At 40.1% G+C, this 144,179-nt stretch overlaps 5 protein-coding genes and 2 long non-coding RNA genes across 18 annotated transcripts in view; 5 read left to right on the top strand and 2 right to left on the bottom strand.

The window, feature by feature from the left end:
• Positions 1 to 43,558, top strand: part of LOC118211474 — a 49,970-nt gene extending 6,412 nt beyond the window's left edge. The window contains exons 2-5 of one of the 3 annotated variants that reach the window (XR_004762010.1): positions 6,385 to 6,499; positions 31,993 to 32,098; positions 32,399 to 34,628; positions 42,448 to 43,558. This is a non-coding gene — a long non-coding RNA (uncharacterized LOC118211474). Of the gene's footprint in view, positions 1 to 989; positions 1,190 to 6,384; positions 6,500 to 31,992; positions 34,629 to 42,447 lie in introns of all 3 variants that reach the window. The other 2 variants (XR_004762013.1, XR_004762009.1) reach the window with 2 other exon arrangements.
• Positions 43,559 to 67,801: 24,243 nt separating this feature from the next.
• acp7 (acid phosphatase 7, tartrate resistant (putative)) lies at positions 67,802 to 89,314 on the bottom strand. Of its 7 annotated transcripts, none has more exons than XM_035411761.1 (15): positions 89,171 to 89,312; positions 87,353 to 87,475; positions 86,444 to 86,577; positions 85,122 to 85,322; positions 83,927 to 84,109; positions 83,615 to 83,640; positions 80,744 to 80,841; positions 73,251 to 73,313; positions 71,862 to 71,976; positions 71,409 to 71,522; positions 70,184 to 70,250; positions 69,622 to 69,689; positions 69,332 to 69,403; positions 68,703 to 68,840; positions 67,802 to 68,482 (listed from the first exon to the last, which is right to left on the bottom strand). In XM_035411761.1, the coding sequence occupies exons 3-15, from the start codon at positions 86,550 to 86,552 to the stop codon at positions 68,417 to 68,419; spliced, it is 1,320 nt and encodes a 439-aa protein (XP_035267652.1). In that variant the 5' UTR covers positions 86,553 to 86,577; positions 87,353 to 87,475; positions 89,171 to 89,312; the 3' UTR covers positions 67,802 to 68,416. The 7 variants fall into 7 exon arrangements, with proteins under 7 accessions (XP_035267652.1, XP_035267661.1, XP_035267634.1 ...); XM_035411770.1 differs by having other exon boundaries at positions 86,444 to 86,574; positions 87,385 to 87,475; XM_035411743.1 differs by having other exon boundaries at positions 87,385 to 87,475; positions 89,171 to 89,311.
• On the top strand, positions 88,556 to 93,914 carry LOC118224349 (KATNB1-like protein 1). Of its 3 annotated transcripts, none has more exons than XM_035411810.1 (10): positions 88,562 to 88,760; positions 90,094 to 90,224; positions 90,632 to 90,669; positions 90,983 to 91,262; positions 92,397 to 92,512; positions 92,598 to 92,648; positions 92,738 to 92,827; positions 92,916 to 93,020; positions 93,128 to 93,221; positions 93,359 to 93,914. In XM_035411810.1, exons 2-10 carry the CDS (start codon positions 90,108 to 90,110, stop codon positions 93,389 to 93,391), a joined length of 924 nt encoding a protein of 307 aa, XP_035267701.1. In that variant the 5' UTR covers positions 88,562 to 88,760; positions 90,094 to 90,107; the 3' UTR covers positions 93,392 to 93,914. The 3 variants fall into 3 exon arrangements, 2 of the variants coding, with proteins under 2 accessions (XP_035267701.1, XP_035267709.1); XM_035411818.1 differs by lacking the exon at positions 88,562 to 88,760 and adding an exon at positions 89,539 to 89,660; XR_004764627.1 differs by lacking the exons at positions 92,916 to 93,020; positions 93,128 to 93,221; positions 93,359 to 93,914 and adding an exon at positions 92,046 to 92,088 and having other exon boundaries at positions 88,556 to 88,760; positions 92,738 to 92,797.
• Positions 93,915 to 94,426: 512 nt separating this feature from the next.
• LOC118224373 (ER membrane protein complex subunit 7-like) lies at positions 94,427 to 98,351 on the top strand. The gene is made up of 5 exons (XM_035411857.1): positions 94,427 to 94,821; positions 95,016 to 95,135; positions 96,115 to 96,253; positions 96,369 to 96,449; positions 97,622 to 98,351. Exons 1-5 carry the CDS (start codon positions 94,592 to 94,594, stop codon positions 97,766 to 97,768), a joined length of 717 nt encoding a protein of 238 aa, XP_035267748.1. The 5' UTR covers positions 94,427 to 94,591; the 3' UTR covers positions 97,769 to 98,351.
• A 466-nt stretch (positions 98,352 to 98,817) lies between these two features.
• zgc:194887 (uncharacterized protein LOC571819 homolog) lies at positions 98,818 to 103,083 on the top strand. Of its 2 annotated transcripts, none has more exons than XM_035411844.1 (3): positions 98,818 to 99,172; positions 99,688 to 99,848; positions 101,747 to 103,083. In XM_035411844.1, the coding sequence occupies exons 2-3, from the start codon at positions 99,692 to 99,694 to the stop codon at positions 102,436 to 102,438; spliced, it is 849 nt and encodes a 282-aa protein (XP_035267735.1). In that variant the 5' UTR covers positions 98,818 to 99,172; positions 99,688 to 99,691; the 3' UTR covers positions 102,439 to 103,083. The 2 variants fall into 2 exon arrangements, with proteins under 2 accessions (XP_035267735.1, XP_035267726.1); XM_035411835.1 differs by having other exon boundaries at positions 98,824 to 99,181.
• chrm5a (cholinergic receptor, muscarinic 5a) lies at positions 103,074 to 121,455 on the bottom strand. The gene is made up of 2 exons (XM_035411731.1): positions 120,821 to 121,455; positions 103,074 to 106,209 (listed from the first exon to the last, which is right to left on the bottom strand). Exon 2 carries the CDS (start codon positions 106,129 to 106,131, stop codon positions 104,560 to 104,562), a length of 1,572 nt encoding a protein of 523 aa, XP_035267622.1. The 5' UTR covers positions 106,132 to 106,209; positions 120,821 to 121,455; the 3' UTR covers positions 103,074 to 104,559.
• Positions 121,456 to 121,551: 96 nt separating this feature from the next.
• On the top strand, positions 121,552 to 143,460 carry LOC118211352. The gene is made up of 3 exons (XR_004761996.1): positions 121,552 to 121,730; positions 122,621 to 122,720; positions 139,832 to 143,460. It is a non-coding gene; the product is annotated as an uncharacterized LOC118211352 (long non-coding RNA).
• Positions 143,461 to 144,179: the final 719 nt, after the last annotated feature.

Raw genomic sequence — 144,179 nt, 5'->3', positions numbered from 1 at the left:
CTGTCTGTGTTGCAGCATGCCAGAGATGAGAAGATCATGCTTTCCCTCCCATGCAGTTTTGCTGAGCAAAGCACAAGCATGCGAGGTCGGACAGGGTCAGCATCGTACGCTAGGGGTTAATGGTTTTCAACTCTCTAACATATTTGGCAGATCCAGACAGGCCCTGTGGACCCTGTCCCCTGGGCACACCTCATCCAGGGTTCTGCTCTCCTCTGCTCTGGCTTTCATCGGAGCACCGAGCACATGTTTGCCGTGCCGAAAGTCAAGTTAGCCGTCAATCTCCTAGGGTGTCACTCGATTTAAGAGAGGGGGAAGGGGAATGTGCACCACAGTTCCATTCTCGAATTAACCGAGCTTGTGCACAACAACCTCTTGTGATGACATCGTAGCAATACTGTGGGGTTTTCACAATGTGAATTTTAGCTGGGCAGGTGTCTGATTCACCATCCCTCTGCCAGAGCTCACCAGAATTCCTGTCAGAGGGTACTGAATTAAAGCAGATATGCTCAGTGTGAAAAATTATGTTTATATAAGTGTTTTACCATGCTTCAGTGAAAGCAATGAGTGTAGTCACGCTATTATTTTATAATGCGTGAGGCAAGCAATACAGTGTAGTGCAGAGGTATTATAATTATATTATCAATAATAATACTTATTATTATTATTATTATTATTATAGAAATCAAGGGTCAGAGACAAGCAATATATGTAATGTTAATGTGATAAAAATAAGTGAGTCATAAATGGCAGTCGCTCATCAACAAATATACAAGAATATGTAATAATTGCTTTAGTGAATTGAAAACATGATTCGTGATACTAAGAACACCTGAAATGAAAGACAAAAAATGTTTTTTTTCCCATAAACTAAGCTTTACATTGTTACCTTATGCATGAGAAGCTGTTTGTTTTCAAGTTCAAAATAGCAAGTGGGTAAAATGTAACCACTGACTGCCCAATTAATCATGTGTGTGTCGTGTGCCAAGCAGGAGCACATTCCAGGGCACGGCCCCTGACCAGTCCACTGGCCTTAGAAGGAATGACCTGTTTGGCTTGAGGGGAATGGTTTAAACAAGCTGAGGAACTTGACCCGAAGGTGGACTGCGCAGAGAAAAATGTAGATATTTGTTCCAGGAGGAGGCTGTATAATTCACTCAAAAGGCTGCTTGTCCCTGCATCTGCAGAACAGGTTAGTGTCATATTTTGCATTTGGACTGAAGGGCTGTCGGCTTTAGCTGTTAAACATTTATCTGTTGAACAAGAAGTTCATTAGGGCTTGCCGGCCAGGACTCTGGAACCTGAACTACCGTTGTGTGGTCACAGTAGTCACCACTCTCGTATATGATTCCCCCCCCCCCAAATAAAAAATGCCATCAAATGCCATTCCTAATTTGGTGAATTGTGCAAAGGATGGATGCATGTGAAATTCCTTGCAAATGTTTGACGTAATCATGCAGTGTTTAAAGGTTCTTTATTTTTTACTTGGCTCATAAATTTTATGAAGTAACTGTTCATCTAGAACAGCAGACAGTTTCAGTAAAGTTTCAGTACCATGTGCACCGGATCAGTCATGGCAATTATGCTGTTTTCATTTGATATGAGTGATGAAACTTTGTGGAATGACTGAACTATTTTAAAAGTTGTGCCTGCTTCTGAGAAATGTAATTTAAAAATTCAGCACTTTCAGAAAGGAATGTTTCAAATTGCAGGATAAACAAACACCTCTCTCACAGCCTAAAGGTTTCAGACCAAAACAAAGCTGTTGCTAAAAGCCCTGAGCCAAAATGTGCACAGGAGTTACCACAAAATTGACAATCTGTGCTATTCTGAGCAGACCGCTACCGTTTCTTTGCTCTCCTTCAAAAAATATTTAGTGGATATGACTTTAGGCCTACTGGCTGTAGTTTCAAAAACCACAGGAGACAGGACAAATGACAAGTGTTGCAACAGAGAAAGAGACCTGCCTGGAAATTTGACAAGACAAAGGTTGTAGTTGTGTGTCCTGAGGAGAGAGACCTGACAACCCTGGTCTTGCTCTTCAATTCAGGGTGTCTCAACTCAGTCCTATAGTCCAGATAAATGTGGGGTCAAACCGGTCCAGATATTATCTCAAAATTGGCTCTTTGGCGTATTACAAGGGCCCATTAAGGATTGTCAGGAAAAATAGTTCAGTGGCAGCCATCGTAAAGATAACACTAATAAAGCCCATGTAAAACTAATCACACAGAGTTAATGGTTAGTCTGCCAGCAAGGAAATGTGATGGAATGTGTGCTTTTCAACACTTAGAGATTGATCCTATCGAAGCCCAAATAACCATCAGCGACCAGAGAAGCAAAAACATGTTTTGCCCTCCCTTTCAATTTGAAAAAATTATTTGATAAACGCTGGCATATGGTATGCACTGTACCCTTTAACAAATGTTGGGAGGAAACTAATAATGCCCCCTTAACACCAGCAGAAATCACAGGCATGATGCTGTATCCAGTATTTCCCAAATCCAAATCCCAAATCTTTGTGAGACCCAGACAACAACTTAAAGACATGACACTGAATGGAATCCCTTTTCATTTTGATTTGAATCTCCAGGTGTCAGAAGCTTGTGCCTCAAGACCATAACAAAACAGTTTGTTTTTTCTTGTTGAGCGGGAGGGGTCAAACCTTGTAGTAATAGTTTTTTTTTGAGTGATGTATGAAAAGGTCACTGGGAATTTTGCTTTTTGTGTATATTGCTTGTTCTTGCTTGTCCCTCAAAGGACTCAAAGATTGCTTTTGTAAGGAAAAATGTCTCCAGGCTGTTGTACTGTTGTACTTAATTTTCAAAGAAAATACTAGTGACTGGTAATGATCAGATAATCAGATAAGGGATTAACAAGTTTTCAATCCTTTTAATCAGGGCTGCCAAACTCAGAGATCTATCATCATGTATGTCTTCATTTCAACCCTAATTTGGCACATTTGGTTCTACTAATTGGCAGCACAACAAGATCTCCAGTGGTTGAAAGAAGTGTTCTTTGTTAGGTTTGATGTGAAAACCTACAAGATGGTAGATCTCCTGGATCAGAGTTCAGCAGCATTCCTTTAAATGAACTTGACTGTGTCTACTGAAACAGTGAGGAAACTCAGTCCCGGCATTTTCAGAATTACAGGAGAACATTTCACAAAGTCATCTTGGAAAACAAGCAAGGCTGTAAAATAGTGTCATTATATATTTATTTATGATTCGCTCTTGTATAAGTGTTGTACTTTTATTTGATGTGGATTTACTCTCCTTCTAACCACAATCTCGGACTGCGTGTGGACATGCCGTTGTTTATGAAAATAATAATTGTACCCAATCTAATGTGGTTGCGTAGCTTGATGGGGAATTGAAATTTCAGATGCTTATTGTATGAAATTATCAGCAACTTTACAACTGATCAGGGGAGATTTGGATTATGCAGGTGAGGAATGCGCTAGCCACCCAAATCATCACTCTTCTAATGCATACAATGTAGTATTGATTTAAGAAAAAAGGAATATGGCTCCCAAACCTGCAACGATTCTTTGATCATGGACCCAAGTGTTTATGGCACCACACTGTGATGCCAGAATTGCAAAGCACTGAAGACTCAAGGGCAAACCTACAAGTTTCTCCATCACTACTAAAGCGATTTCTACCAAAGTCGGGTAGACACTGCCAAATGACTTGGCACAAATCTTAAAGTACCTGAACACCTGCATAAGTGGAAAAAAGTCAAGCAGCAACCAAGGGACTTCCAATGTGCTATCTTACTGGGAGCTTTGCTACAGCTAACATTTTACTGAGAGGGGTGGATTTGAAACAGCATTGTGAGCAAATAATTTAATGTCCATATTCTACAGGTTTCTGTTAGACCTGCGCTATTAGTGGCCTTATGTTGATGGTTGTAATTTGGGCCGGGTGATGTCGAGTCCAGGTGGTTGTTCGTAAAATTGGCCCAGCATGCTCCAAATGACACGTGCCTGGTGAGTAGAGAGGTGAACAGAAAGGCTCAATGTGGAAATGCTATCACCGCCACAGCACTTTGCCAGTGAAAAAGAAGCTAATTGCTTTTGCTGTGTTGATCTCCTTGGCACATTTCTCCACTCGAGACTGATTCTGCATCTGTTTTTCTTACAGAGCATCCACCCTCTCACAACTTCACGGATGAGGGCGCAATGTCTCCGACATCTGCACATTCATTTCCTCTGCTAGCAACTTTCAAATCTGGATGTGATTATAATTGAAAAGCGAGTGAAGCTTCCATACTTTGCATGGAAGCTTCAGTCGCTTTTCAATTATAATCACATCCAGATTTGAAAGTGAGTGAAGCTTCCATACTTTGCATGGAAGCTTTACTCGCTTTCAAATCTGGATGTGATTATAATTGAAAAGCGAGTGAAGCTTCCATGCAAAGTATAAACAATGTAGCTCATCTAGAATAGCTTTCTGGTGACCTGCTGCCCACAACTTATTTGGCTCCATTAAGCTATTATTTTTAAACTCCATCAAGAAGAAAACAAGCAGCTTCCACTGCACACCAGGTACAATGGCACTAAACAAGAACCATTCACAGAACACTCCTGCCTCATCTCAAGTTGATTACAAAAAATGTATTTGGTCATATTTATAATTCAAAATTAATGTTTTATTCCAATTCCATTTATAGAGACATGCAACCCAAATAGCAGAATAGTTCACCTTTCGCATCAACAAAATTGACATTATTAATGCTAATAATATCAACATGCTTATTTGTTCAGGACAGACATTGCACAACCAGTGCACAAAAAGCGGTGGAAAGCAGCCATTTATATTATGCAGACGGGAGACAGATGTGATCACTTTGGTCTTGATCAGTTTACCCTGAACTTCATATAGTTCAAGCATTCCTCTTCCCCTCAAAATGAGGTGCAATATGAGGCTTCTCTGATGGTTATGTTCCTCCTTATCTCCTGGTGCCCGGAATGTCGTGTTGGGCAATTGGCGGCGCAGTCGCGCAGACTCTGGGATGAGTGCATAAAGACGGCCAGTGTGCGGAGGCCAGGAGCTGCTGGCTCATGGGGGCAAAATCAGAAGCAGATGCGGCCAGGCCACAAAAGCCTTCCTCTAGGAAAACCTGACAACACAGAGACCCTGCCTCACGCCTGCCTGTTGCCAGGTCTCACTGCGCTCCTCTGATAGCACTCCTCTGACTCCACCATGCTGTTATCTTCGCCACACAGTGTGTGGCACGGCTGGTCCAGATAGCCAGCTTATGGTGGTCTGCCTTTTAAACAGTGATGCTGAACAGTAGCCTAACTTTGCCTGAGTAACTGCAGACCCCAAAAGCCAAGCTTTTTGTAATGGTGATGGATTGTTTTTGTAAATATATCAGACTAGAACAGGTAGAACCAGCTTAGCTTACACTTACACTTACTGATGACACAGTTGTTTTTGAGCAAGGCTTCAGAGTCAATTTTAACCATAAGCCCTGCCCAGGAAAACCATTTATCAATCATCCTAGACCTTGGTTTAGTCCAGGGTTCAAGATATAGAACTTGTATATGAAGGTGAACCAATAGAAATTCACCTGGACCAGACAGGTTTAATAGCATCAGCATCAGAACAAGAATGCACAGCGATATGAAATGGCACTTTGAGGTACATATGGCAAAGTGAGAAAAAAATGCTTAGCAATTCAATTTAGTAAAACTAGGTGTGTTGTAGAACTTGTAGTCCCTGAGGGAACATGGCTGGAATATGACATGATGTGAGTACTTTAATTTGTACTCTGCTGTGTTTACAAATTGCAGCGTGACTGGAGTGACAGATGCAGACTGCTCCACTCCTCTAATTAAATAGCAGGCTGATATCCTGGTGAAGGAGGGTGAGTGAATGCTGCCTCCTGAAATGGTGCTAGCTTTGTGCCCCCTCCCCCGCTCCTGCCCAGGACTTTGTGTACGTCGCGGGCAGCCACACCCGGGACACCATGAGCAAGTGGGCGAATATTGTCTTGTTCCCCTTGCATTACCTTCACATCTGAAATGGCTGAATGCAGCAAGGGGGTGGAGTAAACTGGGAAAGTGTGAAAATGCAAAAAAAAAAAGGGCCCGGACTCTTTCCAGGACATCTTTTTCTCGTCGTTCAATGGCGATTAATCATCAGCTCTTTCCACTGTTCTTGCACAAATTTTCATCTTCCCGTTTGATGCCATGAAGTGCAGGTCTGGAGCCTGAAAAAGGTCACTTTTCATCCATATGCATTTTAAGGAGGGCTTGGCACCAGATCTCATCCAGGGATTCCAATCAAACAGCTAGCTGAACAATTATGAAGTGCCACTACAGCAAAGTCAAATTTACTGAATCTTTTCTCCCGCTTCTCTTCTTCATGTCATTTGATGTAGATACAGAGGACACTTCTTCCATCCAGAGCAGCGATACAAGCCTGCGTAGGCTCTTTCGTCTTCGTCAAAGAATGGCATCTGTTTCACTATCAGAACCGCCGGACGGACCGTAATGGTAACTATAAATCCACTGGTGTACACGTTGTAGGGCTTTATTCCTCCCTCTGAGATCCGTCTGTCTTTAGCCAGGACAGCTGGAGCAGGCTGGGCAGATGCATACCTTCCCTAGCCTGAGCCAATGGCTGCCGCTAAACATGTGGAGAACACATGTCCCAGGGCTGCGGCCATCGTCCCGTACGAAAGCCTACCTGCGAGTTGAGGAGGAGGCGTCGAGGAGGGGAGGGATTCTGCTAGCAGGGGAGCGGGCGTGCTTTGCGGGAATCGTGGGGCTTACGTGTCCGTTGAGCTGGAATGGGGAGCAGGTGGAGAGCGTCACGCTGCGTCTGGAGTCCTGCCCTTCATCTTGGAGCGAGGATATGAACATGATGTGCCTCATTCTGTTTTGCTTTTTTCTTCTTGCTACAACTTGAATGAATGTTAAAATTATTTCATGTTTTTGCCAAATGTTTAGTTTCGTTTATTAATGAGCGTATGAGGGATGTGTCATTCCTGCAGGACAGAGTTAAAACAAAATGGAAGAAATACACACATACACACACACACACTTATATATGCACGTGTGTGGGTACATTCTCAGCTCAGCTTCTTTTTCCACATGATGTCACACTTTTAATTGGTTCAATTTGCACCACTAATACGTAAAATTACTTGTTTCCGTCACATCTGAACCATGTGCCAGTTCTCAGTCTTAAGACAAGACTGAAGTAGTTTTATTAAACCTTAAAACACATAGACACACGACAGTAACTTGCAATTTATCTAATTTGCTCTTACATGGTTTATAAGAAATGGTCACAACTACCCTTTCTCTTGATGGTGACATGAGTTTTCCAGACAATGTCATGGCCAGGTTCATTGACCTTGTCAAGTATTAACCCAGACCTCCACATACCCCACAGACCATTACCATCTTTGGTCATACAACACTTCAGATGCCTCTTAAACCTGATATGCTACCACCAAAACCTTCCAAATGAAGATCCCATATGGCAATATCTCATTGCTTTCCTCACTGGCTTGATAGTTCTCCAGTAGTGTACTTCATGGGATGTGGCCCATGTGTTTATGCTCTGCATTAGTGGCATACCTGCCTGTCTGACCAGCACTGCAGACCACTGACTTCCTTCTGTTGGATCACTTAATGAAATATTTGGTGCACTACCTCAACCAGGTCAGTCAGTTGTGTTCTGATATGGAACACAATCCGTGTACGTACTGTTCTGATGTGTACAATGAATACGGCTTGCCTGTTGACACAGAGCATTACTCAACTCCAGGTCCTGCGGGCCACAGTGTCGACAGGTATTTGCTCCAACCATGCACTACAGCATCTGATTTCTCTAATTACTTTACCTGCTTGGTTTAGGAAGTAAGTTCAATGGTGAAATCAGGTGGTGTAGTGCATAGTTTGAGCACATACCTGCAGACACTGTGTCCTGCAGAATGTGGAGCTGAGTACCCCTCACAAAATTCAAGGTGGCCTTTATTTACAATTATGCATTATTCATTTGCATTCATTTCCATTTTTTGTGTCAAATCAAGTCCATAGGAGCACTGAAACCTATCAGTAGTAAAGTGCTGTGGTTGTATGCTGAAATATGCAGCAGTTGCACAATATTTCAGACATCCCGTTGTATAGTACAACCGTTCATCATCAACACATTCAAATAATTTAGGAGCCATATGGTTTTGAAATGCAGCCCTCTCAAAGAAACTAAAATGGATGATGATAATTTATGACACTTAATTTGCGTGGTCCAAATGTTGTTCATTAAGCAAACACACTGAAACTTTGCTGTCTGGCTCGTATCGCTGGTTGGAAGCCCCGTATGATGCTGATGGCCATTTAGCTGACAGTCAGGGAGCGAGATGGATCCAAGGTCATGATCCCCTGCAAGTGTCAGAGGAGCTGATGTCCAAATGGCTATTATTTGTGTCCTTTGAGCGATGGATCGGCACTCAAGCAGGTTGAACTTTTTCCAGTGCTGCTAAGACCAGATGTGAAATTTTGTATTGCTGTTTTCATCATTATTTGCCATTATGTAAGTCTTGGGAAACATAGTGGAAAGAGTAAGTGCAGGGGAAGTGATGTTGGCGTAGATGATAGAACTGTGTTTATGGGTTGGTGGAACAGGGATGACCCATTGTCTTTCTGTCTCTGAAAACGAGAATGACATCTTCCCATTATCTCCTGACTGATTGACGTAATCCTGGGACCTGGAGAAAAGGACGGTATCGGAGAGGAATGCAAAACCTCTTTACCTGCCAATGCACCTCTTCATAACAAAAAAAAATAAAAAATCGACCAAAAAAAAAAAAAAATTTACATGTGACTTTTCCAGGGAATTCAATGACACGTGATGCTAAGACTTCCAAGCCAGCTTTATAATGGACGTTTTTGTGAGCTCTGTGAATCCCTCTATTCTGAGATTAGCCCACACATTTATCTAAACCATCCTCTGGTTCCTGTGAAAACCGGAGATTGAAAAAAAGAAACTAAGTGCTGTTTGTTTGTAATTCACTTCTGTTAGGCTTTGTAATAGTACCTGATATTGCATGGCAGTCTGAGGAAGCAGACATGAAGTCCGATACCATGGCCTGCACTGATAAAAAAAACCCTGGAAAGCACTATAATTAGAAGCCCCTCTAAATATTTACTGTGATTTTACAATGGTGGGGGTCAGACACATGTGCCAAGAAACAGACCAGAGGCTTCCACTGAGCTGGCATAATACCCTGAAATAGCTGCGCCCAGATTCCAAGGTAAACCCCGTGGCAGGAAGCCACTCGAGACAACAGAGCACTTGTTGAGAAACAAGATAGTGCTCTATCCTTTAAGACGAATACACTGCCAGCCACTTGCCTCCACATGCAGCATTCTGAGAACCTTTTAAAAACCAGTCACACACATTTTTACAAATCGTTTCCATATTATTTCAAGCAATTCTTTATGCAGAGTGATTATAGATGCTCTTAATTATTTAAACAATTTTATAATAACCGGCTGAAAATTAGATGCTGATGCCTAATATCTTATTGTTGTGGTTTATATTAATAAATTAAAAAATATATTTAAAAATCATAATGTCTCCCAGCAAAGTCCTATTCATGGATAATTGTGTTTTTAGGTCTTGTTGATGCTGGAATTCACAGTGAACTCTTTTAAAGAATGATTATGAAAGCTCCATATGAGCTATTGTAATGTGTGGTGCTATGCTTCTAAAGAGACTTCTGTCATACATTTCAAAGTAAGTCTGTAATCATAAAGAAAATTCTTAACCCTAACCCAGAAAGTACATGTATTTTGTAATCAATCTGTGACTGTTCATAGTGTTTCTCTATTATGCAGGAAAACACTGTTGCTTTTAAACATTTAAATTTTGAGCTTGCTGCCATTGATTTTACAACAGTTGGCATTTTGCCAGCCTTCTTAATGGTGTATTGGTGCCAGTCTTTTATATAAGAAACTGAATGGACTGAATTCTCAGCCAGAGATTATAGCACAAGGGAATGGTATGAAAAGATGACAATGTACTTCTCAAGGATCTTTTCCTCTCACACCAATGAAAAATTTCAATCTTTTAGTAAGATTTCAAATGGGTCCTTCAATTTCTTCGCGTACAGGGCAGCTGTTTATTGGTTAAATCATTTTAGACTTATAGTAGACTTAAGGTAGTAATTGCTGGTAATCACAGTTGTAATATGTTCTTCGGTTTCACCAGCTTAAATATAAAAAAAAACTGACACATAGGACTTTAGAACTATGCAATGCCACTTGTTTGACAAGGAGGTGTACATTCTGTGATTTCTCCGTGAAGGAACATGATGTTCCTCTAATTCATCTAATTATGGTATGGAGGCAAGAAGGTACAGACTTTTCAGAGGATTACCCTCCTGATTCTTTATTTTTCAGTTAGAACAGCTCTGGGGTAAACAAACAGACGCTTGTAATTGAATTGGTGCTACGAAAAAAAAAAAAGCATGGCAACCCATTTCTTCATACAAAAACATTCTGTGGCTTAAGTGGGATCCAAAATCACGTCCTGTTGTATCGCACAAATGTCCTTGGCACACTCCTTGTGATTCCAGAATGAACTCTGTAATGAGTGGCTTCTGAATAGTCTGTTATGTAACAATTATGCCCCCCCCCCCCCCAACTTTTTTTTTTTGCACATGTGAAGTCGTTTGCTGAGATCTACAAGACTGGAATGTTTTGATGGTGGTGTCTCCATCTCTCCGTCCCCACTCTCCAGTGCGTTCATGCTTATTTTCCTGCACGGTAGTCTCCTCTGGTTCACCTGGGTCTCTGGCTGCGCCGGCCTCCAGTCCACTCATAAAATTACCATGTGGTCGCTTTCATGATCAGGAAAAAAGAACAGCTTTCAGAGAAAAGAAATAGCGAGGGGTGAAAAAAAAAAAACTGACCAAGTACAGCTGTTTGCTTTGGCTGTACCTTCCAACAGTGACCGGTCCCAAAGCTCTTGTGTCTCTGAGCTTTAGTATGGCTGGCCCGTCATGTGGAAGTAACTGCCATTATGACCTGCACATTGATTTTCTCACAGGCATAATTATGCAGCAAATTTTCCATGCGGTTATTGGTCATTGGTTCACCTTTGGCACTTTTACCCAACTGCTATTGGCCATTATATGGATTCTTATATGGCATTTTGCTATTTGAAAAAAAGCTAAATATTTAGTAGCTGTGGTAGTAAATCATTCCAATATTTCCAGATGTGTAAACCAGAGGGGTTTATTTATCTGCAGATGGCACATGTTATTTATTACGTATAGAAATATAAATACAATATGCTTTGTAAGGGGAATAGTTTTCCATTTTGCTGAAGACCCTCCGGGACTCCTTCATGAACCTCATCCTGGGTTATAGAGCTTCAGGATAGGAAAGGTTAAAAAAAATGGTTGGCGTGGGGTGGAGGCTGTTTGAGAGTTTAAATATGTACACACCGAACATCTATCTTGTACACTATTATTTTTACTATGCCCACAATACATGATTAAATTATATTAGGGGCATCTTAATGATAGACTAGATTCAATCAACTCTAATGGATCTGTGTAGGTCGCAACATAATGCAACTTGCACACAAATAAAGACACCCCGTTCTGTATGTCATGGACAAAAACAAAGAGTTTGATTTCATCTCATTAACCCTAATGTGCTTAATGCAGAGTTAAGTGAGGGATGGATGTGATATCGTCTCTACCATGATGGTTATGTTCTCATGAAAAACAGCGTGTGAAATCCAAAAGAATTTCACAGGGGACAGATTAAATGGGAATGCCCAGCAGCACTGAACAAGAAGTTCAGTCTCACTAGCATGCTCCTTACGTTAACCTGCCTGGTGAACGGTATCCCAGCCAACAAAAAAAACAAAAAAAAAAACATATTGTGTCTCTTTGATACCCACTGCCTAATTAGCCCATTCATTTTTAAGGGCGGAAAATTACAGGTTGTGAGACAAGGAAGTCATCCCACTTTTGAACTGTGAATAGGACAAAATGGATCATGGAAAGCTGGGTGAATGGGATTGTGTTGACAAATATGGATCTTCATTATGGAAGAGCAATGTCACAGTAGTGTTCACCTACCATGTACACAGTGGAAATGAAATTATTTTTTTCTGTGGAAAAAATGATAAGGAGAAGGGCCAAGAAATGTAAAGGAATAACATCCCTCGCAGTTATAGTGTTCGTAATCTGGCTTGTTGCTGCTTCCCTTACAATTTGGATTTCTTCTTACAGCTTTAGCTTTACCATTGCCAGTTCTCAGAGCTTTGACAACCCTGAGTAGTTGGCAGGTTCGTTTTCGAAGTAGAGTCAACCTTGGTCATTTTGTATTTCCCAGCTATGCACTGTGATATACCACAGCTTTTATGGTCTATGATTTCTCTTTGGTTTGTTTGCCATGGTGGAATGAGTCAAGATAACAACGTGTCTTTTGGAGAAAATAAGATACTGCCCTTAAAGTCAGCGTATTGTTTTATAATTTATATGTTTTGTTTATGATGTTGATGGTGAAGTAGTATAGAATAACTGAATTCTGAATTTACCCAATACCATCTTTTCCACCTTAACTATGTCATTCCCCTCTTTTAAATGCCACTTAATATAGTACAGATGTACAGAAAGATTCCTGAAATAGAGGATTTACTCTCACTTTTTATGGGAATACATTTCTATTAATAATTAACTGTAGGATTATTACCTTTGTACAAATCATCAGGATGTGTTTGGCAAATATATTTTTGGCTAATGGGGCCTGTGTCTGGAATATTAATTTCTTGTGAACTCACAGTAACAAGCCAAGAACATTTTTCTGAGCTGAGATTCAAGACAAGGTATTAAATGTGCTCATCTTTTGGTTCAAATGGAGCTTGGGCAGGTTGGAATGGGGGGAATATGACCTCTGATATAATTAAATGTCTTTGCTTTGGAAAAAAATACGTCCTATACATCACATTCCGACTAAGCTTAATTTCAATCGAAAGCGAAAGCACGAACATAAAGGAAAACACTCTCCAAATCAAGAAATAATGCACATTTCAAAATACTTATGGAAAGCTAAAGCGAAACAAACAGAAGAAACATACTGCAAGAGAAGAAACATACTGCAAAAGATAAAGCAAAAACATGTTGCAAGTTCAGGAACAATGCAGACACAAAACACAAAAACGAAAACAATTGCTACAGCAGAGAATCGCTGCAAAACCTGTTGAGACAATGGGAGTACTCCACGCCACAAGGGGGAGTCGCACAATGGAATGCATGGGTAGATCCAGAGAAAAAAAATCTTAAAAATGGATCTTATGTTCTCACTCTGCCTTTTTGTTTTTCTTTTTTTCAAAGGTGGCAGTCATCCACTTTGTAAAATAACACTCTGGCCACATGCATTTTGTGTTCCCTATACATATATCATGATTTGGCAACATGGTCATGAACTAGTGTACACAGCTAAGACAATCAAATTCAATTTCTGTCTTGTTTAAATATTCCCATTCTGAATGAGCCAGTTTACTTTGTGTTTCAGCATTCTTTTCCAAGCTTTCTCAGTGAGCTTGTCAAAACTTGGAAGTTACTTGTAGTGGTAAATTTACAATTCCATTCCCCTGCTAAAATGTTTAACTTTTGTGTGTGCGCCTAAGTTTTTACAGCTACTACATGCTTAATTTGATACCCCTGAAATTAACATTTCCAGAACCAAAGATACATACAATATCTCAATATCTCTCCAAAATGACAAGCAACCTTACTACATGTCACTACCATACACAGTTAGGCATAACTGTTTCTGAACAATGGCAATTGGACATGATGAGTTCATACAAATGAGAAGCAACAAATATGAATTAGCAATGCACATATTTCTGGGTGAAGTTGAGGCGATTCATAATATTAAGTGGCTGGGAAAAAAACTATATATAGCCTATATAGCTAGAGAAACATAACGAATGCATATGCTTCCATACAGGTGTACTGCATGATAAAGCAATTAACATACTGTCATGTTTTGCAGCATATATAAATGCTAAGCAGGCCCAATTGGCTTTGTGACTTTGTGAGAGGGTTTTTTGATTAGGCATGGATGGCAGAAGCTTCAGTCACAAAGACTTCTCAACTGGCTAGTGTTCCAATAGGAACAGTGATTAAAGTGACATCTCCATTTAGATCAATGAGAAAGACATCAGTAAATACGGTTGGAAATTGTGGTCGACAGTGCACATTTGATGACTGTGATGCTTGTGCATTAGTGCAATATGTAAGGAAAAGGTGACTGAGAATGTTAATGCAGGTTGTGATCAGACTGTGTCAGCAAGAAATGTCCGTCGACAACTAAACAGAGAGGGTTATTATACTAGGGTTGAAGCGCATAAACCCCTCATTACAAAGATGAACGCACAATTGAGAGTTCAGTGGAACAAAAAACATAGGCATCGTGATATAGTCAGATGAGTCATCTTTCATCATATTCTCAACAAGTGGGCAAGTGCATGTGTGGCGTACACCAAGAGAATGGTACAGGCCTGAATGATATTCCCCTAAAGTGAGGAGGTCCGGTGGCTCTGGTATGCTGTGGGGGGCATTTTTCTGGCATGGTTTGGGTCCACGTATCCCCTTAGAGGGAAGGGTCCCTGTTAATCAATACAAAATTATTCTGAGTAATCACCTTTATCCTATGATGAAACATTTCTATCCTGATGGACATTGTCTCTTCCAGGATGACAATACCCCCATCCACAAGCCACAAGGGATCACTAAATGGTTTCACGAGTATTAAAATGATATGAATCATACGTTGTAGCCTTCACAGACATCCAATCTCAACCCAACTGAACACCTATGGGAGCATTGCCCTCTCCACTACCATCATCAAAACACCAAATGAGGGAATATATTTTGGAAGAATGGTGTTCCATCCTTCCAGCGTTCCAGAGACTTGTAAAATCTATGCCAAGGTGCATTGAAGCTGTTCTGGTGGCTCGAGGTGGCCCAGAACCTTACTAAAACACTTTGTGTTGGTTGTTCCTTTAATTTGACACCTGTGTAAATATATAGACACTTATCTCTGAGGTGACACAGCTCTTTTGTTTCTGTAAAATCATGAAATACTTTATTGAGTATGCCGGGTTAATTCTTTTTCCCAACATGCAATCTAAAACAGTGGTGGGTCTATCAGTCATCTAAGTATATAACTGCTCTCTTTTTTAACAGCCAAGTCAAAGTTAATTTATTTTATTTTAGACAACTAAAATTTATATTTTATAGTTTAGTTGCCTACTCAACTATATAAATGAGCGGCCATATAAATGGACATAAAAAGCAAAAATAGCTTGAAATCCCTTGTGCCATTGCCTCTTAAATTCTTAAAGGGGATAAATATAGTAAGTCACTGAAATCTGGAATAGACATTTCAGACTCTGAGGTGAATAATAGTTGTTTTTAGACATATATTATTCATTTTATTAGGAATCAGAGGGCGTTTATCTTCCCACTGACCGTAAAGTAACTTGTTATGTTGTTATCAATGGTATTTTTAGTACATAAAATAAGTAAATAATTTGACAGTAAGTAATACTCTTTCATTACTGATGGTCCAATTAAAGTTTACAGATCCATGCTTTAATGCTGGGGTGCTGATGGTGGTTGTCCCTGTAGCTAATCATGCCTACCTGACTTATGACTTATAAATTCCATGTCTGACAAAAATGACGCATTGTTGCCCATAAACCGATCCAACATCTGCCTGGTTTATTTCTTTAAAATGTTTTGATTAAGTGGCTTTAAACCCTGTTTTGGGATACATAAATATCTTCTGTAAGTACACAGAGGAACTCTTAATGTTTCCTTTTTATCCCTGGCATATGCAATTATAGAACTGTAGAAGAAAAATTATCCAGCCTTCCCAAGGGTGTCTGACATATGATAGACTTCCATTGAACAGTGCTCCACTGATTTGGTAAGTATTCCAGGAACACAGGACCATTGAGACCATCAAGAGATCTGTTTTTGGCTTCATCTCTACTAGCAACAAGTAATGCCATTTGGTGCGTGCAAAGTAAGATAGCTACTTCATAGAACATTCTTTTCAAAAAATACTTAATACCTTTCACAAACGGAAAATGTATTACATTTCTGAAATATTTCCTAAAAATGTAGCTCATATTTGTCTAAAATATTTTATGTGCACATAAATATATAATTCACTTATTCAAATATTAAATATATAAAAATTAAATGTGGCATGCAACACTCACACACGCACACACACACACACACACATGCACAGACAGACACACAGAGTGATTATAGAATACAAAGAAAAAGTCCTGAAATAAAATATTTTGAATCAATACACTTTTTTATTGAACAAGTATAGCTTCCATTCATCATTTACATTGAGCTCCACAATGTTTGGGACAAAGTGATATTTTTTTCCTTGATTTGGCTCTGTGCTCCACAATTTTAGATTTGTAATCACATTTGGTTAAAGCGCACATTCTCAGCATTATTTAAGGGTATTTATATACACTTTGGTTTCACTAAAAAATTACAGCACTCACACATAACGTATGGGGCTCACTGTATGTACACATATCATATTATAATGAACCTAGAAAAAAGTCTTCTTCACTGATTATTTCTTCACAACACATTTTATTGAGGGAGTTATTTACTTATTTGGTTAAATAAAAAGTGCCATTCCGCCAGGGTGAAAAAGTATCAGGAAATAAGCGTGTTTTCCATTTCATTCACCATTTCATTATAAATGTCATATACTGTGATACTGAATTAATTTCAACCGCATAAATAAAAAATTGATTTATAAAATATTTGCATTGTGCTTGTGATAATCTAAAAGCCAAACTTTAGGTGAAAAGCTGTTCCACATTTGCACCCAATTACAGACTTTTCATCTGTTTTAGATGATACATTTAACAAGGTGTATAAAAAATGTGTTTATGGTTATGAAACAGAAAACTATGGTCTTAAAATGCAAAAAGGAATGTCATGCACTATAGCTAGACAAGAGAAACTCCCCATTCTCCTGGCCTAAGCTGAGGTTGAGGACAAACAGAGGAAGTACAGGGAGGCAGATGTGGTATTTGAATTGCACTTTTTGCTTTGTCATTCCTTAAGGTTGACTGCCATTCATGGCCTCTGTGGCTGTCTAAGTCAATATGCATGGTCAGTGTTTCACTGAAAGACATTCTCACGGCTGACCAAAATCGATGGGTCTATTGACGCCCTGGTTGCTGTTTTGTCACATTTGATCCAGCAGAAATGGGAAGTGGTTTGACCACTGGATTCATGGTAAGAGGTTGTGAGCACAGCTGTTTTCTTTGAATACTGTACTATACAAGGGTACTCTAGGGCTGAAATAGCCATTGAATCAAATATTTGGGAGAGGGATATTTAAGATGAAGACTGAACAATATATGAAGGTTTCAAAGCCGTGTTTAGCTCTTGTGGTGATGGAATACATGGACTAATAGTCTGAAGGAAGAAGAAACACATTTTAAGGCTAACACCAGCAAATGTTCTTCTGCTATTTTTATGATCTGGCTGTCTTGACCATTGAATTTCAAATGTTTATTTTTGCTGCTGATGCTTATCAAGCCAGGCATAGTTATATTGCACCCCTCTCTTCTTTTTCCTCATCTTCTGCAAATTCTCAGCTATCTCCAGCAATTCCCAGGGAGGACCACAAATAGATGGACTCCAGGAGGTTGATATAATCTGTTTAGGCTATGGCCAAGGATCCAGTTGAGGGCAGTTAGAATTTGACTCATCCTGCCTCCCATCACACAAAGTGATGATGAGAATTGGTAGCCCACAGAACAGGGTTAGATGAGGAAGGGTATGGGAGAGCTCAGATCAGCATCCTGCTCATGAACTGGCTCCATCCAGGCCAAGCATGTCCAACATTTATAGGCATGGCGAGAGTTTGCAAAACAACCGTCCCTCTTCAGCTTTTATGACAAAAACTGTATTTTCTCTCAAGTAAAAAAACCTTTACTTAAAAAAGTACCTTTACTAATTGTGTAGGTAATTTGTTTTGTAATCTGATTTACTTAAAGAGGAACATGCCTTAAATGTGTTTTATTGTTAGGACCCAGCCAGCTCAGCTCATTGCTCACATGCTGTCAAAGCTAATCTCCCCAGGGTTCCAAAGGCAAGATTCACCCTGAAACACCTTCTGACACCCAACTGATTACAGATCTATTGAAAGATGTTTGCAAATAAATTCCCGTCATATTCCATCAGGTTCATTCTGAGTTTCCGCGTTACCGGATAATTACTCTACTCCAGTGACACGAGCGAACATAAACGAATGCCACGGTTGTGATGGGCTGTATCCAGAGTTTTCCATCAACCAGGCAGAACAGCAGGATCAACGGCTGAAAGAACATTTCGAGATAATGTGCTAAAGGAGTCCCAGCCCTGAGGGCCGAGTGCACAAGACAGAGCCTTTTCTCTTTCCTCCCTCTCTCTCTCTCCCGCCCTCTGGTCGCGGCACGCGAGGTGCAATGCGCAGAGAGCAGGACAGGATCTGCTCGCTCGGCATGCGAGGAGGGTAGGCTCCCATGCGAGGTATAAAGTTTAATGATGCGTCAAGTGGAGGATCAAGCAGGAACATTCAACCTCCTCTGATGAGCCCAGGGCCCGTGCTCCTTCTCACAGCCCACAGGATCAGCCCACAGGATCAAAGGGACATTCTCTCCCCTGCCGTGAATATTCACGTTTTCAGATGTAGCTGTCAGGGTTTACGGGCTGCTTTTGAAATTTAATCTGTTCGGAGCATCTGTATGCCGTAAGGTGGCAACCACATGAAAAAAAACATCATTAGTAATTGCATGCATAAATGTTTTACGTTTTAAGATTATTAAGAACGTACAGTTTCCAAACTGCTGAAGCAGGAAGCAGATTATAGCCTCAAAACTGGCATCATTACAATTACTATACATTTACTTATGGGCATACATTCATTTATACTCTATGTCACAAACATACTGGAATGTATTTAAAAGGTTGGTTCCCTTTTTTTCTACATATGTTAAGGCATTTAAAGTTAACATTTTTTCACACCCCTGCTGATCACCTGAATTAGCAGCCAGTGCAAGCAGCTAATTTGGCACTGCTGTGTAGGGCAACCACTGAATGATGTCTCTACTGTGGCAAAAGAATAGACAGCAAGTCCTTCTCCATTTCCTGGGTGTCAACCTACTCCTCAGCTGACATCTTTAGCTGATTTCAACACACCCTAATTTCTCTGCTGCCACTATGGAGAGTGGGAAATCTATATATTTAATATTAAACAATGCCCCCATTCTCATTATTTGCCCATGTTCTACCAAAATTTCCAAGCTGGAATTGCATCAACATCCAAGCTCATCTGAGTAGAAAAAAGTTTATTCTTTGTTCTATCCAGCCTGGTTTACATACTGGCATATTTTTTATCTTCCCTGTCCTTTTCAAAGCTCTTTGAGGTGGAATAAATCCTATAGTCAGGGATCTAGAGACTGAGGCTCAAACATGATGCCCACTTTCACAGAAATTTATATTGCTGGGGTAATTGAGACCTATACATCCCATTAGTGGATGACCTTGTTCTTCATCAGCGTAATACAAACCCTCCCCTAAAATGCAAAAGGAGAACAGCTGCCATATTCCACCATGACAGCATGCCTCTAATTTGGTATGTGTCAGAGCTTTAACATTGGATGGCACACAGTTTTAATTATGAAAATGAAAAACAGACACAAAAAACACAATGAACAAAAAAACACAATGAAAAAAACAGGTTCAAATCCATTAGAAAAGGTTCTAATTCTGATCTAACCCCACTATTTCACAGAGTAATGCATCAGTTGTTTTCTCAGACAGATAAGCTAGCTTTGAGCTGCTTCCAGTTTTAATTGGCAAGTGGAATTCTTTGACTTGAACTTGTTCTGTCTGCAACCAATGCTATAAAATCTTACTTGTGGTCTAATTTAATGACAGTTATTTGTGGGTGTGTTTCTTTCGAGCCTCATACCATTGCATTATTATCAAAGTAGTTTCTGAATTTTTTTCACCATGCAAATGGCTGATTGAACTGTTTTTTGAATTGTGTCACTATGCTAAAATACTCAAGGAATGAGTAAAGAAAAACATTCATGAGCAAAGAAAAACACAATGTGACTACTTATTCTTCACATACACGCTCACACTCACATTGAAATAATTAAACCCCAACTAAACACTTTCAATAAGATACACCAAATGTTAATTTAAATAAAATCATTATTTTTCTCAGAAAGTGAAGGGAAATCAAAACTGAAACATGTGCATGAATGTTTTATTCCAAGAGCAAAATTGTCAGGCCACAGTATAACTACCGCCGATTTCTCATGATGTATGAGAAAAACTGGTGAAAAAAATGGGGACAAAAACCTATTTATTTCACCAATATTTTGGAGATGTTGGACCATATAAAATTAAAAATGCAAATCTTCTGCCCTTCATCATCCAGTTTGGAACATCTGATGTGAAACAATATTCTTTTAGACTGAAGTCATCCGTGTACATACATGTACTTATTCAGATACATTACAAGGCTTAGTATTTATGTCTAGACTGTACAGAATCTGTATATCATTTTGATATCAGGTGGTGGGGAGAGAAGAGGAAGTGAACACAGTTTAAGTCTAAACTTGACAAAAATCTGTTGATTTACATTGGGTTTTTTTTTCTTAATTGATATGAAGGCATTCACATGAAGTTTGAATCTTTCTACACAATTCACCATTTGCCTATTTGTGAGCACTCTGTTCGTCTAATGCTCCACTCTAAACTCTAATTTATTTTTTCATTGTTCAAATATAAATATAGTACTTATGTACCTTTCTGTCGAAAACCTCGAAGGATATTAGAGGAACCTTGAGTTGTAAAAATGTAGAAAAAGGAATTAATTCAAACATTATATATATTTTAACATTTTCACTATGTCATCCAGGTGGCCTAGAAAAATGTTATGAAGATTTTAAAAGATACCAATACTGACTTTATATTTCTGCTGCTGAAAATATTTTTGTCAGAACATTTTCTATCCTATACTTCACATGCAATCATTTACAGATTGAAACTGCCTTTGAAGTATTTACAATCTTATTTTAGCCAGAAAATCTAAATAGGCTGTCAGCAATAAAACAACTATTTTTGCACAAAGCATCCGAAAATTGCTTCAGAATGTCAAAACCTTGTCAATCTTGTTATGCAACTACCCAAATTAAGATATTCGAAATATTTATTTAATGAAAGCAGCACCCCATAGAAGTGCAGAAATGTAAGTGATGAAAGTTCTTTTCAGTACATTGAATTAATGAATAACTAACAGGAATGTGAATCTTTTCAGAGTTCGCTCCTCAGAAGATAATTCCAGTGAGACGATTCACCAGTGTGAAAGGGATTATACAGTTTTGACCTTGAAGTGGCTATGTATATCCAGTGTCCTAATATGTTTTGGCTCTAACTGAGAGTTATTATCTGCCACAACAGTCTGGTACTGCTGTTTGCATGCTTATGTTTTTGCTGAGTTGCCATTTTAGGATGCATTTAGTTTGGTTAGTCAGTCAGTTGTTTAGCCAAATTCAGACAGATGGCAAACAAATCAACAATTCATGGGTAGATTTAATCTCATCACAGTGGCCTGGGTTCAGTTTATGTTTCTGCTTCCTTTGACTTAAAATAAATGCAAATAAATCTACTACCTTTCAGTCTTTCTTTGTAAACACACTCTCAAGGAGAAAACCTTAACATTTTCAACTATTTTAAAGTCAAAGTGAATAACTGAAGACAATCTGAACAAATGTTAACTGAATCCAAGGCAGTGCATTTGTCCCTAGTGTTCACGGTGGGGTTTCCTGTCAGTGCAGCCTCTCAGTTTTTAACAATCTCTGGCATCGCCTCGCTCATTCTGCTTCTATGTCATATCTCAGTGTATATCTGTAATAAATTTATAAATTTGTGCACATTAAATCATATTTATTATTAATAAATCATATAGGCCTAGAAAAACAGCATACTGGCAGAATATGTGATGACATTAAATAGATGTGTTTCCTATAGGCCACATGACCTTACGTGATAAGTCCGTTTTTATGGTTTTACATGGTGCAATTTCGGATGGTAAAAATGTACTTATTGAATGTGACTGCACTATAAATCCTAAACCCTAATAATCATGATTGTTAGCTAATCTAAATACTATACTATAGTATTCTATTATTGTCTGCTATATGTCGCCAGTGCAGCCTAGGGTAGGCTACACTGCAACAACAGCGGACAGTGCATGATAAGCACGTTTGTTACTGTACAAAGAATCACCTGAGAAAAAAAGATGTATGCGTGCATTGCCTCACTCTATAAACTTTGAGTAGGGCCTCGCTTATCTCCCAGACGGGCCTGCTGAAGGTATGTCTCAATTCTGTGCTTCCATGAGGTCAGAGGGTAGAGCACTTAAATCTCTGTAAGGTGAGAGACTTTGGTCATAGTGGTTATTTCTGTGTGAAGCCCTTAGGGCTGACTTTTCAGTGTTTTTTTTTTTGTTTTTTTCTTGGCATATTTAAAAAAAAAAAAAATTTCATTCTTTTAAAACTGAATGCCATGAACGGAGTGATGATTGGGAAACCAAGGTGGTTTTAAGATCTGTAAACTTGTCTTTTTATGCAACATATATCCAATTTCGCAATAAATTTGAAATGTGTCATATTTGATGATTGAGGTCTAGACACAAGAAATCAGATATAGATCAGTTTTACTTGAATCGCACCTGGATGCAATTTGTGTGGGATTCCGCTGGTTTTGGAACTGAAAATAAATGGCAAAGCATGTCTTCTCCAACATTTTAGGTTTACATTTGTCTCCACTTGTTTTCTTGCAGGTACTTCCATAACAAGGGGTCGATAACCTTTTTGACAAGTCACGTGCCAAACAATTATTCTAATTGCGTCAACTTAATCATCTACCTTGATGAAGTAATTGCATCTAATTAAGTACAGATAATGATAACAATGTTTTCAAGAGACGTACATGTGTGAAATTCAGTTTGATTATTTAGGACTGTGTATAGATAGGTGGCAGTATTTTTACATGGTGTATTGGGAATGCTTTTTGATTGAACCAGTGGGAAACAGGCATGGATCTAGACTGTGATTGAGGGGAATTACAGAGACTTTTACATAGCATTCTACGCTTTTACACAGGTAAGAAGAGCAAAAACACAAGCAAAAAACACACTGCTTTCTATAAATGTATGACATTTGTGTTGTTTATTGATAGTAATAGTTACATAGCCATTGGCCGAATTGCGAGATTCAAAGAGAAAGTGCTTAATTTGAATGAACACTTAGTGATGGGGAGTTCGATTCATTAAAATGAATCAGTACATTCGAGTCAGTACATTAACATGAATCAAGTTTTTTGAGTCGTTTGAGTCGTTTTCGCATACGTCACCATTAATAAAACACTTACTTGCCGAATATAGTATTCTCATTCTAGCCCTTCCGCTTCGGCTCTAACTCAAATTACACACTTACATCTCCAGGAAAAACACTGGTGCTCACACTCTCTAGCTAGCTTTTTAAAGATAATGCATTTGTTTTATTTTAGGCGTGTGTCATCATTGTATTGTGGCTAATTAAAAAAAAGTTACTGCGCGTGGTAAAAAAGAAGGCTAGTAGCAGTGGCAGAAGCTAGGTATGACGGCCCCTGTGCAAGATTGTTTTACATGTTCCATGCCGCCCTCAGGACACACACTGCACTATTAGGCCTAGATATTTTACAGTAGACAATGTGTTGTGTTGTACAACTTAGGCGATTGGGAAAGTAGGTCAAGGTGAACACCAGAACCATGAACAAGGCTCAACCTGTACAGTACTCAGCTGCAGGCCAATCAAAACATTGACAGTCACCGAAACAAACATCACAACTAGCTAGGCCGATAGCTTGCTTAGGCCAATACAACACATCAGTCCTAAAAGCACTAAAAGAGAATAATTGGGCACAGTGGCTCATTTATAGGCAAGGCAGTGTATAAGCCTGCAATTCATCTGTTATTAATTTACAGATTTCCCAATGCATTACTGCGCTAGGAGTTCGCATGCTGGCTAGCTAGGTAGCAGGTATTGCTACAGCCATAACCTGCATAAAGTTCAACCATTCTAGCTAGCTAAAAATCACCTTACAATAAAACCCACCAGTTACCGCCTTGACACTTCTGCTCTCCTCAAAATCTCAATATATGATGTTATACAAAATAGAGGTCTCTGAGTTTATGAAAAGTTGTTGATTTCAGCAATCCCATGCGTAAACAGATAAACGCTCTTTTAGCCACATTGATTTTGATGCAGAACATGGATTATGTAAGTATTCCTGGATATAAGGTATACACAAAAAACTTAGCTTTGTGTTTTCCATTTCTACATTTAGCACAATCAAACAAATCCACAGTAACCAGTATTTTACTGTAAAGGTCAGACAAACTAGGACTGTACAGATACTGTGTGTAAATATGAATATCCTTCCTTTGCCAAGTAGAATCTGATCAAGTGTTGATTGTTTCTTTACCATCCACTTCTCTTCAATTGTTGAATTTATAAACAAAAGCGGAAAGTAATAATGGGAAAAATCAACTAAATCATGTAAGTTTAGTTAAATACTGAACAAAACAATAGTCTTCAATGTTTCTGAATGTTAAAGAGCACACATAAAGACACATAAAGAGCCTCTGTGAAAACAGAGGCTCTTTATGTGTCTTACAACAAGTGTTCCATGATTATTGTGTTTGTAGGGTTTTTGAAAAAAATTTTTTCCAGTAAATAATAAATCACATTCTCTCAGGCGACTCTTATTACCCCATTCTAGATAGTTTTTCTCCATTTTGGACCATTGGATTTTGTTGTAATTCACTGGCTGTATTTTGACAGGAAGGCCTTTTGGACTGACTGGGCTCCAGCTCAGACATTTATTTTTGTTTACATAACCCAGGGACATTGCAAACCATACTCTATTTATCAATAGGTCTATTTTGTTCAATTGATTTATTTTCACCGATCCTATTCACGAGGATTTCACAATATCATAACACAAAACTTTTACCTTCCTTATATACTACATATTTTAAGTTATAGATACGGGCTCAAAGAACATTGAATATTTCTAAGTAATGTAATACCACATGTTTTTAAAAAAAATTTTATTCCAAAGCATACCTCATTTTTGAGCGTGGACTTCACATGGTTCAGGCGCTTTCAAAAATCCCTGCATTATTCTCTATTGTTGTGTTTTTCATTTGTTGTTTGGGAATCCCATGCAATGAGCACACACAGCTGTTCCAAGTGAATGGTGTGTCTGATGTTATTTTTGGACCATGTGGTTCTGTTGTGGTTTTTTATACCACCAGGTACAACAAAACAGTCCGTACTTTCAGGAGGCCTGGACCTGTGTTTACTGCAGCTTTGAGAACAGAAAGAAAGAATCTGAAGTTAAACAAATCCTCAGGTTTTATATTTACTTTCTGTGGAAATGTATGAGCTGGCTCAGTTCATTGAGCAAAAACACTTGTTTGTAACCAAGTTGTGTATATGTCCTTTTTGTGTGTTTTATTTGAAAAGGATGTAAAAAATAAAGATCTCTTGACAGGACCCTAGTTACTAGTGATCACACTGGCATTATTAGTCTTTATCAAATAATCCCCAGTGTATTTCTATACATTTACGCCGTATGTGTTGTCTGATTTGCCTTATTTGTTTGGGAGATAAGAAGAGTGGTATTTCAACACATTGTTTGCGTGCCTCTGACCACAATGTCAAAGCCAATGCCACACTCACAATAGACATTCCTGCTCTTGATTTATTGAGTTGCTTGTTCTGTTTTTGCACTCTCTGCTGCTTTTTTTCCCCAAGTTCAGAGTATTTATTCCCAAGTTCAGAGTATTTATTCATTCGGTGGTTTAGGTGATTCTTTAGTTCTGTAAAAACATTTATTTGATTTGAATGACTGACAATAAATACTCACTGATCAGTGAGAAGCCTTTTTACGGAAGAATAAGAATATATATATATATATATATATATATATATATATATACAAACTCTTTTATATCTTGAAAAATGATATTCATGTTCAATTAATGTCGTTGAGCTGTATGTAAATACATGCCAACTATTAATCATAAAAAATGCCGCAATTTCTATCTGTCTGAAAAAGTCAAAGTGTTTTGAGAATTTTTGTCCAAATTTCTCACCTGCAAATGGACATGATATCCAAGGCCAGACAAAACCCAAGGCCCAAACTCTTTCCAGAAATCTTTCACTGAATGAATAAAATGAAATGCGTCCAACCTTAATCTCATCCTGTTTTCCATTTGCTTGGTAGTACCCTTCTGAATGATTAAGCTTGTATTTTTACATGTGAAATGTAAAGGCCAAAGCTTCCGTAGCTGTGTTTTCAGTCATCTGGCACTTTGGATTTTACTTTTGACCCATTTTACTAACCTGTAGATATTTTGTGCACTTATTTGGAAACACTGATGGGAACTTATGTCGACCAAGCTCATCCGACATAATAAAAAGCCAGCCTGAATAAATCAAAGAGATGATTGTCCATGTAGTGTACAACAAAAGAGATTTGAAGCTATATTCAAATAACATACTTATTCTATTTTGTCTGACTTAGGGTGCAACATTATTCATTTTCAGCCCCTTGAACTAAAATATTCAATATACCAATATACACATATGCATTAATATCATGATGAATATCTATATGCTACGTGTCCTCTTATTTTGTGGGTATCTATATATATATATATATATATATATATATATATATATATACTGTATATGTGTGTGTGTGTGCGGATATATAATTGGAAATGTGTAGTAATCACATACAAATTACAGAGCTTAAACTTTTAAAGATAATTTTTGTTGAAGAAAACAGGAAATTATATCTGCTACCCTTAATCTCAGATAAAGTTGGGTGCTTTTTAATAGTCTATGTACAATGTCATTCCAGGTTCCTGAACCCAATAAAACATTTGCATATTTCGAAATAAGTTAAACAGAGTTTAAACAGCATCAACAATGCAATAAATTATTTCACAGCAGTATTCAGCCTTGATCCAGATGAGGGTGGACTAATGAACCATGAGCAGTATCCCAGAACAACCCGGCCTCCTGTGCTTCTGATTTCATTACCCGTGGCTGATTTCCGTCCCTTGAAACATCCTGGTACGTGTCAACAATGCATGCCAAGCTCTTGTGCCTTCCATAAAGCTTTTTGCAGCTAGATGATTGACAGCTTGAGGTTTTCTAAATGAAAACCAGATGAGAATTTTTCTTTTCACTTCACCTGAGAGTTGATGTGGAGCTTGAACTGGGAAATTCCCAACAGTGCCAATACTCCATGACACCTCAGCTAATACCAGCTACATGAGTGCTGACTTTTAAAAATGAGTTAAATTACAAAATATAATCCAAATGAAAGAGTGGGCACTGTTCGGTTGCTTCGTTTCAACAGAAAACAATAGTGTTTTATTTTTAAATTATGTTAAATTTTAATGTGTCCTGACAATGTGTCAAAAATGAAAAGGCCTCCAATGAATGATTTGTTGGGGTTGGCTTTTGTTATGGCCGATTGGCTGAGAAATATCAACAAAGCAACTTCTCTTGGTTCTCTTCTTTCGTGTTTTAATGTAAAACATAAAATGATCAAATTATTTATCAATTGTTTGGCACACGCACTTGTTTTAGAAAGGCTCACTGAGGTTTAGACTTTTTGATGCAGCAAGTGATATTTCTCCAAATGTGTTCTTCAATCTCATAGGTCATTATATAAATGGCTCAGTGCTATCAAGAAAAAAACTGTAATAAATGTGTATTTGTGTGTGATTTCTCAGCCATGCAGTTACAAATAGTAATACATGTTCTCATAGCCATAGATTGTCCTAGCCTATCACATAATATAATTCCCTTCCCTCATTCCCTTTCCTATTAACCCATACCATACAAAATATGCAACCTAATATCACTATTCAATTCATACATACCACAATATCAAAATTTAATCAAGAAGTTGCAGAAAAATTCTTTCACTTGCAAAAATTCTAACTCCAGGACAAAGAGGCCGTAAAGATCATTTCTATTTATATTTGTTTCTTGTTACCGGAAACAAAACATCCCTTGTTGTTCCTGAAGTAAAATATATATTTTATTTATAAGTAAAGGCTATCATACATTAAGTATGATAGCACTATCTTTTGGAAATGTATTGCAAACTGTCAGCCATCATCTTTAGTGGAGTATGCCTTTAAATTACAAAGGTATGCAAACATCATTCTGCTGGGAGAAAGTGCAGATAGTGTCTGCCGAAGCTTGAGACCTCAAATAGTTCTGGAAAAATGTGGAGAACCAAAGTGAAGAGGCGATGGAATTCTTTTAGGGTATTTATCATGAGACATTGGCTAGAGGTTCACTGCGTAAAAGGCTTTGCAGATTGTGTCAACACGAGTTTCAAGTACTGAAGAGTTGCCAAGACACAGGCAGTGTGTCTCTCAGCTGGATAGGGAAGAATAAGGCTCTTCTATTTTTGTCTGCATACTTAGTTTAAATTCACTATGATGACTGCATATTAAATTGTATTTTTTATTTTTAGCCTGATTTAACCGCAACTATGATTTTACGAGCATTTGGTCAGTTGCATTATGCCGACGATTTCGGTTTTCTGTAATGCATGCAATTTTGGGCTTTTTTATTTTGAGTAAGAAATTTTTTGTCCTTTGTTCATTTCATCCTGTTATTAGTCATGTTTGGTGTAGACATCTCCATTCTCCAGATTATTAGTCATTTGTTGTACGCCATCCAAATGACAATAGTCAAAAATGAAGAGCGTGTATTTAGATGAAACAATTGTTTACTCTTGGATTTGAGACCAACAAGTGTCGTGCTCTCACATACTCTGTAAACCTGTCAACTCTGAGAAAGTTCTGTAATGGACAAAGAATATTTGTTATGACCAACATGATTGGCCACTAAGATAAGCACTGTAAAAAAGTTAATCACTCATCACTGTTCCTTGTCGGTCCAGTTGAGATGCTTTCTTTCTCACTTTAACATGTTTCAGCTGAACCTACAGCCAGGGAATAGTGATGGGTGATACAAGGAAATCACCTTAGTTAAACTGAATGAATGGACTTCAGTAAATTTTCTGAAATACTGCTCGTGAGTAGAACTGCATATTTAACTTTGTTAATGGGACACATTTCATGTCTGGACATAGACCTTAAGATCTCAAATAAAATGGCTTTTGGGATATGAATATGTTTATGTAAAATGAAAAATGCAAAAAAGAAAAAAAGAAACTTGCAACATGTGCATAGTACATGCTGTTGCTTGCCCTTATATGGGAGGCAACGTGATTTCCGTGTTCTACCAATGCAACCCGCACATTTTATGTTCTAGGAAATGTCCCCACTGAGAGCTATTAAACTGTGCATGCCAGAATACAGACAGAACAGCACGTCTGAATGGTGACCAAGGCCTTACGCTAAAGACTTTGTGATTCAGAATTATTCCACAGGTGAGGGCCAAATCCCCCTGGGTGGAAGCCTTCTATTGACCTGAGGCTTTTCTCCCACTGGAGCCAGAAGTAAAGCACAGCTATGGAAGCATACCATTTTATTTGGAATTGAAAAACTGAAAACAATCTTATTTATTAATTCCCACAAGTGCAGCTCTATTTCAGAAAATTAAGGGTTGCATGCTATATATCCTCTGTTTTTCCAGTTCTTGTCATTTGTTCCTCTGTGGCTTCAGCGGTTTGGTAATCCAGGGAAAAACAGAGGTCATAAACCTCCAGATTTCACTCCCATTATGATAAAAGAGGACGTGTGATGCAGTTTGGGGGTATTTAATTAGCAGCCAGTTAAGGACATTTCAACACCTAGTCTTTTAATTGATTTGAATATAAGTGCAGTTTCTTTTTACTTGCACTTTTATGTGAAACATCTGACGGCTATATAATCTCACTAAGGTGCAAATTAATGCTGTCAAACTGTGACCACTAGAGAGTGGTGATCGCAGACCATTTTGACATGAACTCGCTGCATTTACAATGTTGGTCCTTTTGTAAAGTATGAAACAAATGTGTTCACTTACAACAGGAATGAAACAATGCTCTTAAAAACAGTGCTAAACTGTGGAAGTGACATCTGAAGTGATGTATTTGCCTGTGAATGTTATCCAGATGCTGCCAAAGAAATATTTAGAGTAAAGCAGATAGAAGTGACACTCCTCCAGTACGTTGAGCTTCAACTGCGGTTAATTTGTGAAAGCATCAGTAACACACAGGGAAGCAAGAACATTGTAAGGAAAATGTACAATATGTACATGTAGTTAGTATCAAGTCTTCATTCTCCCATTTGCTTTGGCTGCAGGTGGATGACAAGCAAATCAAATGCAATTCTAAACTGTCAAATCAACAGTTTGGTCTGAATGTAGCGACCATATATACATTAATCAGTAAAATGTTCAGTGTAAAATTAATTTTGATAGAACATCATTAACTCTATCAGTGTACATTTGGTCTCTGTTGAACTCAATTAAACTGATTTTGACTCTGAGTTGATTTAACACTGACAGTTTTACTGTGTGAGATATTAGCTATCAGCACAAGCTATTAGATATTTGCATTGGATGTGTGATGCTGGCTCTTTATTTTACTGATATGAAGGGCTACTGTATACATACAGTACTCTATCAGGTAAGACAGCATCTCATAAGCACAATACACTAAAGAAGACCAGTTTAAACTCCATGAATGTGTTCAATCATTCATTTAGGCCAGTTAACCCATTCTGTACAAATGTGCTGTGTGTCTCTCAGTTGTGAAGCATATGTTTCTGTTTCTGCTAGCTATCGAGCAGCATTTCACAGCAGAAGTCTGGTTAATGAACAATTGTTTGGGAAGTAAGTCAGTGAAATGGAATCTGCCAAGGAAAGTACAATGTCTGGCAATTGTACTTGTGTTGGCATGAGTGTTAAAGGAGTTCACTTTTACATATTACTGGAACTGATTTCGCTTCTAGTTTTCATATTTGCCAAATAAAATTCTTCAGGGACACAAGCAAGACAGTTTTCTTTAAGTCTCAACGTTGATTAATGTGATTCAAACTGATCAAAGTCAAGCAATAACAATGCTCAGCTCTGTGGTTACATGTCTAGTCCACTTGAATTAACATGATTAAAGAGGCAAAAAATACAGGTGAATAGGTATGCTGTTGTTCATTAAAAATTATGATTCGATTCAGTGTTTTGAAATATACATCAAAAGCCCTCAATAGTGAACATTAAAAAAGCTGACCAAATGAGAAACGTTTTATGCTTATTGAACACGAGTAGCAATATTGGCCTATGAGAGGAAATATGCCAAAAAAAGTCAAAGACAAAACAGGCCAATGAGATCATAATTGGTTTTATATTTTTGTCTGTTTGTATACGTGTCATGTGCAAGTCTTATGCTGTGTACTGCTGTGGATAAGGAAGTATACTTAAAAGGTCTAAATAAATCCAATGGTGTTAATATACAATGTATTAATGGTAATATAATTTTCTGGGATCAATTTATTGTAACTGACAGTGCTGTCTAACATTTTAAAAATGAAAAGCATTCTTTTCAGGTTGCCAAATAAGTGGGAAAAGGTGGAATTTTATGATGGTGAGGTCATTAGTAAATCCATCATAAATAGGTTAAAGCAATGTCTTAAGCAATGGTGATTTCCCCAGATTTACAGCTTTACTCTAGACTGAAAAATCAAAAATACTGACCATTTTATTGTCAAGTTATCCTGTAATCATATCGTAAACTGTTCATTCATATTAATTTAAATTCGTAGATATATGTGATAAGATGTGTGAACTGATGGTCTTCCAGAATGACCAGGTTGTCTTCAAGCCCATCTCCATGATTGATGCAGTGATGCTGTACCTGAGCAGAGCCAGAGATCGGCTCACGGCAATGGAAAATCACATGAACCCAGGTATTTGGAGTTCTTCAATCCTCAACACTTGAGGAAGAATTCAAAAACACTCCTCCATTTTCTTGCCAGAATTAAATGTGCTACCATGAACCTTTAAGGGTGGTATGCTTTTAAAAAGAAGACAGAAGGTCTTACCTCTGACCAAATATGGAATGTTGTTTATCCATTCTTCGAGCAAAAATTTGTATTCAAACGCCCTATTAGACTGTGCAATTCATATCCTTTCACCCACAGACCGCATCTGCAGAGGTGGGAGGTCCTCTGGTGAGAATGATGTCATTTATCTTCACTGTTTGTCAGGGGGATTCCGTATCGTCTGGTCATTCAGTGGAGCTGGATGGTTGCCAAGACCAGGGGCTATTTCAGGGTCTGGAAACTGGGAAAGCCGTGACGTCAGAGCCATGTTTTTGGATATCAACTCCGGAAACTGATAATGATTGTACCCATATAGAGATCATACCAATCTTACATTTTCATGACCAGTGGACAAAGTATTAATTTACTTACTCTACTAATACTGTAAATGCACTATGCATATGAAGCATCTGAAAACACAACAACTGAAGGAGAGGAGGTAGTCAGTTTAAGTAGTTTTATTACAGACACATTTTTCTGTTCTATTTTAGAGATTTCATACGTGCTAATGCCCAGACTTGAAGCTTCTATTTAGCTTGTTAAAAAGTTAGATTTATTTGACAGTTTAATGTCTTTTGAAATAACCAGGCAAAAAACCTGGAAATATCAATATTTCTACCAAAAAAAAAACCAAACCTGTCAACAAGCGCATAGATTACTGCAGTTTCTCTGTGAAAGGAGAGTATGAGAGGAGGGGTGGGGGGAATTGAGCATGTGGTAAAGACATTTAAACTATACTTTTCAAAGACAGCACAACATTTTTTTCACATTAATAACATAGCCATGATGACATTGAATCAGGTAACAGTCTGTTGTTTGTGATGGCTTGTGAAATGTTTGATATAATAGCAGGTTCTAATGTTCGAGAATTCATCATTTCAAGAGGAGTGCCTGGCTCCTGCTGTGTACCATTAACTTTTTTCCACGGATTTGTGAAATCCAGTTCCTTTTCTTGTGTAGACTTTATGAGACTAAGCTTTATGAGACTATCTTGCACTGCTTTTACCTTTTTCAATCTGTTTTGCATTGAAGCATATTGTGCATTGCTACCGGAAATTAAAACATTTCTCTATGTCCTTCTTATCTGTTTTGCAATACCAATGTCTGATGATATCAAGTACTCTACATAATGCATAATTGTGGTTTTTACTGGCTTATTTCTGATGTATTTAGACAATAGCCAAGTGTCAGAAGCACAAGCCATGCCTGTATTTGCATAAGGGAGTGTGATAATAGAGAGAATTTAATGATTCAGGCAGATGTGCTGCCCTCATCCGCTACATGGAATGAGTGGCATCCATAGTGGTCCATTCTTACCCTTCCATTCCATTAACATGCTCAGTCAACACTGGCACCATTAGATGAAGGAATGAATACCTGGCTTATCGTAACTGTTTGCCCATGGCTTACAGGTGCTCACCAGCTTATACTAATAGCTGAAAGAATGCCTGAACTCAAATATTTAAATATTTAAATACTTGCAGGTGACAGCTTTGGTGGGAACGAATGTGAAAAGTGAAAAGTTGTGAAGTGTATTCCAGGAACACTAAATTGCGAACATTATTTAGGTATCAAACTCATTATATTTAGATTCTAAAGATAGATGCCCACTCTCCAATGGGGAAAGAAATGTAAAAAAGAACATACATGTGTAATTGGCAGAGAAATTACATATCTGTTCTGTGTGGTACTGTCTCTTTGCTCTCTGCTTGAGGAGTATAAGATTAGTAATTTATTTATAATTTAACATCACTGTTTGTGAGTTTGTTGATGTTTATCAAAATTGGGCCATGTACACTTGAGAAAGCATTTTGTGGGAGAGAAGCAAAAGACATTTCGTATCAATTAATCTGAACTGAAAAAAAATGCTTCATTGGATAAACCCAAAGCTTTGCTTTGCTTTTTAAATTTTCTCCACTGAAAATATGTAGGTTCATTGAAATTATTATCATATTATCATGACTGCCCTCAATCACCCACTATCAGATGATTGCTCACCCCCCCCCCCCAAAACAAACGTAATTTGTCCTAACATTGGAGTGTCTTGGGTGGCACAGGGCTTAAAGGCTCATTCGGAGAAACAATGGCCGCTTGTTAGCCCTCCTCGGGACCAAACCAGCTTGTTCCTAGGGAGACCCTGAAGCTCAAGGCATTCCAGGCATTCCGGGGGACAATGCTGACAGGGCCTTACAGCAGGGATCAAACCAGCCTCCAGAAAGCAGCTTTCGCCCTGCCAAGTCTGTTATGTAATTAATGTCTTCCCGTTTGCCTGCTGTTGGGCTCTGGCTGCCTCGCCGTGATGCCGACCAGAAGCGAGGAGACTCACCCATATAAGGGCAAGGCTACTGTTTCGGCGCGGAGCCGTCCTTTTCCACGGAAGCCCCGGGCAGAGACGGTATGTACCCTGACAAATGCATCTCAGGCTTCCTGTGTCTTCTTCTGCCCCACCCCTCCTCCTGGGTGGACATGCATGTGTGTTACATCTTTTAACTTCCCTTTTCAATTTGTGAACAGCTGCCGTCCAGAGTTTGTATACTATCTGTCTCTCTTTCCTTTCTTTTACTGCCCTTACCCCCCTACCCACCCTTTTTGAGAACAAAAGGTCTCAGTGAGGTGAACAGGACATGCGTGCCTCTCCCCCTGTGTACTGCTGGAAAGAATGTTTTACCTGTTCCGGGACATAGTCCACGGTTGTTGAGCAACACTGGCAGATGCCATTGCGGAATATTCCTTGACTGCAGATGTTTGTGTATGGCCACTTACATGTAAAATAGTTTAAATAATTCTAAATTTGTAGTGTACCTGGATGTTTTTTTTTTTTTACATTCTTCATTTATTCATCATGGTTTTTACTGTTATTAAACTGGACATTCTGTGAAGGCCTGGAACACATGGAATGATATTAACTACAAAAAATATATAGTTTTGATTAGTAAGAGTTATGGATGAACAAGAATCAGTTCGTATGATTATGCTGTTAAACAATGTTTTGTGTATTAAAATAATTCCTGGTTAATTAGTTATCTGGTTGGTCACCACTGCACAGCACCTTGTATACAACCTAAAGATGGGAAAGTTATCTTTCAAGGATTGCATTCGATGTATGCAAAAGATGTTGTTCCTGATGACAGCTTCTGGATCTACATGCGGAATACAATGAATTAAAAAAAGTCTGAAGGGATCACACAGCAGGGAATTAATAATTTTATACAAGAACCATGTAATCCTCTGATGACTGCACTGATCCCTTGGCTTACAGACAATATTATGAGTACAACCAAGGTGTTTTTTTTTTTTGAATGAGTGAGTTTAAAGTGAATTTCAGTATTGTGTGGCCTTGCCAAAGGGGAAAGCCTGCGTGGGAGGCTAAAGCCCTATATGCCAACTGACCTGTTGTGTGCGGTCAGACAGTTTAGGATCAGCCAGGTTGAACTCCTGTCTCCGGTTGGAGTCCTTATCTTATGACCTGAGGCAACTCAGCGTGTCTGCTCTCCGTTGGCACTCTCAGATCGCTGCTCTTGCTCATAACTAAGTTACGGCGGTAACTAAATGAAAGCCCCGTGAAAACCCACTCTGGATCTGACAGCTGATAAGATGAGGTACCGCCCTCTCCGTCACCTAAGCAGGGTAGTGATGTCACCTGCTCTCTGCGCTCAGCTGGACAGTGCCTGAGGTGGATATTTGGACATGTTTATACTTACGTGAATGAGGAGACTTTATTTCCCGCCCAAATGTACACCTCACTATCCAAGAACTGACAGGTACTGCATCACTTTCTGTGTGGACTGCGCTGTGCCAAAAGTAGGGAAACAGGTGATTGAGGACTTTTAGCCTCTCTCTCTCTCTCTCTCTGTCTCTTTCTCTCTCTCTCTCTCTCTCTCTCTCTCTCTCTCGGCTTCTCTCTCTCAATCTCTCTCACTCTCTCTCCCTTTCTCTCTCTCCCTTCCTCCCCCTGTTTCTGGCAGTCTGGCTCAGCCAGTGAGCAGAACTGCGCTGACAGGCAATGGAACAGTGAGCACAGCTCATTCACACTCCCAGCAGCCTCGCTCTTTCCGTCTTCCAGCTCACTTCCAGTAATTCCCTTCCCCAGCGGTGTCAGTCAGGCGGAGGCCCCAGTCCTCCCCCTGCGTAACCGGAGACCCAAGATCCAGCTGCTCCCTCCAGTTTCTCCTTGAAACACTACACCCACTACTGAGGAGAAACATGTACTCAGTATTACAGCTCACTCATCTCATTCTCATCTCTTCTACAGCGCTGAATAAAATTACTCTCCTTAACTGTACACATCTTAAAGTCTATTCACGGCATGCAATTCTGTGCAGAAAACTGGCTGAATTCTTTCGTCGATACATTATTGCATTCAAGCCAAATATAGTAGCTTTCATGTCCCTATTTTGCAGTCAAATTCCAACAGCTGTATTATCTGTGTGCTGCGAATCTTATGTAAACACAGAGGCCATACAGAAATACTGTTCAGACATGAATGATCCGAGCATAAACTGTGGGCATTTTACAGATAGTTGTTGACGTTGGTTTGGGAATTCACATTCTTAGCTGTTGAGCTAACACACAAAAATGCGCAGTAACTGGGACTGTGTCTATGCTCAGTTGGACGAGCCTGCACTTTGTCTGAGTGGGAGTGGGAGTGGGAGAGGGAGAGTGTGCATTTCTCTGAGGACGTAATAATGAGTCACTTTCTCCGCAGCTGGGCTGCGTCACCCCTCGTATCTCCCAATTCCACACAAGACCCTCCCGAGGTCAGTTAACTCTGATGTCATGACTGCATCCGTTTATTCCTTTTATAGTGGAATTTATACACAGAGATTAGGCCTGAAGGCCTTCTTTAACAATTACATGTAGCGTCCTACTGGAATTAATTCCATGGGAAAACAGACTGAAGACAATTAACAATATTTACGGACTGTTTCCACCAACAGTCAGGGCCAGTTGTGGGAGTATGTAAAGGGCAGCAGATCTTACCATGCTCACGCTTGAATTAGCACAAAGTAGGACATTCTGCTCAGCCGGCCAGAGATTTACAGCCTCTTTTGAAAATGAGGGCATCACTGTGTTCTCCTGTAGTTGCTAGGAGATATCTGTCTGACATACATTTCCAGCAAAGGGGCCGCTGTGGTAGGAAACAGGCCCTGAAAGCATGGCAGGTGTTTCCAGAAACATATGTCATTGTGAACGAATACAGCAAAAGCGCTTCTCCCTTTTTTAATAGAAATCCAGGGAGGCCATATTTCCTTGGTCTCCAAGTTTTTAACAGGAAGTCAGGTCAGGAACAAGGTCTCTTGAGGTCTCACTGCACAAAAAGCTGTTTATCCATTTAAAAGTCCTTTTTTCTTTGGGCTGAAGTAAGATTTTGAAATTAAGTAGCTTCACGTTTTTTGACGTCGTCCTAACTCCAGATGTCAAGCAAATACATGTTTATAAAATAATTAATACCGAAAAATCTTGTTTTACTGACCTACTTCTTAATTTTTCTCTTGAAAACTGCCATGTTTAGGAGGGAAGGCGGAACTGTCTAGAACTGTGAAAGAGCTGTCATGTGCTGCACCCCAGAGCACAGACGTTAGCCCCCCTGACACATGGAAATTAGAACAGAATTATTTTGCAATGAAAGAGAAACAGCTGTGGCTGTCTTTTAAAGCATGGAAAAATAAGTAACAATGACATTAGCTGTCCCGCACCAGCCCGTTGAGAGACAGGGTAGCGGATGTTTCGAGCATGAAACACATGAACTGTAATTTGCCAGTGTCACACACAAAAAGTTGCTTCACCCAAACCGTATAACACCTGGTGTTGGAATACAAGGGAGATGCTGTCCTTATGTTCTGCAAGCTGTAAAACTTATTTTGAAAGCTGTGACAACACACACATAGGCATAGCCTACAATGTATAGAGTACACAGCAAACACACTATTAATCTGTCTTGTACAATCTAGTCTTGTCCTCTCTTTTTTTGATCTTGTCTAGCTGATCTTGTCTAGCTTGTCTAGTAATACTCCAGTAGACGCACACGCAGATTACTGTATACAGCACATAATATATATACTGTCTTGTCTAGTCTGATGCATATCTTTTATAGAAAACTTCCATGTATGAAGGTTTCCACTGTAGCTGTGGAGATGTCTGTCCCTTTTCTCTTCTTCTGTCAGGAGAAAGTGATCTAGTGCAAGACAGGCACCGTGCGCTGTCTTCCACCACATGCATGTTTTAAGAGCCATTTTATGAAACCCCAATCACTTCTATTTCTCAAGTATGGGAGGACAATGAGACTGGTTTAGTCTCAGAGCTTGTTTAGAGTTTCCCCAGGTGTTCACGATGATTTCCTATCCTTGGGACCTGGATTTTCCATTAACATTGCTTTAAAGGAAAACAAACATGCATCCATGTAGGCACTGGTGGAAGCCATGTTCGTGGGACCATGTGCACCCTCTCCCCTTCCCCCTCTACTCAAAGCTCATATCCAGGGTATGCAATGAATGTGTACATTATCCCTCACTATCCCATTTAATGGGAAGCACTGGCTTTTCTACTAAATCCATCCCCCATCCCCCTTAAGTCCTTGCTTACATAAAACATCAGGGTCCCATTAAAGAGATTTGGGGATGTCCAGAGTTTACCAGCATTTAATTTATTTTCACGATAAAAAAGGTTTGTAAAAAAACATAATAACTGTAAATTGCGGGTCAAACTGAAATTTCGGTGCATGGAAACTTCTGAACATAAGCATTTAATCTCTCACACATGGGAGAGGGATAGAGGAAAATCAGTGCTGTGTGCAGTGTTTTGGGGAAAATTACTTTGGAGAAACAGTGAAATGGTACTCGAGCAGCACAGCCCCCTTCCTTTGGCGACTGATTGAGTCACGCCTATCCTACTGGAATCAGGGAAGCTCTTCAGCTCAAACTGACAGGAAATGAACCCGTGACCATTGATGAGCTCTTTTAATTTGAAGAATGACAGAGCTGGAAGTGGAACACTCTAGAGGTTGCCGCACAGCTCATCGCCTCTATCTGCAGCCTGTGCTGCTCCAGTGAAATATTAAGAGGCTCCAAATTGTATGAGTCACTGCCGAGAAAAGCATTCACATGATTGAATGGTTGAAAGAGAGGAGCAACTGCAGAGGCATTCTGAAGAGTCATCCAGATCATTGTTACTGCCATCTTTCCTTCACTACACGGAGCTTCTCAGAAAATTCTGCAGGCTTCCAGTAAGACCATCATAATGTGACCTATTGTTAATTGAAGAAATATGACAAACCGACTCTTGCCTTTTTGTGTGATGATTCTCACCCTTGTGGTTTTGTGCAGTTTGGATTTGTGTGGTCTGTCCTGTGGTAGATCTTACTGCATGCAGCCTCTGGTACTTGTGAATGAGTATGCAGCTCTACAACAGGAAATAGGAGATACCAAATACTGCTGAGCAGTTGTTCTATTTTCCCATGAAATCTGTACATACTTTGTCTGCCTGTATTGGGAGCCCCTGAACCTCTTAGCCAAGATTAAGAATTAGACTGCTCTCTGTCGGCCAACATCTCTCAGCTGGCCATTATACCTAGAGAAGAAAAACTGAAGGATATTCAAAATGGGATTCTTTGCTTTCTTTAAAACCTTAACAAAGAGGTTCTTTGTGTAAAACAATAAGCACAACGTCTATTGTCCAAGATGACAAAAAAGCTTCAGCGTGGGTGATAAATGGAATGCATTTATCACTGCAATTATAACTTGCAACATCAAGCTGAGGAATAGATTCCATTAATTTTGAAATAACGGAGTAGCTCCTTCCCTGGCTTTGCTTCACTAGCTGTGCATATTTGTAGTTTTGGCCTCTGTTTTTTTCTTTTTTTAAAATGCAGTTTTGCATCTTATCTCTGCATTGGTGTTCTAAATATGCTGCAAATCTGAGTGTCCAGAAACCAAGTAAACTCAGATGTTTCTTCAGATGGAAGCATGGTAGACCTTATGGGGAGAAATGAGTTGAACTAAGCCCTTGATGTTTTGTTATATATGGCATTGGATAACATTAATATGTTTCGTCTACCTAGCTGTGAGTTCAGTGCTGACAATATGAAATGATTTCTACCTTTCCAAAGCATGCAGGTGTTTCTTCTTTGTTTTATATTATCTGCCCTATAAATAAGGAACCTTTTAAATCAATGCTCTAAACTACACCATTTGTGCAACACTGGTTACATTAAACTCTAATGAAATCGAATTGAACACAGATAAAAGTTATTATGTCTCCACTTGTGCCATGCATATTTAGGGAGAACATCTGCCATATAGGTAGCCCCTTTCTAAACTAAAGTATAGCACAGAATGAATTGTGATCAGTTCAGTTTCAAGAAGTACCTTTGTAGGTGACTACATTACTTTTTGATAGGATTTCTCATTAATATTTACTTAAAGCATGATCGTATGAATGTTTAAAAGTCTGTATGTTTAAAGTTTTACTGGGATGCAAACTCATGGTCATGTGTCAGGATTGACTGCAACTGATCCTTTTAGTTTCCCCAATTGGCACTGAATTAATTTCCATGAAGTCCATTTTCAATAGTTTAATGTTCAGGCACCACTATTTTTGAAAAAAAAAAGAAATAAGTATTCAGCAAATGAACATGACATCAATGTTTTGCAACTGCCCTCTGCGCTGGATTACGTTTATGATAACCACTGCATAATACCAGATTAGAATGGAATGCAGTTACACCACAGAAAGAAGGGCTCACAATGCTTAACATACTCCACCCTCAAATGTACACACACACACACACACACAGATACATACATGCTTCTTTTTCTTCAGTTTTCTGGGCACTTTAACGCAGCATGCTATCACAGTGCAGGCATTACATTACCACCACTATATGAAGAACATCAGCTGGAACATCTGTTCTGAATAATGTCTGGGTGTCGAAGCTTTGTACTCTAGCTCTGCTGCTAGTCTCACAGTGGGTTTATGAGGCGTCTGTGGAACGATCAGCACGACACTGGGGATCGACGGGCCCCAAAACCTTCCTGGCTCACCCCTACTGTATTTAGCACTCGGCTGTTCTGTCATATGAGGCCATTCTTCTGTTTTCGGGCCAGGCAAATTCTTTTTCTTCATTCTCGCTCCTCAGCACTTCACTGAGGGTGCTTTTCCAAAACCCGTTTCCAAAAGAGTTGCTCATAGCAGGGCTTCTCGGAGCAGCATGTGTGGCTGAGCGAGATAGAGCTTCTTACTCCTTCACATGGGCCGAGTGTCAGGGTCCGGTGGGCCTCAGATCTGCCTCCTCTGCTCCGTTCCCAAATCCTTCCCAGTCGGGGAAGCCAAAGCAGCAGGGTGTGGAGCAGCTATTGTGCTGGACCAGCCATCAGAGGGCAATCTGTAGGCTGACAATTCTGTGTTTGGGATTCTACTGCTGCCCTCTTCAGAAAGGCACAGCGCTTCACCTGAAATGCTCCTGTAATGTTTCATTAAAGTAAACCTGATATTAAGTGCACATGCTTTAAATGGAAGTGTGCGCCAAATGATAGGGGAATAAAGAGTTCAAACGGTAAGTAGAAAACAGAAGTGAGTAGTGCAAAGGCTGTCTGGAATTCATTACAGTGACTGAAGGAAGGGGCAGGGATATGGAGGCATCCAGTTTCTCCAGCTACAGCTACCTGCAGCCGTGTGGCTCATATGGGTCCATTGAGCATACGGTTCTCCCAGTGCTATTGTCCTGGATGACGCAGAGCCGGAACAACAGCACTAGAGCCAATACTTATTATTATGATAAATGGAATATGACACTTTTGGGAGATGACAAATCTTCACTAAACATCTGCAGACCTTTTTGTCTCCTTACGGGAAATGCAAGAAATTGAAATTAAAACCTCACTGTCAAAAACACCCCCAATATATCATCTCCAGGTATTCCTTACATCCACACCACAAAGGAACCACACCTTTACAGACACCATTTTATTGAATACAATAATAACTACGTGTTTCCTTTATACGTACAGAAACTTACAGTACCACACCTCCCACTCCAGGTATCATTCTCTGAGTGTGTGCCGTGCATTTGAATTATGCCATACGTTCTCTGATCAGACCTTATAAAGTCATTCAACTGAAGCAGTATTTTTCTTTTCAGATTTGTTATTACCATCATGTACTGTAAAAGTATAATTAATGAGTATGGTGGTGAAGCATTCGTTCTCATGTCCCTTCAGTTGAATCCTGATTGTACCAGTGCTACCTGGCTGGCAGCTCTCCAGTGTGGTGCATAATTGGCTGTAGCATTGCCCAGGGTTGGAAGATTGAAGTCAGCAGGGTTCTTCTCACCTTATTGCACAAGAGTAGCTGTCTGGAAGTAAGTAAAAGTTAAGTAAGTAAGTACAATAAATAAGTAAGTGAGTAAGCAAATAAGCAAGCAAGTAAGGTAGTACAGTAAGTAAAGTAAGTAGGGTAAATAATGATGACTGGCTTATAATGACTCATAAGTCAGTCCTTTAACTGGCTACAGTTAGTTCTCAAACAGCAGGCTATTCCTTTGAGTAAATATCGGTTTTCTGAACGTTTTCTTTGCTTTGTGCTTTTTCATTTCATTTCCATGCTGCGCTGGGACTCATATGTGAGCCCACAGCTGACCCTAGTGGACAAAGGCCAAGCTGAAAGGACTTCAAATAGTTATTACTCCACTGAGGGGGAAAGGGGATGGAAGTAGCCTCTAAGTCGCAGACCACAATGAAGTGACTCATTACCCCTCTGGGGTGTCTGGCTGCAACAGTAAGACATGTTTTTGGACAGTGTCCAGCAGTGGAAATGGTTTGCGTTCTAAGAAGAGATTAGAAAAGCATTGCACATATATCTTGGTCGACAACTGTATGGTGTGATTCCACACAGTTAGGCCCCACCCACACACCTCAATTGGTCATAAAGAGGTTATTCCCCCAAGGTTAAGCAATTAAGTACCTCTGCTTGCAGAAAGCTTTCAGAATTCACTGTATTGTTCTCCTAACGGTATATTATGAGAAGCACATGCATTGTCTTTTTCAATAAAATGAATACTGTGCAGTGCTGGCTCTTTGTTACATTTCAATCGCATTTTGGATACATTAGCAAATCGTTTTCTCTGAACTGGGTGCAAATCCCTTACTGTACATAATTTTCAGCTTAAACCAAATGTGCTATTCAATGGCAGTGTGCTGGCTCGGAATCATTGGTACATGGCTATTATATACAAGCTTTCAAATTCATGAAAAACCCAGAGTACTCAGTATTCTCAGTATATGGCATAGGATCAGAACTGGGTCAAATGCGTTTATTTTTTAGATTCAAATACTTTTCTATGCTTTACTGATCTTGTCTGGTGTATTGGAACCAATGAAATACTCTCAAATGGCGCAAAACCCACCTTCTGGTCATAATGGCAGCCTCAATTACACCAGGCAAGATCAACAGAGCACAGAACAGTATTTGAATCCAAAACAAATACGTATTTGACCCAGGTCTGCATCGAATATTGACAGCATTGAAGTGAGATTCTTTGCAGCCACTGTTCAAAGCTTGAGAGTAAGTCCCTGTAAGCCTGAATGTTGTATTTCCATGCTCTTATGTAAAACAATGAAGTAGCAGAAATTAAAACTTGAGTGAGGCTGATTAAAATTACTGCTGCTGCCAGAAACTGTAGCACAGAAGCACAACTCCAACACAGGAGGAATACAGTGTCTTATCTTTGTATTAAGCTCAACTTTGACCATCTGAGAGGCATTGCTGGTGATGTACTAAATTTTGCTTTGATGGGAGCTTGAAAATGTTGACATAGCTCAGGAGGTAAGACCGATTGTCTGGCAGTCGGAGGGTTGCCGGTTCAAACCCCGCCCTGGGCGTGTCGAAGTGTCCTTGAGCAAGACTCCTAACCCCTAACCCCTAACTGCTCTGGCAAATGAGAGGCATCAATTATAAAGCGCTTTGGATAAAAGCGCTATATAAATGCAGTCCATTTACCATTTGTAAGATTTACATATTTACCTTTAGCCATTAATGATGGTGTGAAAATAGTTAAGTATTCGGCTTCTTGAAACAATTCATATGAATAAACTGCCTCACACAGTGAGATCAGCCAAGGAGTTTAACTGAACTGAGCATTTGTCAGCAGAATGAAACAGGAATACTAAGACAATTTTGACAAAAAAAACTGTATCTTGTATATATATATTTTGCTAAATGTGAAAATAAATATATGTGGAAATACTATTCATTTGTGCTACATAGCCTATTGGCTTAAAATTCAAGGGGACACGCTCCCTTTTGGAATGGTTTGTATTTGTACCATAATGGTGAGTGCAATATTAATACTTCAATACTGAAAAATCATGTGAGACCACAACAGCATCATCATGTAACAAATATGTAATCTTCAGAACAAATTATAGTAGCAAAAGGACAATACTTTAACACAAATTCACTGTGTAAAACTCATTTTTGTGAATATAAAATTTTGTAAGACTAAGAATTTAGCTCAGTATTTGGCCAGATTGTATATATCATATGTGGTACTTTGGCTAAACACAGAAATATGAATTTTGCTGTATCCATCTCTGCCAGTGAAGAGATATTTTGCAATACGAAATGTTCCAGTGTTTCACGTTCTTCATTAAATAAAAGAAGAACGTCAAAAATTTTGTCAGTAGAAATTTTACCTGTACTAACCTGACTGTGGTCATGTTGTCATTAGCTAAACTGCATTTATGTTGCATTATAACATTTGAAACTAATAATTTGACTACTGTGGCAGACAGCTGGTATTATCTCTCATATAGGTAGTGTGAAACTACTGACAATGTGGCTAATGTGTGCTTTTTATGCATGAAAGACAAATTATACAAATGATATTTGAGTGATTTGGCATCATTTGAGCAGACTGTGCAGCCGTTTGAATTGCACATTCAGTACTGTGCTCAGAATTCATAAATAGCTGGAGTCTATCTGAATTAAGTATTAACAGGTTTTCACCAAATAGGGAGGGTACTACAATTTCAGCAACAAAATGTCCTTTTTGTAGTTTCATCTGTGATTGATAACCCAGGCAGAGAGGACAACTTGTGTCCTGCTCTGAGAATATTGCATCGGCCCTTTTATTGGTTAACATGTTTGCCTCGAAAAATCTACCAACTGGGAAGTCCAAAATAAGTACCAGAAGTCAGACTTTATTTGCCAAGTCATATTTTTCTTTTTTCTCCTCTCTGCTTTTACTTAACTCAGTTGCACAGCTGACATGGGACCTGTTGTTATTGGTACTGGCTGTTTTATTTATTCCTTCCAGCATTAATGTGTGAAGTGAGCCGTCAATTACCAACGGTCCTTGGGTCCACAGCTGCCATATTCAAACTCATAGACTGGAAATATTATTATTATTATTATTATTATTATTATTATTATTATTATTATTATTATTATTAATAATAATAATAATAATAATAATAATATGAAACTTCATCAAGCCAAACAACACATCTTCACCTGTGGCGAAGGTAAAAGATATATATTTGGTGACAAATAAAGTCATGCATAATCCATAAACATGGTTTTAATGTACCCCCTTGAAAGAATGTAATGCTGGAATGTAAAGATTAGGCACAGAAAGTGGTTGAATATCTCAATGCCCGTGGAAATTAATGGAAAATCTAAACTAAAAAAATATGTTAAGGTTTATTCTTATTTTTTTTCTTACAGCAATAAAAATGCCTTACTTGCCAACAGTGTGATTTGCAATAAGATATTGGTATGTCTGCTGAAATCAAACCAGTTCAAGCATCCTGGCATGTACTTTCAGCCCACTAACAAAAGTCATTAATATTTTGCTGCCCAGGCCATCTAGGAGTGTTTATCTCTACAGATAAAAATATTTTCCCTTCATTTTTTAGTATGAAAAATAATTTTTCCATTTTTGTTTGAATCCAAGTATTTTCAATACCAAAGCAGTTCTAATTTCAAAGGAATTTAATCCATGAAAATTATATACATTTCAGCCAAAATTAATTTAAAGGGGTATATGAAGTATTCTAATAAACCTCATTATTGTAACATGATTTGATTGCGTTGTGTATACAAATACAAGATCTGTAAGCAGACTGAGCAAGTGTGCAATAGTAATGTATGGTAAAAACAAGACCAGGTTAGGCTGGTGCAGTCCAGCCAAAAAAAGCATTAATCATGTGACAAATGAATTAGCATTCATGGGGCTCAGTGAAAGCTGATTTTTGTATCTACTGTATGTAGATTCTGCCTGAAAAGTAGGTGTCAGGGATTTGAAAGCACTTCAGAACAGCACGTTTTGGGACCATCTGCTTAGCCCTCTAATACCAATCACCCACACACATCAAAATGGCTGGTCACAGATCTGAGTAGCCATTGGCCAAGGGTATGAGGAACTGCGTATATATCTTTTGCCACTGAGATACAACACAGCATGTTTTTTTTTTTTCCTGCCAGGTGTGCATCAGCAAGTCCAACCCAGAAAGAAGCATCTGTCTGCCTGTGTAGGCTAAATGTATCATACAAAGGCTGATGCTGTCTGTGTTTACAAATGCATGAATCAGCTTTCCTGACTCTCTACACCACAGTGCTTCTGTGTGCGCTGTTCATTGTAATTTCATGGCCAGGCTGACTTTCTGGCTGAACTCAAATAATCAATTTTATCTTGTTTCTTTGCAATTATTGCCGTTATTTTTTCCAAATAATTTCTAGAGAACTGCAAGAACAGTTCTTGATAACAATAAACATTTTTTTAGACAAAATATAAATTCTGTCACTTTTAATACATGCTTGTAATTTTACCACTGCATATGATTTTTAAAAAATTACATTCTGTATAATGGGCATGTTTTATTTGTTTTGTGAGCTTTCTGTTCATTTATTCCATCTGAATTCCAATGATTTAATTACAATACGTGGAATTTGGAAATTTGTCTTGACTATTTTTTTTTTAAATGGAGAGCAATTTAGGGATTTAGGCCAAAAAACAAATTCTGCTCACATTCTCCGAACTATTTATGGAGTAGGACTGACCTTTTATGTCAAAGGTCATTCTGAGGGTCAAGTCTAAAATTGCAATTATCTGTGATATTATATGTACAAAGATATTTCCGAATATCAGCTAATAATAGTCTTAGTAGCTGTTTTTTTTCAGATATACCTATAATGCACTTCACTGAAAATGACAACCAACAATACAGAGCAATCAATTAACTTCCTGGCTTGGCAAGATACATAAAACTCATCTCACAAAGACATATTTTTGTTTTTTCTTTTTATTTATTTGTGTGCAAACAAATGACCAAAAAACACTGTGTTTACTACATATGGAGTTCATTAGGTTCCAAAAACATTTAAAGAATGTTCACGTATTTCAGGGGATTTGCTTTTGAAAATGCACCTTCCAGAAGTGTGTTAGTTGCCACAGCAGTTGATGTTTGTTTTGAGATTTTTTTCTAAGATTAAAGTACTTTAATGCACAGATATGAAGGCATTCTTTTTGTGAAAGAACATCAAAAGGCAACACTTTGTTAAGCTTACAGACCATTTCCATTACCTAAAGTTCAAATAGGCCTTAAGGCCTTACCTTATTGTAGAGGGTAAATCACTCTTAAGAATCATTTAAAACTATAGATAATGCCATTTGTGAAATCTAGTTCTCTTCTTTTTGAGGTCTTCATGTAAAATGATGTTTGTTTTTTTTAATCATTTACACAAAAAGTTTTTTTAAAAACCATTATAGATACAGCATATGTAAGTTTGGTTATGTTATAGCAATGCACTTCATTATGCAAGTGTTGCCAAGACATTATCTGTTTGCAAGGCCTTTATCCACTCCTACATATGTTAATGGAGCAGCCTCACTCAATCCAAACCTGTTGAGTTATGATAAGTTATGAGGAGTTGTTGCTTTCACTTCTGTGATTGAGTATAGCTGAATAGATTAATTCTAATGGAGGGACATTTTCTTTATGTGTGCTCAAGCAATCCATTGAAGTGTATAATTTCCTGTCAGCTTTGTCAAACATCATCAAGCTCACAGCCGAGGCTTCTCTGAAACAATTGCACCGGGAATCTGCGAGTGTTCAAAATGGGTTTATTTGTACCATCTGTAATCATTCTACACCAGAAACTTTCAAAGATATTTCCAGTTCAAAGCCCTCAGGTAAATTCAAATAAGTAAAATATTTAATAAAAAATTAGCTGTCATAAGCATTTGATAAAATAATAGCCACTACAATACATTTGGCATGCATAATATCTATTTGTGAGAAACAGTAATAAAAATAAATTCAAAAAAGTGTTATGTAAAATGACTTTTGTTCAAAACCAGTGTGGATTGTTAGTAGCTTCCAGGCTGTCCTTGCCACTTGGCTCAGCTGGGTTTCTGAAGTCAGTCTCCATCAGATAAGTTGTCGCAGGCTAGTCCAGAGTCCGTTCCAGAGGGGCCACTTTGCCTCTCATCCCACTGCAGGATTCTTTCAAGGAGCAAAAAAGCCTGTGGAATGTTGGTACTGATGATAAGATTCACCAGGAAAGCCTTGATGCCAGCATTTGGAACCTGCTGGGGATGGCCAGACCTTATCTTGCCAGCTGATGGGTTATATGCTCATACATTGCATACTTCCAGGATGTGGCACCCATTTAAGGTTCATTTTAGGTTTTAATCTAAACTGTAAGGCAGATTTAAGAGAGCAGGACAGTCTGCCCTCCTTTCAAATTCCTTGCTCCATCCAGACAGATAAAAAGTAGAGAGGGCAACAGAGGAGGGACCACGGCTGAGGAAGTCACATGGTGGACTCGTGTAGCTTGTGAGTTGGTTGCCCTACCAACTACATCACTAATTGCCATTAATTATGTTTTTAAAATATTTCTGGGAAACATGGATAAATTGGATGAATGAGCAAGGGACATTGGTAAAGCAATGCGTGCTGAAGCCAGTGTTTCAAAGAAGCTTAGCATGGTATGCCGTTTGCTTGCCGTTTATGATAATGATAATCATAGCAATAATAACATTCATAGACCTTCAAAACAAAACCTGTTTGCATGGGAATAAATATTAACACTTTTGAGTTTATTTCACTGTATGGTTCTCAGCTACTGATGAAATTCCACTTGAGGCTGAACAAGAAAATGCAAACTCTCTTGTTTACATTAATTTCACAGTTAACCTTCCCATTGGAATCAATTGATTATTGGTAGAAATCTGGGAGGTCCTGGAGGTGCTTAAGTTTCAGAAACTCAAATAATCTTTAGATGTAAAACCGCATATATTTTACTTTGGAAAACAATGTATTTTCTCATCTTGTGGATAGGGTGTGGATAGATATCTTCACGATATATGCATGATAGCATTATTCAATTCTAAAAGTCATGTGAAAGCTTCCTGATAATAATATAAAAAATATTTGATTTCAGAATGCCTGAGAATTTTTCCTTTGAAAGAAAATTGCAAAATGGGTTTAACAATTAATTGCAGCTGTGCAAGTTCAGTTTGAAAACAGAATGATAGGGTGTAAAAGGTCATTCAAAGGCTACACTTTACATTCTGAGAAAGTTCTGTTGACAGTCATGAATGAATAACAATATGCTAAATAACAACATACTGAGAAGTGAAAACCTTGAAATAATATTTTAAACTTTGGTATTTTGTATTTTAGTGGTGTTGTTTTACTTAAGAGAATAATCTTGCAGATTGGCTTTTGACAGGAAGCCCATTAGCTTCCTGTCTGTTTTCATTTTAAAAGGCAACAGCAGTCCATACGGTTGTTGGCTTATAAAAGCAAAAGGCACTTATTGCTGTCCCTCCACAGGTGAAAGTTGATGTGTATCAACCTTCCTAGGCCCCACATAGCACATGGATACTGTCTGCAGCACTTTAGAATTTTGTCTGGGAATGCAAACTGGGGGCTATTTTTAAAAACAATATGTTATGCAACAATTTTTTAAAGCACTGCAGTTTCATTTTCAATGTCATATAATGTTTTTTTATTGCAGGAGCCAGAACATTTGGCAGTATGTTTACATTACAGTACCTATGCACATAACAATTATCAAAGTTACAGCATTCAGGTATCAGTGTTTAACAAAGAGGAGAGGATCATGTGTCAGGTGCGCTGTCCGGTGATTTTCAGACTAACAAAAATGAAGCATCATTTACGCCTTTTATATTAGCCTTTGCCTAGTATGATGGGAACAGTACATTTCTGCTAATCCGTTTATATTCAAGATGTTTCTGATGGAGGAAATGAGACCAGGATGTCATTTCAAAGAATCCATTTCACACCTCAGACTTTTAAATATTTTTTTGCACAGAATTAACTTTGCATTTTTGAATATAAAATTGGATTTTCCCAGGGTTTGCCCATGTCTGTCTTGTATTTTACAGTTATCAATAATTATGACCATAGAAAATATATTATTTTATCCATCCGTTATGTAACTCGCCTATTCCTGGTCAGGGTCGTGGGGGGGCTATCCCAGCATGCATTTGGCAAGAGGCAGGAACACACCCTGGACAGGTTGGCAATCCTTTGCATGGCAGACACATCATTCACACACACACACACACACACACACACACCTATATTATATTATATTATATTATATTACATTATATTATATTATATATCACTATCCAAACAATGCAAGAAAGAATGCTCAAAGGATATTTTACATTCTGTGCAGAGATTAAACTGTTTTAATCCCCCATATTCTTTATTTTAAATATAAATTGCTTATGCAACTCTTTTTTAAAGGTTATTTCAGAACCCAATAATTTATGCCAAAAACACTTTGTAACATTCTAAAAATAATAATTGGAGATCAGTTAAGTCTGGCCTCATTGTGTAGTCCATGCCTACTATTTCAAATAATGCTATCTCTCTCCAGGAATAACTCTGACTTATCCCTTAGGATAGACTGCAATATTTTGTGCACAATACACGTTAGATTAACTGCTTTAATGGATTTAACGTGGATTAGTGCAAGCTCCCTTCTTTCATATTAGTGCAATACAGTTTAGCTTCAGTCTTCTGGAATTCCTCCGTTGTCAATGGACTGAACAGTGATTCCGGTAATGGTTTGTTGACTTATTTAACAAAGCAAAAGAAAAACTCAATTTGACTGAGTCTTATAACAGCCAAGCACATCTGTCAACCATGAGGCCCCACCCATGAAAAATGTATCACTTTCTCAGTGGCAACATTCAGTCTGTTTTTGTTCAGTTGTTCAGGAGTCATGAGGCCAGGACTTTGAAACTAAAGAAAAGTCTAGTTGGTCTTTTTCATTGTCTGAAGAAATTTTATTTGAAATATTTTTTTAAAGAATTTCACTTAATCCTGGAACAATGGTCTTCTTGGAGCAGGACTGGTACAGCAGGCTTGAGACTCATTGGCAGCTTGCATCTCTCCTTCCCCTGGCCTGTGCATAAAGCAATCTTTGTGATATCATCCTACTAAAAGGCATGAGGCAGCCCAGCGTCTCGGGCCAAGTTTATCCTCACTGGACCGTCGACTTAATCAGAGAGCTGAGGTATGTCCTGTGTTCTAAGTGGCCGGATTTCAGACTCAACAGTTGTATAAACAGACCCACCAAAATCCCCACAAAGTAGGTGGGAAAGCAGCACATCCAAACCAAGCCTGTCTGGCAGTATGACTGGTAAAGGGATAAGAAAGGAACAGTGAGTTGAGTCAGCGAGCCGCTGAGTCAGTGCATGCAGTATCATGCCAGGACATCAGAAATACTCGGTATAATAGCTGTGCATTCCCAGCAAGCAGATGTTTAAATGTTACAAGTGAAACACATGGGTATACCAGATTTCAAGTTCAAAGGTTGGAAAAGAACCAAGAATCAGTTGCTCAGACTGGGTTTCAGGTATCAGGTAGGGCAGAATGGAGCAATGTTAGTACTGTCAGTAGTGGATCCTATATTTAACTTTCCATTTACAAATGTACTGTCTTTCTCAAGTGATATCAGAGCTATGCCACAATTTCTGGCCAGCTTACTCTCACTAACAGAGGTAATGTTGAGAGCCCTTTGTTTGTACCCACCCCCCCCCCCCCACCCCCACCTTTGCTAGCTAATAGGCTTCTGTGTTTGCTTTCACTTCAGTGTGGTCTGTAAGCACTGCTTGTCAGCACTTTGAAAAAGTGTGTAAAGATGATCAAAAGAGGAGAGGAGGGAGGAGAGAAGCTCAAACACGACAGGCAGCATAGCCGCGGCTCACCTATCGTTGTATCCCGCTGGACCCAGGTCAGAGACAAGTATGGAATGTCTCCTGTCTGAAAGGACTGACAATCTTTCTGCCATGAAGCTAATACTCAAACAGATGGCAGAAACTTGGTTGCTCTCTCACGAAAAAGCAGAAAATCTAAAGTCTGTGCTGTGTGCAGTTAATGCTAATCTGTGACCACTACTGCACTCATTTCTCATTTCATGGGATCTGCACCATAAGCAGTGTTATGAATCCATCTGTCCCTGGATTGGTGATATGCAGTTTGCTGAAACAAACTGAGAGATCAAAACCACGATGAAAACATTTTTAATAACTTAAAAATTGTGGCCAAGTTCATGTCTCCACCCAACATATCCAACAGGCTAAGGAAATACCATTTATTTCTCGTTTCAAGCTAAGATAGTCATTTGGGAGATTTGGTGTATGTTAGATGCATGTTGTTGTGCTAATAATTCATTTCATTTTGAGAAAGCTTTGGAAGAATGGCTCCCGGTGTTCGTGTGTGCTTGTGGCCTGGAAGGCCTCCTGCTACACTTATTGCATCGCTCAGGTTGTTTTCCACAACTCGTCAGGGCTCCAGGGCACACGAGAGTGACTGTGTTTAACTGTCAGGTAAGGTGCTCATCATTATCTTCTTGAACACACAGAGAAAATCAGTGTTGACACATGTGGTAGTAAATGGATTTAAGATGACAGTCTGATGTGCTGCATTAATTGCTTTTGTGAGATTGAGGGAGTCGAGTTTAGGTGCTCGGTGTTCCGCTTGACATGGCGAAGAAGCCGTGCCTTGAAATGCATTTATCTTAAAGGGTGACCTTCTGTGCACTGGATGAAGCCTGAGCTTTAGGGCAGCCTTACAGCCCCACCCCAGTGAGGCAAATGAAGAGGTGGGTCAAAATGCTTCGGCGTCTGGTCATGGGCTGTTGCTTTGTTGTGCCTTTGTGTAATCTCTCATCTATGTGATCCAATCACAGTGTTCACTTGACAGCTGAAGGAGTTAGCATGCTTTCATCTAGTGTGCTACATCACTGTCAGATTATGAACACTGCTAGCCTCTCCACACCATGGGGTTTCAGTTACTTCTTCCTGGGGGCCACATTCTTTTTTTATAAATGGTGCATATGGGCCAAACTCTTTCAACACACTATTTTTAAAACAATGTATGAATAAAACATGCTGCACATGTGCATATCAGAGGAGGTACTGTCTTAATGCATAGTATTAACTTAGTGTTAACACTGTGCAGATGAAGTCCTGGACATGGTCCATAGAATTTTTTCATCATCTGTATATTATATATTTTCTTAAATTAAAGTGCTAAGAGTGTGTCTGTGGAGATCTACATTTTATGCCTAGGCTACCATTTGAATATCCCAGCTTTATATCCTACTGAAATTTAAGAAATATAGAATTTGTCCAATCCATCCGGTCCCACAGATATTCAAGGTGCCAAAGTTTTGAGGCTGATTTCATGATTGTGACAGGTTAGAATTCCTTCCTCACCGCCATTATAAATGTTTATCTGTCAATTCCTCTCTGAGTGCCCCCAAAAGCATGGAGCCATTGTGTAGCCCCAGCCTCACCGTGGCTACATAAGCCTCAGAGTGTCTCTGGTGCAGAACGTCCAGATTTGAGTGGGAGATAATGGAGGAGCTTACACCTGAAACCCCAGCGAAAGGCCTTGTGCCACTGTGCCACAGTACAGCCTGCTGTTCTCCAGTGGGTAATGGAGAATTTGACATTGCGGTCTGGCCCCTGGTATCAACAGTAACATTGTCCTGACTAAGTCAGTGTAGCCTCTTTGACTTTGACTCATGTATCCAGAATCTAATGGGAATATTACGTCAAAAGTGCTGAGGCAGAGAGAGAGAGAGAGGGGGGGCGGGGGGGGGGGGGGGGGCTTTGAAGCAGGGGTCAAAAGGCAGGCTAGACAGACTGCTCATTGTCCTCAGTAGCAGCTTCCTACATTCTGTTCAGGCATTAGCAGGGTATGCCGACCAAGCAGTGCCAGCTTTGTTGTCAGCCTTGCCAAAGTGAATCAGCGAGAGCCAAGTGGGGCTTCCAAACACAATATTGAATGAAAAGGTCAGTTCTGACACGTTCTAGGCTGGTGCCAAGAGCAAAGATCTAGGTCCATGCATGTGACCACTCTGTATTCTTTATGTATCCTAGGCCACGCAAAGTTTTTTCTTTTCCTGGTTGTTCAAGGTGTCTGTTTGGAGAGCACCTTTCCAAATAGTGTGCTGTTGCACAGTTGTGCATTTTGCTGACATCAGAATGAAGTTAGCTATAGTTGCGTCTGATATAAATGAAGTGTTGCTGCTCTGGGGCTGTGTATTTCCTTGCTTAAAAATGGTATTTGAGTATGTGTTGCCATGCCTTTGAGATTATTAGAATATTTCAAAGTATTACTAAAAAGGATGTAAGTCATTGAATCAGGCTGGCTTTCCCGTGATTCACCACTTTTGGAGTTCAGTGGTGTTTGATTTAGTGCTGTGTCACATTTTCAAGCAATGTGCTGTTTGTTTCTAGACACTCTTTCCCTCATATAAGATGAGGTGATAACGGCACCCTTGACCTGACAGGACCGGCCGCAGCCGGCTTCTCTCCCCCAGTGGCCAGCCCTGGCATGTGGGCTTGTTATTTATACTTGTAAGTACAAGTAGACCCGGCCACTCGTAACCCAGTGGCTCTCAAACATTTGGAGGACTGAAAGTGAATGTGATAACTCAGGAAGGACTTTTGTTCAACAGACCATAGCTGGAATTTTAAACACATCACATGCTATGGATGTCCAAACTGTGGCAAGCAATATTCGCAATAATACACAAATTCACCATTCAAGGACATGAAGGCAAATGAAGTAAATCTTGACAATTTTTGATACATCTTTGATACACCATGAAAAACACCTATCATAACAACATGAGGTCTTGCATCTCTGCGCACTTACAATAGTCAGCTGCATTCTGTGCTTTGAGGAGAAAGGAGGTCGTAATTTAAAGCAATGGTCAGTGGAGCTGTCTGGGGAGAGAGGGTGTGGATTGCTGCCATGGGAGGTGCATACTGGCCTAGTTCCGCTCAGAACCTCCCTCTCGGCTGCCCTTACTCATTCTAAGCAGCTTCCTTTCCCAGGTACCTTGGGGCCAGGGTCTGATTAAAGCTTCTCAGCAGTCAATATAACATTACATTCTTTAACTTGTTTTTCTGCAAAAATTTCAACAAAGGCTATGACAGAAAAACAGTCCCTCTTTGAACAGAAAAGGCCCTGCTAATGCTGTAAAATGGCTGCAGACAGAGATAACGAGCAATTCCTCTGTGATTAATCATTCACATGGTGTGAACATTTCACTTCCCCTCGGCGAACACAGGGTCCGAACTTTGCACCCATTTGAAGATATGGGTCATGTGGTCATCGCATTCACTGAGACCCTGAAGGATTAGCACTACACATGAGGCATTCCCGGATTGAGAAATGGGTCAATGGTGTCTTCATTTTCTCCATTACCCACCACTCAAACCTCCAGGAGAGCTGATTGGGCCACAGGGCCATGACATCAGGAGCAGGTTACAGAAGAGAAGGCCCATGTTCCACCAGGTCTGCGAGAACTACTGAGCTCATTGTGCCTCCTCTTGTCAGAGGGGCCCCCCTCTGAGCTTGATGTAAAAACAGAGACATGAAGCAAATGAGTCCTGCAACTTGGCATGAGCTTAAACTTACTCTTTACAGTTGCAGGCCTGCATTGCCTGACCCTGTTTGCTTTGCCAAAGACAGTGACGGAATGTCCCAGACCCAGGCCTTCAAAGGACCTGCATTCATTCTGGAGAGCTCCCCCGGAGGAGTCCCACTGTTCTGCTGACCTTAATTCAGTGGGGCAGGTGAGGCCAGAGGGCTAACGAGTGGGAGAGATGTGGAAAACGGGCAAGTTAAATTCACCATGTTAAATTGCCAGTAGCAATTATAAAGGGCTTTTCTAATGGCCCCTGTTGGACAATTTTTATTCTAATTGCCCTGATTAAGGCTGCTGTCTCATAATTATGGCTGGGTGGGCTTGGGTGTCTGTGATTCTTTCCATTGCTTTTGGCAGTTCCAACTTCTGATTTACTCCATGATTTTTTGGCAGTTGAATGGTAACTGTCAACCTTAACATAGCTTACAGTGTGACAGGTAAAGGCCTAAGCATTTTAACCATATTGCCATATGCTGGGAGAAACATGGTGTGATAATGTATACAGATTCTGAAATTGTGCTGAGATCAAGGTTCCCTTCCTTGTCAGTTGTTGCAATTAGATGTTTGACGGCCCCTGCTGAGCACTCCTCCCCCCATTACAATAATGTTTTCAGTGACAACAGGTGCTCCAGCAAAGACTCAAACTTTGCAATGAACAATATGATACACCAAAACAAGCTTTAAAGAAATTTAAATGGATGGACTGTATCCCTGTTTTTTATTTTAGTAATGCAATTTCAACATGCTCTATATCTAACAGCATCTATAGGCAAAAAAGTATGCTCTTTCTTTGCGTGATGGACTGAAGTGGTTAAATGCATTTTACTTGTATTTATTCCTAACGGCAACTGCCCGCTGATTTAAAAAAAAAAAAAAACTTCTGCTACAGTTGCACATGTTATTTAAATCGTTTCCCACTGCTGCTCATTAGCTCTATTAAAGAAATTAATGTTTTTTTTCAACATTCTATAATTTCTGCCACTTTTTTCAGTTTTATGTGATTTTCAACAACTTTGCCATGACTTCAGTCAATATTTTCCATGGCAAACATGCAGCCTTACGCTCTGCTTTTATGCCATATATTTCAAAATAGGATGAATGTGGGATGGATATACATTTCCTTTTATGGGCTGTCAGTGCTGTTCAGCGTAAACTGATATGCCATCAAATACTGTGACTCCATGTGAGTTCCTAAAGACCCTAACTTCTGTATACAGCATAGCATAGCCAAGCAGAGCCTACTTTTTACTTACCTTCCACTCTGGAGTGGATATGATGATAGAAGCAGGGCAGGCAATATAATCTCAATTAACTAACCATTTGTTAATCTGTTCTGAGTTCAGTATCAGTTGTTTAACAAAACAGTGAGGCTGCATTAGGTACAATGTGCTTTAGGGGGTTTCCCATGGATGTGCTTGTGTGTTTAGATCTAGACAATTTCCTCCTTGACATAGGTCCAATGCTGTCCACCTGTCCATTCATGTGCCCTTCTTCAGTGTCCAGCATTCCCATCTCTGCCTGGGTATGCACACTCACAGTAAAAACACTGTGATTCAAGTGCCACAACATCTTCCCTCAGCCCAGTCTGAGCTGACGCTTGGAGACCACACTGTAATTATGTGTTTCTGGAGACACATTCCATGCCAGGCCTCTTTAATTTAATATCCATCGATGAATGTCAAGTTACTGGCTGTGCCATTCATCTTCATTTGCCAAACACATGCTTTGGTGCAATACAAATAAGAAGCCCTTTCAGCATAAAATGAGCCAGCGCTGCCCTAATTTTTCCACTAAAGTTTCAAGTTTGTCAACGCTCAGCAAAGCCTTTGTGACGTGTTGATCGGGGGAGATTCACATGCCTGGTTTTCTTAAGTCCCTCTAGAGGAACAGGCAGACTGAGTCAGATGGCTTTTCTCTGAGGGTGTGGGCAGGGCAGCTCACCAGTGTTGGAGAGGAAAGGCACCCAAAAATATTCAGCGCAGGTATGGCTGAAATATTAAACAAACATTCATGGGACAGGAAGGGAGGTCAACAGCGTGTGCTGCTTACATTCACCCCTTAATTCCACTGATGCACCCCAGAGAAGGGAATGAGTTTGGATTTTTATAAACTGCAGAGAAGTAGCATGTGTACGGACTAAGGTGCATTAATGAGCACACTGGATTTGAGAAGGCGTTTACTGTGGCTTAGTAAAGAAATGTATTGCTCCAGGACAAGGTCCCAGATTGTCCCTTGTGAATAGAAAAGTCTGGGAGTATCAGGTTCTGTAGTTCTTAATGGAATATAGTACAAAAAGGGGCATTGTTTGTTGGCTCCTAACAGTACCAACAATACTGCTACTGTCATTATATATTGACATGTCATAATGAATTGTAAGGCAAACCTGTCACTATTTTTCTATCTGGCCTAAACCATAAAAATCTCTCTCTCTCTCTCTCTCTCTCTCTCTCTCTCTCTCTCACACACACACACACACACACACACACTCACTCTTTTGCTCTCTCTCACTGGTAGTTAATGCTTATGTTTTGTGTGGTCTTAATACTGCAGCATTGTAAGTGGTTCTTGCCTAACTCAGGTCTATTCAGCCTAAGTGAGATAAAGACTGAAGTGTTCTAGTACTACAAAATAGGACACCCTTAAATTAACATTGCTCTTCCTTCACTGAACTTCTATACACTACAGCTCACTGCCTGTTTGCTTGCATACATTGCCAATGAGCTGAATGTATGTCACTGTAAATGTTTACGGACATGAATCACCAGATGGCACTGCTACGTAAATTAATAATTCAGCCCTCGATGTCATAACAGGCTTTTTACTTATTTCAAAGAGTGGAATCACCCAATCTCACCTATTATTTATGTACCAATATCATCAAGAACACAATATTGCTGGATACCATCATGGTTGCATATCATGGGGTTGCATTTTTCTAAACAGTACTGTTAAAAGTTATTACTTGGATGAGTCCATTATGCCTCATGGCTCCACTGTCCTTACCCTTTCCAGACTGTGCATATGATTAACTCACATTGAAGGATGTAGGCAGATTAGTTTGGAATTCTGGGAGAATACACATACATACACTCATACCTCATCATCTTCGGATCTCTATATGATTTTTTTTGTACCTATTTGTCTGTGTTATCGAGCCTATCATATACCTGCCAGATTGACTGACTGGGCTGTACATCAAAGTGGCACTGAGCAAAGCCTACCTCACAGACAATATCTGACAAGATTGTGGCAGACCCTGGCCCCCACTTTCCCTGGTCTCTGTTAGTGCTTTTCCTCTATTCAGAACATTCAGTCTGCTTTTTGTGTTCTCTGGTGTCAATAGTTCAGCTAAACTAGTTTTTTTTTTGCAGTTCACAGTGACTTATTCTGAAAGAAAAACAGAACACCAGTGAAGACTGATTTGTCACTTTCTCCACATACTTTTTATGGGGACTGTAAACTTAGTATGCCAATGGTATAGTGTGGGGTGCACTCTCACTGTGCATAATAACCATAAACCCAGTAGCGACCCACTGATATTCCTATTGCCAGAACAGTATGGAAGTTTTATCAAATGACCTAAGTACTGAACCTACTTTTGAATTTGGAGGTCAGGACATCATTCCAATGTTAGCAGGGGTCTGTCAAAATGGCTCACTTTCTGCAAATATGATTTGCGACCACACATCGTTAAGATTCAGAAAGACAGACTGCAAATTCACATAATGTTCTGCACTTTTGGAATGGGATAGAGCTTGTGCACAGATTTTTAAGCCACGTTCAGATCTTTGTATTGGTTCAAACTTGCGATGAACAGATGATATACTTTAAACTTTGCCTTTGTTTTTTCGACTCCAACCGTGTACCTCCCGCATCCAAAGAAATAATATACTGTTTTCATTAAAAACCCCTTATTCACTCTTCTTTAGGTTTTCTCGAGTTAAAGAAAAATGTGTTTTGCGTTTCTCTGCACATGTTGTGAAAATCATAAAACACAGACTACCGTGGGTTTGCTTTAAGGCGAGCGCACCGCCGTGTTTGTTTCAGATTTATGGCAGCTGCTTTAAAGTGTGCGTGCAATGGTTCTCTTGTTGACACCACATTCTGTAAAACTGTTAAGTTGTTATTAAGTGAGGACCTACAGCGCGACGCTCTGAAGAGCACAGAGCCTACTGGCAAGGGCTCTTTGTAGGGGAATGAAGGAATTGTCTGTCCAGGAGAACGCCATTGCGGTTGGAGGAAGCATGTTGACTCTGGGATTGATGGGGTCTTCAGAACCATCGGAGAGCTCCTGAACACTAATAATGGACTCCACGCCAGCCTCTTTCACACAGAGATTTCATTAAAACTGAAAGCTGAAATCCTCCTGGAAAGGCATAAGCTTGCTTCTAGATGAACCCCTCCCATGATCTCATATGGGGACAAATGCTGCACAGTGCACTCCATTTATGAGAGCTTTGTTGGCATGGAGAATCCTTGGGACTTTTTAAGAATCAGTTTGATGATTTGGAGTAAACACAGTGACTCATCGAGTGATGGCAAAATCACCATAGTTCGTCTCTGTCTAAATGGTAACCACATTGATGCCATTGCGTCAATGCATGTCATGGCTCACGTATATTTGATTCTCTGAATGATGGTTAATATCTGGAAATGTTGCTTTTTGTGTTATGCCACTGTCTGTCACTGTTTATTTAATGTTCTGGCTGGTTTTACAATGTCATCTTGCATTAAGCTTTTGGAATCGGAATGTAAGAATCTATGATGTAATGAAGAGAAAACCAAGATGGAACCGAAGAGAATGAGAAGGTCAAAGTCAGCAAAGTGGGCTTCAGAAATGAATGGCTGCTATTGATGCCTGTGTAATTTAATATTATTTCTGGAAAAGTTTGGAGGCTAGTGGACCATGGTATGCCTACAGTGTTTTGTTTAAGACTTGTCCTGAAAAGTCCTGAATGAAGACTCAGGGAAGACAGGACCAAAAAACAGACCAATGCTTCTGCATTTCTCTTTAACTAAAGAATGCATATCAGACATTATAAATATGTGTTCTAAGACATTTTTCTTGCAAATACTAAATGCATCTGGATTGTACTGATGCAATGTGACCCTCACTGAGTGCCACAGTAGATCATGAAGAGTAGGAAATGAGAATAGAGGTGGAGAATGTTCACTGTCCTCTCTGAACTCATTCATTCATACCTGTTAGATAAATACCTATACATGATCCTGGTCCTATACATTTTTGACATGTAATGCATATCCATCAGGAACATTCCTTTAATACAGAAGTGAGCAGCGAGGGCCCCACCTGTTTAAGGTTTTAATGCAGACTTCTTGGCTTTACATAATTAGCTCAAACCTTTACACCATATGACAGTTTAGCTTCATATCTTGAGAAGGGCATGAATGGATGAATACTGGTCTTGTCCTTGTATGAAACGTTTTACTGTGATCTAATCAACAATCTTTCTGGAGTATACAGCCACAGCTCATTTAGCCAGGGTAATTGGTGGAAACAAAAAGTGCGTACACATAGGCACACACACCAGGACCAGAAATGGCCACTTCTGTTTTAATGCATACCATTCATAATGCATACATTTTGCCGTACAATTATTGCTTATGATATCATCAATGTGGAAAAAGGTAAAGCTCATTGAGGCTACATACACATGAGCATAATGTCATATGTAAGTTAGTTCATCTCCCGGATGTGTTTTTGTTAATGATGCATGTTTTTACAGACCAACAAATCAAAGAAAGCATTGTTATTTAATTCCAGAATTGTAGATTTATTGGTATTAAAGCTGAGAAAAATTATGAGAGATTAAAACATCTGCGGAGTGTTCAGAAGAAGTTGTGTGATAGCAGTCCATGCACAGTAGACAAGTGAAACTGTGGTGTGATCTCCTTAATTCAATGAAAAAATGTTTTGTTGGATATACCTAAAATGTTTACTTCAAATTGTTACACCGATATTTTTAGGTTTTGTAAACTGAAAATATTTTGGTTCATTTTATTGTAGTTGGAAATATAGGTGTAATAAACTGAAGTAAAATTTTAGGTTTATCTAGTGAAACTTTTTTTTCCAGTGTAGGCTAAAATGGACTCTAAAATGCTCCTTCGATATCCCATTATTCTGTACTTTTCCATGACCCCAGGAGCTAAGATCAACTAAGACAGGAGCAAATTATATAAACACAGATTTGAACATTTACTGAGTTAAAAAGAAGAAAGGTTTACCAAATAATTGGAAGAGGGGTTGGGGCAGGCCTAGGGAACCCCCTAATTCTGTGGCTTAGAGGCCCACTTTTTGAAAGTCAACTCAATTAAATTGAAGTCTAGTTCTCAAAAATCTTTTTAAATGCCCTGGATTTCACAAGACTGTTCCCACCGTGGCCTGCAGAAGTCCCAGGCACATCCAGCCTCTCATGAGATATAAGACCTGCTGACTCAAGCAAAGGTGTAAACATATGGAACATAATTTACCAATTTCCTCCCATGCCTGTTTTAATGATTCACCATTATTCTACAGATTTCATAACATGTCAGAGTAGGTTGCGGCACTTTCAAAAGTACTACTTTACTCATTTAATAATGCAAATATTACTGACATTTGAGCCAATCGAACTGTAATTCAGCACGTGGTCATATTTCAGTTCTGACATAGCTCTGCAAGTTCACTGTTAGCTGAAATTAAACAAAGATGTTCAGTGATCTTTGAACAAAGCAAACCAGCACAATACTCTACCTGAGCTCATAGTAGTGTTCATTACTGGAACACACTTTTTCTCATTGTTAGAAGCTTTCTTTTCATTGCAGCGCACCCAAACTGATGTATTCTATTAGGAATGCAAGCAATATGCACAAGTGAAAATTTTTAACTGGGCATATGATCTGAAAGTTCTGAGTTATTTTCTTTCTTCTCTTTTTTCCTGGATTGTGATCAGTAATTGCAATAAATTTGACTCGCATGAAGTCAAAAACACTAAAACGTGAACAGCTGGTGACACATTCTAAAATCTTTCAGTTATTTTCACTGGGATGGCTGGCCAAACCAGCACAGGCTTTCTAAAGGGCAGGACTGTGACTGTTGACTGTTAACAAGGTTGAAAGAAAGCCAACTCCTGACTGAACCACATATGGGATTGCTCAGTCTAGCACTAGCACTGACAAGTTTTATACAAGCTAACAGGTTGGTGAATTGGTGGGGGTTTTCCTCGTTTTTAACTGTGCCCATCAACCACAATCAGCTTTGAAGAGGTATTTAGGTTAGGATATTGGACCTGAATTCCCAAGACCCTTGCTGCAACGTGCATTACATCATTAAAATGTCCTGGAATTATGGGATCATGGAAAATAGGTTCTTTCACCCTCTCACAGGTGATTTGCACTCTGTATTAGATTCTGTAGTTCACAAAAACTAATTACAGGAGTCCTGTGCATGAAAAAGTTTTTCCTCGCACATTCACACATACACACACACACGCATGCACACGCACACGCACACACACACACACACACACACACACACACACACACTCAGTCCTACTGTGTTAACAGAATAAGAACACAAAAATTCTAGTTTTTAGCCTAAAAGAAAATACATACTTGTCAAATGAAGAAAAGGAAGGCAACATATAGTATTTTCAACAACATACTAAATTTCACATAGTAGGTAGCTTTACATACAATATTAGAACTGCTGATACAGTATCTGCTCTTAAAACTAGCCTAAAAACTTGTTTTTACAAAATTACCTTCTGTAGTGACTGATAGCTATTCACTGTGCTTTTCCCCTTTTAATTGCTAGGTTTTAATGCTGCTGGGTTTTATCATTCCTTTTATTGTTTTTCAGTGTGTCTTCATTTCACTGTGCTTACTTCTTCCCCTTGTTTTATTCTTTATGTTTTATTATTGTCTTTTTATATATTGCTATTTTATATGGAATTTGTTGTTATCTTTTATGCTGCTTTTATTGTTTTCTTGTGTTGTAATTTCAATACCGTATCCTTTTATTTGTTCTGGAAAGCAATTTCTGCTCTTGCTTTCTGCTTGAAATGTTCTATACAAATGAAATTTATTTATTTTGATGTATTGCCTCATCGATTAAACTTTTCCATTTTTTCAAAATTTCCATTCTTTTGGCGGAATTCTGAAGATATTCTCATTCTATAAACTAGAGCCCATTAGCGACGGCAGTGCAAGGCACTGGGTGAGGTGTTGAGTAGGATGTGGGTGCTTTATAGGGGTGTTTGGATTCAAGGAATTGCCCCAACTGAGGAATGTGACCTCTGCCTTGATGCATTTCGGATGGTGCTCTTCAGCTTAGGTTCAGCGATGAATTTTGCCTCCATTGCCATAATCAGCTGCCTGCGTAATAGAGTCTGATGGCCGCTGTGAAGCAATACGTTTATGATTTTCATCTACAGATGTGTCATCCCTCTAGATAAATAATAGTGACCAAGATTCAGACTAATTATGATGGACTTTGTTCTTTACTGAATGATTAAGTGTGTGTTGTTTTTTCATTTCCTGCATGACATTTTGAGTTAACTTGCTGAAATTAATAAAAATGTGCAAAAATTGAGAAAAAATTAAACAACAGCAGGGTTTCTCAATACTAAGAATAATGAACAATACCATCATGTTCCAGACACGTTTAACACATGCATGCTTATTTTCACCACTCACAAAAAGGAATATATGAGCACACTAAAATATCAGTAACTATCAGTAATAAACAGTATGGAGTTTAGAAGTATTTCTATTACTTTCCACAAATCAGACAAAATTAAAGGCTTTGTAACATAAAAGGTCTTTGTTCAATATTCTCCTATAAATCCTGAGACTGTCAGATCTGTCATTTGTGCGATATGAAATAAGAACATTGTGTGCTCCCCCACAAAGCCATTGTAAAGTAAAACACATATGTAGTCCCTAAAGGCGTGATAACTCAGCTTGTTTGATTATTTACATTGAAAACAGAGTGGTTTTATAGGCTTAGGAAAGCGGCCACCAATCATGGTGAACAAACACAATGTTTAACCCCTCCCGATAAAGACGCGGCAGGAGCCCTGTATCCGTGCTAGGCTACACGCTCCTTCCCATTCAGAGCAACGAGTGTCCCGAAAATTTATGACAATAATGCAGAGAAAAGCGAGGGGGCCAAAGGGCAAGAATTCTACGGTGTCAAAGTCTTATGGCCCAAGATACTCTTACAATAACAACAGAGTGTTGGGTTAGCAGTTAATTAGAGGCAGACGTACCGCAGGGACATGTCTCTCTGGTCGGCGTTCAGACACTCGCGTTTCCTTTGAGCGAAGGAGCCAACTCTGCTCCCAGTGAAGCCCACAGCTGCTGCTGTTGAAAGGGATGGGGAGAACTCATGCTACTTTATTGATATCTCATAACAATATCCAGTAGTATGTAGCAAGTGTTGCTCTGTGGCAGTCACACAATGCATGCAGCTGGTTAGAAAAGCTGGTTGGGCTAAAAATTATATGCAGTACACATAATGTGATTGCAGTTCCTACCACCATAACACATTTTCACATCACAGGAAGAGTAAGACATTCCTTTGCCTGTGTAACTTTTACGTGTATTGTGTGTACCCTCATGATGGTGGTCCCAATGGCTTTGAATGGCTTTATTGCCTCTGAAAGCCCCAAGTTTACAAGGTCACCAAGCGGGCTGGTTCCATAACACTTCCAGGAAAAAAGTAATTAAACAGTAAACCATTCTGATCGTTTGACGACCTTCATTTTTGATGCTTTGATGATCTTCACTTTAATTTTCTCAGCATTTTTATTTATGGCAAATTGCCATGTTTAAAATTTAACATCTTGCAAGACAAGGTTGGAATGTTTAAGTGGTGACATCACAACATCACAGGTCCAAAAGCTCTGCCCCACCCAAGATCTCAGACAGATGTTCTTATCACTCTGCACCAGTCCTGTCCACCCTTTTCTGTTGCTAGGTTTTCAAAACAATTTTAACACCTCCTCTTTCCTCCTAAAGTTTTCAACATATGAATGACATTCTCCATCACCTGGGGGTGGGGGTTGGGTGACAAGCAATTAATAGAACATTGCACAGCACCGAATCAGACAACTGAAGCAATTACTCCAGGCTAAACAACCTTATGTCCCAATCCATTTCCACTGGCACATTCACCACAGACAGTGACCAAGCATATAACAGGCAGGACTGTGCTTGCAGAAATAGGCTTGTCCAATAAACACTGCATCCTCTCATTAGCCAACCCTAAAGCCACCTGACTTATTGAAATAAATACCTCCTCAATTTCATTGCGGTGTTTACTTACCTGCTTTCAAATATGAAATATCTCAATCACATCTGAAACATCAAATTATTTTTTAATATATCAGTTAATGCAGGTTATCCCCCCATGTTCCCCTTGTGTGAGAATTGATGGTTTTATTCTGGTTACAGAGGGACGACCCACCATATTTTAACTGGACTTTGTTTTGATAGCAGCCTGAATCTGTTACCTCACTTGAGTGGTCCCACAGAGTTGGGGCCTTTGTTGCTGGGTCAACTGTTAGGAAGTGTTAAATTCAAATGCTAGATGTAGGAGTCAAGGAATTGGCTGTATATTTATATCTTACAGACCCTCCATGGGTTGTAGGTGCCCTCAGTCTTCCTAAGTTATGTAGCTACCTGCTACTTAATATGTGACCTGTTCAGCCCCTAATCTGATCTGTAAGTTTGCCTGAGGTTGTTTAAACACATATTAAACTAATTTCCAGTGGTAGGGTAGCACAGTCATGGCATCCTTTTGTTGCTTTCACTGTGACCATAGCCATGACTCATGTTCTCCTGTCCCCACTTAACCTCCGAGACTGCATGGAATTTCTCTGATTTCCTGTGAAGGTTTTCCAAAACACGGACTGGATGTTTCGGCTGGAATGGCATTTTAACAGGCAACAGCAGGGCTTGAAAAGCACTCAATCCATCCGAGAGTGCTGACGGGATAGCCTTGATGGATTTGCCTGTTTATCAATGATGTAAGATCTATGAGGCATACATCTACCATGCACCATCCAGCACAGAATTGTTGATATCCCGAATTAGATTCCACCATCTAATATTCTACCTGAAGAGATCTGCTGTATCCCTGAATATCTGTGGATGGTAATATTCATTGAGGTTTAATTAACTGAAGAAAATGGTTGCTTTGTTTTCATACAAGGCTTGTCATGCAATCTGTATGTTTTGTATTGGAGCTCTCAGTGTTCACTGCCTATATGTCTGATGTTGACTCATTTTTTATTCTCTTATTGGCTGTGCATTCTTATAGGTGGTCTCAGATATAGCAGTTGTTTGTTATTCATGTTACAGCCAGGTATGTCCAATTATGGTCATTTGAGGTGCAATAGCTAAGTTGGAGAACTCTGGAAATTGAGTTATTGACCCACTCTGAAAAGGAAACAAAGAACATGTAACATGGAAGCTAACTTACAATGAATTGTTTTAACAGGTCTACAATCCCTCACAAACACATTACTTCCTGGTTATACACTGTTTCTACTGTAGCAGTAATCAAAGGAAGGACACCTAGAAAAGTGGGTTTTATTGGCAAACAATCTTAAATGCCTTTGGTCCAACTCAAGGGCTAAATACAGTACAATACAGTGCGTTTTCATACATTTCAATTAAACTGTTTCACAGATACATATACATTTTTTTTTTTACAAAATTTACATTACAGCCAAGCAAAGGCTGGATCAGTCTATTTTTTCACAAATCCAAAAATTACGGGCTTAAAAACAGTAGCCAACAGTACTAAAGGATAAAATCTACATCAATCAAATTAGGCAGTAAACCAGGCTCCTTGCATTTGTTTGCCTCATTAAAACACAAAGGGACCCATGTTATATATTTACAATTAAAAATTGATTGATGAGCCATCTAAGAACTTTTTTAAATTCTTTTTTGAATGGGAATCATTTTGTCAGACAACTTCAAAAGCCAAAATCATCGGATATAATCATCATTCGCTATATGACATTACAGTAGAAAAGAAATCAATTACTTGAATAAGTTACTGCATTGCTGAAAGATTGCTAAAGTGCAGCTTTAAAGTGATTGTGCATTAAATTATTTGCAAGAAGTCTCAGTTTGATATGTTGGGTATAATTCACTGCTTCCCAGTGCTGATTCATGTGGTTAAAGCCAGGCTGCCGCGCCATGTTTTTCCTTCACAAGCCAGATGCTGTCAATCACCTTGCCATACTGAAAAACAAACAGGGAGTTTCAGTGTGCTCCTTACAGCCAGCCTGACCTCAGTTTTAACAGCAACACTGACATCATCCAGAATCTATCTGCTTTTCACATTTTCATTTGACGAGTGTCATCACAGCCAACAAATGAATCAAACTCTGGATTTCCTTGAAACAGAAGCCAGCAGATGAGCTACAAAAGGCCTGGTGTTTGGAGTAGTCCGTCTGCTCACCTGGTCATCTGAGACCTGCTCCAGGTACAAGTGGGTGTGGTTGAGCACCTGCATCCGGGTGTAGCCGTAGTCGGTGCTCCGAAGGGCACTCCAGGCCCTCGGCTCTGGGATGAACCCGTCGTGCTTTTCCCTGCACCCCTGCAGAAAACAACACATGCATCCATTGACAGACAATCCATCACAGATCCCGCGGTTGATTCTGGCCTGCTTTCAGTCCGAGCTTCTTGGTTGCAGCGCTGTTACTGTAATAACAACGTGCCTCCCTTCAGCTTGTGGTACACTTTGTGATGTTTGGGGTGGGCTATGGCTCCGGTTCCTTCCAGAAAGATCTTTTGCATAGGAGATGACTAATGATTGTGTGGTTGAGGGAGCTTAACCTCTCAGCACTCCCTGTTCTGTTGTTGACTGCGGCACTTCATATGATTTCTGTGATATGACCTAAGAAACATTAAGTGTTCTTGAGGTCTTATAAGAAAATTTATTGTGGTTATTGAGGTAAGTTATGATATCCACCCAAATTCATTCATTTGGAATCGTTGGAAATAAATAGGACAAGAGTCAACACTCAGGATGTAATAAGCAGTGGTTAAAATATGATAGTTGAGACATTAATTAAGTCGATTACTCACAGCTGAGCCAGTTATGATGTGAACCGGAGCTTTGGGATTCACGTAGGGCTCATCTGCGCTTCCGTTGAATACCTGAGGGAAATAAGGCTGTTTCTCATACTTGATGTACGTTTGAATGAATATCTTCATCAAAATCTTTATTTTCATAATTTCTCTCAAAATGCTACATCTTTCAAAAGGTTCTTGAACAGCAGTCATTCAACAGAGGTTGTTGAGAAGGAGGGTGAAACACTGTTACCACAGATGTTTGCCTCTCTCATTCACTCCTTCACTCACAGGTCTTCACCTACCTTATAACCATAGATGGGCCATAGTCGCTCATATGTATGTTCATGAGCCCACAGCTCCAAGTCTACTCCTGAAAGACAGGAATTCAAAACCTTGTAATTATCGACCAAACAATGTGCTTCCCCACAATGTGCTTCACCATTTCAGGTTGGGGATTTCACACTGGACCATTGCTCCTCATCTCAGGGTTCTGGCCTCTCCTCACTCAGCACAAGAAGAAGTCTGTCTAACCAGGAGTCCTGAGATCAGTCTGCCATGGATGCGTGTCATGGTAAGCTTGCTCAAACTTATGGCATGACTTTTCGCAATTTTTACTCAATGAACCTTTCAAAATGAATGCCAGTGCAAGCTCAGGCAAAGCAGCATACTGTTAAAAACAGTTGCTGTAGATCATGCCAGGAAAGAGGGCCTGCTTTTCGTCAGCTTATACCAGAGGGGAGAGCTAGTGAGGGGTTAGTAGACTCTCTCTTGATTTCCTGGAGCGATCGGTGGATGGATATGGGAGGTGTGAACCCATCAGAAGGGACACCATCTGTTTGTGATGTCATAGCACAGGAATCTCACCATTGAGAAAGAATAGCTTTTCCAGTCCTGGAGCAGGTGGACTGGTGTCATTGCGTCCTATTCGGACCTGGAACATAACAGTAACAGCCCAGACTAATTTGCATTAGGAACAAAACCTGATATGACCCTTGTCAGGCTAGCCTGAGCTGTCAATCCAGATATATCTTGAAGGTTGCATGCAACAGGCTTGTGTCAATTATTTTGTGAAGTTTCAAAAACTGCTAAATTATGCCTAAAAAGCGAACACTAAAATGCGAGACACTACAACCTGTGAGGTACACTGAATGCTTTTCCAGTGATTACTTAATCATTTGATATGAGGCATTATTTTGTCTGATAATTCTACAAAGTCATCACATTCATACTAATGACGAAATGGCTACAAAGCACAGGATGCAAAGAAAACCTGAAACATGACTACCATGATATATTGAAGCATTAGTAAAATGATATAAAGTTATTTTCCTTGGCCAGTCTGCTGTTTAGCAATATGTTACTAGCAGTTTTATTTGGCAAAAGGTATGACTCCTTTCAACCCATAAAGATTTCATATCACACATAATCGGGATTTTTTTTTACTGTATTTTTACAGGTACAGAATATAGAGGCAGTTGGTCTTGACACAGGAAATTTGTGCTTTGGGGCCAAACTCTGAATGACACGCAGAAATGTCTCGCACGCAGCTGGGGGTCTCATTTCTCTGGCGCCGAACTCAGTGCCCTGTAAAACTTAGTCCATTTCACACATTTACCTGTCAAGGTCTGATTGATTCACACACATTTTCAACCAGAAATGCATTCCAGTGTAATATCCACATTTACAAAATACTTAAAACCTCAATCCAACTCAGGCAGCAAGACCAGAAAACACTGAATGTGAGTAATGGGCTGCCTGCGTTTAATATTTCAATGGTAAAACAGCTGACTAAAGCTGGCTGCTGACAGCATTCATGTTTTTACTTGTTCATGTTTCTGGTCACACAGGAAATATACGACTATGCACAGGTTCATTAAAAATGCGGTTCATGTGATTACCAATATAGAAATCAACGAGGCTTAACACCCATCCAGTTAATGTTTCGAGGGTCTTTCATTCATTCACAATCCACCCATTTATCCATGCACTAATTCATTCATCCATTCATTTCTGACATGGTCACATAACAACATTAATTCTATTCATGATTACTATATTCGTTAAAGACCTAACGTTGATGATAACATACGTAGCTCTCAAACTGAGTGCAGTCATCCTTGTCGTCGTTGGAGCAGTACATGGGTCTGTGTCCCATGGTGATGATCCAGGGCCGTGTTTTGCGGTTCTCTGGCTTGTTGGCCTCCTGAGAGAGCGTGAGAAAGACACAGCTTTGTAAATACAGACACGCAGTTGGCGCACGCTCTCATGCCGGGTTTGTGAGAATAGATTCCAGTTCATGTATTCATAGGTTTTTATAAATGACACGTCAAGCTCGTTGGCAGAACGATGATAGAAAGGTACGCCTGTGCTTAGTTTATTTGGGGAAAGCCTTGTGTTTAACATTTCTCAGAGAAATCCCTACATACAGGCAATGGGTCATCTGGCTGACTTCAGCTGTTTATCTACAGTAATTGCAGGCATGGATCCAGCAATAATGGCAATAAATACTATAAAAAATATTTTATAAAAATAAAATACGTACCTCCAGGTCCCTTTTCAGCCACTCGTATTGCTTGAAAATGAGATCCACGCCATAATCAAGAAAGAAGTAGACTTCAGTGGAGAAAGAGACAATGTGGGCTGGGCCTATGTTCCAGCTGTGGGAAGAAGGCGTAAACAAGGACATAAACAACAACGGGGTCTTCAAATGAACTAATAAATATGCATCGCATTTCCCAGAAAATATTTTCAGGGGTTTTCCTGAAACACATTCCATGGGGGTGTGCAAAAGGCGTTGATTACAAGCTGCTGTCATGCAAAGCTACTGGTCCGTTCCCATCAGCAGAGAGCAAATGGAGTTGAAACGTCCGAATGATAGGAAATAAAAACAACCCACCAAAAACTTTCCTCAAGCCAGAAATAATATAAAGCGATAACAAGTGATAGATTTCGACTTCATATCTGAAGCCTTTTTCTAATCACAGTCCAGTGTTTTACTTCCACACCAAACACATCCTCTGAAAGATAAGGAGAACGAGGAGGGCCAGCTTTGCAGCACTAGGTCCCTGACACCAAGCTAATTGATTCCTCGGGGCCATCGTGGAGTAGTTTCTGCATTGAGGCAGGTCACTATCATCAGACTCCACCGTGCATTAAGGCACAAAGCCTTCAAAAGATGCAGGATGCAAGCAATAGCATGGGGGGAAAGTGGGAACAGGGCAGCGGAAAAGGGAGGAGGATGGGGGTGGAAAGTCTACTCCCTCAAGCTCTGATACCTCCGGCCTGCTCCAGCGAGCCCTCAATGAATCACTCCTGTAATACGGCGGGTGAGTGACAGGCGAGGTTTGTTCTGAGGTTTGGTGGTTGGCACACACAGCTGTGTGCCCCTCTGACAGGTCTTCATTACGCAACACCCCTCCAAACACCCCCCCGTCCCCCCCCATTCCCACCACACCATAGACACCCACGTTGCGCCGCGCCGCCCCGCCCCCGCTCCAGCAGCATGCCACCAGCGCTCGGGTTCGTGATGGATGAGCCCAGGCCCCGCTGCATCCTGAGACAGGGCCTGTGGTCAGCCGCGCATAGCCAGACTCTTCTGGGGCATTGATTTACCGTCGCGAAGAAAAGGATGAGGTTTTCCGCGCCCACCAGCGCTCGGACCTCCGCTGCTCCCGCCGCCGCCTCCCCCAGCACTACTGCACGCATAAAAGAACGCAGGCCGGTTCAGTGTTTTTCGGGGCTCACCACTGTTCGTTCCCTGTTTTTTTTTCTTATTTAAAATTCTCTATGGCAGAATTGTTTGTTCAGCTACCGAATACGGTGTATGATCAGCCCTGAATGTGTCTTTTTCCATTCCTGCTGGGGCTGGGGTGTCAGGAAGAGCCTCCCAGGGGCCTGGCCCTTAAAACAAGCACTGGGGTGTTTTTCCTACCTGTACCACAGGCTCTCCGTGTCTCCCGGCATGCTGAAGCGGTTCCTGTAGTTGGAGAAGTTGCTGTAAAAACACAGTGGGGGGGGAAAGGCCAATGAAACGTATAGTCTGTGGAATCGGCATGCTTTGAATTTCTTAGCAAATTAACCACAGAAACATTCCCCTGTCCACCGTTTTTTTGTGGTTTCCCACTGCGGCCGTTACGGGGAGGATTGGTGGATTTTCAAAAGGCAATTCAAAAATAACCACCCAAGAGGCTAATCAAGGGAATTCCTTCACCTCAAAATGAAAGGGTGAAATCGGTATAAAGTACAGCATAGGCAGATGAACTTAGGTGGTTGCTGGGCTGACAGACCCCAGGCAAACTTTCCAACATAGTCAGAACAGACATTGCCCGGGAGGTAAAATATTCGTGCAATTCTCCTCCCTGTCTAGCATATTGCTGGTGTTCCTGCATGTTGCTGGTTTGAACCCAACCATTCACCTTCCATAGCATCCATGAGGAGAATAAGACCTTGTGTTAGGGACATGCCGCTGGTCCTGTATGATTTTAATGACAAGAAGTGACCTCAGCTATCAGCATCATCTTCATTGGTCAAAGTGTCATCATATTAGACACATGCTAGAAGTCTAGTTCATTGAATGTCCCTCAAAGTGACACTGACACTGTTTGCACATGCACCCCTCACACTGTCACTCGGATGGTAGTTCATATGATAACGGATTGAGTGAAACACAATGACGCTACACTGAATGGAAAATCATTGTCACCAATGATATGAATCTCTATGTTGGAACCATGCAAGCAAAACACAGCAGTTTGATACTGATCTGCAAAAATAAATGAAAACACCCTTAATAGGCATGTGATCACCCAATCCAAATCACTCAATCCTTGTTAGAGAAAGTGAAACAAGAAAACACAACAGGTATTTCCTACTGGTGTCCCCCACCCCTCCACCAGCCTGGTGCTCACCACCACCATACCCCCTTGTTAAAAATACCTAAATGTGTCCGTCACTTTCTCCAGCCAAGAAACACAGAAAAGGGCACTATTAAAAAAGAACAAACCTGGTATTTTAAGAGTGGTTTGGGCTGAAGTGTGTTTTCGCCCTTCCTAGTACATGTTATTTTCCAAATATTATTGTTGGGAAAATCGATGTTGATATACGCACCACAAAAAGGAAAACTCTTACTAACGACAGCTTTCGTTTACCGGAGTGAGCTTTCCTTCATGATTAGTGGGGATCATATTTTTCCATGAAAGGGAGAGATCATCTTCTTTCCATTGGAGGCTGGTCGCATTGCGCTCTTATGTAAGACAGAGGTGAAGTGAAGGCTCAGTCCAAAAAAACCTGATAGAATTTGAGGTACTGAGCTAGATTGACATGGTTAATGCTGGGTAACAGTAATCAGAGAAGAGTCAGGTCAGAGATTAAATGAAAGATAATGGCAAAGATAGTTATGTGGCTTGAGGGTTTTTGAAAGTGTTCAGATTCAAGTCAAAGCCATGGATGATATGGGATTATGACTATATAGTCAGGACCCTGAAAACAATTAGTTCCGCTGTTTAAAACACTGTTTTTGTGGTCAAATATAGTTTGAATCAATGAAGCTGAAAAATTTCAGTTTTTGCGGAACATTCAGTTTTCAAATGTGTTCCTTTAAAAATTGGAATATATTTCTACAATTAACGCAATGTAATTGTAATGAAAATATCAAACCAGGAACACATAATTTATTTAACAATCTTAAAAAAGCACATACATCCAGAAAAATCCAAAATTGAGTACTCCTTGTACCTTAACCATTATTTATGGCACATTTAAGAAAACTTGCATCGCAAGTCCGATGAGTGGTAGTCATTCCTGAGTGTTTGTTTTGCAGTCTGACGGGGACAGGAACTCTGTGTTCAGACCCCCGTTTAGCTCCTGCTGGTGCATGAGTCGCTAGTCCCCCAACATCGCTCCCTGAGCATGACGCCACTACATGGCAGAGACTGACGGGATCCACAGATTCATATCACCATCTTGTGGTCATGCAAGTAACTGCCATTTTATTATTAAAGGGGCATGCAGAAGACCATGGCAACAAAGATGGCTAGCTAAAAATCACAAATGTCATTTTCTAAGTAAATCCTATAATTGTGAAGTATTCCCAAATTTACTGCCATTGTTTAGTTTTTATTTTTTTGTGGTCACTGCATTGGATTTACAGTAATTCTTTGTCACAATGTCACAATCGGTTATTCTATAAAATTACAGTCGCTAATATAATTTTCAAAGACATCAGAGAGCTTATGCTTTTGCTAGGAATTATAATGCAGCATGACATAAAAGACCCAACCATCAAACAACTTTGAGAATCACAGCAGAACAAGGGGAAAATGATCTCACAAATGGCCAACAGTGAATACTGACTGTTGTACATTTCTGAAAAGGTCACTGTGGAAAATGTGATCTGCTCAATACAATGCGTTTGCTTATTGTTGTGTCATTTCTTATTCAAATCACAAACTCAACGCTGTAATCCTTAACTAGGCAAGCTGACGGACATATTGTTTCCCAAACAAGCCTGTTTCCTTTTCCAAGGCATTGCTTTTTGATGGTATCATGAAACAAATCTTGATTGAGAGATATAAGTTCCAGTTTGAGCCTTGTCAAATATAATGCAGACACAGCCGACCCTAAATGCTACCAGTGACGCTTTGTCAAAACCACCTAACTCCGGAATCATTTGAAAACATTCTAGCTGCCCTGTAGATGCTGTTTCCCACCACAAAAAACATATTGTTAGATCAAACAGACTCTACACTCTGTTTGGTCATGTTGAGGTTTCAAACTATTCCAACCACATACTCAATGCCTTTTAATGTTTGGAGAAATCAATGGACCGATTCCCGTGTGCCAGAAAACTAGTATTAGTAATTTACTTCATGCTCCATTGTTTTGAATGGCACTGGTCATTTCCTCTTCAGCCACGCGGATGGACCAACAGTACACATTGTGCTGGTGAACAAGGGAAGCACTTCAGCCCTGTGGATATGTGCGGATACGTGGGCCTCATGCAGCTGGAATGCTGGAATATCAGAATATTGCGGCCGGACCTTTCGATCGTCATTTAGTCAGATGATTTTGTGGTTGGAATGAAACAGGACCCGACCACTGAAAACTCCAGAACTGCATAATGGCACCATCAAAAACATCAGGATTTTTGTGGGAGAGTGCGCTTGAAGCAGTATTATATAATAAAATGTTATCAATACTTAGTTCTCATGTCTGGAGGCACAACTAAAAACAGGCCACCAGCATGCATTGGTTCAAAAAGAAAACTGACAGTAAACACTAAAGGAAGGAATGGCAGTAAAATGTAGTCAACATAAGCATAATGCTGTACAATTATACCACTTGGCATGTTTGATATACTCCCTCGTCGTAATTCCTCTTGAAAAATGGCGTTAAAATCTGAAAATATCTCCCCCCACATGTATAGTACCCAGGAGCTCTTCTGTCGCCTGTCTCCCCCAGCAAATTCTTTAATTTAGCTAGTGGTCTTAAATCTGATCAGAACAGCCCACTCTAAAACTCCCCAGTACCACAGTCCAAATGACCAGGAGACATGAAGGCCACGTCATTCAAAATAGAAAAATAATTATTACAATATATTTTGAAATCCACCCTCCTTTCTGTGGGTGTTCCATGTGAAAGTAAATACTGTTAAAGTGCTTCGATTCCTCTACAGCGCTCGGGTACTGATACCAGGTTTGCACATAGAAGTCGGTGTACGTTACGAAACGGCCGGGCTGCCTTCTGAGTAGAGCCGTGGGGGGTGCTGTGCGGCTTTGCTTCTTGTTTTGGCGGTAAGTCAAACTGATACAGAAGGACATTTGGCCCGCTGCGCTCCAAGCCGCCGCGGCAGCGATTCGAGCCGCGGGGGCCCGCCCTTTTTTTACGCGCGTCTGCAGACTTCTTTTCCTGTTCGCGCCGGCGCGAGCCGCCGTCTGCACAGCTGCGCTAAAGCTGACCCTGGACCAGCGGGCCGCCAACATTCCCACACGCCCTGGGCCCCGCACAAAAGAACGCCGCTCCCCCTACGGGCTCCGCGCCGCGCGTGCTAAACGAACCCCCGTCCCTTCAGTCTGTCCTCTTTGCAACTCTGGGGGAGAATTAAAACCATACATCAAAAAACTTTCTTTCAGGCGAGGCGGGCTTGGAGCGGCCCTTTATTTTCTGTGAATAAAGCAGAAAAACTAGAGCGAATGTGATCGGTGTGGCACACGAGGCCTGACCGGGGTCTGTTGCGAATTTTTGCCGCCTCCAGTGAGCGTCAACTGCTCCCAGCTTACAGCACTGAGCGAGCGCTGAGCCAAGAAGCCGAAATAAACATCTGCTTCGTTTTGGTTTGTTTGAAAGAGAATAATGATATACAATATCTCTAAATTAGCGCACGCAGTTTCCTGCAGAAACGTTTATTTTACCGGAAAGGAAGCAAAAACTTGTCTTAACAGTGGTGCCGTGTCTTGCTGGAATGCATGAAGTACAGACAAACTTTGAACAAAAGTTTTAACATGAGTTTTCACTCTTGTTGATGTCATTTAGTTATCGTGGTCAGTTGTCTACGACCATGAAATGCACTTTTTTGTACGTCGCTTTGGATAAAAGCGTCTGCCAAATGAATGTAATGTAATGTAATGTAATTTACATGAGAACACATAACATTTTCAGAAGGTCATCTCTTCAGATCATAATACATCTCATAAATTGTTAAAATCTAAATTGTAGCATGTTCATTGTTGAAATAGGCAAACGATGATATATGATATGTGCATTAGTCTTTTAGTAATTCAACGCCTCAGGTAAAGCACTATTCATTAATAAACACCTCATCAGAATAAATGACAGAGTTGAAATATTCAGTAGATAATTGAAATAATGCTGGCCAAACATACAGTATATTCAAATGGGTATAGAGAAGGTTGACAATACATACGAGTGACCAGTATATACATTTGCAGACATAAACAAACATTATTGGGTTTCGCATTGCTCATTAGTAAGAGCAACGCAGATTATTCACAGTGACCGTAAAGGCCTGATTCTGAGCTCCTTTTTTTCAGCCACATGCTATTTTGGAGACGGAGGACTTGTTTTGACGTTGGTGGTTGTTGAACCATTCCCAGCCCCTGGCTTGAAATAATCCCATGTCTGCCGAAGTATGAGTGAATTTAACCAAGATCTTTAATACTGGGGAACAACCGCAGCTTCACAACGGTGACCAAAGGATCCATCCCAGCCCTACAGTAGCAGACTGCGGGAACTTGGGAAAGCAGGAACCGCACAAAATCTGCCTTTCATTTTTATCAAAGCTTTAAAAAATATAACACAACATTATGTGTGTGAATGTGTGTGTGTGTGTGTGTGTGTGTATGTATATGTGTGTGAGGAAAAAATATGGATGATGGGAAGCAGAGCAGCAGGACCAACTGTTTACCCACAGTATTAACTTGTGCTTCTGTTCGTGTTGACTCTGAAGGGTCTACATTGCAGGTTTGGATGCCTGACATATTTGTGGAAAAACAGCCGCTTGTCTTGGGCCTGCAGAGAGACAGAGCTCAACTGAGGGCACAAAGCCGACAGTGCAGAGAGCTGCGGGGAAGGCTCTAGACCCCACAGGTGCTGAAGCGAAACCCCAGATGCACCACGCAATACCACAAATGCGCCCTCATGCAAACTGCTTTACCTTGTACCACCTTAGACTGCAAAGACTTGCCGCAGGCTCTGAGAGTGCAATTCACGTATAACTACATTAACTATCACAATACTGGCACTGACAACAGCAGCTTTTCAGTAGTGCACTTGTGGTGGTTGGATGAGCATATGAATGTTCGGAAACTTATACAAGGAAAAAAAAACATATAGGCAGTCAGTGAATTGCCAATTCTTTTGTGTGCAACAGAGAAAAATCTCCTGAGTCAGCTGCTGATCGTAGGTGGTCCAGTCAGAGCTCACCCAGGCCTCTGAGAGACAAGTATTTGTTTTATCAGCAATTATCTGTGCTGTAACAAGCCAGATCATCTATAGAATGCAGCAAAAAAAACCCTGCAAGTCTAATCAACTTTAGCTTTGCCGGTCTATATAAATCTCTATCCTTTCCCCTTAGGATGCAGACAGAGTATAGTTATGGCCCTATTGATGTCCCCGCAAGGCCTAGGAACATGCAGTCTAGAGGCTGGCCAAGGGAAAAACTAAACCCCTCCCTCACATTGTGGGAGGAGCCTTCAAGCAAACTTTCATTAAGATGAGTGGTTCTCACTAAGGTGTTGGGTGAGCCTTGTGGCCGGGCAGAACCGCCCTCCCTCCCTGATCCCTACAGCCAAGAGATAAATGATGTGTGAACAAACTGGGGATTTGAGGGGAAGTGCGAAGGACAGACATGCTAACATGTGCATGCAAGTACGTTTCGGTAAAACATGACAGAAACCTTATTTTTTCCATTTGGTATCTAAAATAGCAGTGATTAATAAATTTGCACCATGGGTGACATCTTTCATCTGCTCCAAGCTCCACCTCTGAGCCAAACAAAAATGCAACCTAGGTACCTTTGTTATTTTTATCCATTTTTTATTATCATAAATAACAAAAATCAGGAAAATGGCACATTCCTTGAATAGTCTGGGACTTCTGACTGTCTGGAATGCCTGTCTCCTCTAACTACAGCTTCAGTGATATGCTTTTCAGTAATAAACTGTCTATTCAATCCACTGGAAGATGAACTAATGGGCAGCTGCCAAACCCAACATTTGTTCTCTTGGGCAGAAGAATAAAATAAACAGAGCACCCGGATCTGAGAGTGAAAAAACAGGAAGCGTGAACCATGTCAGTCCAAAGATCAGGCCAGGAGCCGTTTAATGGCTTTTGGAAACTTCACCAAGTCAGGCAATTATTGCATCGACAGACGCGAGTGTTCGCTGACATCTGTGTTTAACTGTTGTTTGACTTATGGAACTCCTAGCACATACTGACAATATGGGGGTTTTGATATATGTGTGCTGTTAGATGAAGCTACCGAAGAGCAGACGTGATTCTGAATTCTCATTGGCCAGAGGTCCGGGGCCCAGGGCACGGGAGTGCATTTAGAGGAACACTCTATCATGGTTGCACATGCACATCTAATAAGCGCGCCACATTTTTTCCAGTCAACGCCTTTTGGCTCAGAATCAAACCGATCCAGTAGCGTACAGTGGTAGCATTGTGTTCAGCATTTATAAATGGAGTATAAATGGAAGTTCCATTATACAATAAATGTTTAATTTTGTTCATATTTATTTATGACCCAGTGCGCTGATGGATGGATGTGTGCGTGTGGGCATTTGTATTTTGTGAGCACACATGCATGTGCAGCCTGGATGCATAGTATGAGAGAGCCAGATGAGGAAAATGAGGAAGCTGAGGAAGGCAAATACGATGAAGATGCACGGAGAGAGGGACACTCACTATGCGCTCTCGTGGTTCCCAGGGCAGGTCATATACGGCACGTAGGCAGCAATGGACTGAATCTGGCTCATGAACTCATCCCCAATCCTGCCGTTGTCCTGTAACATGAACACAGGACCAGTCACTGCCATCTATCAGTGGCCAGCACTGCTTGCTAGAGCTAAAGACACCTATATACCTGCAGGCTGAGGGTCAAAACCTGAACTTTATCCAGACTACTGTTGTACAAACTATTCTTAATAAAATGCCTAGAGGAGGCCTTTGATGTCATTTAATGACTTTAATCACACTGATGCAACAATTTTAAGATCCACTGTATTCGGGTGCCCTGATTTAAAAACAATGGAAAATTCCATATTTTGATTCTACCAAATCTCAGGAACTTCTACACATACTGCAAAGGCAGTAATGAGTAATGGGCTTTTTCTCACAATATGGAAAGAGGGAAGTAAAACAAGACTGAGACTGGGATGTACGGGGTGATATAGTGGTATGGCTTATTTATAGTAATCTTTTCACCAAAATCAGAAGAATCTGATGCAGAATGTTTGTATCCATTGTATTAAATGAAAGCAAAGCAAAAGCTCTACTTGAAATCTGGTTTCTTTAACTGGCTAATTAAATACCCAGTGAAGAGCATCTTCATTTCTGCAGCATTTGACATTTACCAGATGGTCTTTTGCAGAGACGTTTACACAGCTTACATTCTTCACATACAATCCACTTATTACAGCTGGATATTTACTGAAGCAATTCCGGCTAAGTCCCATGCACAAGGATGCAACAGCAGTGTCCCACCTGGGAATCAAACCTACAACCTTAGAGCTACAAGCCCAGTTCCCTTAACGTTATGCAGGTTTTCGCCATTCCTTCTCCTGCTCACATCACCTTACTGGCTCTGTCTAATGGGGGCTCTGGCATTGATCTGCCCCCAACAGATATCCTGTCCAAACAAGGGTTCTGATGAGAAAGATCCCCTGATGCGTGGGGTCAATCACATCGCTCATAACCGCTGTGTAGCACCCAGCTGGGCCGTGTGCACCAGGCCACTTAGCAAATGAACGCTGAGGTGGAGCAAAGGCCAGCGAGGGAGGGGCTTGTTTATTCAGTTTAACCGGGGGATTATTAGATAGCCATAATAAGGGAGTCAGACAAAGAGAGCCCAAGAAACTGGGGAAACGTTTTGTATTTGTGATTAATATTAGAGGTTCATAAGATTATTATCAATTATCATTAGAGGTAACGTGATGCATTATGGGATCTCAGGGATACAAAGCAGTCATGGACAGAGAGAGTGTGACTTCTTCAGCCTTAATGATGTCATCAAAAGTCAGGGTTACTATTCATTACCATTTGAGTGGGATACCAGAGGTGTGATTTCTTCAGAAGTTATGTCTATAACTGACAATATATTAGTTTTCCAGACATCTTTAAAAAATGCATCTGCATACCAAAATAAATGTGAAATCAATTTATTTGACTTAGAATTTAAGAGCATTCAATTAAGATCCTTTTAGAATAGAGTTCCCAGACTTTGCCAGTTTCTATTTATAAGGTCCAGGAAGCAGTGGAATAGTGTCCCATTTCAGCTGAAAGCATTGGATGAACTGGGGAGATACATTTTTGTGGTTGTCTGATCACAGAATCATAAATATTTTGTTCCCCTTCTCTGGAATAGGGATTTGGAAGGGAAACGACTGCATCGATTTTCAGAGTTTTCATTTGCCCATATTAAGTCAAATTCCAGTACGCAGAAGTGCGGGAACCCGTACTGGGTGTAATGTTTACACAAAGTCAGCGGTTCTCATGAAAATTCCAGCAGAGGATCACCTCTCACTTTTTCCATGGGTTTACACGGGAGTACAAACATTTCATTGTCCAGTGTCCCCCTACGTTCCATTTGGAATGGGACTTTCGTTTAAATGTCCTCAAAAATGTTATGGATTCTTCCCCTCCAGACCCAGTTTAATATGTCCCACATTTAAAGAGCTGAATACGGAATGAAAAATATCTCACGCAAAACCGCTATGGTGCTTTCCACTGCGGAGCAGGCAGCTGGTTTTACCATCTTGGGGAGATCAACAGGTGAGTCAGTCAGAATGGACTGAGAATCCTATCCACTCCAATCAGTGATTTAAGTCTCCCACATCACTGCGTTTCGACACTTCATTGCTACATTTTTGGGGGATTTGGGTATTTGTTCTGGCACCGTGGCAAACCACAGGCAAGGGTAGCTACTGATGGCCCTGGATTATGACCCTTCCAAGGCAGGAGAGCCCTTGAATTACAGAGCAAAGCTAGCTCCTCACAGACCTGTATAAAGTGTGGTATGGCTTTGGTGATTTCTGCCTGCAACGATAGAGCCCCATATCACACAATTTTCCTTTTTACAGAGACTGCTTCCTCTCTACACATCAGAATAAGCACACGCTGTGTGTTCTGCTATCTGCAGTGGGCAGGCCATAGCCAAATCTGCCTCAGCGTGATAACAATAACAATGTGTGAATGGGCTGTAAATAAATAAACAACAAAAATATGATCTTTCACACAGCAATCTAACAAAAATATGTCTAACCAATCAACGCTAAAAGGAAATGATGGGCATGTATGATGATGTTCCCCGATATTCTGGCACTACCAGGCAGTAAATAATATATCATCACCACTATTGTTGATAGCTATTGTGACAGTTCTCAATGCAGACCATGACTGATTACTGTGTTTACCGTGGATGAATTGTATGCTACTGGGTGTTTGTTAATTACACAAGGCCACTGACAATATCTACCACATATTGCCTGCCATATCAGACAATCAAGGTGACAAATTATGAGAAAGTTCAGAGGATGTATGAAAATGTATATAAATTACCTCGTCCATGTCATAAGCAAAGTCCCCTTGAAAACAAAACAAACAAAAAAAACTCAAGATCATTACTGTTTCCACATAATTATCGTTTTAAATAACACACATTATAGTTTGGACACAATTCACATAGAATCTTTCATACACTGAAAACATTTTTTATAATTCCATAATTTCTTCACCACAGAATTATAACTGTAATGATACAGTATATGTGTCCAATTAACTTGACAAATATCTGCAGTGACATTAACTATGACATAGAACGAAACACCCAATATACACTGGCAATGCAGTAATTTCTATCTGGCTCCTTACCAATGTGCAAGATAGCGTCATACGTTCCAACTTGGGTCTCCTTCTGCAGCCTGGACAGTGACTGGGGGTTTTCATTTCCCATGTCCCCAAACACAGCAAACCTGGGGCTCCAGGAAGTGGTCTCATTAAGGGCGGTGAAGTAAAAGATGTCACTCCAGCCATCTTCACTGCCACAGTGATACACTGCAAATCAAACAGAAAATAGAGGCCACCAAATTAGGCTCCACCACAAACTCTTAAGAGCAACAAAGCTCTTTGCCTTTGATGACATAAGTTACCAGACACTCTCACCAGATCCAAAGTAATGTGATATAAAATATTATCACACACCTTTAAAAAATGCTAGATATATATTAGCACACACCAAGTGACAACATGCTAATTCTTGGCAAGATGACTTGGATATTTACACACAGCTATCCTGGGATCCAAAAATAGGTTTGAAACTCGATTTACTGGTTTAGGCGCAATGTTTATTTTGGGCGTCTGGAAACGACGGGGCCCTGCGCTCCCTGATTCAAAGGAGTGCCAGTGAGGCGACACCCAGGCCGCGATGGAGGCGCGCCCAGTGCGTGAGCAGGGCTAAGGCCCAGAGGCCTAACACCTCTGCGCTCTCAGGTCACTGTTTACCGTGGAGATGAAATGCACACAATAGGCCGCAGCTGCCTCCCCGCTTCTGACCACCCCTGTGTCTCTGCCACAAAAGCAAAAGCAAACAGGAGCTTACAGGGAAGGCAGGATTTACCAAGCCCGGGTCGTGTGAAACGCGCCCATGGCAGAGCACACGGGCCTAGGATAAATGGATTTACCTCCCCGCCCCCAGCCCTGGGGAAACCCACAAAAAAAAAGATCCCAGACAAAACAGGGCTCCCAGCGGCATTGTCGCTGTGGGCGTACGGACGGGGCGCACGGGCGGAGGGAGGCGAGGCAGAGCACGGCTCTCTGGCCGCGTGTCTGGTGCCCAGGGCCCACTGCGAGACCGCAGTTCTCACACCCACGGGAGTTATGCAAGCGCCATGTACGGAGGGCCCCGCCTGAGCTGGGCCCCGCCGGCGGTGAACCCATGTCAGCTCGCTACGAGCCCCATTCAAGCCTCATTTCAATCCTCAATTTCCGGGTGCTTCCACGCTTGGCGGCTCCCGGTGCCCGTGGAGCCCCGTGCCCGGACCGCAAAGTGCCCCCGGTGCGCACTTACCGTAAGCAGAGCCAGGTCTCAGGCCCGACAGCGTGACCCGGTGAACGTACAGTTTTCTCTTCTCTGACCCCCCGTCCTCAAAAATGGTGCTGGTTCCCTTGGCCATCAGATCAAAGAGCTTTCCACCCCACACGTTGTACTCTACCACACTCTCCGTCTCATTGAAGGTAGTCCAAGTAATCACCATGGAATAAGGGGCCGCTGTTAAGAAAGATGCAATTATCTGGCGTGAACACCTGCAGCACAGGCAGACAAACAACACAGACAAAAAGGGCCCTGTATTTTTATGACCACTTAACAAGTTATATAACTTGTGAACAGTCCATGGAACAGGCCCAAAGGGATTGGTAAATCATGTACAAGTTCTTATGTTCTCTCCTGTGGCTAAATATGGCCTTGGGAGAGATGAATGCTGGAAATATACCCATATCTACGAGCCATTAAGCATGAAATGGGTAGCATATGTTCTCTAAATCACACATAAATTCCAGCAAGAATTTAAAAAAAAAACATTCTATTTACATTAACTGTACATAGATGATTATAGTGTTGAAGGGTTATAGGGTGAAGCTGTGGTTAGAGCTTATACTGTTTATGAGGTCTCTGCAAACCAAAAGCTCAGGATCCATATCTGGCTCCTCTGGAAAATCCATTTGGCTCTTCGGCCATATTGACAGAAGGGGGTAAGCTTTACAGGAGCAAACTTTATTTTTTGTTAAGATCTAAAAAAACTCAACGCCTTCAATGGGTGATATTTTCCATCTGCATCCAGTTCTATTATTTAGCACGTTTGTTTGAAATTAACATATACATATGAATACCTAAATGTGTGTGTGTGTGTGTGTGTGTGCATGCATGCATGCGTGTGCATATTTATGTCTGAATTCTTATTGCTTCTGGCAGACTACCGACTCTAAACTGCTAAAATGGTACTAATCCTTGCTGCAGATGTAAGAATTGGTTAAAAGTTCAGATCTTGTTAAAGACCCTAGAAGGGTACTGTAATGACAAATGTCATGTTCTGAAAGCATACTTGTAAATTGTCATGTTGTTTACTATGACAACTTAAGTGAACATATTACACAGAATAGACCACTTAATTTAGGCTGGGCACAAAACAAAATAAAACAAATAAGCAGGACTTCAAATAATAACTAGCAACGCAAATTACAGCATTTGTTTGGTCTGATTTGCATTTACTAATGAAATCATTGGGTATTTAAAAAGGTTCCCTGCCTAAATTGGCATGCATAAATTTATCCTGGATCAAAAAAGAATCTTTTATTCAGAAATGACTCAAAATAAAGATGGTGAAAACTTACCTGGATAAGATATGTGTACCTGCTCTGGCTGAGACTTAAAAGGAGGAAGAGCAAGCACCAGAGGGGCTGCCAGACAGCACAAACCCAGAAGAGTGCAGAGAGAGGCCATTTCACTCCGGTACTGAAGATCACTGCTGTGGGGGAACAAATGTGTGAGGCTTTACAATCAGTCCCGTGACTTTCACATTTGATTTCAGCTGACCTGACTGTTTTGTTTCCCCAAATGTTTACAAGCACCGATCATTTCAGTTTTACAGAAGCACTAAACCCACCCAACTGTACAGAGAAAAAGCATTTAAGGTTACACAGCGGCATTACACCCACCATGATATAGAGAATTACCAAGTCTTTCAGTTCATACTGTACACAGCGAATACAAATTCCATTGTAACAAAGTGCTAAACCCTTTAAACCAACCACTGTATAGAGAAGTATTAAGCCCTTTTATCAGTACAGAGGAACTACGCAATCCATTGTACAGAAGTACTAGGCCTATGCAGAAGAACTACACGCTTCATTGTACACAGAGTCTGGTAATACTCCTTGGCACTACCGCAGTTGACTGTATGAGCCAGATTCAGTGGCTGTAAATTAAATGTTCCTTGGTAAGGACTGCAGAGTGCTGTTTTATATCTCTCTGGAGGTAAACTCAAAATCAGTCATCAAAAACATGAGGCAAAACAACTGCAAAACATGAACTCAGCAGAAGTCATTTTGTTACTCAGCAAAAGGAAATGCATAGGCTGTAAAACTGACTGATGTTTTCTTCGTCGTCAGTCTGTGTCCGAGTGTAAATTACCAATGCAGCAATTTATATAGAGCAAACAAAAATGAATGTTGATAGTCTTTTATTACCCTAACATACCAAAAACATTATTATGTTTTCTGTAACTGGGGTGCAGCACAAACCAGCATTCTTCTGGACGTCTTGGGTGACTGACCTTAGCGCTCCTCTCTTCCTTCAGTGCTCTTTGTAGAATACCTACTTCAACATTCTGCTAATGGCATCGAATTGCTTCCAATCCCACACTTCTGCAAATTAAAAAAAAAACCTCTGTCAGCAATTCAAGAAATAGACACTATGCATTTCCTCATTACAACTCAACCCCATCCAATCTGCTGTTTCAGATGCTGTTTTATAGTTTTATGGTACATTAACCTCATCAAGAATTACATCCTTCTCAGTTATACTGAGCTGGACTTTCGGTTTGCATATTATCATACCATACCTATATAAAGAGGTGCTCCTTTCCAAGTAATTCAAAGGGGAACATTGCAGAAACAGTTCTGGTATAATCATCCTTATTGGTGTGTAGTATTTAATTATGTGTGTTTATTAATACTGTTTTATGTTAACTGCTCATCACATATTATATGCAAGAACATAACTAACAAAGGGACACTCAGCTATAGTTACTGAGGAAGATGATGTTGATGTTACAGTACTTATTGTATGTTCCTATACCTATTCTGAACAACAATAAGGACCCTAAATATTTCAGATTGATACGTCATGGTCGCAACATCAAATTGACAATTGTACTTTGTAGGTAGCCAGTCCTGTGCAGGATGGTTTTCAGTATTAAGTCTAATTTAAGGAACATGGGACATGTTTGATAGCATGTACAATAGCAAAGTGTCGACAAAAAGCTTTGAACAATTTATTTTTTGCCTTTAGGTGTGTATGATTCTGAAAGAATCACAAAGGAATATATCCACACAAGTAATTTCTGAACACAACCAAAATTGAAGTGTGTTCAGATTCAGGTGTTTCTGTTCTATTCTATGCTGAAATATTTTATGTTACTTATAATATATTTAATAATGAGGTATAGTAAGGATATATCTTAAGCTTGATACAACTTTGCCTGTCCAGAAATGAATATATATAGTGAAAGTTAAAACTTGTATAGGGGGCTCACATGGATTTTTAGAATACTTCAGAATTATTATAAATTATAAAATTTATATTTATTATCATACTTTAAATATGGAGTGCTTCAGAACATATGAATTTCATTGTGAAAGTGACAACTACACATTTTAATCAAGAAACATGTAATGCGTGTATTCTATCCTGTCATCACTGGGGGGCGTCCAAGCCCACGTACAGTGTGCAGAAGAGCCCAATCCCCCAACATGCACTATTCCTATGTTTGAATGACGCAGGCTTCGCTCCAATGTATTTACATTTGGACCCCTTGATATTGTGCATTTAAATTCTGTACCTTTAGTCCTATTGTAAACTTGGAGTGTACATCAGTGTGGAAAGTCTTTAATGATCAGAGTGATTCAAGGAAGCAAAGAAAATGCAACGGTAGGTTTCTTGTTTCGTTTTGTTCCCCTTGCGCTGGTTACATTGTGTTGCTTACGACCAGAAAGAACTCCGTACGCTAAAGCACTCTATACAGTGATAGATATCACAGCTAATTGACTAGGGAACTAGCAAGCTGCGTGTTCATACTGCCGTATTTCAGTTTGCTTTGACAAACTTTAGCATATCTTCCTATTTTGAAAACCACATTCAGTTAACTGCAACCTCACGCAGCAGCTGAGGCCTTATACCCAACAAAGTTACTTAAATGTAATGGCTCAGAGTTAAATTTGCTATATAGCCTACGTTTCTGGTTTTACAAATACGTCTCATACTCTCAAAATCTCGGTGAAGATGGATGAAGTAGTTGGATGTTACAATTTAATAATAATAATAATAATACAGCGACTTACCATGGTGTATCTTGGAAGATAGACACTGTTGCCTGAATTTGAAACTAAACATACACGGAAACGGGAACTCGAAGCTTTCACGCCAGAGTGATCGCAAGTGTAGGCTAACCAAATAGCTAGTTCGCTAGCTAGATCCGTTCTCGCAGGTTATTTTATAAACTACCGCTTTCATGGTAAATTTGTTCAGATTTGAATTCATTCGCGAGCGACTCTCAATTCCTGAAACGTGTATGTTGTTAAAATATACAGTAACACTTTACTGGACTGCAGCCATATGAATTATGCGTAAATGGGCAGTTTATTTTCCTGATCCCGTAACGGAACTACGGCCATACGTAGGACACGCCTTGTAAATACAACCATTAAAGTGTGAAAGAATGTTACCATCTGGCCAGTTTGTAATCGTGTAACTGAACTGACAGCAAGTCTAGAGATTTAGAAAAATTTAGGATTTAGGAGTTGTTTTTCCGAAGACCACAGGACACAGCAGGTAGGCTACTATGGACATGTTACGCTGGTGCATTCGTGTGGCGCGTTTCGCCTTTTTTACTTCATAGCCTACCAAACTGGGCTTGGTCCTGGTCTTGTCATTTTCAGTGCCAAATGTGCTGTGTGACTCCTATTTCAATGGGCTATCCTTATAAACGACTTTAACACATTGTGGATGGTTTGTTCTGGTTAAATTGCAAGTGCTTGATGATTGGGTTGCCACTTGCCACCTCTGAGTATCCTCTACATCTGTATTGGTATTAGGCTATGTTTTGTTCTAACAGCTAAGTGGGATTGGGATGCCATCCTGAAATTTTCTTGTGAGGATTTAGGAATTGTTAAATTAATTTAAGAATGAAATTAATCTTTCATTGATTTAACAGACATGCATTTGGTTGAACTTAAAATAGCCTTACTTTCAACATCTTTTCCAGGGTCTATCTATATTATGGCCTCTGGAGACCATGCCTGTGAGAAGAAAGGATTTCAGAGTCTCGGGAAGGCGCCGCCCAGTGAACTTCGCAAACACGGGAAACGTCCTGTTGCTGTGAGCAACATGAAGGAGGCAAGTGGACAAGTTGATGGGCAAAATTCTAACTAAAATTTCCTTGGCCCACTTCCACTTCATTTTGGCCTGCAAATGTGGGACAGAATGTGTCATGTTATCAAGTGACCACAACAACTTAATACTTGTACATTGACATTTTTTGTTATGTGCGAATTGGGCACATTAAAGGATATAAGCTCAGGTTATATAAATTTAGGCTTGGTTAGCAGGGAAATCATTAGCTCAGTATATTATGGAACAGAGTCATGTCTGAAGAAAAGCTGTTCTTTATGTTGGATTGGGAGCTGTAATAAATGTTTTCTGAGTATAAAGAGATGTGGCCAAATGTATTTTTGCCTGGCAGACCTGACTGGCACCAACAAAATTGGGTTTGTTCTCTTTTATTACTTTTCTTTCTGTTTTAGGTGGATTTTTTTCAAAAGGAAGAGATAAATAAAAAGAGGTAAGTTTTCTTGCACCATCAGCAGTTGTCTGCTCACCATTATGCATAATCTCCATTGCAATATTAACAAGAGCAAAGAAAAGCCCATTTACAAGTGCACTTTGTAAGAAACTGATTTCTTAAAAGCTCCATCTGTAACTGCCTCCCAAAGTTAGAGGACAAAAACCCTGTCCCAATACAGTTTGTAGATGATGAACGTAGTTCCTGGGTGGGTACACAGTAATAACAATTCCCCCCCACCTCCAAAAGTTGAAGTGACATTTGTGGCCTTCCAAAGACTTGACAGTGCCTAATTTGTACCTGTGCTTCACAGATCTCCAGTGAGCCGTACTGCACACAGCTCTGGCAGTAAAGTAAAACGAGTGGTGTCCTGTAAGAGGAAGACGCGCCACGTGACGGTGACCTCTGGGGGGCGGCGGAGGCCGTCCACGGCAGTAAGGAGCTGTGACATGGCAAACAAGGAGAATGAAATGGCCTGTGCAGAGGACCAGAATGGAATGCTGTACGGTGACCATCGTGGGTTCCCTTTGAACTCTGCTGAGGCCACCAAGGTGGATGGGGCTGGGTCCAAATACAGCGACTGCTTCACAGAGGTTAGAGACCAAGAGCTATAATGTGCAGACTGTAGAGTTCTGCAGTCTGTATTCTGTATCTGGTTCAGCTGTTCTGTAGTTTGTTTACTGTTCCTATATAATTCTGGGTTTCCCACAGGAAAATATTCTCGGTGGCAGGGCCTGACTGGGGACTGGGGGGGGGGACTGATTGGTTAGGGGCACAGGGCTGGTTGGTTTGCTGCACCTTCCCATGGGCTTTGTAGGCACTTTCCAATATAGCTTCCCAATTTTATTGGGCTGTAGAACACTTATTTGTTTACATCACAAAATTGTGCTTTTTCTTATCTACAGGTTATTTGTTTGATTGTCATGAACTACTGTATTGTTATTGCTATTATTATTATTATTATTATTATTATTATTATTATTATTACATAGCAGATGAACCAAACTATCAAATATGAGCTCCCATACACCCATTTTTAATACTATTTGATTAATACTTTATAAACTAGCCTAAAAAGATGTTCTCGTTGACAGCAAGCTAACAGAATTTATTCTGGAAGTGTATCTTGTTAGAACTTGATTATTGATATCTGGATAGCTAACAAATTATTTTTGACAATGATGCATGGCTCAGGGAGTTACAGTAATACCGTTAACATTACACCTAGATTGATATTTCATAAGATTATAACGTTACAGCTGGCTAGTTATTCCAAATGTTTTAATAGGGCATGCAGTGGTACAGATGACATGTCCTCTTGTGTGGCAGAAATTATCCAGTTCCCCAGTTCATGTCAGTAACATCATCCCACACAGGTGATCGTGCAATCAGCCGTCTCCATGGTAGATCTAGGATCAGGTACTTTTGTGTAACTTATGTTCACTGAATGAAACACTGATTCTAGATCTATTCTAAACACAGGACTAAATTCTGTTGTTCTTTGTCACATTTGTTTCTAGTTCTCTGTAAAGTTTTTTCTTAACCACCAGATGTCACTCTTGATTTTTTGTTTCAGAGTGCAATCAGATTTGAGCTTATACTATTATTAAATATGTTTTTTCCCCTTTAGTTCCTGCTGCTTATTCATGTTTTAAATTTTCTTTAGTTGCTTTTCAGCAAGCACATTCCATGGCTACTTGAGTGATCAATTTATCTGTTTTCAACAGCTTTCAAAGGATCACAATACAATGGCACAAGTGCTTTTTGGAAGAAATCTTAGGCTTACTGTTGCTTTGACTCTGTGGAGAAGAAATGCTGGGGAATTGATTGCATACCTTATCAGGTAAAACCAACTTGCATTTTGACTTGCAACTTAATCCATTTAAAATGTTTTACTTTAGGATCATAATATGTTGTGTTTTATATAGGATCCAGGATACAGGTGTGCTTGCTGACTGCTTGCCCGTAATTACTAAAAGGTATTCATTTTTCGTTGAAGCATGTCAGATAAAATAGAGATGTTTAACTGATACTGTCTGTTGGATTGATTCTTATTTCTTCCTCATAGCCTACAAGATGAAAAACCATGGATAACCATTGGCTGTTGTGTGGACCTTCTACCACTTGTCAAAAATATGCTTACCAGCCAATATGAAGAGTGAGTTGTGATATATTTATTATTGATGAATTAATGTCTAGACCAAAGTCAAGATTCAAAAACCTTGTCAAACTATACCATCTTTCAGATACCTGATAGTGGGTTTACACTGGGTTCAGTCTGTGGTAAAAAAGTGGTGGCCAGAGCTATCTGCAAACAACAAAAGTACACCTGACAGCCATTCAGATGATAGGTATGTCTGTGCACTTTTACATGGAATATTGTTATCACTTTATTGTCTTTGTTGTCCTACACCATCTTGTTTTACTATTAACTTTAAATATGTTGTTAATATTGTAGGAATATTCAAGTCATGAAGCAACAGCTCCAGGAATTGTGGGAACATGGCTGTCATTTAAGTTTAGTTCCAGGAACTACAGGAGAAATGGCAAGGGTGAGCAACTGATTTCTTGTGCCTCAGGTTTTTTGTAATTATATTGTGGAGCGGGCATGAAAATGTAAATGAGCACAGTTACCTCTTAGAAAAGGTCAAGCGAGTTGTACTTCATTGTAATCCATCTTGTTTTATAGGCTATAGAGTCCTTTTTGTCACAGCTGCACTGAGATTACCATGTAGCAGAGGAACCAACCACTCCAAGCACTTCATAGCAGTTTAAAAAGCTGCTTTTCAACTTCTGATTGACACTGGTACCAGAAACTGATCAAGGTTCCTGGATCACGCGTCACCAGTGGGGTTAAAGAATTGAGTGACCCACTGATGCTCTTTAAAAGTGAAGACAAAAAAGCCTCCATGAAATGCGAATGCCTGCTTCACATTGAAGTGGACCGTTTGCTTAGTGGCACAGGTTTGACTTTATGAGGTGCAAAAGACTGTCAGTCAAGACTGTTTGGTGAAGTGCCAAGCTATTTTTCTTCTCAAAGCAGAACTGTTCTGCCATGCAATATGCTTTTTGTTTGTTTGGTTTTTTTTTTCTCTGTCGACAAATGTAACCCCCCCCCCCCCCAAGCCATTCAAATCAAGAACTTGAACTGCAGCAGTCTTAAGTTATTAGATCGTTTTCATCTGCTTATTCATGAGTAAAATGTACATAAGATTTTATCTATTATTAAATACATTTGCAATGTGTCAGAATTTCTTTGCTCTATATTCACAAATGCTGTCACAAAAGTGGAAGACTTGCAAAATGTGATTTAAAAACACAAGCATCGCACTGATTCTACTTCAGCTCGATTTTCAGAGGGAACACATCTGAATGTTTTAAAATAGACCATACCAAATGTAGGTTAAATTCATAAACGGCTAATTAAGTGTTTAGTATGCAATAATTGGGTATTTAAATGTCATGATGTACCATCAATGCAACATTTATAGTGAACGTTACATAGCTTATGGAGTAATGCTTCACCAAAAATGGTCCGGGAGGACCACGGGTAAGCACGTTCAGCATAACCGTAGACGTATAAACATGTTGCAATGAAATGGCTCGGTTTGTTGGCATGCGTTTTGTTGTTTATTTCCAAATCGAGTTTAAAATGACAGGACACGTATTTATCTAACGTGCAACGTTGCTCACATCCACAGCAGTTTTTTTTGTTGTAAACATTAACTTCCGGGTTTGTCAATAAAGTTTCACTGCGCGTGACGTCACTCTTAGGCGACTGGAGAAGAAGTGACCTCAGCAAAAGGTGGAGGAAGCCCTGGAGATCTTCGCGTCAGTTTTGATTAGAAATCGCTCTTCTTAAATTGCAACTTTACCGAGCGTTTCTTGCAATCAGGCCTATATCTGGTACTCCGATTTCAGTATGTTGCCACACGTGATCGTGGCGCGAGCATGGATATATTTGACTGCGTTGTTTGCGGCGTCTTGTGCTTTCAGTGATATGGAATCTGGGCCTGCAAACTCCGCAGCGCAATCTAACGGAGATAGGTTCAAAATAGAAGGCCGGGCAGTCGTGCCTGGAATTAAAACACAAGATTGGATTTCCACAGCTCGAGTTCTCGTGGAAGGAGAAGAGTACATTGGATTTTTAAAGTGAGCTTTGATTGAACAAACAAGCAACGTCAATATTTGTTTTAAAATGGATATATTGGTGATCTCGAATAGCTGTCTACCGTGCATATTCTCTGTATTGTAGTCATTTGTGTACGTTCACCTTATATCTGTTGTTACTATAGTGGTACTATTCAACACAGAATGATAACAATTATACGAATCTCTTTCCACAGAACCGACGGCAGCTTTGCGGTGAATGATGTACCCTCAGGATCATATGTAGTAGAAGTTCTGTCGCCAACTTACACATTTGAACCAGTGCGAGTCGATATAACGTCCAAGGGGAAAATGAGGTGGGTCTATTATTTGGATAGTAAGCTATCCTAACATAACCTATTTTAGAACAGTATAGGCTGTATACCTGGACTGTTTTTCCAGGTCGTTCAGTCTCGAGCAGATGAAAGGAAACCTTCAGAGTCTGAAATAGGAAAGTTTTTCTCACTGATGCTCCCCTGGGCACATTTACTGTGATGGGTTTTATTGCTGAGCTGCCGATTCGTTTTAAGTTAGTTTTATTTTTCTAAGTACTTATTTGGTTTTGACATCTTACTGGAAACTGCTATTGGTGCTTTGTCAAAGTATCTTGGGATGGGGTTCCGAAACCTTACAAGTTGGGAGGATTTGATATTTCATCTGTTCGGTTATTTGGTTATCTGTAAGTTTATTAGGCTAGTTTGTATTAGACTGAATTGAATAGTATGAACTAGCTTGTTTAGGAAGGGCTGAGAACAGTTAACTGAACAACTGATTAAGGTTAATTGGGTGCCTTAAAATTTATTCAGAAGCATACACTGACACACATGAGCAAGAACTGGAGTATTTTTATGAGCTCATTCGTACCTCCAGCAACATCTGACTTACAGCAGATTCACTATGACCCATCAAAATAAACATTGCGTACAAGAATTGGGTCCGAGAGCCACAGTTAAGAAGCACCTAGGATAGAATAGTGTTTCCCCAGTGAATAAATGAACCGAGAGAGTTGTGAGGAGAATGAAGGACGAGGCCTCAAGGGTGTCAGGACCCATTGGGGGATGCCTATCCACAGGAGGCTACATCTTGTTTTTGCCACTGCTACTTGACGTCAAGTGTATTCCTTGGACCTTACCCGTACTTATTGCTAGGTAATTAATCTTGTTTCATTTTTCTCTGTGTCGAACCATGTGAGAATTGTTGTTTTTTTTTTTTTCTCCCCACTGATTTGCAATGAATGGATGCGAACGGTCTTAACTGCACTGCATAAGAGGTAAAGCTCTCTCTTGTGATTTAAAGGGCACGGGTAGTGAACCATATCAAGACGTCAGAGGTGGTGCGGCAGCCGTACCCGCTCCAGTTGAGGTCCTCCGGACCCCACTCTTATTTCATCAAGCGGGAGACATGGGGCTGGTCAGATTTCCTCATGAACCCAATGGTAGGATCCGTTTTTGATAACTGAAATTTCTGGGGTTCTATATTTCAGGACTGATGAGAGAAGGGTTGTATTGACCTCCTTACCATTATTCCTGTGGTTTATCTCTCTGCCGCAGGTCATGATGATGGTTCTCCCTTTGCTGATCATTGTCCTCTTACCGAAGGTCATCAATACAAATGACCCAGAGATGAGAAGGGTAAGATGAGCCCCCAGTAATTCACCCCCACTCACCCTGTGCATTATCTTCTCTTGGACTTCATTAAACACAGACATTTTAGTAAATGTTACAAGTCGCAGAAATATATTGCGTTTGATGTGATCATGCCAGCTTTCTTATTCCTGCCAAGTATAGGACAGTTAATTTGGAGACCAGTGTGATGACAAGATTTAAATTGGAATGGAATCAAAATTAGTTTAATAAATTTAAAAAATAAAATAAAACCAAGTACATTTGAATAGCTCTCAGTATGTTTAACAATGAAACTCAGCATGTTTGGTTTGGGCACCACACCACACAGTGCTCTCCAAAATATTTTGGCTCTGTCGTGAAAGTGTCTTGGCAAGGACTGAACTGCTCAATGTGATCGGAGCCTTTTTCTGTCAGGCTGTATGCTGTTTGACTCAAACAGCCAACCAGCTTTGTTTTAGTTGTGTGGGTGACCTGTTAACCACTGTGGCTGTGACAGTACTTCACCTACACTCATTTAATCAGACATTTACAAAACATCAATATAAATATCCAAGAAAAAAAGGTGTATTTTGCAAACACTTCTTCATGTTTGCTACACCAGCTATCCTCGGCCATGCTTGTTTTGTCTCCTTTGCCGTCAACTTGCCATTAAGTCATACAGTTTAAGTAATTCACATTTAAAATGCAAATGCAATACCAAAAAGCCACACATTACAAATGATACTTACAAAATAAACTTAAGCGAATTAATGACATGGAGAATTTTTTTTTTTCCCAAAAGAAACTGGGATGTTTGAGTTGCAGTTACCATAAAAGAATATTTGCCTTGCATCATAAAGGGGAAATATGTAGAACTGCCTTTGTATGAGCTTCAGTCATAGGGAGAACTCCTTCGTTAAAATGGAAAGAATGGTGTAGGGCAGGGATCATCAACTCTGGCCCTCAAATCCAAATCCAGCCCTGGTTTTCTTTTATCCCGGGTAATTAGTGCTACTGATTGGCCAGACTGTCTTCACAACTAACTCCCAGGCAAAGGGAGGGTGGAAAACCAGCAGTACTCGGCCCTCGAGGACTGTGAGTTGCTGATCCCTGGTGTAGGGCATTGTTGCCTACACCACAAAGCAGCTAGTAAACCTGCATGGGGATATGAAACAATTTGCAATTCCTTTCTCATGCAGGAGATGGAGCAGTCGATGAACATGTTGAACCCAAACCAGGAGCTGCCAGATGTCTCAGAGTTTATGACCAAGCTGTTCGCCAGCAAGAGCCCGGGCAAGTCAGGTGGCAGCAGGGGCGGCAAGAGCGGCGCACTGAAGAGGAGATAGCAGCGCGTCGTTGCCGTATCCACCGTGGGCAGTTGCCATGGAAATGACTCTACGCTTTTCTTTTTTTGGTACTTCCGAATGTGATGGTAGCTTCCTACCTCATTCTTTCCCGGCTGCTGAGAGTGTACCAGAGTCATGATGTCTGTCCCTTGGAGATTAACAGTGGGGAAAAAAACTGAATGTTGGAAGAAATGCAGTGTGCTCTTTGATACTACCTTCATTGTTGTTTTTATGGTTTTTGTGAACGCCCGTCCAGTTCAGTTCCCCATTTACATTTCTCCTGTGCATATTCCCATTTGCATGTCTAGCATTATTAAATATGTACTTCTTTGTACCTCTTGATCTGTTAAGTTAAAGATGCTAATTTGTGTGTTCTGCGAGGAAACTATTTCCGCATTGTGTATATATTCATGCTGCTTCTGGAATGAATATAACTGTACTCACTCTGCACCTACTTGAATGTGAGCTTGTATAACAGATCGAGCTGGCAATTTGGGATAGATATCTATTAATGAAATAACTTATTCCTTTTTACTTTTACAATGGGGGAAAAACTTATTTAAATAAAGGTAACAAAAATTGATCTGTCTACTTTTTGTTTTTAACAAAACTCCTCTGGTTCAGTCTGGATCACAGAGTTAGACACCTGTTTATGAGCCTGTTATCTGACTAACACAGTTCACTTATGAGCCATTTTATTTCTGTCGAGATGCTATTTTTCATTCTCTTGTTTTTTTTTTTAGTTTAAATTTACTGCAGCTCAACAGTATGCTTTCTGTAAGTAATATGATTCTTTTAGATGCATCTCTTTGTAGACTTCTGAAATTCTGACCTGCGAGCACCTCTTCAGCACTCCCAGCTGTCCCGGGATTTTCCTGTGAATGGGGCCTGGTCATACAGTCAATGTAGTTTATAACATTTTGAATGTATGGCTTTTTAGACCCCCTTGCAAAAAATGACTGCAGTCGTGGAGTACAGTACATCCCTTTAACTTTCTGTAATCTTTCTGGTCAAACAAACTAATTGGGTAACTACAACAAGCACAAAGGTTGTAATCTGTGCCTGCTCTAATCCAATCGGATTTCCCCTGGTGGAGAAAGGCAGGCCAGTGAAAGATTTGCATGAAGTGAGTATCTGGCTCGATTGACTGATAAATTCAAGCTTTAACCCTTGGCGTGTCCCAGAGTGACGTGAAGAGGAGGCTGAAGTCCATCGGTGACCGAGCTTAATAGCTCTGTGTAGAAGACGCCGCGCGTCACTGGACTCTGAGTCTCAGAGCGCCAACTTGGATCGCCGTGTTTGCCGTCTCCCTTGAGCGACAGTCAAAGTACATTACGTGTGAGAGCACGGCCGCACGCCGCCAGAGCCCTCTGCACATTCAATAAGTAACCCACTCCAGGAGAGGCAAGGAAGGTAAGAGTTCCTTTCAGGGGTTCGTTTGACTTGACTTGTTCTTGTACAAGGAAAAACATGTCTGCTATTGAATACTATTCTTATTTATTCTTAATTTACTCTCTGGAATGTTGCTATCACTGAAACAAGTATCACGTTTCAAGAAATATGTTGTAAGGCATGCAATGTTTAACTTAAATGACCACCTCCATTGATAACTTTTTGAGAATGAACACCTGGGAGAAACTGTTCAGTTAGACATACCAATGCATGCTTTAAATTGCCTTAAAATTCACATTTTAAATGTTTGTTCTGTCTGCCCATATGTTTTCTCTGGGTTTTGATTTTATGTAGAACAACTGAAGGTGCCTTTTTAAAATAAATAGTAGCTTCATATCAATTCAAATGTAAATTTATGTCTAAAGTCATTCCAGTGTCATCTTTTCTATGATATGTACAGTATGAAACCTGTGCTGTTTTGTGCATATTAACACGGCAGTGTGTCTGTCTGTTTTGGCACGGTGTAGGTACATGTGGTGTAACATGGAGAGTTCAGTTGTCTGGTTGAGGTGTCTGCTGCTGTCTGTTCTCTGTTTGATGGAAGCACACTCCAAACTTCCTCCTGCAGAGAACATCCATGTGCTTTCCCCTGAAGAACACAAACTAGTGCTCAACGTGGGAGATGAAGGCAAGTATGGATCTTGGCCGATCTGCTAGCTGATCTGCGCTATGCCAGTGGTGACTGTGGCTGGCAGTCCTATAGGGAGGTGCACAGTTGGCTGTGGGGTTGCCCAGGTGTGAAAGGTCAATGGTTGTGTTTCCCCCACCGCTTGACTGGGCACCTGCAAGCTTGCCTATTTGGCTGAAGAGCATATGCCTGTCTGCGCTGTTCTGACAACTTTTGAGGTGGAGTTGCAGAGAAAATGTATGGACCTGGGCGTTCTTATTGATAATTGATTATTTTCAGGGCGATTAATTGAGGACAAATACATTAGCTTATGCCTAGTAAGTGTAGTGAGAATATTTTGGAAGTGCATTTCTTTCCTTTGAAGAAATCTGAACGTCCACGATGATTGCTCCCTTTAAGTGATACCTTTTTATTGTAGTGCTTGTAAAGTGGCTTATCTTCACTTCAATCACTGATAGAAATACTAGGCTGTGTTTTGAATACTGAGCTGTAAGCAATTAGTTCAAATTCCAGAATCTTGAACAAGTGACTCACCTGGGGCCAAAAACACATCACACGTCACACTGTGTGGTTGTCATAGGTGGCAAGAATTGAACCCTGCTGATTTTACTACTGAACCACTACCCAACTCACTGTACAGTACAGTGGCTGATTAGAGCAAATTGTGAATGTTCCTTCTCATTTTTGCCACATATGCACATTTAAAAAGACAGCAGTATAGTTGATGGTGTCATCCCAGACATATAAGAATGACGTATTTCTTGAATTTAAACTGGGTGACAAAGTGTTATTGCTCCTTATCTAATGTGAAATTGTGTATGGGTACGATAAATGACAAATTTATTTGTTTAATATTCCTTTATGTTCACTCTAATACCCAACGTCAAAATTAGAAAAAGTATTTGTTTAATAATTCTTCATGACCTCTCAAATCCCCAATGTCTTTTGTAGTTGGCATAAACTTGGCTGCACACATTTTAATTCCAATTTAATGGAATGGGGAGGGGGGGGATGCTTAGATGGGCTCAAGAAAAGAATATACAAACCCATATTTATTTTGAATTTAACCAGGACATCCGGATTAACACCCCCTCTCTTTTGAGAAGTGCCACAGGGTTTCTCATTGCCACAGTGAGTCAGGACCTCGGTTTGATGTCTGATCTGAAAAGCAACGTCGCTTCCTGTGCGGTGTCCCCACCATCGCACTAGGGCATTTGTTTCCTGCTTGCTCCAATGGGTTTACTCTGGAATGTTCCTAATTGGATTACCAATAGCCCTTCTAGCAGCAGTTCAGTTTTTCCAGGTTTCCCATCCAAGTGCTTCATCCAAGATGATTCGATCTACAATAACGTTATGTAATATCATAATAACTGGTGCTGTCTTGAAATAGAAATGTTCTCTTAAAGGCCCTGTTCAAAATCCGGGAGGACAACACAGAGGAAGAGGATCTTTTCACCATCACTAGGGGGCAGTGTATGGGCTCTTAAGTACTAGAAATTTCAAGCACACCCATAAAGATGATTTGAAAACTGTTAATCCTGTCTCATTACGAAAAGGACTACAGTGATTAGTGTGGGAAAAGTTTATCATGACAGATGGCACTAGCTAGCTAATCACAGTGATTATGAATATGTCCCAAGTCAGCTGTCACAATTTCTGTTCGCTTCAAAGTCAAAAAGGAAACTATACTGCTGGAAATATCAAAATTGTTGTGGTTTGAAAATTTCATTCTGTAACATGAAAAACCACCTCTTTCATTTCTCTGAACTTTTACTGTTCAAAGAGTAAAATTTTCAAAGAGATTTGTGAATCTCTTAACAGATTTGTATTTCCCACTAATGAGAGAAGTATTTTATGGCATGATTAAGATGGTGAGTTATCTCCATGCTGTCCCTTAGAGTTCCCTCGAGACTGCTATGAGATCTGGCAGAGTTCTGGAGGCCAGGCCCGGGACGGGGTCTATCTGATTCGACCAGCGGGGTCCCTCATTCTGGTCTATTGCGCCATGCAGGATGGGGGTTGGACTGTGGTGCAGCACATTACTGTCAACAGCAGCGTGGACTTTGACCGCACCTGGACCGAATACAAGCTGGGCTTCGGCGCCCTTACCGGTGACCACTGGCTGGGCAACGAATACCTCCACCAGATCACCAGCAGACCCGGCCGGTTCAAGCTGGCCGTCAAGCTGGTGGACAAGGATGCGGTCACCAAGTTCGGGGAGTATGACCCGGTCCTGGTGGAGAACGAGGAGGCCCAGTACCGGCTTCGCCTCGGCCTCTTCCAGGGCACGGCCATGGACGCCCTCACCCAGGACACAGAGAACTATCTACACGACAACCAGAAGTTCACCACCAAGGACCGCGACAACGACAACTACTTCCAGAACTGTGCCAAGCTGGAGTTCCAGGGAGTGCCGGGAGGAGGGTGGTGGTATGATGCCTGCGCGGGGGCCAACCTCAACCGTCGGAATGTCCTCTACTGGCAGAAGGACTGCAGTAAAGAGCACCTCTGCAAGTACGCCTGGATGATGGTGAAGCCCTCGGATGTTGTTAAGGTCATCCACGGAGGATGTAAGAAGGATGAGCTGTGATTAACTTTGGTGAAATTAAATGAATAAGGAGGGGGAGGGGTATTCTCTGTGATGTATTTTTCCATCTTTGGGTGGAGATCACTTTATCGAATCCATCCTTTGATCATGACTTGGGTTGCAATCATCATTTCTGGTGTCAAGTTGATTAAACATTAAAATGAGCATTCCATAATGCAAGAAACTGTTTGCAAAGCCAAAATATAAGAATAGCTCTTATAAAATTAACATGGCTAGTTGTTTTCATTAAATAAGGCATAATATATTTCAGTTTGAAAATACACAGGTACATAGTCACAAAATACAAAAAAAATAAGTCAATATTGACTGCTTTGTCTCCATATGCCTGCAGGCCGTGTAGTTCCTCAATACAAAAAATGTGTGGAAAAATGTGCCCTGGCTGTGTTCTATTCTGTGTTAAATGATTTCTTTCTGAGATTCAATTTAATTTTTATTACCAGAAAGATCATGTTTAATTATGGAAATGTGATTACATCATTAATGACTATAAGTGTGTGATGTGGATCAAATGTTTAAGTATGTCATATGAATATGTACAACTGAAAAGCTGTTTGGATGTGGTGTATGATAAATTTGTATTTTCCGGACAAGTAAGGACAAAATGAAATAAAGTAACAAGGAAAACTGTTGAGGTAAATGTTTTTCGAGGACATGTCTGGAGGAATGCAAAGGGCATTTTCATGTCTTCCTTTCAATAAATCACAAGAGAATATTTGATTTCGCTTCAGTGCAATACAGTATTAAGTGGATGCTATGACGGCACTGTGTTGCTTTTCCAAATTCCAATCGTAATACTTAAGAGTTGCACATAAATCATAATTAAGAACCTATATATTATCCTCTTTAGTGTGGGGATAAGACAAGAGTACAGGCCGAAACCAGTTGATTTTAAAGGAGTATATGGAAAGCAAACTAAATCACAGTATCTAATGACACATATTGGACAAAGAAAAGCAAATAGTGCGTTGCTTATGTCCTCTTTTTCACTTTTGAGTTTGAATGCAGATATATATACAGGCAGCGTGCAGTCTTGCAGTCAACATGTATAATGTTACCTGTTGCTGACTGAAGTTGCTCTAACTTTCACTTTTGTACAATATATAAAGGAAGAAAAAATTCCATTAACACAGAAGGTGTCCTCTATCTAGCATTTCAGGCAAACAGTCTGTAAAGGACATTGGTACTTCAGTACACTCCGTGAAAACGTAAAATGCAAAAACCATGTTTTTTTTATATTTTTATCTGCCAGTACAGTGATTTCAGATTTCCAGTTCCTGTTTTTGCTTCTTCTCTGAGGCAAAGATCGCAGTGTTCCAGTGCAATTTCCAATTTCCTCTTGTTGTTTTTTTACACGTCGAAAAGGTTTAATTTGTGGTGTTGTTTGAGCTGGGTCATGTGACGCACAGAAGTTAGCAGTACAGTACTTTAAAACGGCACAAGTGATAAAAAGGCTTTTATAATCGACATACAATCTTGAATAGGCTGCTAATCTCAAGCTGACACACAACCAGGATGACTGTAGGTAATACTATTTTCTGATTAAAGGATACAAACCTCCAAAATCTGCCACATTAAAAATGTTAGCCCTTAAATACAAGCAAGAGAACAAAAAAATCTGTGAAAGTTACAGATTTTACAAAAATGAATTCAGGCATAATAAAGAAACTTTGTTTTTTTCTTTTACAGATGAAGATAAACAATAAATAAAACATGAACAAGAAGCAATAAGTTTTATAACAATGTATGTTTTGATATATAAGTGCCTGCACTAATACAAATCTTGAAGGAAAATATGTATCACATAGTGGTATAATGCCACAATTATTTTTCAGCCTGTCACATAGAACACTTTATGACTATTTACAAAGCTTTGGTATAAAACAAATACCATAGTTCACCCTAGAGGCTAATTATTGCCAAACACTATATCATGTTAAATTAATACTAGCAGAATATGCAGCTCCATCCTGGAAGAATTTGAACATTTCACAACTATTCTTTTACAATAACATCCATGAAGTTGACCATAACCACAAGTTTAAGTGTCAAAGTATTGTCAATGCAAAATATATGAAAAATAAGTCTGTGGAATTGTATCTCTGATTACGTCAGTTTTCCACCAACAGCTGGGTTTTGCCCGTACCAGTATAGCTTTTCCTCTGCCCTTTTTTTCTTCCATTGACAGAAGAGTAGCATGCGAAAGGTCTTCTGAAAAGTCTTGTTGCAGAGGGCATAGCACATTGGGTTAACAGTGCTGTTGACATAGCAGAGCCAATATCCCAGGTGCCAGAGAGACAGAGGAATGCAGTCAGAGCAGAAAGTGGAGATGAGCACCATGATGTTGTAGGGGGTCCAGGTGAGAATGAAGGCTAGAAGAATGGCACTAAGTGTCTGGGCTGCCTTCTTCTCCTTTATGAGGACCATTCGCTTTCTCTTGGTGATCTGGTTCTTCAGATTGGTGTCCATGGGTTTGGCAGAGGAGGAGGTGGAGGGTGCGCCCATAGACTCTGCTGAGGAGCATGAGGACGGTGCAATTTTAGTGTCCCCATTTTTGCTCTGCTGAGAACTGCCCTCTTTGGTGACTGGTTTGAACTTGTAAGAGACACACTTCTTGCTTTTCTGAGAGCTGCTCTTAGGCAGGGAAGGGAAGTAACTGCCTTCTTCATTACTGCTCAGCTGCTCAGTCTCACTACCAACAATGCTTTCATTGTGACCGCAGGCCTGGTTCTTGTAAGCTGCTTGGAAGATACCTGGTGAGACAGGGCGCTCTTCGTCCTCTGAGGAGGCATAGCTGTTGAAGGTGGTCACCTGGTCAGCTTTGGACCACTCATCACTAGACAAAGCTGCTGACTTGGCAGCGTTTGAAGAGGACCAGGAAGCCTGGTTCCTATCTCGAGAGGCATTAGGGGGCTGTTTACAGTTGAAACAGGATCTTATGATAGTCTTCTGGGGTTTGGCACTGCTGGTGTCAGCTGAAGAGTTTAGACCTTGAAGCTCAGCCAAGTCCTTGGTGCGTTTTTCTGTTTCCTTGTAGATCCGGCAGTACAGAATGGTCATAATAGAGACTGGAATGTAGAAAGCAGCAATGGCTGTCCCAAACGTGATCACCGGCTCAGAGAAAAACTGGATCTGGCACTGCTTGGCTGGAACTGTTCTTTTTCCAACAAAATACTGCCAGCATAAAATGGGAGGAGCCCACAAGATGAAAGACACAAGCCAAGCCAAACCTATCATGATCCCTGCCCGTTTTGGAGTTCGCTTCGCTCTGTAAGTCAGTGGCCTTGTAATGGAAAAGTACCTGTCAAAGCTGATAACCAGCAGGTTCATTACAGAGGCATTGCTGGCCACATAATCCACAGCTAACCACAAGTCACACGCTAAGCTCCCCAGTGACCAGTATCCCATCAGAATGTAAGAGGTATATAAATTCATGGAAAACACTCCAATGATGAGGTCTGCAAAAGCTAAGCTCAGCAAGTAGTAATTGTTCACGGTCTTTAATTGGCTGTTGACCTTAAAGGATAGCATCACAAGAATGTTGCCAATTATTGTGATCAAACTCACTATGGCCGATACAGTTGCTATGGTTATGACCTCCCATAGACTGTGTCCGATTGGCTGGATATCTGATGCATTGCCACAGATAGTAGAGTTTGACAGCTCCTCAGCTCCCATGTTGTTCCTGTTTCTCTTTGCCTATAGAAAACGTATTGAAGGAGAAGAAGCCTCCATCAGGATGTGGTACATGATCTCCTAAAAAAAGAAAAACACAACAGTTGGAGTACAGACAATTTAAAATATGTTCAATATTTTCTATGTCTACAACTTTGCACCTAAACCCATAATTATAAAACTTAAAACAAGACTCACAATTCAACGTTCAGCCCCGTAAACATATTGATAATGTATTAAAAAGGATATAACCTATATAATAATGAATAATCCGCACAATAATCAACAATTCATCAATCAAAATATGTGTTCATACGTTGGATACTTGTTATAAAAATGATATAAAATAGGTAAGTTCTCTCTTTGCCCTCAGTCAGGGCATACGATATGAACAGCTAGATGGTTTGTACTCCAGTAATAATGGATGTGAATCGTCGGCTAGCATCTTGCAAGCTATTATCAGTGATATACTGCTGGGACATGGATATGGTGTTCTCCAACGGGACACCTTAAATCTTGCTCACCTACCTCTTCAGTTACTTTTGTTGAGTTTGTATGCATTTTGGACAGAAAGTGCACTTGAGCTCTCGCACTGTGCTAAAGCCAATAGGTTCTGTACAAAACTCTTGTATCTCTTGAATCAGCATTGTTTTTATTCATTTTGAAGTCTCTTAATTAGCAAAAAAAAAGATACTGTTGCGCTTCTGCAAACATTGCATTGGCTAGCTATCTATTTTTTAAAACATTTTTTCTTGAACTCATTTTACTTATATTGCAACCTTTGTGTTAATGTTACTGTGTGTAGGTGTGTTCAGTTATTGTGGGTATGTGTGTTCAGCTCTCCATCAAAGATCCACCGCCTGTCTTGCACTTTCATATTTCTCTAGCAAAACTCAGATGGCTATAAAATTAATATAGGTTTTACTCAATGTGCTTGCTTTCTAGGTGTGTAATTGTGATGCTCACTGTCTTCGTGGTTGTGGTCAGTCAGTTGAAGGCAGCAGCTCTTTTTCCCCATCATTGGGTAATTGTGCAGGTGCTAGATATATATTCTCTCAGGCTGCCATCAAAGTCACCATCATTGGAAATACTGTGCTCTGATGAATTCAATCAGACAGAAGTACCCCCCTCCCACCATTGCTCTCCCATCATTTCCCTATAGCTACTGCCTGATCATAGAATAGAATACAACTGAAGAAAACTCACAACATTAGCACTTAACACATTATAAACACCTACCCCCAATTAACTGCAAAAAGGACCCAGCGATTACTAGGTTAATTATTGTACAGCTTTCTATTAAACACGTTTCATTCACTTGCTGTGAGAAAATGCTTCTTGGAATAAAGCTCTAGTCCATCCCATTAGGGGTGTCCAGAGGCAATACTATCTGCATTTTCATCTGTGTAGCCAATAAAAGGATTAGTATCTGCATTTATATTTGGGTTGGGGTGGGGGCATCTTGCTCAGTTGCACTATTAATAAATGCATCTATTAATGCGTCACAAAATGTATTTAAATTCATGTTTTATTGGGCATGACAAATTACAGTTGTCTCATTTATTTTTGCTAATCTCATTTTTCAAATTCATTTCTTCCAGTTATCATTGGTCAACTTTAATGTCGTTATCATTGCGAAAAAACTGTGAATATGTGCTCATATTTTCAGGTTTGGATGCACCCTTACTTTCCAGGTCATCTCACCTTCTTGTTGTACTTGAAGGTTAATTGAGTGCAATTATCACTGTTTTAAATCAAGCTTTAGTTTGTCTTTAGTGTGCGGCTAGAGAATTGACACCCAGGATGATTAAGGGTTGTGTATGTTGTGAATGGGTAATACAAATAGCCTGAGGTACAGCCTATCACTTTTTTCCACTTCTGTAGGAGGTTACAAGTTTGCAGTCTTTTCATCCATAGCACTTTGAAAAATAAACAAACAGAAACAGTGCCATCATGAAGTCATGCTTCTGTCTAGTGCACCCTCATATGGGGTGTGTAGAAAATACTGCTTGCTGTTAGAAACCTATAGCATACCTGACAAATCTGATGGTGAAAGTCAGCAGGGCAGGGAATTGACTTAAGCAGCACAGTGGAGTTTCCCATTAGTGTACTCTTTAAAGTGGGACAAAGAACAGTAGCTGACAGATGCTCTGAGGTCACAGTTTCATTGAGAATGCCTAGGACATGACAGGAAGTGACAGGCTTCCAAGACCTTGAGTAGAGCTTGTCTGACCAATAAAATCAACCAGCCCCACCAACGAGAAAGCGATGCAAGAAAGACCTGCTACTGTACATACACCGGTTTTCAGTTACATTATACACAACATGACTAAAAGTATGTGGACACCTGACACCCAACACCTCATCCAAAATCATTGGCATTAATATGGAGTAGGTCCACCTTTTACTACTATAAAAATCTCCACTCTTCTGGGATGGCTTTATACTAGATGTCTGAGCATTGCTGCAGGGATTTGCTTCCATTCAGCCAGAAGAGCATTTGTGAGGTCGGGCACTGATTGGGCAATTAAGCCTGGCTTGCAATTGGCTTTCCAATTGATCCCAAAGGAGTTGGATGGGGCTCTGTGTAGGCCACTCAAGTTCCTCCACACAGATCTTGACAAAACCATTTCTACAGTATATGAACCTTGCAGTGTGCCCGGGGTCATTATCATGCTGACACAAAAAAGGGCCCTCCCCAAACTGTTGCCAAAAAGTAAGTAAGGAAGCACAGAATCACCTAGAATGTCACTGCATTAAGATTAGCCTTCACTGGAACAAAGGAGCCTTGCCCAAACCATGAAAAACAGCCCCAGACCAAGGGGTGTCCTGATACTTTTAGTTATAGAGATTATTTTATTATGTAGAGACAGTAGGAACGCTGGCATACCATCATGAGACTACTGTTGAGCTTGAGTCTCTGCACATGAATAATGGATTGAATATTTTGGGGTCAGCAAAAGAAGTTATAAAACTTGGCTGTTGGACTTGGCACAAAAAGCTTTTATATTTTTGCTTCTTTTAACAATGATTTTACAGTGAGTGAATGAAAGGGAAATTTTAATAAATGTTTCTGTTTAAACTGAAATTCTCTTTCTGCTATGTTGTCTATTTATTTTGAATATGCATCACGAAGATGATATTTATTCAATTAAATAATTAATTAATTTAGTCTTTATTCTACTTAGCCCATTTTCACATTCTAAAAATATTATTATTTCCCTGTGGACACATGAAGTCAACAATCCCCAATGTTTCTTCAGCGCCACCTAGAGGTATGCAATGGTCCATTAAAAAATCAAGCACATCAGCATTTGGAACAGCAGAAAAGGACCCACCTCTTTAAAATTATGTATTAAAAAAAGAACAATATCCAGAAAAAAATGCTCAAAATTACTTTAAAAAAATATTACAATAAAGCTCTCCATAGGAGTCATTAGAACCAAGGACATGTCTATGAGGACTTGTTAAATTAATCAGAGGATTCTGGGTGTCTGAATATTGAGGAAACTCAGAACACATCAGATTTTAAGACCAGGTCAAATGGCTGAAAAACAGCCTAGCCCATTAATGTCTGAAAGCTGATTTTTTACATTATGTACATGAACGCAGTGGTACAGTAGGTGACAGTCTCTTGGCTAGCTTTTTATAATCACTCACTAATGACAACTACTAACTTGTAGGCGCCAGTCCAGCAGCCACAGAGTGATAATGCAGCACTGACCCTGGGAATCCCTGGCCAAATTATACCCACCTTATACCAGCAGAACTATTGTGGATTCACAATTATAATTAGCTAATGGCATTAACTGGACTTGGACTAATGGTGTTTAGCCAATTGCCTTTTGATACTTTTTGCATTGATACACTGCATTTGTAAGCATTCTCTTACCAAATATAATCATAGCATTAATGATAATTTCAAAGATAATGTAATGAACAGTCACTTTGAATTCATCAACACATGCTGAAATATACAGACAATTCCCGATATTACATGTAGGGAGTGACATGAATCAAGAGTGACTTAGGCATGCAACAATTTCTGATGAAAAACTATACAAACAAAAGTACAGTCATTTGATAAATGGGGCCAAAGTCTCGAATTAGTTGCCTGCACATATCACATATTGACAGCTTTAGCCATTGCTGAGCACTGATGTTAAACAACACCTACGCTCTCTCTGACATCTTGTCAAATGCTGTGTGAGTGATCTCTGTTGTTAGATAATCATGCATTGCTGTCAATTAAATAATGCACAGTTAATTACACCCACGGACTTCAGGAATTGCTGATTTGTATAAACACTCTCATCCGTTTTATCTGTGTTGCGGTTGGATTGCACTCATTTGATTCATTCATTAGTTCCGAGTTTGTTGCCCACGGTGACTGCTTCACTTTCAAAACCAGGGACCCGCAATTCCCCCATGAATTAGATGCAGGCATAATGTGGTCAAAGTTGTTACTCCGTGCAATTAGAGTAACCATGCAATTAGGAATCTGAGTCATGTTTATGTTAGGATGTCTGCAATCCCAGGAAATAAAATAATTCATTTAATATCAGAGAAATGTAGATATTAGGTACAAAAATACTGCTGTTTGGGTCTTTTTGATTGCATGTTTTTAACTGGTATTTCTTTACTTCTTGGAAAGTTTAGTCCTAGTGAAATTACCATCAGTAAGTCATTGTCCTATTCTGGTGATCCTTCAGCAATGTTCTGGTCGTGTCTATGGTTCTGCGGAATGCCCATTGCAAATAACAGTGTTTGGGGGAAGTTCTCCTTCCTCGGCAATACAATAGTTTTGTGGTCGGTAATTTGCAGTGATGCATGAGGATTGCAGGATGTTTTTAAATAAAAGTGATTACCAAATGGGCAAATGACAGCATTACAAATTTAATGGGCACAACACTCAAAACTGATCATGTCCTTCCTCAAAATGTCCGCAATGCTAAGTGCAACAGCAGCTCACGCATTCAGTATGCACTGGATGCCACTGTGAAAATGACTATTTGATTCTATTTTGCATTCAGGAAAACTGCTTTCAAGAGGAGGGATTTCACATTCAATCAGAACTGCTGACACTATGATAGTCACTGTGCATTAGTGCAGACATCCCTGCCCTAGCCAATGAGGATTTACCTTTGGATATGCACACCTGTCCATTCTTTGTTTCTGTAGTAGAGCATCACAGGAGATGATTTTAAAATGTGGGGCAGTTGAATGCACACAATAGCATACCTCGCCCATCACAGGTCTTAAGTCAGCTTGACCTTTCCTGTGTAGTATCTCTTAGCCTCATTACTATTCTGCTGGCACAAACAGATGGGCACTAGGGACACCACCAGCCTGAGGCTAATAGAAAGGCATTCGGCTCCCAGTAGGAGGGAGAGGAGAGAAAAATATTCTGTTTACCCTTCGGCTTGTTACATTGACATTATCTATCACTATTGTAGTCTTGATCACTGCTTTTCCAAAGCAAAAGTACGACTTGGTATGTAGTACAGTATATTTTGTTGCAGTCATTGTTTATGCATTCCTAGTATTAGCAAGCTCCTCCATTTCTCCTCCTATATGTTTTCCTTCTTTCTTTCTGTCTTGCCTTCTACCTCTCCTCCTGTTTTCCCAACTCTCTTCCTTTGCATTTCCCTGCTTATTTGCTCTCTCTCTCTCTCTTGTCCTCCCTGGCACCCTCCCTCCTCTCAGTGCATTGCATGTTCCTGACACTTGTCCCATTATCACATTCACTTTTTACGAGACGATGAAGCTTGGCAGTGTGCTGTAGGAAATGTGCTTGTACAAGCGTGCTTTGTTAGTTATTTAAAATCATAACAGCGGAAACTTCAGCGCAAGGATACACCTGGCTGTCTGAAGCTGAAAGGCCTGAAAGGTGCATACAGTCCCCTTGGGTGCCTTGCTTGCTGTAGTCAGATTTGACTTTGGTAAAATGTGTCTGAACCAGAAGTTAGGTGGGCTCTTCAGGTGCTGGAGTGCGGTCAGGCTGAAGGTAATGTGTCCCTTGTTGTCGAATCCATTAATAACTTCTGCCTTTTATAACTGTGTTTCCACAGCTTCTTTAACAGCAAAGCATTAGCATTTGGTTATGCTTAATGAGGCAGCTATCAGAGGGTCTCTGTTGATTGATTGAGAATGAGTTCAGTTTTTTTTACTTAATTGTTCTGAATGTTTCATATTCCAAACAAAAGCATAATAAGCGTTCATTAAAACACCATTCTTCTCACTAGCTCCAGAGACATCAAATGGTTATTAGCTGCTGTTGTAAGTGGGTGAAATGGAGTGAAACTGTCCATCTCAGCTTGCCGTCTGTGTGCTTGTCCTACCCTGCATCATCTTCCCCTGGTAAACCCAACAGTTTAACTCAAATCTTCTAAATCTCAAAATGAAATTGATTCCAGATCCTCTGTCTCTTTATTGCAGTCATTTCAAGGAAAAGAATTGTTTTCCGACAGCAAACGCATCAAAACACTTCCCAGGAATTTGGCCAAATCTATTAAGAGAGGCAATCTTTTAAAACAACAAACACAAGCCCCTGATGATTTCTAAGATGCAATATGCCATCTTGTTAAACCTGGCATGTTACAGAAAGAAATATAGTTTATCAGGAAATTCATGCTGGACAGAAATTCAAAGAACAATATATAGCGGTGTATTTGCCATTAACATATTCAAAATGTATTAATAGACAAAATTTTGGGGAGAAGAATTTGCTCTCCTCTAAAGTACATTCGGTTTGCTCACTTCTTTCACTCTGCATTCCAATAGCAGAGCTGTATTTGAGCCATCAGAGACCCCATCAACATGAACGGTTGCTCACGTACAGTACAACAAGGAAAGCCCCGTCAACTGAAATGCTCCCTCCCTGGGAAACACTATAGTCAGTTATTCACCTCTCTAATGTGGTTGCCTGTGTGCCAAGATGCAGTCAACTAATAGCAAGCCATGGTGCACATAACTAGTTACAGGTTGGTATGTCTGTTGCACAGTGCTCACCTTGTCTCAGAAATGAGGATTTGAACAGCATAAGGCATTGCTGTAAAATAAAGTTTTGGTAGGAGCACAATCATATTTTACTTCATATATTGGGTCAAAAACTGGAGAAATCCATTAACTAGAAGAGGAGTTTTTTAGAAGTGGGATACTGTGTCTGTGTCGAAAGATGGGCAGCAACTCTGGTGTTCTGACTGTTGTAAGTAGCACATTCCATCATTTGGGGATAAGAAATGAGAATAGTAGCAGCTGCCATGTGTAGCTCTGAAGGGGAGGAAGTGCTAGGTGGCCTGAGGTTATAAAGTGGAGAAGCCTGTCAAGGGGCTGTAGGGTTTAATAATAACAATGTCTAAATAAGAATGAGCCAGAACCCCAAAGAACCAGAACACCCTGGGTTATCTGGTGGCACACAAGAGAGACCAACAAGAACAGAGTTACAATAGCTCAGACAGGACACAGTTACCTGGACAATAAGCTGGATCAAATAGGTTGGGAACAGATTATTGATCTTTTTAGAGAAATATTCTACAGATTCAACCTCAGCAGTGAATTATGTCTTCATGTCTAGGGCCAGGCTGTGGTTAGTCTGAAATCTATATACTTATCAGAGGTAACAGTCAGGTATATCCTTCCTGTCAAAGAGTGAGGTAGTCTGGGGTCTACGGCAATGCTTACTTTCAGTGTCATTTGCTACAGCTGCCTGTTTACAGTTGTGAACTGGGTAAAAAGAATGGCTTCATTCAGCTCCATTGTGTTGAAATAATTCTAAGTTCAGCTTGCTCTTCACTAGTAATGCACAAACTAAACTGCTGATTCAGGAGAGTATAGACATCTACGGTTCTCCAAGGTGTGCACAATAACCATAGTATCAAATTGGAATTGAAAAAAAAAAAACAAAAAAAAAACAATATTAACTAAATAAAGGTTGCCCTTTACAATGTACTATATACTGAAAAGGTTTAATACCTTGGATACAGTGTATCCTGCCCTGCTTCAATTAGTGCTTTGCGCTCAGCTTCCAGGCTCTTACTAATGTGTATAATTTTCCAAATGGCACGTCCAGCAATATTGCACGCTGGTCTGACTTCTATCAGATTCCATGTTCATGACACATCCGTCCAATGCAATCACACAGCTAATAGTTCTATTGGACAGCAACCCACTACTGAAGGTCACTGAAAAGCATTTAATTGGGGACAAACATATGGTTAAACGGCACATTGCTGATATTGATTGCTGTTTAGTTTTATTATTATCTGTCTTCAAATTTTTACTACTTGTTAAAAAACCATTGAGCATGTTGATAAATGCATAAATAGGCACTACAATGACACACACAGCTATGATTTGTGGAACTACAGATTTCTACTCATACAGAGCTATGTATTGTAGTTCTATTTAAATTTTATGTGTGGGGGGATTGTTTACCATATACCACACACATGATTAAATGTAACAGTTATTGTATATCTTGACTTTGAGATTTATACATTTTAATTCAATGTTCTGTTCAGCGATTGTGCTGTCATAGAAATGGGTTTGTAGATACGTAGAAAATAAATATAGCTACCTACACTTAAGTAACCATATGAATCGTAAATCTTTGGCATAGAGAAGTCCTATTGCTGTTGCTTTGTTTAGACATGATACTGCTTCAACAGTAGCCAAGAGAGTATTTTAAAAACATTTATAAAATAATCTTTAAAAAGAAATGGCATTCTGTGCTGCCATTGTAAAATTCTGCTTTGCTAATTTATTCAACTTTTACACCAACAGGTACATTTTCACTGGGCAATAATAAATAATCACATTCCATTGCAATCAATAGTGTTTTCCACACTTCCCCTGCTGTCGCCAGATGATGTGCCAATCTGTTTGATCGCCTTCCAGTTTCCACTTATGAGAATAAAAATTCTTCCATATGGCCCATTTGCTGGACTTTTTACTTGCATGATTTGATTCTGGGAGAGACCCAGCTTGAAAACTGGAGCAACTGTTTTTGATCAAATATTTTGTTCCCCTTTTGTCTTTTGTCCTCCTGTTAGAAATTCCCAGACCCATCAAATCGCTGAGCAGTGTTCTGTCAATACGAGCATTTGCAATCTCTGAACAGCAACCTCATCTTTGCTCTGAAATCCTCTAACTGAGCTGCATAGTTATTGTGGCAGGTGGTTGTCACAGACAGACTGAAGGTATCTGACTGACCAAAGAAGATATTGACAAGGTTGTCAATAACTTGCCCTCTGAAACCCTCCCTACCTTGACTAAACTATGGAAATTGGGACATGTAGCCACAGTTGGCACTGGCCCAGTCAGTATTCCATCCATACCAAATTAAGCATCACTGAGCTTGCAATGAGCACCACTTCTGTGGATGTAACACTTGTGATGCAGGATCAGAACTATTATAAAATTACACAAGCACACTTTGTTTTGATTTGATACTTTACTTTCATTAGGGATAGTGAGAGGGGACTGTAGTCTGTTTTCAGCTTTATCTGATATCGTGAAATTGAGACCGGCCATTTAAGTTGACTGGTTCTGCTTCAAATGCCAAGCTTCTGCCTCTGGTTTTTCTTGCACAGAGCTCTTATTTGATTAATGCTTAAAACTTTGGTGGATGTAAAAAAAAAAGTGTTTCAGAGAAATTTTCATAATTATGGACACCAATTGCACAGACAATGCACCATACACATACAAATTACATTAGTTTAGCATATTCATGCTTGTGATAATCTTCTGCATTTTACTACTCCTAGGAAAATCTGTCTATAAGGTGAGAAAATAATCCCAGGCAGGTTGTTTGAGGTCATTAAAAAAAAGCCTAAACCACAAATTGTTTTGACATATGATTGCACCTCAATAATTGGCAGATTCTGGAATGAATTTTTCATGTGTCAAAATTTGTCAGTTGTAATAGCTTAATAACTTTCTCCGAAAAATATAACAAAGCATTACAGAGAATGGCCCTCATTCAGATTTAATGAGTTTGACTTTTGATTTCATCCAAATTGATAATGATTGGCTCTTGTCTTGTCTAAGTCTCTATTTGAGGATTGCTCTCCCAGTGACGAGCTGTTCAGAAAGGGCATAAAGACATGACACCTCTTTTGCAGCCTGCTTGCACATGCCAGGAACAACATGAATTAATTAAGCACCGAGTACATGAATTTGAACAGTGAGGCATTCTCTCACAATGTTCAACACACACTCTTAACACACACACACACACACACACACAACCTGTCTCTGAGGTCTCTGAGCACTCTTTCTTTTTCTCTTTCTCTTTCATAGCAATTTTTTTCTTTGTTCCAACACAGTACGCAAATACCAACACGCATGACATTTTCTTGTTTTAATTGACAATTGATAACTCATTTATCTATTATGTTTGGGTAACTCATTAATTTAATGAAATAAGGTCTTAATTCAGCTCTATTGATGTTCTCTTTGCTATAGTGGAAATTGGCTTATGAGTTGAATAATGAAAAAGACAAGAATGCTGCATTCTAATTCTCACTGGGACATTATTGGTGTGCTTTATCACACAACTGGTGCTTTTCTCCTTATTTAGCACTGTTAATTGGCAAACTTTCCATTTGAATGATGGAAGATCCCATAAAATGAAACAAATGTGTGTTGGTTGGGTGTCACATGCCTTTAAGACTTCAACCCAGACTTCAGCTGAACGTGCTTCTGTTGCTGCTTATGTACCATTGGAAAATGTGGGTCAAATATCTTAATGGCACGCTGAGACACAGTCATGCTCAGGCATTTTTTCAGTGCCCATAAATAGTGCATATAGGCTATATTTTCAGAAGGGGCGAAGGTCTGTTTACAGCAACGCACATATGTGAGACGCAGGCAGATGACCAGTTTACTCCCACACATACACTCATAAATGCATGGGTTTCTGTTTGTGTATGCTCAAATGTGTCTGCGTGTGTATGTGTGTGTGTGCATGTACGTGTGTGCGTGCACGCCAACATGAGAATGTATATATGTATGTACTGTATGTATGTGTGAATGTGTATATGAGTGTGTGTGTGTGTGTGTGTGACTACATATATGTACACTCAGGGGCATGCAAATACAGTACATGTGCTCAAAAAATTTATGTGTGTGTAGATGTGCCCAAATGGTAAGTGTGTGTTTCCCTGTGTGTGCGTGTGCGTGTGTGTGTGCACGCGTGCGTGTGTGTGCATAAGTGCGTGTGTGTGTGTGTGCGTGTGTGTGTGCATGCGCGTGTGTGACTTCACATGTGGTCTGCAGGAAGCAAAGAACAGTGAGGTGGAGGTAACTGACTCAGTGAAGCCTAAAGTGACAGTGACACAGAGATAACTGCATCGTCACCTTCAGACCCAGCATCAAAGGCAGCCCATTGACCTCCCTATAGGCATCACCTGGAGCACCCCCCTCGTAATGAGCGCACAGGTAGTGTGAGGGTCGCCCGTTACCCCCGCGTCAGCGCTCTGTGCAGCAGTACTGCAGTGGCGTCCACAGCCGCAGCCTTCTGGAAGCGGGCCTGTGGGCCGTTAACATGGCGTGCCACTCCCCAGCCTGCTGACCCGCAATGGAGGAACCTACGCAAAGGCTGCTCTGTTTGAAGGCCTTATGTATGCAACGCCTCACTCACCTGATGCCCATGGGTTTGTCTGTGGTACCCTGAATACAGGGGCATAAATCAGGTGCAGTCCATCTGCGTTCATGTTTCAGGCTTACATTAGCACTGGAGATCTCCTCAATGGGGGAAACTCTTAAACGTGTACTGTAAATGACTACTAATTCATGATATTTATTTTCTATGGATGTTTTTAAATAATTTCATTAGCTGTTAACATAATTAACAGCATTAGTAAAACATATTTATATTGAGAACTGCAAACAATCACTGTATTATATTAGTATTGTGCTCTACAGTATGATAATGGATAATCATCCACTTGTACTGTTTGCTGCATCTGTCCTCCCAGATTGCGAGCAGATTAGTGTGTGGGTGAGGAGAGATGTGGGGGTTTAAGGGCTCAGTAGCAATAAAGCTGGCCAGCAGACAGACGGTGGCTGAGGTTACATTGAATGGCTTTTTCTTTGTTTCCCTTCTATGTACTAAACCCAGAATTCACGCTTTAAACAGCTTCTGTCTAGATCTGGGCAACAGATAATGTCAGCTCGCGGAAGTATAGATGTTTTAATTCCCTTCCTGTTGGAGAATGTCAGTCTCCCCTGCACATTTTCTGAGATTTTCAATGATACCCATCACCCTCCAAACACACACACACACACGCACACACACTTCTGTAAATCACAACGCCATTTCACGCTGTTCGCTGGACCCCCTTTGTTTGGGTAAATGAATCCAAACTTTCTCTCCCACACCAAACATCAGTGTTCACAGGCCTGTGCTCCTTGCCTCGCAGTGTTTATAAGCCATTGCCGTTATCAGCAGGGATTCAAATTCTGGAAAACCTTTTTTTCCTGCCTCTCACATGCCTGTGTATCTCCACTGAGGCCAAAAATGTCTGAAAGTTAACGTTGTCAGCTCAATTTTTTGCGTTTGCTTACAGTATTCTAGGATTACATATTAAGCTGATATATGGAAGACAGTGATAGGAATGCTGGTGTCTCATTACACAAAACATTTTCAAATCCTGTACAGCAACTGGAATAGTTTTTAAGACAATTGCTGGCACAAAATAAAATGAACTTTATTTAATGTGTCTCCTTATCTAGTACTGTGATTATTCTTGGTCAGTGGTTATGTAATATTCACTTCTCTGCATTATTTATTAAATAAAGAGAAACAGTAACTGCTAACCCATCTTTCCACATTTAATCTGGGACTGCCTTAGTGTTCAGATGTATTAATTATGATCAGGATAATTTATCTGTTATAGAACACCTTAACATTAATACCCTGAACAAATATACCCTCCATCAATGAAGGCTTTGACAAAAACCTGTCCAAATACATATAGAAGGGGGTAGTAAACCTGGGGTCGCAATACACCACAGATGGTTGCCGAATTGATGGCTTTATTGTTGAGGTTGTTGTTGACTGCTATGCCACCCCCACCCCCCATATTAGTCATTGCATTAAGAGCAGAAGGGCTGCATGTTTCAACCAGATGTGATGCTCTGCTAATTGTGGACGACAGTTTCACCTGCTTTTGTCTGAGCTCCTGCCATTATCACTCTCCGTAATTTGCCGGGGCCAGGCGGATTGTTTCCGTTTTATGACTACGTCCCCCCTCCCCCGAGTCCAGTACCTCTCTGCATTTCTTCAACGCTTCACTACATTTGCAGGCAGGGCAAGAACTCGTTAAAATCATGCTTGAATGATTAATCCCCTTTTTGTCATTTTTGATTAAGCAAGAACAGCAAAAAAAAAAAAAGAAATCTACACAAATGAGTGGAGCATGATTGGTGCACTGTTTGTGTACGTGTTTTGCATTTTGGTCCCAGGCGAAGTGGCTATCTTTCTTTCGATAGGCTGTTATGCTGCTGAAATACAGATTGAAATACTGGTTTGATGTCTCAAAAACAAGTAGTGAGGTAGATTTTGTGTGAAAAAGTATAGAACGTCTGGAACCTGGCTGACCCCTGCCCCATTTTGATTCACGCTTATTTAATTGCCATTGCTGTACATACAAGGTAGGCAGTAATGACAAGGATTTCTCAGCCCCTTTTTAATGTTGCGGTTTCTGTTTATATGTCGACCCAGTGATACTGCTCAGATGCAACGAAAGCTATGTCAGTAGCAAAAGCCACAGGGATGATGAGAAGTTTATGCACGCGGACACCATATGCCACTCATTTGCTTCGAGTCATGATGATTCAGATGGGAGTACATTTATTTCAGTTCATTTATCAGAAACATCAGAGCATCCACAGAACAAAGCCTCCTATTGTGAATCAGAGATTTTAATTTCCATTGTATCCCTGCACAATGCAGTAGATGTTCAGTTCTTGCAACTGAATTGTTCACAGATTGTATTTTTAGTTAATGTCATGCACGCATAAACACCCTTCAAATCCCTACAGAAAGAGCAAAGCAATAATTGTTCCCATTCATGGACTGGGAGTGAAGATTATACAGGAGGAAAGTATTTGAGGTATAGGCATAGCTGTTGATGTAGGCTTCACTGAAAACACATGCAGAGATGCACGTTGACCCCCCATCAGGAGAATAAATTATTTACTTCAGGTGGCACACCTTTATTCTTTAAGATACAACTTCTCATGACTGGGGTCTCCTTTTGCTCTTGGGAACACAAAAGTGGGAATGACAGAGATGCCCCAAGCTCTAATGCCTTAGTATAGTTTTTGTGTATCTTGTATTAATCAGTGATAAAATAAAAATTATGGAGCAGTCTCTTTTTTGAGACATGAACAACTGTATGCAGGCTACTGGCTTTTGAATAATAAAATGTTCTGCTGCTTTTTTGTCTGAAACTTTTTTTTTTTTTGCTCACTGGGCAGTTGGAAACATCTGGTACGTTTCATTAAGTTAAAAGTAAGCATTAAAAATACATGGTCAGGTCTCTCGGACGAATGGCTGTGCATGCCTGTAGTGGATTGTGTTAAGCTTGATGTAGCCAGTGCACATTAAAAGCATCACAGTGAATCACCTCCCGTTCACATCACTGAGGCAGTAAGGCAAAGCAGAAAAGAGAGACATACTCACAGTGAACATTTTTCAACGGTAGCATCAGAGAGCCTTCTCCTCATGTGTGAAGACAGGTGTTGGCTGTTATTCCTTGCGCGTTAACCTTCAGTCCAGTGCTGCAGAGTCCGAACTACACGGAAACTGTTCAGAACCCTTCAGTATTCCTTCTCACGCCACTGTGGGACTCAAACACATCCTCGGGGAAACAGGAAGTTTCACAAGCACGGGTGAGAAGCCAAAAAACTGGAGTCTTGTGAAGTGAAAAATGAAAAGTGACAACTGACTGTTGTTCATTCAGCAGTGGGAAAGAGAAGATGCAGCACACACTGACACAGAAAATAAAGAAACGTGCTTTTAAGTAGCTGGGGTACAGCTGAGGTCAGAGGTCCCAGGGAGAAGATTTTGTGCAGGGGGAGCGCGGCGGAGAGAAGTTTCCTAGGAGCGGGCAGCCGGCGAATTCCCCCCTCTGTGCTGAAGTTACAGCACAGAGGTAGAAGCAGAGACTGAGGGAGAGCAGCCAGGATCTATCTGCTACTTCTACTGCTGCTGCTGCTGCTGCTGCCTTCGCTGACACAGATGTAGCCGGTGCTGGCTGGAAGGAGAAATTCCCACAGGGCAAGATGGCTCATCATGTTTCGGGACAGTGAGCATGCAGGCGCTGAGCGAGGAGGCTGGCTCTGAGAGGAGGGGGAGGTGTTGAGGGGGACGGAGTGGAGGGGGGCGGGGGGGGGGAGGAGGACCCCGCTGGCTCGCACGAGCTGCTGAGAGCAGGCAGGGCTCCGATAAGACGACGCCTCTAATGCATAATGAGCCTTTTAATTGCCCTCCCCACAGCCCAGGCGCGCTGCCTCTGCCTGAAAGTGATAAAGAAGAGAGACGACCCAGTTGGTCACCTGTGATTGGCGTCTATGTGTTTGAACAGCTTTAGGTGAGTGGTTCCTATCAGCTCTCTCTCTCTGACGAGGGGGCCAATCGCCTGACCCTTTCCTCCCTTTCAAGCGGAGTGTTTGACCTGGCCGGCCAAGATAAGGCTACTGCCATGTGCCAGAGCCTGCTTTTTCAAACCTTTTGTTTGCTCCGCCATATCTTTAATAGTGGTGGGATGAGGGGGCAGGGCGGGTTGTGTGGTCAAGGATTTATGAATGTAAACCCCTTGTGCCTGTAATCCAGGCTTTGTATGCCAAGCTGTTTGAGATGGCTCCTGATAAGGTCATGCAAATTGTGCAAAAATTGGTGAACGGTTAGGTATTTGTCATAGTTCTGTAATGTGTCAGTTTTTGTCTGTTTCTTCAAATGCAATGTATTATATACGCACTTCTCATGTGCAGTTCATGGTACTGAAGAAGGAAGAAAAGACTGAAAGCGTGCTTCCATAATGTTTTATTATCGTTTCTCTGAAAAGGTCAGGGTGGAAAAGGTCTGAATAAGAATAATGTGGATGCTGTAGATCAGCCGAGAACTAGGGCATGCCCTCTCCCCATTGCATATATTTACATGCGGAGAAGCCGCTTCTCTTGGAATGTGATATTCACGCATGTCAAAGTGAAATCTCAGGCATTGTTATTTCTAGCATATTCACTTGTCAGTGGTTCAGGTCAGCTAAAGTGTGTCAGAATCACAGTGACTCCAACGTGCTAATGACACAGAAACCACAGATGAGCCGGTACAACTCCCAGCATGCAACCACCGGGCATGGACTCAAACAGAGCAGCGTTATTATCTAGTCCTCTGATAATGACGTTGCCGCGAAGCTACAGGGGAATATGGCGCATGCTTTTCCTGAAACCTGTCACATCTATGTCCAAATCTTTTTTTTAGATGATCCGCGAAGCCAGCTCTACCAGGGACTAAGGCATAGGCCAGCGATGGTTGATGAGACGTATAGTGTCATGGCTGCAGAAACGTTCTGCTCTGGATGGTAAGCAAATTTTCTTTTTTTCTCGGGAATCCAGGCCCTTTACAGATCATACTTTTGTGTGGGATTTTAAATAGAAATGGGGGGTTTAAAGCACTTTCCATGCTTCATGTGAGGCAGCTGTGTTCATTATTTCCCTTTGCCACCGAGAACTGGATGGCAAAAATGACTCTTTTATGCTTTTTCCACTGACATCAATGTTACATCAATATTAAATGCATTATTAACTTTGCCAATGAGAAGAGAGAGAACAGATCAACGTGTCAGTGATCTGTAGCTTAAATGATGGGGGGGGGGGGGGGGGGGGGGTAGTAACTAAAGCCAGTGAGCTGATGCAATTTTATGGGAAAAAGAATGCCCATTAATGACATTTGACCTCTTAGAGCACGCTTCCTGAAATGAAGAATCTTGTTCTCTGTCATTGTCCAACTGTAATCGGTAATGCACCCATTTCCTGTAGTTAAGGCCTGCGGCTGGACTGTTACTGTCAACCTGCAGTTCATCATCCTATATTTGTCAATGTCTGTCAGAGTCGAAGTCAAATCCACTGTAATTCATTCAATTCAGGAAATTCATTTAAATTGAAGTAATTCATTTAACAAAATGGGCATGGTGTTCTACATGGAAGTTTCAATTCATGCATTGCAGTTCAATTCATTTTCTGAATTGATTCTATAAAAATGGAATTGATTCCAACTGCCTCTTTCTGTGTGGGTTTGCTTATGGCAGACACAGCTGTGTACCCAGAATTCCTTTTTAAAAGTTTCTACTCTGCACCTTTGTTTTATTGGAAAACCTGTATTCCTTTTTACAATGCTACGCTGCCATTCTAGAAATTCAATCTGAATGGATAACAGGCTATTTGACCAACCTTCAGGCTCCGCCTGAAGCTGGGTTAAACCAAATGAAATTGTATTCCACTCCATCAGGGCAGTTCCACTTACACACAGATTAAATATGGGGTTTTAATTCATGGTTGAGACACCACTATACCCTTGAGCAAGATAATTGTTCTTAATTGGAGTAATTATGTTGAATTGCAGTAAATATCCTTGAAAATGGATTTTATGTTAAATGTAAACTGTGTGAATTGGCTTGTATAAGGTTTTTTTTTCCCCGAGCACACAAGAATGAAGGTGTTTTAAAGCAGGTATTAAACGTGTCACTCTTCAGAGAGCATGAACACAAGCTAATTGAAACAATCGTTATCTTGTGAATGTGAAAAGGAGCAATGGTGCATTTTTATGGGTGCCTGTAAGGTACGCCTCAGTCATTTTAGCTGCAGGTTAATGACAGCAACCCTCTCAGCAAATTTCTCTCTCTATGCCGACCGTATGATCACTGATCAAAGCGTCGAGGCGTGATTGGGGGGAGGGGGGCTCCCTGCCTGGAGTAATTGATTAAAATTGCCCCTGGAAGCCAGTTTCTCAGCATTTTGGAAGATCAGAGGAGGTGTCCCCTTCTCCGCTTCGTCTCGTCTCTCTCCCCGTATTGATTAATCAATATCAGGCTTTGTTTCAGTGGATTTATAAATTCCCTGACTTTTTTCACTGGGAGCACATCAGAGCACAGCCCTTTTATGATGTAAACGGGGCTTACCAGTTTGGAGGACCAAGCAATAACATGAGCTTTTTGATATCATGATTTGTGCACACAGCCTTACTGAAGAGACATAAACTCAAATCCGATAATTTGACGGCTTCACGCCATATTACATGTTCTTAGTGGTAGCGATACTTAAATGTGTGTTTTGCGATCTTGGAAGCTTAATTAGCCTTAGTTAAGCATAGTAGACATTCGTATAGAGTGCCAGAAAGTCAGGCCCAAGAACCATTTCTTTTAACAGGGAGTACATTAATATTACGATGAAAGTTTTATAATTTCTTGAGAAAAGATATTAGATGAATGTTTGAAATTATTCAAAGTTATTAGGGAATAGCATTTTATTCACAGCTCTGGATAAGTGATATCACTTACCTACAGAAGTTGCGTCAAAGCAATCAACTGTAGCTTGATGAGACAGGTGACATCTGAAAGATTTGTGTAAATACGACCTGAAAGACCCATTTAACTGCTCATCAGAGGACCAATGACTCAGTCCGACAGAGTTGGCACAATATTCGTAGCCCGGGTGTCTGCTGTCTGCTGATATAGATGAAAATGTGGCTGTATCAGTCACATTTGTTAAGGACAGTAAATCTATTCTCTTTCATTCGGTTATGCTCTATGCTGGTCTGATAATTGTGGGTCTACGATCCTGTCAATCGATTGCACGCTTGAGCCCTAACAAATATATAGAAGCCCTTATGTGACACATTATGTATAAGTGGCCATTAGAATTTGTGTGTTTGGAATATAACCATCATTAAATCAAATCCCTTAATTACCAAAATACATGTGAGTTATAGGACTCCGGGATTGTAGTTCATTTTCAGGAGGCAGAACCAAGGTCTTCCTAAATGTTTCAGATCATACGAAGGTGTTATCATCATAACATTTTATTCTGTGTCCTTGAGGTGGTATGTGCCAATAGCTATGGGATATCCAGAGAACAATGTGTACAGACTCGGGCTGCTCCGCTTTCCCTGATTTATTAGCTCCCCCCCACCTTCCAGAGAAGGTCAGGACCTTGGTGGAGAGGCATAGCAGGAGCTACGCTTGAGTTTGGTCAAAGCAGGGGTTTTTCTCTTCGACAAAGAGAATCCTTGATGTGAGATTTTGGAGAGCAGAGTTTGGAAATAAGGCATATTGCTCTTCCACCAACATGTTTGCTACTAGGGTGGTGTAGAGGATCTCTCCCAGCAATAACCCATTGCACAATCCCCTCTGTCTCTCAGAGTGGGCGACAGGACATGGAGGAGATAGCATGACCATGGCTTCCATCACCAAAAACACCCAATTGCAATTACCAGACAAATGGTAACATTTTTTTAAACCGTTTTTCTTATCAGCTGCCACAATATTTTTGGAAAAATTCTTATTCATATTTATCTTCCTATTCCATAACTTAACCATATCTCCATGAATATTAATGTTTTATTTTGTTAGCTAGCAAAGTTTTTGTAGCTACAGCAGTGGCTATAAAAAACGCTACAAAATGCTTTTTTATCACACCACTTTATAATTATCTATCGTGTCTCTTGATTTACAACTGTATTTAGCAGACATTCTTATCCAAGGAATCTTACACCATTTACCTTTTCACAAGAAATACGTTTATACAGCAGGAAATTCTCTGAGGCAATGCAGGTTAAGTACCTTGCACACCAATACAATGGTAGCACCGCAGCTAGCCATCTGGGAATTGGAACTCCAACCTTTGAGTAACTAGCTCAGTTCTCTAACCATTAGACCACACAGTACATTTTTCAAATACCAGTTTTTGTGGATGGATAGTTATAGATGCGGCTGGACAAAGGTACAACAGCAGTTGAAATTGAACCTGCACCTGTCAGGTAAGAAGCCCAGCTCCCAAACACTGTGCACCACTGCTGGATATACTGCATAACACTCATTTGCTCATTTTTTACTGAAACTGGTAGCATGCTTCTACATAATATCCTCTACTTGTCTGTTGTGTCTCATCCTTTTTCATCTGTATGTGAACACACACTTCCCTAAATCGGTTCAATGCTACATGTCCCTTTCTATATAACTTTTTAAAAATATAATGCACTTAAAGCTGTTATCGCTGGATGTATCACATTGCATTGAAACAACGTGAATTTTATGGGAAATGGGAATTTTACTTAAAATTTATGATATAACATGAAATGGCAGAAAAAGGAAGAGTAATAAATAAATTGCCAGCAGAAAAAGAATCACATAGTTATTTTATTTGAAACGAGAGATATGCTCAACCTGGGCTGGTATTAGACTTATAAAAAATGATATTTTACAGTCACAATATCCAGTGGCTGACTGTGAGTTGAAATAGAGGATGGAATGCAAACAGAGGCTGAAATCTTACCGTTATACATACAATTTCTTAAACTCTTATCCTTTACTTTTATCTATTAAGCAGCATGTCGGTTATCTTTATCATTCATGCCCACTGACCACAAAGAAAACGTGTCTCAGCAGTTTTAAGTGCAGGTACAATATCACATTTTGATTGATAAGAGACATAAGGTGACCTGAAACACACCAAAAGCTGTAACAAACACACCAATCACAGTATTATCAGGAGCAGATTGTGGAGTACCACAGGGCCACTTTGCTGTTCAGTGGCCGTTACAATGATTTTACCAAGCTGTTCAGTTTTACTGTCAATCACAAATGTGTAATGCAGGTGATGATGGTGCTATGTGATGAATTTTGTCTCAGTCCCGAGGACACTGAAGAGATCTTACTTCAGGACAATCATTAATAACAGTGAATACAGTTGCATAATATTGATAATACATTTAAGATATTGATTTAAGTTAGGTGCAGTACCTTCTTGTTGTAAAATCATCAACTAAGAAAATAATAAATACGTGTGTGTGAAATATTCTGTGCTTTTTGCATCTGTGTTTGGCAAATTTATTAATTTTGTAACATCAGTGCTAAGTCAACATTGCAACACATAACTAGTTGGTATTATTCTTCATTTATGCACATTTTTATATATGTCATTTATTTTATTTTTTTACTTCTATTTTTTGATCAACATTGGATTGGGCATTGTTTATTTCAGCAAAAACTAAATTATGACTCATTCATTTGGGTTTTATGACACAGACCACCAATCTTACACTGACATTGCTTTCTAACCTTGGTTATACTCTATGGAAATACACCTGTGGTCCCAAAGGAATCCTGCTTGCGCTCAGTAACAAATTCTGTCTCATTACTTTTTTGCAATGTATGCCATCCATCAAAAGTGTCAATGTCCTTGGGTTTTGAATTAAAAATCGTATTAGTATGTTTCTACAGTTGCCATCTAGAACAATGAATAAACCTAGAGGTTTGTTTAGTAGGCTTAGACACCCACTCCAACACGAAAGAGACAATCAATTAAAGATAATTGGAATGCAGGTAAACAACCACCCACTCCATATTATTGCACTAATTTACTGTTTTTTGCATTACTCACAACAAGATTGTGATGATCTGAATGGTTTTTCACACCCCATGAGAAGTTAATGCATGGACCCAATTCTGTCCTTTCCCTTTTAATTTATATTTTCAGGTACTTAACTAGCACTGAATGTGTTCATACCTTTTCCTGGAAATCATTGTCATAGCAGAAGTGATTAATTATTGGACCCACAGTATATTCTATGAATTTATTTGTTTTGTCTTTCTAATCACGAGGTCAGTAATGTGGCACACATCCATTAAACATTGCACATAATTGGAGAAATATGTCCCCAATCGTTTTGTTTGTACTTGGCACCAATAATCACAGCTTGCAGTGGTATTTAAATGCTTTGTTGTCTTGGCAGAGTCCTTTTTCAAGACAGCTTAATTTTAGGCATTACAGTTATTTGCTGAATATATTCAGGTTCAATACCTTTCTCAAGGGTTTCATTTGAGAATAAATATGGAGCCATTTCATTTCAAGCTGCTGCCCCTGTACATTATGCAAACTGCCAGCCAGATTACTGCTTTTGGTCTTCATGATCTCCTATACCACAGATAATTCCTCCAATCAACTTTTATCTTCACATATGACTTGGGAACCCTTGACAGATAACCATGATTAATCACTTCTACTGACACGAAACGGGCACTCTGGTCTGAGAACATTAATGTCTGACAGCTGTTTGAGATGACTAGCTTAAAAATATAGCACTGAGGTAAAAGAGAGGGGATTTTTCACTGGGTTTGATTTATCCTCAGTACAGCCTCCTGACTGCCCCCTGCCCCCCACTATCTGAAAATGCAAATGAAGAAGAAATGACTAAAAGCAAAGGCATCATGCTCAGTGGGTGATGATTTCTTTGGTATGATTCATACGGCACGATATCATCAGCTTATCAGACTGTGGCCTCTGTTTTCACTGCTGTTTTTTATTTTTATTTTCGGAAATTCCTGGTAGAATAATTACCATGGACATTATGTTCAAATAAAAAAGAAAAACATCAGAAAAGTCTGAAGCTTGGCAGAAATCAGTGCTGAAACAATTGGATATGTTTCTCTGAATAAATCAGCTACATAGCCACCATCATGATCCAAAACAAAGCGCTGTGATGCCTTTGACCTTTAACCTCCTCTGCTTTCTGCTGAATAAGGGTAGAATTTAGAGATTCATCCAGACATTTACTCACTCACTAAATTCAAATTATATTGGCTAAACAAAACTAGCAAAAATCTGAATAATTTAAGTACAAACACTGACGCAGTGTTTTTTCTCCACAGAACATGCAAATACTTGATACTCAGTTGACAGATAATGGAGATTTGGGGTTCTACAATTAGACTCATAACCAACAGCCCATACCAGAAAGTGTGTTAGTCGGTATTGATGGTTAGAGAAGAAATAACTCTTATCTTTGAATGCCTTTGTTCTTTGTGCTGCCTATCCGACCATTTTACTATATATTTCAGTTCCCTAATTGGTTCAACTTAGAGGAACATCTGTTCCTCATTACAAAAATAGCACTAGCCCCTGCTGTTGCCAATTTTGGATTCTCTGCAGTAATTGCTGGGCAATAATGGATGTATATTCCTTTCCCATTTATGCAGACACTGTCAGTGTTACAATGAGCATCTCCTCTGCAGTTGTCTGGAGTCCTCTCCAGGCTGTTACATCCAATTTTCTGAACGAAAGAATTTGTGAACTGGCTTCCCATTTTTGTTATAAACAAATGTAATCACTGTGCTCTCTCTGCCCACAGTTGCACTGACCTGCATTTTCACATGAGGAGTGCAATTTCACACTAGGGACATTGCAAGAGGGACTATAGGACACAACTTAATCTCCAAAAGTAATTTAGAGTTGTTCTCCATACACAATAGCGGGCACTCAGACCTTTTTTTTTTTCTTTTCTTATTACAAAAATCGAGAGAAAAATAAAGCACCATGCCCAAATGGTATATCCAAGATTACTCAAAAAGCTTTCTGTGTGGAGTTTCCATGTTTTTCCCATGTCTGTGTGGGTTTCCTTCAGGTACTCCCACCATTTAAAGACATGCAGGGTTGGTTAATTGGAGAGTCAAAATTGGCTTTGGGGTATGAATGTGTGAGCACATGGTGTGTGTTCCCTCTGATCGATTGTTACCTGTCTAGAGTGTATTCCTGCCTTTCACCCAATGTATGTTGGGATAAGCTCCAGCCCCCACAACCCTGACCAAGAGTAAGCGGTTTAGAAAATGTATGGATGGAAGCAAGGTGGTATAATGCCAATTATCAGGAGGACAGTATTGATCCAGGAAGCTATAGTCCTGCCAGTTTAATTTACATGACATGCAAAATATTGGAATTACTAGGGACAGAATTATAAATCATTAAAAATTATTCCTTGAAAAAAGTATTATCTTAGGGGATCACCTGTGTGGTTTTTACATGGGAAGATCATGCCTAATAAACGACTTGGACTTCTTTGTGGAAACTACAAAGTGTTTTGCCTGAAATTATATTTATTGTAATTTTTCATAATATTGCATTTATTATATTTTGGACTTAGAAGTAACTTCAGAACTTATTTCAGAGACGCATTGAAGTTGACTCTGAAGTCAAATACAAACAGTAACTGTAAGGAGTGATTTTATTTGAGAAAATGATAGTAGGAAGTAGGAAGTTCTAAGACATATGTTGAAACAATGAAAAAACTACAAAGAGCGGCAACTATGGGTCCTGGTATGAAATGTTAAACTTAGGAAGAAAAATTTAAGTACTTACTATCTTCAGGCATAGGACATTGAGACACAAATTGGATGAGTGTGGTTAGTGTGATTTTGTGAATATGGTATATGGAAAACTAAGGTAAAAAATATTTCAGGCTGAATACTTCTAATAAAACATGGGGCAAAATTGGCATTGTCTGGATTCAAAATAGATTGTTGACATTGTATTGACATTGCCCTTAAAATGCACCAATTGACAGCCCACAAGACCGAGAGAGAAAGCACCAAGAAACAATAAAACTGTTCACACCCTTATTTTTCCACGATTAAATTAGACTGAAAATTGAACAGCAATATGTTGGTATTGCTCAGTGAGAGGATGGCCCACGGCAGCACTTCAGTTCTGCCATGAGCATTGCAGATTTTAATTTCTGGCCTGCATTTCGTCATATCATTTCCTTTATTAGCTCACATAAAATCTGTGTTTTGAAAAGTTGCCTATGAGGAGAGAATCGCCTATCACTTAATGGTCAGCTCAACCTTTTTATTAGCGCCTCACCTTGGCTGGTCATAATTTACTAAGTTTCAGAAATGACCAAACAATGTTATCTAGACTGCTTGTTTTGCCTGTTCCCGGCAGGTTGTAAAGCACAACTCACAGGCAGACCACCAGTCACGGCCATTTAGGAAAAACCCTGACATTCACCTTGACTGAACCCGTGAATGATTTTGCAATGGTCAGACTAACTGTGAGAGGTGAAACTGATCTCTTTAAGCGGGAGAAGAGGAAATGAATGGCCCCTCTTCACAGTTGGGGAGTTCTTCAGTATCTGCATTTTCAACATCACTGCTCAGGCACAAAAAGGCGATGTTGGAGGCACGAGCCCCCTTCTCTCAATCAGAAGGGCAGAGGGAATATTTCACACCGGTGAAATATTGCAGCGACTGTGCCTGAGTGGACGTGCCGGGTGAAAGATGCCAAGGATTAAGATTTCATGACCAAAGCTACAGCTCAACAGAAAGGCTGTTACACTGCTACAGATGGATGACAGCAGTGCATCAAATGTTTTGCTGATTTAAATAATATAAATAATGGTAGAGGTTTATGTAACGCTGACTCTACAAATCTATACTTAAAAGGAGCTGACAAATATATTCTGTAAATTACGCAATGCACATTTTAGGTAGCCATATTAAGTGGAAAAAGTGAATGCATACATTTTCCAAAATCAGGGAAGCATGGTTCCTCCATGCATTGACTTCGGTATGCAGTGGAATATTAGAAATTTCAAATTTATTTTACGCCTCTGTGCATTATTACCAAGCTATCATTTCTGAAGAAGGTGTCGGACAGATCCATAAACATAAAAAGACGCGGCTGGAAATGCAATATGAAGCAATAAAACCTATTTTAAAAGAGCAATGAGAGAAACCCTAGGTGCCACAGCAATGAAAAAAGGTCTATTGACTGTGTAGCAGCTCATCCCATAAACCACTCTGTGCACTTTCTTACAGCCAGAAATTAATCTCCTACTTTTCTCTGAGGGTGTAAAAGTACGGATGATTCAGGTTTATAAAGACAGTCCATTGGGTGGTCATGGACTCCCACCCTTCCATTTTTAAGGTGTCATTTATTAAACAGATAAAAACAATGACAAAAATGTGAAATGCTGGGTATTGCAGTGAAATTTATACTATTTCTGCCACATGCTCTAAAGAGAACAGTGAAGAAAATGAAGATGAACCACAGATGCTTTGATTCAGCTTGGATCAGAATTTTCTAAAAAGTGCACGTCAGGCAATTTATTGTTAATTGATTCTTTTACGGATCAAAGATGCCCTTAATATGTATGAAAACATTATAAACTGGATACATATTAACCGAGAGTATTAATGCCTTTTGGCTCCAGGTATAAGGGGTTTTCATTTTTTTAGCTTGCTGTTCTTTTTCTAGGGAAGCAAAAAGCTTTCAGACGTAGTTACTTCTTTATTACTTCTTCATAAGTGAGATATCAAAGGCATAAGCTATGTTTTCCAGCGAGGATATCTGCACTCTTAATTGCACATTTTTTTAACTTCTCGGAATTTAATAAAACTGAAGCACCGCAAGTCATTTTTTTCCCGACTGGGAAACATAACATTTTACCACATGAGAAAGACTGAGCATTATCCTTTTGACATGGCGGTGCTACCTATCTTTGAGTTTCCAGTAGCCCTGGCAGGTTGATCATAGAGCAGGAACATTCCTCTCTACTCTGCACAGCTCTATTTGATCTTCACAGCCTGTGATGTCATGCTATTTGCATAAACTGAAAGTAAAAGGTTCTCTCTTCATCTGCCCTACACATGGGGACAGAGTCCTCTGTACACTCACCCTGGAGAAATGTTCTCTGAGTGAATCTGTGTGATGGACGTCTACAGATCATCTGTTTTGACGATTTCAGTTTACTTTGGTACACCTCTATAAGATTTAAAGCCTTCTGCTGAACCAAAAATAATATCCACTGTGTGTGTGTTGCACAACCAAATCTCATTACCAGTCTAATAAATTGCCATAACGATGTGTTGATCCAGATCAATTTTTCCAGAGGACTCATTCCAGTTCCCCAGCCTCACACATGTCATTACATATAAATGATTCCTCATAGGAGCCTGAAACAATTACATAAGGGCCTGAGACTTTTTGATGACAAGAACAGGCCATTCAGCCTGTCCACATCCCATGTACTGCATGTTCATAAAAAGAAATTATCCCTTACATCCAATTTAAATAAAATGATATCTTTGCCTGGTTTGCACTGCTCTTAAATTAGCTGTGCTGCTGTAGTCCAACCTTTCCTTCCTCCTTCACTAAATAAAATAACAACATGTTCCTTGACAGTTTAAATATTCCTCGCAGCATTTCTGAATTGCTTGACAAAATTACAGTTGACATAATATTTATTACAAAACATGGTTACACTTCAATAAAAAAATGAAGGCTTGTGAGGGCTGAGGGCTTATCATTTTCATTACCCCTATCCTTTTGGAGGAATTTTGGGTTGAATCTTCATTGAAAATGAATTTCTTCAAGGAAAGTACGTAGCTTTTCACTAGTTTTATAGTTGTATCATCAGCATGTCTTTATCCACTATGCAGTGGTAGAGGGCTGTTTTAGGGAAGGGTGAGCTAGCTTTTCCTGCTGACTTTTAATTTTACACCTTTATTCTCAGTTCACAGCCTGTGATCATGTGAAACACATAGATGCATAATGTAACTGGTAGTGCTTTGCATTTGTAGGAGTATATTTACAATGTTTTTCTGCCTTTCACCCACTTTCACTTTCACTCACCCATTTTTCTTTTCACCCACAATTTGAAATGGCATATTATGATTGTAGCCTTGTCATATCATTGCAGCAGTTTCTGTTCAATGAGGAGGACACACACCAGAATGCATGTCTTCTTAAATCTGTGCTGGTAGCTTCTGATTCCTCTCACTCTCACTTTACCACCAGCTGAGCTATGCAGTTACTGCCCTGAAGGCCCACAGAACTGGCACAGCTAGGGCAGGCAGCATGCAGGTACCTGACTGAGTTGCTATTTATTGATTAGGCAGGGAATATCCTGCTGTCCAAAACTCCCTCCTTTGGCAACACTGTGGTCAATTATAAGTGCCTCATGGGACTCCCGGTCACAGTCAACACTGCATAATTGTGCTTCGATCTAGACTGTGGAAGCATTAAGAACAAGAACAAGCTGGAAAAACAGCTAGAAAAACCACTCATGATGGCTTAATAGAGTTAGAGTTTACAGGTGGGGAGGCTCTGTGCAAAGGTGTGCTGTGACAGTTTTACCAGTTTCAAATGAAATGGGCCCCAACGAGCAGAGGGGCCCCAAACACCCATGATAATTTTTGAAAAATGTTAATAGTAAGGCTCCATTTTTAGGCTAGTCTCTGATGCAAGCTTGAAAGAACAAACACAATGCTTTCAGTTTTTATGATTCAGCAATTACTTTTTAAGCTTTTGGTAGTGTTGAAACACCAGTGTTCTGTAGGGCCTAAGCATGTGGCTGGTGGGGCAACAGTTAAAGGAGAGGAGAGGGCCTCATGATAGAATTCTGAAACAAGCTCTCATGGGCCACGGAACGTCTCTGGGTTTGGGGATGTATGGCTAGGGGCATATTAGTCCATTGAGTCCAATTAGGAGACTGCATCTAAGCATGCAATAAGGTAGAAATTCCCAAGACATCAGGAATGGGGGGGGCAGGACAGTAGAATAAGCTTGGGGCAGGAACAGGGCCACCTCTGGGAATTGGTACATGACAACTGATGTCTCTGCAAACAAAATCTAAGAGAGGGAAGGGGATGGCACAAAGTGAGGAAAATAACTGGGAAGCACTGGGAGGATTGTCTAGCTGTATCAACAAAGCTTCACTTTGTCGCAATAATCAGCAAGAATCTGCCCAGCCAGGTCCTCTCTGTGTGGAGATTGCATGTTCTCCCCTTGTTCATGTGGGTTTCCTCCCGGTATTAAATGCCTGTTATGTGGTATTCCAATGTGGCAGCCCACTGCTCCTAGTACCTAGTACCAAATTCAGAAGACAAATTACCCCACAGGGTCAATAAAGTAGAAGCAAAAGTTCACTAAAGTGTTGGTTGGCTCTTGTTTCACTGGTTCAGTGAAACAAGCTCTGTGAACAGTTTTTCAGAATTCCTTAAGGATATTCCTATCATATTGTCCACTTAACTTTTATTGGGATTAATAAAAGTACATGAGATAGCAATGCTTAGGATGTTGAGAGGGAATGTAGAGAGACACATATTTAAAAAGCTTTACTTGAGACTGACAGCAGGTTTTCCCTAGGATAGAGATCCCGCCTGGACTCAGACAAGGAGATGCAAGACTTGAGCTGGCATCCGCGCCACTAATACAGAGAAAAGTAGAGCAAAAACTCTCTGGTTTCATGAAGAATTAGAAGTTATACATTTCATAGACTGTAGCTATAATGGAAATGACAGGTAGGTGTTGAATAATTGTCTCAATCCTGCATGACATGAGGTTTTCATTATATGCTTGAGAATAAGCAATTGATTTTCAGAAGATGGACTGGTTGAACTACCTGCCTATTCATGCGCTGAAATTGATGAAATCCCTCAGTTCAGTATATCACAGGTTTATGCAAAATGTATGCTTTGTAATTAGGTTGGTGGGAAAGCTTGGTTGTAGCACAGATTTTATAATGTACTAACCAGATGGGCATTCATTCATTCTGTTCATCTTTACTTTTTCTTATCTAGTGGAAATTTAAGTTGGTAACAAATTCCATTGTTTCCAAACATTTTCTGCAACTGTATTGAATGTGGTAATACATTTTCAAAAGGTGCATCAAACTGCTATGTTTCACTGTTAATAGAAGAGAGACAGAACTATGAGTGTTAAGAATATGGAACTGTTTGGTCAAAAATAGATCTATGGTAGTTGTGTTTTTAATATGCTGTAGGTACAAGGGCCTAAACACAATTGAACTGACTCTCATACTGTTTGTATGTAAAATCATTGATCTATTCATTCACATGAGTAATAGCCTATGTCCTGTCCCATTTCAGAATGACGCTGAGATCTTTTTTCGCTTTTCAAGTTTTCTGTGCCGCACTTCGGCTGGTATACAAGCTGTAATCACTAACATGGGTGCTGAGAGGAAGCGAATGACACAACGCATCCACTTACGTGTCTGCTTCACCTATGGTGTAAATGAAGCATAACTGTAACAGGAAAGTCTCAGAAATGACATTCAATCAGGCGTAATGTCAGCTATTGATGTTGCTTGAAATGATGGAGCATATGCAAAGAAAAGATGGAATAATCTTAAATGGAGGGAAAAAAACAGCCACAAATTCGACTCAGGCATCAGCAATGGGTGGGGCCCTCCAAAAAAGCAGACATGATAATAATATAATGTTAGGTATGACATGAAAGAAATTGTCCAACAAAGTATTTAGTCAGAATGCACTTCACTGACATCACTGAGGCACACATTGAAAGTAGGCCATGTTAATTTACCATAATTTACAAACATTGTTTGTTTGCTTCTTGTGAATTATGTGGGTATGTTGCAAATAGCCTAAGGCTAGACCTTATTTCCTGTGGCATTAAATAAATTCCAATCTGATTCAGCACCTTGGAGAATTCCATTGCCACTGGCTTTCAAGTACCATTTAGGGGAGCTGTCCAAGGCTCTGAATTGAACTGCTACCCATATTCTACTGCTATGTTGCCTGTATCCCATAATTTCTCTTGCAACGTGGCCTTCCTAATATTTTTAGAGTGTGGTTCTCACCCAGTTTCATCTTCGAAAAGTTTGTATTTGAGGTATAAGCACAATCTAAACTCAAAAGGTCATGTTGTCAAGTTATCTCCTAATATACTGGTCTTGCTCACACATATACATTGAGAAAGTGCTGATTCAACAACATTCACTGGAAACTTTTCTGTGATTTTACAAGTGATTAATTTTAGCATGGCACACACAGTGGTCCAAGAATAATCATGACTAAAAAAGGACCACAGCTAATGCATCTGTTCAATATTTCTTGGAACAACTTGCTCCCTCAAATTCATAGAACTGGACACTTTGAATCAAACATCTTTATAAAATAATATGCTTGGGCAAATGGGAGAAGGAGAAAATATTTGTCACCATACAGTGAAACAGAGAGTTTTAATGAATGACTTAATTAATTAATCAATTCATTAATTCATTCATTCATTCATTAATTTTAAATAGTCCTAGCTATGACAGTTGGTTATCAGCAATTTCACCCATTGCATTGCATCGCTTTTAAATAGATGGCACCTATTTACTTCCAGGCATCAGGTCTGGAAGTAACAATCCATGCTAATTCCAATCATCCTTTGAATCCTGTATTGCGTTCCATTCACATAAAATTCAGCATTTTGGTGATGGTATGTAAGTAGATCCCATAATGAAAATACGTATGACCTAAGACAGCATACAGTGTTGCTATTTCCCTGGTAGTGCAGCTGTGTTCTACCCACAGTGGGTGATTTCTGAATAATAGATATTTTTTTTCTGGCACCAGCAATGGCTTAATGGGCGCCAACGCATCACAGTACTTTTTGCGGATTCCATCCCTCAGTGTTTGTTCTTAAGGCAGATTTATGATGACAACGATGATGATTATTATTACCTGTGCAAGATAATGGCTTGAAGTATAAACGGAAAAGAACAAAAATGTGTAATACCTTGCGCACTTACAATGTGCTTTGGTAATGGCAAGTGTTCTCACTATTTTAACACAATCCATTCAATATCCATTCTAACCTACCAAAGATTAACACTGCAGAATGAGCTCAGCAGAACCAACACTGGCCCTTACCTTGGGATCACACGGGTGGAAAACAGCAGCCATATTGGAGAGGCCTGAACTGAACTGAACCTCTCTTGAAATGTTTTCAGTGCGTTCCTCTCTGTTGCAGTGGCCCCTCATATCTCAGTAGACATACACACAGGGCCCCTAACCTGGAAGGCTCAACATGACCGTACTTAAAGTGCCTCCAACTTATCTTACTGTGCCTGGGCTCAGAGTTTTCTCCGTTTATGCAGACGCATAAGAGTTAGCATTTTAAAGTGGGTTAACCACCCATTAGCCGCAGCGTCTGTTTATGAAAGTCATGGGAGCGGTATCATTTGGAAATATCCAGTGGAATGGTTTTTCACCTGGGACTGCTAGGAGAAGGCAGATGAGGTGCGATCAGCCCCCCAAGCCGCCCCCCCCCCCCCCCACCCATCTCTCCTCCACATGTGCTGTCTGGCTCCTGACATTTGCAATCCGACAGCGCTGCAGGAACAGAGCTGTCAAATCCCATCTCGTCTGCTGCTACCTCACTTACACCCAGCGCGCCCGCCTCCTGCACCCTCTCTGGGAAAGCGAAGCGCACTTGGGGGAATTTTTCAGGTTTGCCGAGAGTGCTGTGTTAATGCATCCATTAAACAAACACTAACATAGTCTCCCCTCAGTCTCCCCTCAGTCTCGTATGCAGTACGGCCTCTGCTAGATGGGTCGGCATTCAGCCACAGTTTCAGAAGTGTGTGAGTTAGCAGTGCTTACGTCAGCCTTTGAGACAGGTGATGGAGACAGCAGAAAGGACAGAAAGGGTCATTGTCTGGGATACGGGGGTATCTGGTTTCGTGAAGCATGAGTGAGTGAAAGTGCTCTGCTGCCGTCACCACCCTGTGCAGTGTCATGTGACCTTCCCTCCCCCATGCCACTCGGCTGTCGGCACTGAGAGCAGCTAAACCCATCATCAGGCAGGTATGTGTCTGCTAGGGTGGGGTGTGGCAGGGCGGGGCGGGGCGGGACTCAGCGGGAAGGTTTGAACGCCACCATGTGGGTGTCATTCATCAGCCACTCACTCTGGCATCCCGTCCCCTTCCATCTCTCTCTCAAGCAGTCATAGGAGACAAGACCACCAATATCATTAAAATGTCTGGTCATTTGATCACTTTCTCAGAACTGGTTCTGATTAAATTTACAAAACAATGACTGCGCCATTCCTGCTGGAGCAAAGTTCCCCGCAATTAACCGCAGTGAGTGTATGAGTCAACGTGAAAGTGACTCATTCACAGCTCTCGCATTGTCTCACAGAAACACCGCAGGACTTAGACCTCGTTGAAAAGTGCTACATTGACTTTGTGAAGTTTTCGGTAAAGGTGAACAGTTGTGAACATTGCCACAGCAGAATGTAAACTGAGCAAAGAGCACAAATGCAGAGTAAATCATACGTTTTAGTCCCAAAACACTTCACAGCGCCACGCCAAATACAAGTCAGGAAAAATAAGTAGTTTTACCATATTTAAGAGGGAGAGAGACACAGTGGGAGATGGACAGATAGGGTGGTGTGCTGTATGTGTCATTCCTTTTCCTGGCAAAGATTCTGAACAGAGGACACAGTATCCCTAAATCTTGGCAGTGCCACCTCAGGTTCCCACTATACATCAACAAAATCCCTACTTCCCATCAATTGTGCCTTTTGCTCCAAACAAACATTGGTGAAGCCATATTTATAAAGGCTGCTAGTGTGTGCATGTTTATGTGTTTCTATTTGACTGCTTGTGTGTCAGTGTGTGCATGTGTGTGTGCATGTATGTGTGTGAATGCTACTTTTACTTTCTGTGTACTAATTGTGTGTGTGTGTGTGTGTGTGTGTGTGGGGGTGTGTGTGTGTGTGTGTGTTTGTGTTATTTGTATTGTATATAAAAGACTATGTCATAATAAATAAAGAAGCCACAATGGTTCCGTGAAAGCTTTTGAAAACTGTGGTTTTGTGTCTGTTTCAGGGCCCTAATGAGATGGACCTGACTCATTATCCAGCAGTATCTGGACACGACTGCGCCTGGAGACCCAGTCTACCACTTCACAAGGACCACAAATTACACCAGCTAGTTGGGCACTGGGAACGAGCTATTATGAGTTTCCACAGTTTAATGGCTCCTCAGGGAGTTTACTGGTACCAAATACCGTGTCAATAACCTGGCAGTTATTGAAACTCGTTTCAGCTTGACTTTGTGCTGTTTTCATTTAATAACTGGAATTGGAGGAGTAAAGGAATTGGAAAATTGACAAAACAGGAGTTTGACACGACACCAGATTAAAATATGCATTGCATGGAGTTGACAAACATGGTGGCATAAGAGGACCACTTATCATTACACACAGCCTAATTAGCTTTGAATTAGCTAGTTAAATAGATCATTACGAACCGACCAAAACAAAAGCTCATATGGGAGACATGCAGCTGCTCTGAAATAATTTTAATTATTATTAATCTTTCATTAAATTTGAAGAATACAGATGAATATAAGATTCTTAAGAATATGCCTTATAAATGCTTTGAAGGCATTTATAAGGCATATTAGGCACAAATTTATTGTCCAAGTATGAAATAGAATGTGTGGGTGACAGTTGGAATATCTAAAACGGCCTACCATTTTTACACTGTAGAAATCATTCATGTCTGCTGTTGCATTGTACTGTGCTGAGTTATGTGTCAAGTTTTATAGTGGGAATCACATTTCTTCTTACAGCCACATCTCCACTGAACTGTCAATGTGACCATAAGATAAACCTGAGGCCTTCAACGCCCATAGGTCAGTCTTCACTGAAAGCCAGAGGAAATTCAACAATGATTGACATCTCATTAGCATATGTTTGTCCTGGCTGGGTTTGGCCATGTACACAGTGTATATAAAGTTCCATAATATGTGTGTGGCTAGAGATGTTCTCACGTCAGATGATACAATTATAGTGAAAGTTTAAAAAGAGGCAATGTTTACACAGGTCTAATTTACAGTTATACATCTCCTCATTCAACCCCTACTATCCTTGAAAATTGTAATATTGTAATCTATGAACATTGCTTATTGGGATTGATATATAGTGCAGTCTGTAAACACTTGGGCAGTCTTTTGTTGTTTCTGCTCTGTATTCCAGCACATTGGGTTTGAAATGAAACACTGAATAAGAGTGCAGACTGTTAACATTTATTGACTCTGAAGCACTGAAGAAGGTCATACACTGCTGAAACGTCTGCTTAGTATCAGCTTTTGCCACCTTGCACTGGTGCACGCTAGCATGATAGTCTGCACAATAAACAAGTATGTATTTTTTTCTAGATATCTCAGCATTTGTTTCTTTCTTGTTTCTTTCTACTTTTGCATCTAACAGCGTGTGAGTCCCTATTTCCCGTCTGTTGAATTTAGCATTTTTGGGGTACTATGACTCTCATTGACATTCATTAGTTTCTCATGTTTAAAGACAACAGAAACAGACTGCAAATGCAAATTCCACACCTCAAATTAACTCTAGACCTTTTTTTGTATGTGTGCATGTACTAATGATACAAAGATACACAACTGGCCAAGAAATCAATTGTCCAATTACGTTTGCTCCCCTGAAATGGGGGTATTATGTATAGAAAGGGCTAGAATTCATAAACGTATCACCTGATATGGATGCTAGTACTCTCAAATTAAAGCTGGCAATTGGAACTTTAACCTGATATGGATTGTTTAATTTCAAATCCAATGTTCAGGAGTACAGAGCCAAAACCACAAAAACGTGTCACTGTCCCAATACATTAAAAATATATTTAATATATACTGTATAATACAGTATGCAATTTGCCATTTATTTCATTTGGATTTAGTGATGTATCTTTGCATAACAAAAAATGTGAGAAATGCCTTACGATTGTATATGTTCCTATTCATTTGTTGTTATTATTGATCAAGACAGTTTCAAATGGTTAATTCATGTGTATCATGGTGTGTGCGTGTGTATGTGTGTGTGGGATGAGGGGGGTATATTAATTAACCTGTCTCATATTTGCTTAACCTGTGGGAAAATTAGGTTATAGCACTGCTTCTCCTGACTACAGAATAAATTGTCTTTGGCACACAGCCTACAGAGAAGTCGACTGTGGGATATTGAGACTCAGCACATTGCACACCATGTACCCTTTAAAGACCTACATTACTTAATTACACACTAACTGATTGACACTGTATTTACCTTAAACTGACGTTTTGTTGTTTTAATTACTCGGGTTTGCTTGTCATTTTGAAACCAGTTCTCTAACGGTCCAGGACTTCCTGCAGTACCGTTACCCTCAAAGGCCATTCATTAATAAGCAAGAGCTATATGGGATGCTGAGCAAATAAAAGTGTGATGGAATCAAATGACACGTTAGCTCCTAAATGTCAGAGATGCTCTGATCTTAACATATTCAAAAGATTGTCCTCATTAAACTGAGGTCATTGCTGTAAATATTGTAAATTTTGATTTCGCGAGTCTCATTTTAAACACTTTGGAATAAATTTGCATTTTTAATTTATGTTGTGTGGAAGTAACAAAAGCCCTGATTTCCATGGATGTGAATAGAGCTTGTGCACAAGGCCTTTGAAATTAATTCCATGCAAATTAAGTTAGGACATTTGATATATCAATTATCTCATCAAATTTGGTTTAATTTAACAGATAATATAACTGATTTTTGAACAGTATCACATATCTCAAGGTTCAAAAAAGTGTCACCATTTTCTTTTTTTTCCAAATGTTTGACTCGGCTTTTCACTATGCACTAGCGCACATCCAAATATACACTTGTAAAAAAGAATGTGAAAATAGACTGGGAGAACGCACCTGCAAATGTGAAACTGCCAAAGTACAGTTGCAAGAGCTTTCAGTCCCTGCAGCAAGTTAACCATCCTTCAAATGAAAACCTAAAATCCAGTGGGCACGGAGATTGATCTCTTATGCTGTGGGTGAAGTTCTTTAAACTGGGCCACTTTGGAGGTGAAGAGGGATTTTTTTTTCACAGTAATTACTAGATGTGAAGCGGCAAGTAACTTGGGGCAGTGCCAGGTGGGCATTGTGCTGTTGCTGCAGCCCAACAGAGACCTGTCCTTGGCACTGACACTGACAGACCGCGCCCCCAGACGGCCCGAAGTGCCTTCTCCGCCCTCCCTCTCTCCGTGCTCACTGCTTCAGCATCATAACACATTTCCTCTGACCCGAAAACCCTGTGACCTTGCACCACAGTGAGTCATCACGAAACGTCACCCAATTTCACAGAAAACTGGAAACTCACAGTAATCATGCCACTCTACCCGTTAATAACATGAATAATCTATCTTTAGGGTTGCAACACAACAGATAGCTGCCTTTCAAATGAGATAGAAAGGTTTGAATTCTATTTGCCATGTCATCATAGCTGATGAGGGAAAAAAGCTGAACACTGGACATCCGAAGGACGTCTCTACACAAGTACTTTCTGAAAATAACTAGAACAATTATGAATAATTGAAGTGAACACTTGGTGGTGGATATGTGGTGCAATGAAAAGTGGTGCTGTTTTTTTCCCAGGTTATCTGTTAACGCCTACACTGGAGCCTTCTCTCTGCTTCATTGCCTGTGTTATCATCTGTTGAGAGAAACGCATTGAAATGTATTAACCCTTGTGTTCTCGTCAAATTATGTATGTACCCTGTACCTACAGGGTCAAAAACGACCCACCCTTGTGGGACCCCCGGTGATAATGTCTCTTCATTTAATTTTAAAATTGCAATCAATATTTTTCATGTAGAAATGACCTGTCACTCATCAATAAATTTGTAAATAACCGTTTTCCTGCTTCAGAGTCCAGAGAAACTCACTAATTCTTCCTACAAAACACACATCATGGGCGTCTCATGACTTAGCCTGCAGAGCACTGTCCACATGCTCATTGCGAGCACCAACGTTTGAAGTTCCAGTCCGACCGCTAGACCTTTGCTGCACGTCACTCGCTCTGTCTCGCCTGTTATTCCTGTCTCTCTGCACTACCGTGTCCAATAAAGCTGAAAATCTCATAAAAATATATAATAAAAAAAACACTCATCATAATTGTTATTTTTCTGTAATAGATATGTGGAGCTTAACTATGATTACGAATTCTATGTTTATAACTGCTGGGGTAAAAAAGACACCTAAAAGAATCTTTGTACCCTGATGGTGTGCTGCTTTTATAAAAATATAAAAAATGCAAAAAATGGCAATGTTTAACTTTTATAATGGTAGGGCCACTCCAGGAAAAGTCATCAATCCTAGCCTGTGGCACCACTTCAGAGTATTTGCACTTTGGTTGCT

This window comes from Anguilla anguilla, chromosome 1 (genome assembly GCF_013347855.1).
Source record: "Anguilla anguilla isolate fAngAng1 chromosome 1, fAngAng1.pri, whole genome shotgun sequence".
Taxonomy (NCBI): Eukaryota; Metazoa; Chordata; class Actinopteri; order Anguilliformes; family Anguillidae; genus Anguilla; species Anguilla anguilla.
Note: the sequence above shows the minus strand (reverse complement) of the source record. Positions and strands in the feature narration are given on the sequence as shown.

Coding starts and splice junctions, on each gene's coding strand:
- acp7 (XM_035411787.1), bottom strand. CDS start 86,552: ATGGCCTCTCTCTGCACTCTTCTGGGTTTGTGCTGTCTGGCAGCCCCT. Junction 84,110..85,121: donor GAGACCTGGCTCTGCTTACG/GTAAGTGCGCAC, acceptor TTTGATTTGCAG/TGTATCACTGTGGCAGTGAA. Junction 68,483..68,702: donor AGCAGGTCTCAGATGACCAG/GTGAGCAGACGG, acceptor TTTGTTTTTCAG/TATGGCAAGGTGATTGACAG.
- LOC118224349 (XM_035411810.1), top strand. CDS start 90,108: ATGGCCTCTGGAGACCATGCCTGTGAGAAGAAAGGATTTCAGAGTCTC. Junction 90,670..90,982: donor GAAGAGATAAATAAAAAGAG/GTAAGTTTTCTT, acceptor TGTGCTTCACAG/ATCTCCAGTGAGCCGTACTG. Junction 93,222..93,358: donor CTACAGGAGAAATGGCAAGG/GTGAGCAACTGA, acceptor CTTGTTTTATAG/GCTATAGAGTCCTTTTTGTC.
- LOC118224373 (XM_035411857.1), top strand. CDS start 94,592: ATGTTGCCACACGTGATCGTGGCGCGAGCATGGATATATTTGACTGCG. Junction 94,822..95,015: donor GAGTACATTGGATTTTTAAA/GTGAGCTTTGAT, acceptor CTCTTTCCACAG/AACCGACGGCAGCTTTGCGG. Junction 95,136..96,114: donor ACGTCCAAGGGGAAAATGAG/GTGGGTCTATTA, acceptor TGTGATTTAAAG/GGCACGGGTAGTGAACCATA.
- zgc:194887 (XM_035411844.1), top strand. CDS start 99,692: ATGTGGTGTAACATGGAGAGTTCAGTTGTCTGGTTGAGGTGTCTGCTG. Junction 99,849..101,746: donor GCTCAACGTGGGAGATGAAG/GCAAGTATGGAT, acceptor GCTGTCCCTTAG/AGTTCCCTCGAGACTGCTAT.
- chrm5a (XM_035411731.1), bottom strand. CDS start 106,131: ATGGGAGCTGAGGAGCTGTCAAACTCTACTATCTGTGGCAATGCATCA.